This window comes from Phragmites australis, chromosome 13 (assembly GCF_958298935.1).
Source record: "Phragmites australis chromosome 13, lpPhrAust1.1, whole genome shotgun sequence".
Lineage (NCBI taxonomy): Eukaryota > Viridiplantae > Streptophyta > Magnoliopsida > Poales > Poaceae > Phragmites > Phragmites australis.
In genome coordinates, this window is record NC_084933.1 from 31,685,509 (window position 1) to 31,811,355 (window position 125,847).

A 125,847-nucleotide genomic window follows, 5' to 3' on the forward strand; every position below is an offset into this window, starting at 1 on the left:
GAAACGATCTACTTCTATATTTTTAATATAAACAACATAGTTCATGATATCACTATTATTTCTACCCATAGACACGCCTAGGCTTGTTATATTGGATCTAATACAATGTAAAGGCATTGAAACAAATGAATTGTTAAACATATCATCATCTAGGTTCCTCTTTGCCGCCAATATCTTTGCCTTTTCCAGCATATGCTGATCTCCCGTTGTTGTTGTCCACTTGCTAGTCCTTTTGTCCGATTTATCACCCCCAGGAATGGTTGCAAGATTTTGCACCTTTGACTTGTTCTTCATTTCAAATATCATATTAATGCCCACCATAGAGTCAAGAGCCTACAGCGCCTCGCCATTGCCATATTCTACATATTGGCATGAATATCATTCTGTTTGGAGAGGTTTTGTAACACGTGACTGGGAAGCCCATGGAAAACACTTGAAATAATAGCTTTATTTGGCTGCTCATGAACCTCAAATAACCCATGTTGCCTTGGACATGTGAGAGGCTCTGAACTTTGCGAGATTCCAATAGCTGCTACCTTGCAAATCATATCAACAGTGCTAAACAAGCTTCATCCGCCACCATCAAAGAGGATGCTTGAACCAGTAGCTTCATAGTCATGTCCACTACTGCATCATCAGGGCTCTTGATCAACGACTGCAACTGTGGAGCCTTATCTTCTTTGTCACAAACCGACAAGCACATGTTAGTACAAGTGACATTCACCGTTCCAATTGCCAAGGCCGACTGCAATGTTTCCTCCTGGCTCAAGCTCTCACCATTGCCTCAAAAGAGTCCTCCAGCCTGAACGTCGAGCATTGTGCCACCAAACGGCCACAAATATTGGACCGCGGGTTAGGTGTCCAGCAAACATGACTTAGCGCCATCTTCGGTGAGTGTGAAACAAAAGACATTAGCCTGGCACCTAGGCATTCACCTGCCTTAGCAGCTACATTGTGATCGAGGATCTCCCGCAACACCATAGGCGGTCATCAAGCGATCACGCAGGGCGACATAGCGTCCAGCAGACCCATGTCAAGACCTTCAACACCCTCACTAGGAATCATAGCACCAGAAGGCCCCTCCGGCATCACCATGGGTGAAAGGGCCACCAGGACAGCTTCCTTCGCCGACACATCAATGATATCTTCGACAAGAGCTGAGTTGCTGTCACGTCCCAAATTCCATAATCGTGTGTATAAGCTTAATCATGTGACATTAGCGTCATAATTAAATTTGAGGTAAAATATTTTAGTACTTCGTTTTGAGTCAATTAGATAAGAGAAAGAAATTTAGGACAGAAAAGAATGGAATTCATAGTTAAAATGGACCCCTTTTCTCTAACACGTGGGTCCCACAAGTGGCCTCACCATCCCAACCACCAAAAGGGGCAGCACCACCTGCTCTCTCTCTCTCTCTCTCCCTCACTCCACTCCCGTGCTCCCCACCGGCCACAAGAGCTCTCCCTCTCACTCCCTTCTCAAGCTCTCTCACTCTTCCTCGGATTCACGCTTTTACAAGCGAAGCCAAGGTACGTGTGTGGTACTCACGCGATCACTAGCTCCTAAGCTACGCATCCCTCCAATTTGTTTAATCTTTCCCGAAGGATTCAAGCCAAATTTGATGTCTTTTGGTGTTTAGGGTTGAAACGTGAGGAACACCGGGTTTCTTCGTCTCCCGAGCAATTTCCCTCAGTTTCCTCCTTCAACCGACAATCCTCAAGCCCGAAAAAGCGTCTTGGGTGAGTCTCCTAGGCTCCAATGGAATGGATGAACGAATTTGGAGCTAGGGTTGAAGTTCATGAGTTCATGATGTTTTGGTAGCAATAGCCAGGTTTTGGTCGATTTTGGCTTATAAGTGTGGTCCTATATGGTAGAGAAGGTTAATATGATGCTCTAGGTCAATATCCCCACCCCAAAGGTTGCCGAAATGGTCGTCGACGAGCTCACTAAGTTCCCCCGGCCGCATACAACGATCTGACCGTGTTTCTTGGCGGTCTGATCACCGTTCCAGGGGTCCGACCGCCCCTCAGGCCACTCTGATTGTCATAACCCAAACCTCTCTGCACGCTGGCGGTCTGTCCGCGATTTCCGTCGGTCTAACCCCGGTCAACTCAGACAGAACCATTTTCAGCATAGTTTACTGTTGGTTGAAACTTGTAAAATTCATAATAAATTATCTGTAGCTCCAAAAATAATGAAACTATTTTTTGGTTTCATAATAACCTAATATACCTATTAAAAATGTCCCTAGCTATTAAATAATTAATTAAATTTTTTAGATTAATTAATTAGGATAAGGCTTCATTAATTCACCGTTAATTCTTCACAATTAGCGAAACCAATTTTTCTAGTCTCCTTATGACTTGTTCTAACTAGAAAAAATATTTTCATGCTTTATATGGCATACTTTATGAAAATTCATCATATGCATATTGTAGCATGCATTATTGCATTTCACCCATGCTCATCATTTCATGCGCTTTTCTTTAGTGAACAAGGAGCCGGAGCGTGATACGACCATGGTTGAAGACGACTCTAATCTTTCGGATTTCTGTAAGTGTTGCTTGGGCAATTATAGGCAGCCAACTGAGCAGCAAAGAAAGCAACTAAGCATTTTGCACCTTTGTTCAATTGAATGAGGTTTAAAATTGATAAATTATGCTTATGTATATTGCATGTTTAGCAAGTCGGCGTCGGGTATAAATGGGTAGATCCTATGTTGATTGTATTAGCTCTACCTTGAGATATTGGTTACCCACATCCTTGTAGTCTTGAGAGCATGTTGTCATCTAAGTACAATTTTGACTTAAGTGCTTAGCAATGCATAGATCACCGGTAGAAGTCAAGCGGTGGAATATTCCATCGTTCATGAGCTATATGTTTAATTGTTGTTCATAATAATTTTAACCTTGACGGGTTGTTGATGATGGTTGGATGAGTGTTGAGTATGAGGTGAGATGTGGGCTGTGTCAAGGGTGTTTTCTGCTCTGGAGCAGTTTCTCGGGGTAGTTCGGGAGAGGAACTCGGACACCGTAGACCGTTTGCATCGTTTAAGGCCGCCCATCGGTGTTGTTGGCTTTAGCACTTACCTTACTCACCACATACCGATCTAATGGTAAGACGAGCCGAATACCTCTGTAGCTGTGATCATTTGGGCCTGAATATCGACGGTGTGAGCGGGCGGGCTTGTAAGATGTGCTAGTTTGCTCCGGGAGTAGTTCTAGTACCTCCGCACCGAGCGATGCACAATCCAAATGGTGGGGCTTATTGAGAAAGGTTGACACGAGTATCCCCTTATGTGGACCTGTGTGGTCGCATGAACCATATGATCCTCAAGTCGTGTGGCTCCAAGAGTATCACCCTGCAGGGTGTAAAAATATTTCAAAATGCTGCGCTCTCGATCATGAGTATGCTATTGTTTCATCCGCATCGGTTGTAGAGTTTTCGATTATGGATTGTGGTTGAGTACGTGGGAGATAGATGAGTTAGTCCTTGTTACTTATATGTTCATAAAGGTTCCAATTATTTATGTTCAGTTGGTTATGGCTAGGTAGAATTATGTTGTCGTTGGTTAAGTTAGTTGCTCACACATATATGCCTAGGTTGCTTACCGCTTATGTTTAATTTAATCATGTGGCTTTTTTTTTGCTAATGGCTCAATGCATAATCCTTGGAGTCGAGTTATGTATATGGGCTCTATCTGGTTTAAGTCTTACGAGTACCTTCGTACTCATGCCTGCGTTTTCAGGTGCTGTTGGTGAGGAAGAGCCGGTGTTTGGCTACTTCGTGCCTGCCGATCAGGGTGACAGGCAAGAGTAGTTCATCCTACTCTTGGAGGTTTATGTTTCTAAGGACATGTGGCTCCACTCTATTTTGTTGTATAGATTTATGTTTCTGTTGCGTAGATGTTGTTACCTTTTAATGTAAATTGTTGAAAATAATTGCATGTTAAAGACTTGTAATATAAATATTAATTACTCGCTCTTTATTAAGCTATGTTGTGATGTGTTATGTTGGAAAGGCATGTGTTTCGATCTTGGGCACAAAACACATACTGGGACTACTGGAGCGGTATTCTGATTAATCGTTGAAGTCGTGATTAAGAAAATGATCGACATAATAAATTAATTATAATACTGTTTGGACAGTTCCTCACAGTTGCGAGAGTAATTAATTGTGATTTCAGTATCTTCAGTAATCACTTCATTAGCCATACTATATATAATTAATATTATATATTCTCTAAATATTATATATCTAAAAAAAGTATATGAGGATGATTTATATCTTACTTGATACAGAGCTACACATAGCTATAATCAAATAAGGTATGGAGATGATATACTTGGAAGCTACTCGTCATAGATACGGAAGTTATCCCCTATTTGAAAAGGATTTCTAGATATTTAGGAGTTTAACCATCCGAGTAGGATATGTCCAGAGAAGTTTGAGTAAGATAATGCTTTGGGCCCCCCTGAGTATATAAGGCAGGTACGTCTAAGACAAGAGCAATTGAAAGCAGAAGCAAGACTAATAGAAGTTGTGAAACCCATCGTCAAGTCTAATTGAATAGAAAATCAACACCCATTGAAGATCCACACTAGGAACAATTCTTTACCTGTCTAGATCTTCAGTAGTAGATATATAGAAATCCGCTTAATTTTTAGAATTAGATCCATCTACACACATCATTGTAGTCTTCAATCATGAGAATAATTGAAGAAAGACAAGGCGTAGACCTATTATCTAATTTGAAGGCATAAACATGGTTTTTTATATATTCTTTGATGACTACTGTCGGAGGATTAACTCCTGTCGCAGGGATCCCGAGAGACCCCTTTTTAGAGATTCGACCGGGGGGATGATCCTGAATCCGCCTTGGATGTGAAAATAGAGGGGAACCGGTCGGGCCGGTGGTCATGGCGGAGAAGCGATTTATACAGGTTCGGGCTGCGCGGAGGCGTAACACCCTACTCCTGTGCGAACGCTATTGTATTATGAGGGCTCTCGGAATGCCCTTTTTTGATCTCCAACGCCCTATAGAGCTGGATTGCGTTACAATGGTATTTCTGTCTATCTATTTGGAGCCCGGGTCTTCAATTGTCGGACTCTTTGAGCTTGACGAACTACTCCTCCGAGAGAGCAAGCCTGAGTCTTCCTCTTCGGAGTCCCGGAGACCGAGAGTGCCCGAAGTCCCCAGAGACTCCTCTTCTCCTCTCCTTCGGTCCCTCCCCCCCCCCCCCTTGATGATGGAGTGCTCCCCCTCTTATACAACTGGGGGAGGCTTGCGTGCCCAGCCGGGGGCACAAGTTCCCGTAAACATAAATGAAGAGCAGCTATCATGGTGCTACAGTTTGATATTACAAGGGTTGACAACACACCCCCTGAGTTGTCCCGTCGGCCTTCACGTCCCGGCTTTAGCAGGCGCAGGGGAGGGGGCCCGCCGGGCAGCCTCTGAGCCGCCCCGCACGCCGCTGGGTCAGAGGGAGTCTGACACAGCAGGGGGGCAGGCGATAAGCCTTGTTGCATTGAATGCCCCCACGCCTCCCTGCCAGGCGGTGGTAGGGTCTGACGATAAGTGTGGGGGGAGTGGTCGGAAGTGACAGGCCATGCTCCTGTTGAGGCAGCATCGGGCCTCCCACCGATTGACACCTCACCGCTGAGCCCTTGCGGGGCCCAGCGAAAAGGGGCGTCTGACGTCCTCGGGGAGCTCAGGTACCCGGGGGCCACGTGCCCGTGGCCTCGAGCACGCCGTCGCCCAGAACTGTCTTCCTCAGGTCCTCGGGGAACCGAGTGCTCGGGGGTCACTGCTCCCAGCCCCGAGCACTCTCTCCCAGATATGCCTTCTCTTGGTCCTTAGGGAACCGAGTGCTCGGGGGCCACTGTTCCCGGCCCCGAGCACTCTCTCCCGGTACTGTGTGATTGGGTCCTCGGGGAAACGAGTGCTCGGGGGCCACTGCTCCTGGCCCCGAGCACTCTCTCCCGGTACTGTTCATGTCGGGTCTTCAGGGGACTCCGAGCACTCGGGGGCCACTGATCCTGGCCCCAAGCACTCCTTCCCGGAACTGATTCTTGGCTCTTCGGGAGCTCGGGTGCTCGGGGCCACTGTTCACGGCCCTGAGCACCCTCTTCCGAAACTTGTCTTCCTTGGGCCCTCGGGGACCCCTCGGGGAGGCGACCCCTAGGGCATGACGCCACGTGGCACTGCTGCTGGTCTAGCCCCGGAAGTCGGGGACCCCCCGGTCCTATTTCACCGACAACTACACACATGTATTCTTATTTTTACTTCTATATTACCGAAAACCGAGTATCAAATTGTCGACCCTATGTCCTTATTGTTGTTCAATCTTTTTTTTTCGCAGGCTCACTGTTATAAGTTAATAATGGCTACTAATATAATAATATTGTGAAAAGACATATGTGAAAAGCTAGAGTGAGTAACTAACCGGCGACATTTAGTGTACGTGATTTTCTTTTTCTTTTTTTACTTAGGTCAGGATAGTCATAATTTCGTTAGATATAAAGGGATGGTTAGGAGGTAGGCCAGCCCAACTATGGATGGGTGGGATGGCGAGACGAAGGAGACGTAGTAGGACTGGGGTGGACAAGGAGCTTCGGTAGGATTCAAATCCTCTGATTTTATTCGGTGAAATCAGAGATAAATAGGAAATCTTATTCATCTATTTGAGATATGTGGTTTATGATAATGTAAAATTCGTGAAGTAAGATAATCCTTTTCGCAGTGGGGAGGATCATCGGAATAGGTTCTATTGAACGACAGCGCCTGTCAAAGATAGCTTTATCTACTTATCCCTTTTATATGTACTAGGCGGATTGACACGCCTACGCTGCATCTATTTTTTTTTTTTTTTTTTTTTGCACAGAACATGACAAAAGAGAACTAAAAAAATTAGATTCGCTAATTTTGGCATCTCAATATTTATTTATGAACTTATTAATAATTAACAAATCCATTTAATTATGAGGAAAAAATATTATTATTATGTATGAACATATTTTTAATACGTAGACGACAATAATACGAACCTAACAAAATTTGTTTCATATTTTTTTTGAGTTTTATATTTTTCTGTGCATTTTAGATTATTTCAGTCGATTATCAATATAACTATTATACCTTTCGCTTTTTTTGAAATTTTCAAAAAAATATATTATACATATAAATACACATATACATATATATACACATATATATACGAATATGTTAACAGTAGCTACAGTGCTTGAACCTAGAATTGCTCCAATTTTTGAAGCTTTAATATATAGTATTGATTTATATGTAGTACAGTGACTTTGCTTTTCCTGGACCAGCCTAGTATCTTTAATTTGCGCGGCTGATGGATGAAACGTAACCTAACTTTTTCCTTAAACACCATGCATCTGATTGAATCTGATGATTCATACAAAACGAACAAGCCCATATGGTGCTGGTTATCTTAACACCACCGAACTGAAAAAAGATGATCAGATCTTTTTTTTCGCATTCAAGAAAAGTGAGCCCCATGAAATGGCGGAAATGCTTGTTAGGTCCTTGCATGAATGACAATAAGCTGATTGACCATTTTAATTGCTCGATAAGCATGAACTCGCATCCATCACAGCAAACGACGGCAGTGCGCACCTACTAGCTGGGATAAAAATCTCCCCCGAGATATTTTTGTCACGCACGCCTTTTCCTTGCTGCATGATCGATCGATGTGGAAAAGGTAGGTCTTTGGCGTTATAATGTCTATTGCTTTCTTATCCAATACTCTCTTTTTGCCTTGATGGATACACACACTCAGCTAGGTCCTCCTTGTATTTCAGAAAATGGAAATGTTTTAGCCCTTGCCTGCTACATCTCACTTCCATGTGCCTGTCTCCGTCGTCTGTGGATTATGCGGCCAAGTTCGAGTAATTATCTTCTTGGGAGATCGAATACGAGCACTGGAGCAACTCTCAGTCAATTTTTTTGTCATACTACATATTATTTTAAAATACGTGCAGTTAAACTCTGAAAACTTTGATTATTAATATACAAAATTAGTAGGATTTAACACATGCAAATAATATAAGCATGTTCACCATAAAAGTATTTTCATATGATTATATGTTCAACAATTGTAACTAAAAAATAATATTGAAACATATATATTAGAGATATGTTGATGTTCTAAACAACAAGTAAAAAAGAACTGATATAATCCCTGCTTCATAATCCATTCATAGCGTGTGTAATGTTGACTCTTAATTATCAGAAACAAGAACATGTATCCATCCATTGAAATGAATGCAGTGGTGTTGAGATGAGTGGAGTAGCACGCTCTGGATTCTGGTACCAGTTGAGTTCAGCTTGTCAATAGCAGATAGTTACACAAAACTGCATTCTCTGCTCGCAGTTAACTTGCAGCGCTGGGCAACTTGTTCGATCTGGACCTCGTCATGAAAATTACCCGCAATCATATCAGTGCTAAAAAGAACTCACACAAACACAAGTTGTGGATGCTCTAAGACTAGGTTATCTCTGGTCTCCATTCACAAACAATTTAACTTCTCTTCTCCATATGGATGGATTAGTGGAAAAACTGATGCCAAACTTGTCATGACCACATCATGGGCAAAGAGATTCAAAGATCTCCCTCAAGTGCGGTAGGACTGGAGCCAGAGTTTCATCCCTTCATGCTACGCTGCCTTTATAATTCCATCAAAGAGTATTTGCATATGCAAAAGAGAGATTTGCTGCAGGAATAATCGCAAAGGATGCAGCAGCTAGCTTTCATTTTTTTTTTCTTCAGTTATCTGGATTCAGTAGGGCAGGATTCATGTGCTCGAGCAGCCATGCCCTTCCTAGATTTTTATCTTCCGGTGCTCTCCACGTCGGATTATGCTTCGAAAAGTGTACAGCTTTAGGGAAAAGTGGATTCTCTTTCATTTCTGTCCTGTATTGCTGCACTAACTAAAAGCTGCTGTAACGGAAATATAACAGGTCGTGAAAATAATGCACGGGGTGTTTTCTATAACAAATACATGGGATGTCGGAATATCCATATTATTGTGCTACTCGCTTCAGCAAATCGAATTTCTTTGTAGAATATTAGTAGGTCCAAGTCATGCTAATCACATGCTCTGGTTCTTGTACGCTCATAGCTACTCATAGACGCGTTCGAAGTTATTCATTGCAATACTGGTTTGTAATAGGTGAATTCTTCCATTGGATTAACCTTTCTTTCCGAGGGATTACTTTCCTCCATAACGGTGTTAGTCTTGATAGCGAGTTGTACTAAGCTAATAAATTTGAAAAGACGAACAGAGGTCCCATGAGAAACCTAATGGTCTTATCTCTCATTTTTAAACAAAAAAATCATAATTGATCTTGGAAAAGTAGTAGTAATTTAATTATAATAAAAAAGTGCAAATGTGAAACCTGAAAGGCTGAAACCAAAGGAGCAGAGGAAAAAAGTGGGCCGGCAGAAGGCGGTTTCCAGCGTGGCCCCTCTTCCCTGTCCTCGTCTTCACCCAATTTTGTCCCCGCTTCCCGTCTCTCCTTCCTCCTCGCCGCGCCGCTCTCCTTAAATCCGATCGACAGCTGCGTCCCTTCTCGCTCCCCACTCATCTCTCTTTGTTGCGCGCCCACCCACCTCCACACGCACTTGCAACTACTATAAGTAAAGCCCATCACCACAGTCCACACACGCAGGGAGATAAGTTCTTGTGAGTGAGCAAATTGCTAGTGTTCTCCCCTTTTCCTCTTCAAAAATTGGATCTTTGGAGGGTTATTTTCGGAGAGCCGCCGGATCCTTTCGAGGTCTCGATTTGAGGTTCTCAGCTCCGGCCATTGGCCGTTCGATTTGGGGGCCTATCATTGTGTCGGTGGTATGAAAACTGTGCCTCCTGCTCTCTCTCACCCTTTGCATCAAACCTTTGATTTTTGCATCTAAATCAACCAGTACCAGAAGGAGGCTTTCTCCAAGGCCTCAGCTTCAACTGCTCTTCTGCACTTGTTTCTTCTTCTTCTTTCAGATGCTAATTGCTGGACTGATGCGTTGTTTCCGTTGCTAAAAAATTGTTTTGTTTCCTGACGTCGCGTTTCTTTGCGCGATTTGGCCAAAGCTGTCTCCTTTAGATTTAGATTTAGATTTATAGAGAGATACGAACACATTTCTTTTAATCCACCGTGGTAATTCAGAAAATCAGGTGGGCTAGCCTTCCTCCTGAATTACTCCGTGATGTGATGAAAAGGTTTAACCATATACTATACTAAAACGAGACCTACACGTACTGGTTAATCCTCAACGCATAAATTAAGCTTTGGAGCTGAAACAAAAAAGGTTATTTTGCTGACCATGGGTGTATTGTAACTAGGTCTAATAAAGTGTTCTGTTGGCCTTTCTCCATCGGAGAGGTTGTGACCCATTTGGTGATCTTTGTTTGAAGTACACGACAAGAACAACTAATTAAGTTATAGTCCAACCGCCCTCGGCAAAGCTCTAGATTATTCAAGTGGGTATGGAATACTCTAGATTTGAGTTTTACTTACATTGCACGATTGGATATGCTCTCCTATTTCCTTCACTAAATTCTTAGTGAATCTCAATATCGTTGGATATGTCATACATAAGAACAATCACTTTTGAGAATAGTATAGTTAATAGTTATAATTCTGGCAGCTTTGAACTTTAGTTTGCCTCTGCTTGTTCCCGCTACATATCCTTTTTATTAGTATCATGTTCTTTGTTCATGATACATCAAGAAGTTTTACTACCAGATAGGGACGCAATATAAGGGAATATAAGTTGTGTTCTTTTATGTTGTGTTTGTGTTGTGGTGTTCATAGCAGCGCTTGTGTGTTTATTTCAGAAATTTTTGATAGCCATGCTACTTTTGAATTGCAGCTTGTGCATCGCTTTTGTGGGTGTCTGAGTGCTGCAGCTTGTTATTTGGGACTTGCACCACATCTGGAGATGTCTTTCCAGAGCATATTTCGTGATTTAAGGGAGAGCTTTGGGAATATATCGAAGCAGAGTTTTGAGGTGAGAATTCACCACAGAGGGAAGTCTCTTGGATCTTCAGGTGACCTGCAGGATAGGCCTGTGGTAATTCAGAAAATCAGGTGGGCTAGCCTTCCTCCTGAATTACTCCGTGATGTGATGAAAAGGTTGGAGGAAGATGAGAGCAGCTGGCCATCCCGCAAGGATGTTGTTGCTTGTGCTTCTGTTTGTAAAACCTGGAGGGAGATGTGTAAGGATATAGTGAGAACTCCAGAACTTTGTGCAAAGCTCACATTTCCAGTATCTCTTAAACAGGTAATGAGCTGGCTCACTAACTATTGAATTATTGCAGTTCTTAGACTCTGAATGCGGCTTGCCTTTCATGAAATTGTTTCATATTGCCTAGTGTTAGCAAGGGCTTATTTCTACTGCATTTTATTATTATTATTATTATTATTATTATTATTATTATTATTATTATTATTATTGTATGACATATTCAGATTTATTTCTTTATAAGAGAACTCTGCATTGTAGTATTTTGTTTAGGTTTGCCTCGATAATTTTGTAATATTATCCATCTTTTCTTATTGAGGTATGATGTTTCCTGTATCTCTTAGCCCTTACCACTTGTTTGGATTTCCCTTGCACAGCCTGGACCCCGTGATGGAGTAATACAATGTTTCATAAAAAGGGACAAATCAAAACTAACGTACCGTCTCTACTTATGCCTTAGCTCTGGTAAGTGCCAAACATTTGTCTTCGCATTCAAAAAAAAAACAGCAGTTTGTTGTCTGTTCTTGTGTTAAAACTCCTTTCTGTGCTATTGATTTTGGATCTATTGCTTGGTGGAGAACCATGGGGGGTCATTTTCACCATGTTTGAAAATATTGTTCCACTCTGCAGTTTTTGCCTGTTCTAAACTGGGTGGGGTGTATAGAATAGTTTGTGAATTGGTACACCGTTACTTTTTCCGCCACAACTTGATGCAAAGGGGCAAAGCTGTGAGGTGCAAAAAAGTTCATATTCAAGTACTGTGTGGAACCTGTTTCAGTTCCAAGAGAAAAAAAGTACTGTGTGAAACATCTAAATTAATGATTCAATAGTTGTCCAAAATACATAAATAAATTGTTTAATAGAATTAGATTCTGTCACATGCTACATAAGTCATGTTCGTAATATTCCCCTCAGACCAGTCTTCCAAACTTCCATAGTACCATTATCTGTTCGATAATGATGAGTTTCATGTGAATATAGTTTTGGAGATTTGGATTAACAGCTTGGAATGTATCACCTCTTAAATGGTGATGTTCACTTATCCATATTCATGCATATCTATTCAGTGTTGCCATAAAATGGATTGTGCTTGCTGCTCCAGTCAATTATGTTCAAACTGATTTATAAATTTTATTTGAGGTAGCCGGTAACCCTTTGAATGAAATCCTTCGCCCTCAATAACATAGTGGAGATAATTCATTGCATTTGTCAATACTGTAAACATATCCGATGCAGAGATTTCAAGTAATCTTATAAAATTATATCAAGAGCAAAATAGAATTGCACTACCAGATGCTACATACACGGCACAGTAATTATTTTTACTGGATCTTGTAGCTGTGCATGATGAGAATGGAAAGTTCCTACTGGCAGCCAGAAGGAGCCGGAGGACGACGCACACTGACTATGTCATTTCTATGGATTCTAAAAATTTCTCTCGAACAAGTACTGGCTACATTGGGAAGTTGAGGTAAAAGTTTATTTGGCAGCAATCTTCCTTTATCCTCTTTTGTCTCTTGGATGGATTTAGTTGGAGAACTGTGCAATAAACCTAACATAAATTATCTCATTGCAGGTCAAATTTCCTTGGAACTAAATTTATCATTTACGACTCGCAGCCTCCATACAACGCTGGGAGACTTTGCTTACAGGAACAGGCCAGCCGTCGGTTCTCTTCCAGGAAAGTTTCACCAAAAGTTCCAACCGGTTGCTACCCCATTGCACAGGTGAACTATGAGCTGAATGTGCTTGGCACCCGGGGGCCAAGGCGGATGCAATGCACTATGCATTCCATCCCAGCATCAGCAGTAGAGCCTGATGGCTATGTGCCTGGCCAACCAAAAGAGCTCCTCCCGAGGTTATTCGAGGATTCCTTCCGCAGCACAGGAACTTCTTTCTCCAAGTATTCCATTGCAGATAGTTCCATGGACTTGAGCAGTTCTCGTTTCTCGGAGTTTGGCAGAGGGACTCTGCAAGATGACAATGATTCAGACAAGGAGAGTCGTTTGGTTCTCCGCAACAAGGCACCAAGGTGGCACGAGCAGCTACAATGCTGGTGCCTCAACTTCCGGGGCCGTGTCACTGTGGCTTCAGTTAAGAACTTTCAGCTGATAGCTTCTGCACCACAGCCAGCTTCCGCAGGGGCTTCTGTGGCTTCACAGCCAGGGCCACGTGCACAGATGCAGCCCCAGTCCTCTCAGCCCTCCAGTTCGTCGTCGTCGTCCAATCATGACACGGTGGTCTTGCAATTCGGCAAAGTTGGAAAGGATATGTTCACTATGGATTACCGGTACCCGCTGTCAGCTTTCCAGGCTTTCGCCATATGTTTGACCAGCTTTGACACCAAGCTGGCTTGTGAATAGATCAGATCATTAGAGTAACAACCTGGAGCTGTGGTGAGAGGCTGAGTGTATGTGAATATGTGATGAGTAGAGTAGTCTCTTCCTGTACCTGTGCAGTTTTTTTTTATTCAACTCTAGCTTCTTTCCTCCTGTGTGCTTGTGAGGCCTAAAAATGGATGGAATTGGACATGTTTCCTCCTCCTGTATGGGAATGATTCAGTTCTGTTAGTATGCTTGAACTAGTTTGCTGGATGCTATACTATGCAGTGTCGATCAGATGTTGAGATGGCATCGGAATTTGCATTAAAAACGCTTGTCATGTGAAATGACAATGGTAGTCCGTAGTAGCAGTTGAAGAGATGACTCTGTTCAGTTGTGCTTAGAAGTCTGAAAATTATGTTCCGCAAAAAAAAAAGTCTGGAAATTAGGGCGGAGTGGGAAAAGGAAAATGATTTGAGTTGTCTAGATGAAGATTGAGAGGGGGGGCTGTCAGTTAGATGTGGATGTGATTCAGCTGATCCGAGTTGAGTTTGATTGAGCAAGCAACCTAATACGTTACTAGCTAATACTCCTAATCCTAATCCACCCTGAGGAGCATTTTCAGATGAGCGCCAGCAGCGGCTTCTGCTTGTCTGGACTGGGGCCATTGCCAAGGCTTCCCAAGGCGTTGAACTAGTCTTGGACTGGCACGTGCTTTTCACCCCGTCTCTCGTGGGGTGCACCTGTCAGTCGCAAGACGACGACGACTCTAGCAGCCAATCCAGTCTGCTTCCTGACACGTGCGCCCCGCCCCGCCCACTGCTTGTCCTCGTCGTCGTCATTCACAATATAAAATTAATAAAAAATTATATCTAAAATTTATGAGACTTAACATAATATGATAATTATATACATACATTAGTTTACATAATATGACAATAGTTATATACATATATTAGTTTACTAAAAAGTTTTTTTTACAAAAGGATAATAAGCTTCTTAATAAACCCGCTAAAAATACATATAGTATATACTTTGGAACGGGACAGGGTAGAACTTGACCCGCCCCATCCTGTCTTGATCGATGCCTTGCTCTATCTTGTCTCAACTGAGGCGAGACGGATAGAGATCCGACGCGTCAAATAGCGACTCAGACCTCCAAACAGAACATAAGGCGAGACAAGGAGCCACGATTTTTTTAAATAATATTATTTTATTAAAAAATTAAAAATAATATCTAAAATCTAATATTTGTATAAAATAGTTACATGTTGGCACACAATCTCTAATTGGCACGCTGACATGCAAAGTGACAATGGGTTTTAAGATCGATCGTCATGTATCCCATAGATAATATTTTAAAAAAAAATTATATTTTTTCATATGATCTTACATGGAGATGATATTTATATACAAATTGTATATATCAATAATATATACAACTTTATAGTTTAACACTTTTCCATTTGAATACTTAAATAATTGCTATAAATTTTAGATCTGAAAAACTACATTTAGAATTTCTAGACACTTTTTTATATCTAAATAGATTTAAATAAAAAAATATTTAATTATAAAGTTGTAGATATCATTAATATGTATAATTTTTAGATAAAACTTATCCCATCGAGATCATATGAAAAAAATTATGATTTTTTCTTTTAATATCATCTGGTGACACAGAAATGCTGACAGACCCTTGAGCCTACTGTTATGTAGCATGCCCGCACTCCGCGTGCCGACATGTATTTATTTCTACAAATATTAGATTTATTTTTGAAATTTTTCAATAAAATAATCTTATTTAAAAAAAAGTTCGGTAAGCCGCCACCACACTCAACAGCTCCATGTGCGGGTGGAGACAGCAATTTGCGGCCTCGCTTCATCCGCTTGTTGAGAGCAGGCAGACAGACAGACAAACAAACCCCCTCCTCTTCATTCCATTTCCTTCCGATTCCTCCCTCTCCCACCAACCCTAGCGCGCAGGCAGCAACGAGGCATGCGAGCACCAATGCCGGCCACCGATTCCTCATCGCCTGCCGCACCGCTCACCTCCATCGGCCGCTCCATCCGCTCCCTCCGCCGCGACCAGATTCCCACCATCCCGCCCCCTTCCGCCGCCGACCCTAACCACCACGCCTCCTCCGACCTCGACCCCACCGACGCCTTCCAGCGCCGCGCCGCCGACCTCTTCACGGACCTTCTCGCCGAAAACCCCAACGACCTGCTCTCCCTCTCCTGGATGCGCCGCCTCCTCGACTCCTTCCTTCTCTGCCTCGAGGAGTTCCGCGCCCTCCTCTTCGGCTCCGGGGCCGCCGCCGCTGCCGCGCGCCCGCCTCTCGACCGCCTTGTCACCGACTTCTTCGACCGCGCCGTCAAGGCGCTCGACCTCTGCAACGCCGTCCGCGACGGACTCGACCTCGTCCGCCAGTGGCGCAAGCACCTCGCCATCGCCGCCGCCGTACTCGCCACTTCGCCCGACCCCGACGCGCCGCTCGGGGAGGCCCAGATCCGCCGCGCCCGCAAGGCGCTCACCGACCTCACCATCCTCATGCTCGACGACAGGGACGGCGGCGGAGGGGTCGTAGGCCAGCGTAACCGCTCCTTCGGCCTCGGGAACAGGGACGCCCGTGCCCGTGGCCAGGGCCACCATCGCCGGAGCAGCAGCGGCGGCAGCTCAGGCTCCGGTTCCGGCTCCCACCTCAGGTCCTTGTCGTGGAGCGTGTCCCGGGCGTGGTCCGCCGCGCGGCAGCTTCAGGCAATCGGGGGAGGCCTACCTGTGCCCCGCCCGCACGATATAACCGCCACGGGAGGCCTCGCTTCCGCAGTGTACACCATGGGTGCGGTGCTGTTTATCGTGGCCTGGGCGCTTGTGGCTGCCATCCCGTGCCAGGACCGCGGCCTCCAGGCGCACTTCTCAGTGCCCAGGAACTTCCCCTGGTCTGGCCCCATCTCGACGCTCTACGACCGCATCCTCGAGGAGTTCAAGAAGGAGCGCAAGAACTCATGTGGGCTGCTCAAGGAGATCGACCAGATTGAGCGGTGCTCCAGGCACCTCATGGAGATCACTGACGCTGCAGAATTCCCCTTGGCTGAGGAGAAGGATGCTGAGGTGCGGGAGGCCGCGCAGGAGCTAGTGCAGGTGTGTGGATCCCTCAAGGACGGGCTCGACCCACTTGAGCGGCAGATCAGGGAGATGTTCCACCGGATTGTGCGTACCCGGACAGAAATCCTTGACTGCTTGAGTGGCACCCAGTGACGAGACAGGCAAAGAGGGTAGGAGCGATTGCGTGTTGTGATGCTACTGCTTGATTGAACATTGTCTGAAGTGCAGCGGCTTCACCGATTGAAATGAGGTAGCTTTTCTCTGCATAAGTTAGCAACTACATATACATGTGTCTGCGTAGAGGCGTGGCCTTCTGATAAATTGGTTCCTTTATTTTTTTTAAAAAAATTGATTTCTTTTCTTTGTAGCTTGTGAATCCTTACTTGGGCAGTGCTTCGTTCTAATGGTCTAATACTATTTGTTTCATTCTTCTCATCTGGGTTGGTTTGGTAATGCCAGTGGCTTCAGTGATTGATTTATATATGTTTAGTCTGTGGAACATTGGAATGGTCGTACGGTGTAATGCTGTATATTGCTGTGCGTGAGTAATTTCGGGTCTGTTTAGTTAGTTGAACCAACCCATATATGCATGGGGTCGTGCGAGATTTGAGCAAGTCTAGCTGAATCCTACCATACCATGATTCAGATTCTTAGAATATGCCAAGAAGTTGTATTGAACCCTGCGGCAAAATCAGTCGAACGAGCTCGTACATGTTTTGTCAAACCATTTAGGATGAGATGATTCAGATATTTAGAATATGCCAAGAAGTTGTATTGAACCCTGTGGCAAAATCAGTCGAACGAGCTCGTACATGTTTTGTCAACTCTGAGTAACCACTTATGGTTAGTGATAATTAGTGACTAGAAGTGGTTATTTGAGGATTTTAGTTAAATATTAGTTACAATTAGATGTTATTAACCATAACTAATTATTATTATAGGTATTTAGTGATGATTATTGGTAACTTAAGTTATAATTAACTGGAATTAGTAATGATTAGTATTAAATAGCATAGTTTATTGATAATAACAAATATAAAAATTATTATTTCTGTAAAATAATTAAGTTATGCAGGGATATAATACATGATTTTTAAACAACTGAACACGTCCTCATACTATCCTATACATTCAACCAAACATATTTTCGTAATATTTTATACAACTATTCAAACAATCTACTTATATCATTTCATCCAGGACCATCCCGTTCATCTAGGACAATCACATCACATTCAACTTGGTTCTGACAACAACCAAACACATATTTATATCACCCAAAAGGGCCTGCTGAGAAATTGTGATGTGATGCTGCTGATATTACAACTTTTTTTTTGTGCCCAATACATTTATATAATCTGATAACAAAGAAGACAATGTTTCATTGATCACTACACGTTTACTTTGTTGGTTGGCCCGTAGCAATGCCTTCATTTTTTTTCCTTTCCATCCTTGTTAAATGCATGCTCCGACAATGTTATAATAAACACCGCCAAGAGAATAGCCAGACGACTGTTAAAGAAGGAATTAGACTACAAATTAGAGAGAATTAAAATATTAGGGTATATATAGTCGGCTAGTAATCCAATCGGCCTATAAAGTCATAATTCAAATCTAACTATAATTTATCTGTAATCTTATATTATTTAAACTAACAAATCTTTAATAGATCTTATCTCTAACCAATCTGATCTGATCTAATCCCTAACAACGAATCTAACTGACTTACTAAGTAAACTGTCTATTAAGGGATGGTACAGCACCCGCGGAGCTACAGTAACGATGTGCTACAGTACCTCGCCGGCCCAAAGGCCTAACCTGGACCTGCGCATGACAACTGATGTCATCAGATGGCAGAGCACACGATGATATGGTTATATAGTTAATAGCATCCTTAGCGCAGAGTAAAAGCACCTATGCTGCTTCTGTTTCTTCCATCCTTGTTTCTGTGTGTTTAGACATTATATTTGAAATGGACACATCAAATGCGTGCTCTGTCGATGATATTGTCGTCAATGATCTAAAAAAATGGGAAATGGATAGAAGATAACTGACATTCTTAGTTTAGAGTAAAGACCTTATGCTGCTGCTATTTCTTTTATCATTGTTCGTGATGTTGGCAATGAGCTGTTTAGGTCAACCTAGCCTTGGTCATGTATTCAGATTTGATTGTATCTTGGATATGTATGCCACTCCCACACACAAATCATAGTTAGAAGAAATATTTTGTCATACTTCGTGGTTTTCACTACGAAGTTCATTTTTTAGTTACATGCCTATACAGTACAGCTCTGTGCATGCTATAAAAGTATTCTGATAATCTTGTTTGTCAATGAATGGTTTTGAGAGAACTTCAGCTGTGACATGGGTTGTTTAGATGGAGTATTCTGAGTTTCGGACTTGTGAAACTATATTGTTGCCAGGATATTTTATGGTATTACATGATATTTGGTTACCCTTTGCCTGAGTATAGATTCATGTGGAGTTGCAATGATTTTACTGAGTTGGATGCGAGTTTGAAGTATTCAAGGGTTCTAGAATTCCTGTGAGAAGTTGAGCCATGTGAGCTGGTCAATGTGCATGTTTTTTTTGTATGGGTTCTTTCTTTTTTAGCAAAATTAGTTGGATATTATCATAAAAGTATCTATATTAAAAAATACTATGACATTTGAGTTTAGGGCCCATATGGTGTAGTACGACGCACATGGTCCATGTTTATTGGTTAATAGCTAAAATCCCCTTGTTCTCCTCTTTTTGGCCCCTTGTGGTTCCCTGGCTCTTGCAGACGCCATGCTCTGCCGATTTGAATTTCAGCACTAGCTAATCTCACTAGTGCTGAAATTCTGCTGCTCCTTTTCCTTGTCCATCAATTCGATGTCCCTGCATTTGTGTAACTAGCAAGCAAGGTTCGAAAATTTGTTTGGGACCCGAAAACTGTCCCCAACGATTTTCCAATATTTGTGAAACCAGAAAATTCGGCTGAAATTCGGTAAGAATTTAGACAAATGCACTCGGTTAAATATATAAATCGGAAGCAAAATTCAGGCGAACCAATCATTTGATAACTGTTCGAATTCCATCGAAAATTGTCCGCATTTCGTTTGTGATAAAAAAAAAACTCCTCGAGTTCCATCGAAAACCATTTGGTTTTATCAAAAACTGCTTGATAACTAATTCATCTAAACTTTAAATCAAGTGAAATAAATTTTGTTGGTTTCTTCGTAACATGATCTATATAATCAAATATTTATACTTATGAACAAGTTGTACATTTTCTGTGAGAAAATATATTTGCTAAACCTAGTTAAATGTATATTAATTCTTTGCTAATCTAAAAATCATGAAATCAATTTTGTTAGTCTTTTTACATGATCGTGTCTTTTTAAAAATACATGAATTCATGAAATAATTATGGCAACATGCAGGATTATTTAAATGTGTTGCAAGTAGATTAATTCACAACTAACTCATCACACTAAAAAATAGTAAAACCATTTTTATTAGTTTACTTATATTATACTTTATGTAGGAAAAATAATAGTAGACATGAAAAAGTTAATTACAATGCTATTTTTAACATGTTCATTTTATGCTTGTGAACTTGTAAAAATCATGAAGAAATTAATAAAACTCTAAATGAAGTGGAACAAATTTTAAAGATCCTCTTAAGATATACCTTACACAAGAAAAATATGTGTTTACATGTTAAGCTTTTCATTAATGTGATGGGTCAAATCATCATGTTCATATGGTCTATTTCATTTTTTTTCTTTTTTTAAAACTTCCTCCATATAAAATATGATGCAAATGATATTATTTTTGAAAAAAAATCACATAAGGTCTTAGAATTATCTCTATTTTTTCAAAAAAATTATAATTTTCTTAAAATTATTTATTTGAATTCAAATTTTAAGACCGGTCGAATTCAGAATTCGGTGTGGATCGAATTGACCGGTTTTTGCGAATATCAATCGGTTTTCAATGATTTTTTGAACCGTGCTAGTAAGGTGGTTCACGTTAATAGTGTGGCTAGACTCGTTGTAATATTTTATTATGATAATCTTTGATTAAAAATTAGTTTGTTTTTATTATTTGTTTTATTTTATTGGACTGCAAATTTTCTATAATTTTTTATTCTGAATTTAACTATTTATTAACCGTATTTGATATGAACTCTTTGATTTAATCTAAACCGTTAGATGTTTATAATAATAAATAGTTTTTTATTAATATAATAATTTTGTGATTTTGAGAACGAACATAAGTGTATCTTTTTAACACTGAGGTAATAATATAATAGATCTGGGTTCAGAGAGGCAGGTAAAGTGTGGAGTAAAATAATCTGAACGCCGCGCCGGCTTGGATTCAAGTGTTTTGGGAGGCCCAAGCCCTTCAGAGAGCAGAGCCCAGAGGATGAATTGGCAAATTGTCATCAGAGAGCAGAGCTCAATCACTTGGAACTTACTGTAATAGATGCATGCAACTTGCGCCCGTTTGGGCCACCGGGCTAGTCGCTCCGGGCTTTTTTCACTAGTCCTCCGAATCCTTTCTCTACGCATATCACTCACTATATGAGAGAAGGGAAAACATTAATTTTGACTAAGAGATCAAATTGACCTTATTCTTAAAACAAACTGAAGCCATTACACCATGCATGACAAGAACAAATGCACACGCTTAAGTAAGCAAGCAAGCTACGTTGACGTTCATGCTGAGCAGTGAGCAGTGCACACACAGAGACAGAGACTCTGTGTGAGCAGTGCACACACAGAGACACACACATGCTGAGCAGTAATCACGCATCCGCTGCGAGCCCCTCGTCGCCGGCAGCCTCGAGGCCTGAGACCCGGGTGTTGCGCACGGCGCAGTTGAGGCGGATCTCGCCGGCGCTGTGGGTGAGGACGTCCATCTGGCTCATCTTCACCATAGACTTGGCGAACTGGTCGAAGAAGGCGCCCTGGTTGAGCGCGAAGCGCGTGGCCGTGCGGTTGGTGTCCGGGTGGTTGATGAGGCCCTGGTCCGACTTGAACAGCCCCTGCTTGGCGATCAGGTCGAAGTAGTACTTGTTGTCGAAGGCGTTGGGCGTGCGCACGTCCAGCACCTGCGTCACGGTGCCGGCGGGGTCGTTGGAGCACTTGGCTGTCAGCTTCTGCCTGAAGGGCGGGTCGATGGTGTCGTCGGCGTTGGGCGGGAGGCGGCCGCGGAAGGACTCGCAGTGGCCGAGGCCGACGGTGTGCGCACCGGAGAGCGCCACGAGGTCCCTCACGTTGAGGTTGCGGTCCTTGAACGCCTGGATGAGCATGGGCACCTCAAAGGAGGGGCCCGGTAGGGTGCCGACCTGGTCCTTCGACGCCGGCGCGAACCCGTCGCGGCGCCCCAGCGGCACGTCGAAGTAGGGCCCTCCGGACTGCATCCATGCGTTGTCAGACTTTCGGCTGAACACAGTCCAGCTACTGCAATTGAACGGCGATCGAGTTGAACACTTACTGCGACGACGGCGTCACGGGTGGCGAGCGTGGTGATGTCGGCACAGGACACCTTGGGGCCACAGTCACGGTGGACGGCGGCGCGGATGTCGTCGATGAGCTTCAGTGCCTCGGGACGCAGCGTCTTGTTGGGAACCTCCTGCTGCTCGCTGCTGGAGCCCGACAGGAGGAGCGACGCGTCGCAACCCTGATGAGTTTGATTATATTATATTGATTTGGTTCAGATGGGATATGATCGATTGTTAATTACGCACGCAACCGGCGTGCAGTGCAGTGGTGTGGGCATGCATGCATGATTTGGTGACGATGCACGTCCCGATCATCCGTATGGAGTATTATATGGTACCTTACCTGCGGGAAGCAGTCATGGAAGAAGATGCGGATGAGGCCGGCGGCGATGCCGATGTCGCGGCGGAGTGCCTCGGTGACGTGCCACCGCACGATGCCCTCCACGGACGGGCAGGACGCGTCGTAGAAGCTCCAGGAGAGGCCGTTGACGATGGGCTCGTTGACGGTGACGGTGGCCGACGAAAGGACGGCGCAGAGGGAGGAGACGGCGCAGAGGAAGACGGCCACTCTGCTGGGCTTCGCCATACCAGCTGATTAGTTTAATTTGCAAGCAATAAAGCAGAGGTCGCAAGTGGTGTGTGGCTTGCACGGGCCAAGAAGCAATCACGACGTCGTTATTTATAGGCGGCCGGTTATCGACCTCCATGGCTCCATGCATGCATGATCCACACAAGCAAGTTGCACGGGCCGGGTAGCTAGCTAGAAGCGCTCGGTTGTTTATCACACATCACATGTGGTCTTCCTGGCTCCATCAGCTCGCTGAATGAAATTGAAATTTCTTTGCATGCAGCTTTCCACATGCAGTGCATCCCCGCGCGCGTCTAAATAAGTTCAACACAGTGCAGCAAAAGCGGACCATTATTTTTCTACTTCATCGTTCAAGACGTATTTTATTTTATTGTTTTTTCACAAAATATATAATTTATGACTATAAAAACAATATAGTGTGAAATAGTTTTAAATATAAGTCTAGTTGTATAATTTTTATATACTAAATATACTTATAATTTAACTAATTATTAGTCAAAATATATAAAATTTGATTTTTTTTTTTAATACACCTTGTATTTTTGACCGGGGAGTACTATCTGTACTTGTTTGAACGCTGTTCCTCATACGTCCATGAAATTTCCATGGAAGATTAACAAGGAGCAAGTGGTGTCATAAACAAAAACACGAGGGGCGGCTTTCAAAAGGAGAGGGCAGAGCAATTGGGTTGGGAACTACTGTATTTTTGTTTCCCAAAATGCAAAGCAATGGCCAATGGCACATAGGTGAATGGCACATAGGTGACGTGATGGATTAAATTAAAGTACAGTTCAAATCTTAAAAGGATTGAGTGGTTTTGGGACGATGCCTGCCACTTGCTAGACAGACACGCGCTATTCTAATCTGATCCACTACATTAGTTGTTGATCTTGACTTTGGAAGCATTCAGTTAGGGCAGCATGGGTTCCTACGGAAGAGTCAAGGTAGCTAGCTGTTCTTTTCAGACAGTTCTGCATGCATTCATGTGAAACCTGTATGATTTTCCTTTTCACAGTACTAAATTAGTACGTGTAGTACTACTAACTGCAGCTATTTGCTTCGTACGTACAAGTAGGGCAGAGGATCTTAATCCCCTTTGAATTGAATCCGGGGAACTAACCAGCAGCTAAAGGCATTTCCGGTGCAAAAGTGCTTATAGAAGTGTTCAAGTAGAGCCACATAATGAAGCACTTATATAAAGCACATATCCCAGATGTTATCATATTTCCGTAGATGCTTAATCGGATGCTTGGTGCACTTGATATTGATAAAAACACCGGTGCTACGAAATAAACACCCTACTCATCCATGGTGGCATAAAAACCGGTATTGTTTTGGTAAGCACCTCCACTGGAGATGGCCTAATATAGTGGTAGCGGTGAAACAGAAAACTGAAACAAAAAGAGTGAAGGCAAAGAATGCAATGAAAAGTCTGCAAAAAAGTTTCATATCAACTTAAGTGCATAGGGTCCTCCAATAAAAAATAACAACAATAAACCATGAATGGTAACAAAATAGGTCTAACGGTCTGTATGATTTGGATTTGGATTTTGTATTGTGCTTTACAATCGGATTATACAAATAAATAGACGGATTCTAAAAATAGATTGTAGCAATCCAGACCTAGATTGTGACACAATCCACAATCCACCTCAAAGTAGCTTCTACAGTCCATAATCAGAATACAGATTCTCACAGTCCGCAGAGAGAAAAAAAAGCCTCTAACACGAAAAGGCTTGTACCAGTATTGGTTGGGCCAAAAACGTCAAAAGTTTGAATAATTAGCTAAATTAATCAGGCCACGAGATGTCAATAATTAGCTAAATTAATCTGTAAATAAAGGACGATGTTATTTATTAGACGCCTGATTTTTACTTCTTTTCCAGCGATCCATATCAACCATCGGATGAATATCAGACCGTCATACTTCTTTCTTCCTCCGACGACGGCCGATTCATCCTCCTCATGCCCGCCTACCCCGCCACACCTGCCTTCGACCATCTCCGACGGCTCTCCCGTCGTCAGATCCACGCTCATCGCGTCATGCTCTCCCGCCGTTAACCCCGCCTATCACTCGCCAGCGACACCGCTGTTGTTACCTCGCCACACCACCAAGCCGCCGCCAACCGCCGCCCCCAGCCAACCTCTAAATCCGGCACCGAATCACCTCACCCCAAAACCCTCTAATCCGGCTGCGGCGTGTTGACATATGCCGGCGCCTGAAATCTAATGCAGGAAGCGTGGTAAATAAATTAAGCGCGGAGGGACAACGTACGGGATCCAAGGAGGAAATTCCTCTTTTCTTTATTTCCAAAGTTATGTTATTTGAAGCTTGCTAGCTAGACCATGCCATGCTAATTAATGTTTGGTGATCTCGAGCAAGGTCAAGCAGAGGCTGCAAGGCCCTCGCCGCCGGCGCCGGCATCGATAGCGGTGCCGGGGCTGTTGGGCCTGAAGCAGTTGCCACGGATCTCGCCGACGTTTCCTTGCGGTCCCTTAAGCTTGCTCATCTTGATCATGGAGGTTGAGAACTGGTCGAAGAACCACCAGTGGTTGTCGGCGAATCCCTTGACGAGCCAGCTGGTGCGACCGTCGCTGGCCAGCCCCTGGTCGGAGGTGAGCATCACCCCCTTGTTCAGCATCAGGTCAATGTAGTACATGTTGTCGAACACCTCCGGCGTGAGGAAGTCCAGGTCGCGCAGCCGGTTCCCGTCGCCGGATGAGCAGAACTCGGAGAGGCACCTGGAGATGTCGTCCTTGGGGGGGTTGGTGCGGTCGGTGAAGGAGTTGCACCGTGCCTTCCCGACGGTGTGCGCGCCGGAGAGCGCGACGAGGTCGGCGGGGTCAGAGAGGTTCCTACTGTTGAACGCGCCAAGGAGCTCGTCGACGCTGCTGGTCGGTGGCGGGAGTGCGAAGACGTCGCTGTCGGAAGCGGGCGCGCGGCTGTCGAGGCGACCCAGGGGCACGGTGAAGGCTGGGCCTCCGGCCTGCAGGTGTTACATCGTAATCTAGTACTGTAACTAGCTAGCTAGCTAGGAAGAAGGAGGTACATACCAGGTTGACGGCGTCGCGGGTGGCGAGGACGAGGATGTCGGCGCAGGAGACGGTGGGTCCGCAGGCGGCGTGCACCTTGGCGCGGATGTCCTCGATGAGCTGGAGCGCCCCTTGCTGCAGCCCCACGTTGGGTGCGAGCAGCCGCTCGCCATTGTCGAGAAGGATGGACGCGTCGCACCCCTGCACATCCGTCGACCATGCATATACATAGGCTCATCGATCAGCATACAGAAATGACGATCAGCTGATGGATTCGAAGCTGGTGATTAATTAGTTTAACAGGGAAGAAGAGAGAAACCTGAGGGAAGCAGTCGTGGAAGAAGATGCGGAGGAGGCCGGCGGTGAGTCGGACATCCAGGCGGATGGCGTTGTCCACGGCGGAGCGCACGATGGTCTCCAGCTGCGGGCACGACTCCACGTAGAAGTAGTGGGACAAACTAGTGTCGTTCGTAGCCGAAGGCGGAGGCAGCCGAGCCGCAGCAGCGCAGATGGCGGCGGCGGCGACGACGAGCAGGGCGGTGGCCAGGGCAGTGCTCCTGGGGCTTATTGCCATCTGAATTGATTGTCCTTGCCTGCTTGCTAGCTAGCTAGCCACGCCCTCCACTAGTACCAGTTGGCTCGCCTTCTGAATCTGATTGAGCCAGCCACGTACGTAGTCGGTAATTTATACTCTCTTCTTCACCGGTTATAAATACTTATCGTTTTTAATTTTTTACAGTTTTAATGAGCAGAGGGAGTAGTAGCCTGGCAGAGAAGAGTTACTGGGTTACTGTAGTAGTCGGTAATTTGAGTCTGCTTGCTGGGTCACTGTAATTTGGTTCGATCCATCTAGCAGAGAAGATGGGGTGGTGTATGGAGAGATAATGGCAGGCACAGCGATTGATAACGCATCGCGTTCACGTGATCTGATTCAGAAACGTTCTTTCCATTTGCTTTCCTCTGCATCTCGTCGTGGGCGTGTAGTGCAGAGCAAATAGATTCGATACCCTCTCTGCCTTCCAAACAAATTTTATAATACCTTATTAGAAAGATTTTCACGAAAAGCTAGATTTTCGTGATCTAATAACTAAGCAGAAAAAAATAAAATAGATATATATCATAAAAAAGATTTTTTATAGAGCTAGATTTTATAAAATTTACTTCACCTGCGTCTCCATCTGGCCTGCCCGCCACAATGTGCGCAGGTCGTGGCGAGATGCGAATCCGTCGGAAAGTGGCTAGCGATGATTAGTCCAAGTCCCCACCCCACTGCTCAGTGACGCTAGCAGCTTGCATCTGTCGAATTGTTTCTCCCTTCACCTGGCAGAGAGATCCATCTCATTACGGACCAGCGATGATAGGATGGGTATCTTCTTCTGTTATTAGTATGTCTTTTCTTTCTTTTTCGCAAGGAAATTCTATCATACAGTAACTTCGAATCAAGTGAGTAATTAGCCAGGCGGCTAGTGACTATACGAGCACTGTGTGGGTGTGAGTGTGCGTTCCACTCTAAAAAAACCTTGGCCGCCCGTCTTGTCGCTTCGGTTTTTTTGGGCCACCCGAGTTCTTTTTTTTAAAAGAAAAAAGAAGAGACAAGTGACCGGTTTATGGAGTGCCACGTCAGACCGTTTGAATTCTAAGTAACTCAGCTCAAAGTACAGATTTTTCCGCTCTTGTTGTCTGACGCGAGAAATTGAAGAAAACGGACAAACTGAAGGGGCCCCGGCCGGGTGGATGCATGCCGTGTCGCAGGGCGCAGGCCATAAGTCCATGACCATGACTGGTGAATGCCGACACACGAATTCGGGCCACGTCGCTCGGATAAAACCTAACCCAGCCGCAACGTGACAATTTGTGCTCCTTCCTACCCATTTCCTCGACCCATGCATTGCAGCTTTCTTTTTTTTTTAATCCTATCTTGATTGCGATTGAAAACTCATGTTGAAATATCTTGTGTTTATGTACGATAAGGATTGATAAGATATGAACTTGATTTGATGATTATTAAATTGTATGAACATGTATATATAATATAATTATAATTATAATTAACCAAAGTTCTAAAGGGAATAGAATTGGAGTGTTTTTCTCCGAGTTAAGTAAAATTGTACACGTCAGATAGTCCGTCGATTAGTATTTTGAATTCACCGGATGGTCCAGTGTTCAGATGGTGTACACGCTAGAGCATTTTAACTCGGAAGAAAAAGTTGAAGTATACGCCGGATAGTCCGACAATAGCTACAGTGAACACTAGAGCATTTTTAGCACAGAGGTTGCAAGTTAGTTTTGGTGGATTTACATGCGTCAGATGGTCCGACGATGCGCATATGTACACGTCGGAGTATTTCATTCTAGAGATAAAGATTAAAGTATACATGAGATGGTCCGACGATAGAGTCAACTGAACATTGAAGCTTTTTTTAAGAGGTTGCAAACTGACTCTCGTGAACTTGTATTCGCTAGATGTCCAGTGTTTAAAGAGATGAACATCAGATACTTCATCGAAGTATTTCTTGCAAAGAGGTTGCAAGATAGGTGGTCCGAAGAAGAAGTACCCGCTGGATGTTCTGTAGCTCAGGAGGAGTGAACACTAGATCATTCGGCGTAAATGATTTTTCAGAGATGTGTCATTTCTGCAAAGATTTTGATTTCGACTAACTTATGATGAAGTTAATGACGTTGTAAGTACATACGTGCTTGTCTCATGATGTGTGGATAGTGTATAAACCTTGGTGACCTATAGCGGGAAGATCGGGGCTAAGCAAGGAGCTTAGTACTGGATGATTGAGGGATTCGGACGGAGTCAAAGGTGATCCTAGCTGTATGCATGAAGGTCAAACAAAGTATGAGATGTAGGATGAAGACCCGTGTTGACAAAGTCAAGCGAAAGGGATGTCGGAACAAGTGATAAGACGACCCGAGGTATCGGGAGCGAGAGAAACTTGCTGACGGTGAAGATCGCAAGATAGAAGACACATATCGACATCGCAAGACTTACATAAGATGTAAGTAAGTGGTTGTGAGTCATACTTTGAGAGGCGTGCAAGGTGATTTCTCGATTTGATTGTAAAAATCGCAGGAGTATGAAGTGCGCGTGGCATCATCGTGAAGCTTGTGTTGAGACGAGACTAAATCATGAAAGCACCACGATCATTCGATGGATGGAGAAAATTTTGGACGAAACTACCCTGGTGGTACACTGGGAGTGCATTGTAAGTGAAAGACAATTTAAGATATGATTGCTTAAGAGTTAATCAAGCCCCCTATGCCTATAAATAGAGGAGTATGACTGGTAACAACACTTGAATATTTGAGTGTTTTTGAGAGTATTTCACTTGTGTTGTGTTGAGAGGATGAGAGGAATGCTTAATCTATGTTTAGGTGAGAGCTTTTGTAAGAAAAACACTTTATAATATATCAAAAGAGGGTGTTCCTGTGAGCTTAATGAAGAGAGTATTTTTTTTATATGGTTGAGTTCATCTCTTTCTAGTCTCTTGCTTTTGGTTCTCTTCTTTTAGTGCAAGTTTTTGGTACTTCTTGTTGATTTTTGTTTTCCTTAAGAGTTACTCCTTTTGGTCTTGTAAGAGGTGTTCTTTTTGTTGCTAGAGGGTTAATTTTGTTATATGAGTTGGTCTTGAATAATTTCAACCATCTGAATTCATCAACTTAAATAATCTCTTTTTTTGCTAGTTCTCTTATGTTCAGGAGTTGTTACTTTAAGTGATTGCTTTCTTGCACTATGACTTTTTATATGGCATTAAATGAAATCTAGGGTTCTCATCCATCGAAGATGAGCGTTCGTTGTAGAAGTCTTGCAATCTGCTTTTGTCTTATTCTTTTTTCATTTGATTTTAAGGTATGTTAGGTTTAAAAATAAAAAAGACCATCAATTTTTTTAAAAAATATTTAGCCATCTACGGCTATCTCGATCCTACATTACCGGTGACTGAGGCTAGATCGATGGATGAGTATTACTATAGAACTGAGCTTATATATCAGCCCATCACTATTAGTTTCTCATAGACCGATCGTGATGAGCCATCACTACTGATTCATAAGTCGTGCGGAAGGAATAAGATATTGTTGACTTATTAACCGGCAATGAATGCCAACAGGTGAATTGATGTTATCCTATAAAAACCTAAGATAAACCATCCCTGCTGGTACCTTATAAGCCGGGTGCGTGCATGCCGTGTCGCAGGCCATAAGTCCATGACCATGACTGGTGAATGCCGACAGACGAATTCAGGCCACGTCGCTCGGATAAAACTAACCCAGCCGCAACGTGACAATTTGTGCTCCTTCCTACCCATGCGTTGCAGCTTTCATTTTTTTCTTATTGTTTTAGACAGATCCTTGTGCTCTCTACTGTTTGACCTTTCTTTTTTCAACTTTCAAAGCTTGCACTCCATACGACGATGCAATATTGTTTCATCAGTTTTTTCTTAAACATGTTTTCGTTTCCTACAGCTTTTTTTAGTTGCGACAATGGTTGCATATATTGCAGTGTTCCATTGATTTTCATCTGTGTAGTACTTAAGGTAGAACGGCCGAATGCTATTGCCATTGCCTAGGATCATATTTATGATTATTTAACTATTTATTATTTTTATCGTGTACTAGTTTAATCTCTCACTAACATGTGGAGTCACTGAGTTACTGACAGTGAGTTAGAATGGTAAATCTGTCGCTACTCATTTAATAAAAATGATAAATAGTTAAATGTATTTTTTAATCAACGGTGATATTGATATTTTTTACAGTGAAGTGACCTCAAGAGACAAGAGTACCATGCAAACACCACAAAATCAAAGCTCTCTCAAGACAGTAGATCTGTTAAAGCAATCGATGGGAGCCCAAAAAAGATGAAACATTGCTTCGAGGTTGCAGCCTGAGCCACAACTGCACTGGATTATCACGGTCGCTTCTTCTACCTTCTTTGCCTCTAAACTCTTCTCTGGTTTTTTAAGCTTCAGTATTAGATACAAGTTATAGCATACTCTATATATTCGTATATATTAAATCTATAATCTATAGGTACACAAGTGTATTAGAAATATTGATGAAACCTCAAACTCCTAGCACAAAGCACACAACTCTTCCATTGTGATCCATCAAGCGGACTCGAGCGCGGGCGGGTAGAGTCCATGACGGGGCTGACTCACCAACGGAGGAGCTACGCTGGGTTCGCAACCCAGTAAGGAAATACCATGGTGCTAGTGAAGAAGTTCATCAGCACCAGCGACCGGGCCGTCGAGTCCATGGGCCGCCCCTCGCTCCCATCTCATCGCATGTACAGGTAACTAAAAACTACTCTTACGTACATATAGCAGCAGTTATGGAATTTCATAAACAGGCAGCTTACATTGGGCTGCTTCCTTCCCCTGCTTGGACGACCAGGAGCTGCCTCTGGCTGATCGTGTCCTTGAGCAGATTGATGGGTTTGATTCCAGGAACGCCTGGATCTCCTTCCCTTGAGCACGTTCAAGGCAGGTTGCTGTTGCATGAGTGGAACTAATGGTACTGTTAGAACAACAAACATTAAAATTGTGCAAGCAGGATTCGTAAAGCAGCAATGGCTAGCTTACGTACGTAGGTAAGGCAGTGAAGGTTAAGCATTTGCCGTTGAATGAGTGGCACAGCCAGACGACGTCGTTACTCAAGTCGTATGTGTCCAGAACAGCATCGATCAGGGCCCGAACGCCATTCTGCGCGGAATGGAATCCCAATTCCCTTGCCACACACGACAGCAGTCGACGACGAGCAGACGAGACAAGACCAGTGGCCTTGTCCTTGAGCTGCGCGGTGACGGAGCCCTCGTGGTTGGGCGGCGCGATGATGGGCGCCGTGTGTGCTGGCTGGCCGGGGTCCATCCAGGGGCGTGGTCCGCGTCCCCGGGGGAGGGGGAGGGACGCAGCTGGTGCAGCGCGGCGGCAAAAGGAGGCGGCGGCAATGGCCATCGCGTGGCAGCGGAAACAAGCAACACCAAGTCAGTGGTGGCCATGTGCGGCGCAGGCTCAGCCGATGAAGCAACGCATGCGCCTCTCTACTCTTGTCAGGGCAGACCCTGGCCCGTCCGTCCTTTTTCATCCTTGCGACCTTGCCCTGCCAGTTTGGCATCGATGGATCCACCCTTGAGCTCCAAGCCGTCGTCTCATCTCATCATTCTACTACTGTACGTACTACGTGTATGTATCATCATTATATTATTCTGCTCTATTTCTTTTCACGGCACACTCTCAGCAAGGAATCAACTGCTTTTTACAACTGCGTCAACCAAACCAATCTGAAAAGGCGTCAACCAAACCGAACATGTCTGCTCACCTAGTTGCCCAGTTTTACCCAATCTCCATCTGATCACATGTGTTGCAAGCAAGGAATCAACTGCTTTTTACATCTCCGTCAACCAAACCAACCTGAAAAGCCGGTGCACTACAAATCAATCAATCAATCAATTGTACTGTATATCCACACTACTCCCATGCATACCGAGTGTACCTAGGTATACAAGTCCTGTATTACATCAATTGGCCCAGTGGATCTTAAAAGAACAAGAACAAAACCCAAAATACTTACTAGGACTAGCTACTGACCCCACAGACTTCATTGTCCCTCACCTGCAAGACTGCAATGCCCAACTCATGTTTGGTTGATAGCATACAGTCGCCAATATTTGCCAAATATTTTTCTGGTCTATGGTGTGGCAAATAAATTTGGTGTCACATTTTGCTAGCCTAAGAACACCTTGACATGCTTCTTTTCAAGTCCACAACGTATAGGACTCAAAGTGCAGAAGAGGAATCCTACTACAATTACGGCTAATGGTGTCTTACATGATCAAACTTGTCTAACTTATGGTGTGACATAGTATGGACTGTGGCCATGAACCCAAACATAATTTAAGCACATGTGCTAATTAACTGGTTAAATATAAAAGGGCATTTTCCCAAGTGTAAATAACCATATAATTCTTTTGAAGCAATAAACAACCACATAATAAACCGTCTTTGCTCATTTTCTGTGGTAGTTCATACAATTTCACAAGGAAAATTACCAACAACTTAATTTAAGCACATTGTATGCTTAAATTAAGGGTGCCGCGTACCATTCAATTGGCTGAGTGATGAGTGGGCACAAGAAATCCCTCTTCGCTACCTACTGCCGCCTTTCTGCGCGACATGGTCAGCACTCCGTCAGGGCAACACTCCCCATTCTGACTTTCTGCACATTTTGGAATAAGCACCCTGCCTACCCACTAATTTCTATACCCCTCTTTTCATGAATGAACTGGAACTTCCTCCGGTCACATACAACCGGAGTCTAATGTTACAAATTTGATCAATAATTACAAATTTATATTGGATTTTTAAATTTGGAAATGATACGAGTACATACGGCGGTGCATGCAAATATAGTTCTGTAACGAGGACTTGTACTTTACTCTAAATTGAACATGCTGACACTGTTATTAAGTTATGCCAGTAAACATGCTATCATCTTTATATAAAAACTATCAGCTAGAGTATATCACCTAACCCCCTGTATATCGTCTAAACCGCTGAAAAATCAAATTGTTCAGACTCATTTCTATAGTTGACTCTCAAAACATACTACTTTCGTACAGTGGTGTATGTGCATGTTATACTTCAATCCCTTACAAGTATTCATCATTCATACTTTCCTCTAAATCAAACATGATAACCTTGCTACCACGTTCTATCATCTTAGTAAATCTATTTACCTATCTACCTCTATTTTCGTTTAGAAGCAGAGATAGGTAGGTAAAAGATGGTTTAGTGTGGCAAAGTTTGATGCCCAAATGGTGTTAGGCTGACTTTTCTAAAAACTTGGACATGCAGGATAGATAGATCAATTACAGCTGAACAACTTTTTGCAGGGGTGTATGTGAGATTCCTGAACTGTACGTGGAGCAGTGAGCAAGAAATGCAGCAAAACCCTGTCCTCTTCCTAGTTCCTAGGGAGAGCCAGCGCTGGAACCAACGCGGAAAAGAAACCATTGTCGCTCGCGAGTCGCGACCAGCCGCCCCAACGATCCAAAACCTCTCTTCTCCTTCCTCCACACTCCTGCGCCCCCCTCGACGCCTCCAAATGCCGGCGCTGCCCCTCCGCTGCTCCTCCTCCTCCTCTCCCATTCCACTGCTACTCTTGTTACTGTCCTTCTCATTCCCTCTCTTCTTCTCCCCAAGCCCCGCAGCAACCGCCGTCGGAGGTTAGTTCTTCCGCTTCTTTGTTTTTACAACACTATTCATTACCAACCAGTGCTGGTGGTGGTTTCTTGATGTTTGGGGATCAAAAAGCGATGATTATTGTAGGATGTATGAGCTACAAAGCGATCCGCCCGCACTTTCTGTTTTCCATGCGACTGATGTATGCCCGATTTGATCTTTAGGATACGCTTAGCATGACCTTGAATGCTCGATGATAAGATAGAAATAGCATCTTTGTATGCATTTTATCTCCTCGGCGAGCTGCTACTTGATTCAATGCAGATTGCCCAGTGGAACCAATAGAGCAATGGATATGATTTTACCGAATTTGTACATGCCTTGTTGCTCACAGATTATTAGGCTTTTACTAAAAGTAGTGTCTTTTCTTCTACAGAATGCCCTTTGGATTTTAGTTGGGCAAACTTCACATTAGCTTCGCCTGCGTGCTCCGATCCAACCCAGCGGGCAGCTTGCTGCCGCTACATCAATGCATTTGTTGCCATTTCCATTGCTCGGTACGCCAACGCCACTGGTAGGCTGGGGGTCCCTCCTGCCTTCGCGGAGTTCTGTTTCAGCTCAGTGTCCGAAACCTTCAAATTACACGGAATCCCAACCGATGCCGATGTGTTTTGCGGGTTAGGCCCGAAAATCAGGGTCTCGTATCAGTGTGCTGGGCGGGACACTGTTCTGGAAATGATGCAATCCCCGAATTTCAATGATGTCATTGGAAGCTGCAGGGGCCCTCTTTCGCTGGATATTACCTGCAAGACATGCTTGAATTATGGCATCGTTTACCTCCATCGCCTCGTTGAGTCAGATGATAATGTTGCCCTGAGTGTGTGCCGCAACGCAATTTTTGTAACGCTTGCGACTCAGGAGGGTATTCTTTCCTATGATGATATTGTCACATGCTTCTTTGGTGTTCGAGGAATCACCACCCTTCCAGGTATTACTATTACTGCATTTTGATTATGCTCAATAGATGGTCAGCCATTAACTTGTATCTAACTTTGGGCGCACACCAGGACCATCATCTGTCACATCTACTCCGGCAGCCTCTCCAAATGTTACTGTTGGTCCTCCAGCTCCAAAGATCAAAACTGTTCCACAGAAACATCACCAGCATTACCGGATTACAGTTATTCCGGGGATAGGGATAGGGGTAATATTGCTCGCCGTGCTTCTGCAATTCATCTTAGTGGCACTGATCCGTAGAAAGAGCAAGGAATTGAAGAACGCTGGCTTCCCTACTCAGAATCCGGAAAACGCATTTCACCAGAGTCAATCCTGGAGATGCCCAGAAGGTTTGTGCACATGCTTCTATTCTACATCAAACGGTAGTTCACACTAGCAAAGTTGCTCTGAGCTACACACGAATTTGGCTTTCACCTGTTCATGGTCTCACTAATCATGTATATTTTCTTCCTTCAAACTGCTAAAGTTCTTATTTTCTGGTTCATATGTTGATGTTGCCATGGGCATATGAAACTTTGTATAACGCTAACTAATTATGCTCTCTTGTGTCAAGCTTGTTGTGGGAAGAACTAACACATCATAAGAATGTGATAGTCTGCTATTTTTTACCATTGAGCACTGACAGCTTTGGTATGATAAAAGTAATACTAATCAGATCATCATATTTTTTCCATTATTTTTTATGCAAACCGCTCTGTTTACCTTGCTGTTCAGGTCAATCACCAATGTTTCAAAGGTATAGCTACAAAGAAACAATGAAAGCAACAAACAATTTCAGCACAGTTATTGGAAAGGGAGGTTTTGGAACAGTCTATAAAGCTCAGTTTAATGATGGCTCTATCGCTGCGGTGAAAAGGATGGACAAGGTTTCAAGACAAGCCGAAGAAGAATTCTGTCGGGAAATGGAACTCTTGGCTAGGTTGCATCATCGCCATCTTGTGACCCTCAAGGGCTTCTGTATTGAAAAGAAAGAAAGGTAATGATGTTTCCTTTGCATTCTCATGTACTACAATTCATACATCGTGGTCTTCTTATATTTGAACTTTTCAGATTTCTCGTGTACGAATACATGGCTAATGGAAGCTTAAAGGATCACCTACACTGTATGATTTCATCTATTCAAATCTTGTGTGTATATAAAACATATATTGGGCTGCTTTTAGGTGTTCTGATTTGAATTTCTACAGCGTCTGGAAGGAAGCCATTAAGCTGGCAGACTAGACTACATATTGCAATAGAAGTGGCCAATGCTCTGGTAAGTTTTCTGCTGCAAATGTAACTGCTCCATTTGCCTTGTCTTTTGTTCGTATTTTAGACAAAACACTGGGAAAATACTATTCAGTAATCATGCATCAAGTTTCCTATCAACACTGCTATAGTAACTTTAGTATTTGACTACTGTTTTATCTCATCGATTGATCTATCTCAAAACGTTTTCATTTAGTTTGCTCAGCCTAGGGTAGTGGTGTTGTTTACTTGCTGTTAACTGTACTCAGCCTAGGGTAGTGGTGTTGTTTACTTGCTGTTAACTGTACTCATTAAAATTGCTACAGCATCTGTAAGAAAAGCATCAAGCCAAGATACAACACACGGTGAAATTTCTCATGTGAACAACAACAATAACAGCTTTTATCCCAAGCAAGTTGGGGTAGGCTAGAGATAGAATCCACAAGATCCAAGTAAAAAGATGACGTGGAAACAATAATGATAATAAAGGTACTAGTAATAGTAACAAAATAAAAGTAATAACGGTATAACAAGTGTGATGCATAAGTTATGGTTCTGGCACGTGGATTGCTAACTTCCACACTTTTCTATCCGTGGATAGTTCTTTGGGGATATCCCATTCCTTCAAGACTTCTCCCATGTTAGGTTTGGTCGACTCTTGTCTCTCTTCATATTATCAGCACGACTTAGTATCCCGCTATGCACAGGTGACTCTGGAGGCCTCTATTGAATATGTCTAAACCATCTCAACTGATGTTGGACAAACTTTTCTTTTATTAGCGCTACTCCTGCCCTATCACATATATCATTATTTTGGATTTGATCCTTTCTTGTGGCCACAAATCCATCGCAACATACGCATTTTTGCCACACTTAATTGTTGGACATGTCGCCTTTTAGTTGGCTAACATTCGGCGCCATATAATGTCACAAGTCGAATCGCGTCCTATAGAACTTACCTTTCAGCGTTTGTGGCACCTTCTTGTCACAGAGGATGCCAGAAGCTTGACGCTATTTCATCCATCCGGTTTTGATTCTATGACTAACATCTTCATCGATATCACCATCCTTCTGTAGCATCAATCCCAAATATCAGAAGGTATCCTTCTTGGGAACCATCTCTCCACCACAACTAACATATTCTCCATCATGCCTAGTAGCACCGAAATTGCACTTCACAACTCTAATTTCTCACATGAAAAACATAACTAATTATTCAAGCATGGCGAGTTACACCACTATAGCTGGGCACCTCTCCTCCACCCCCTTCTCTTTCCCACAGAGCAATCGCCTCAGGTCCAGGCCATCCATAGAAATACCTTTAGTTCTTGAGATGCCCTTATCAAATTCTGAAGGAAGAGTAGTTTGAGATATTTCTGGGAGATGGCCCATCTCTGAAAGTCCTAGTTGAAAATCAATTAAAGAACTCATCTATTGTTGTGTGTAGAATATGAATCATCCCCCCCCCCCCCCTCTCTGAAAGGGATGGTTCTGTCTGGAAGTTCTGTTTGAAAGTTGATTCAACAATTATTGCATATAACATGATAGCGTTTTTACCCCTTCTTGGTTTGATTTCTAGTTTTGCCTCTCACAGTAGCATTCAGGAATTAGGATTGTCCATCCATGTTGTCTTGGGAAAAAATTGCTGGCACATTACTGATAGGGGACATTAACTTGTTGTGTATGGTTATACCAACATGAGATTGCTTAACAGATAAATATTTTCTGGCTTATGTCTGTAGTCCTGCTTCATATAATTTGTTTTCTCGCACTGTTGACTAGTTTTGTACCATTTGCCACTGCAGTGATCTTTAGCAGGCTAGAATTATGGTGCATTGTTCTTCACATTTCCATAAGTAGCTTTCGCGCTTGCCCTGATGTTCTGAATAGGAGTAACAGGTTTGTCGTGTTGAAGGAGGACAGCATTGACTAGTGGTACATATACAACTCAATTTATGTGTGCTGAGGCTTCCATGGACCGTAGTTCATGTTTCCGGCACATGCTTGGCAGTTGGCACTGCTGGCACCCATCATGTTTCCGGCACATGTATACTATCCTGGGATTTTTATGAGCTACCTGTCATCAGTTCCTTTGATATTTAATTATCATTGTTTTTTTATGAACAGATTGCTTTGAATGCATTTTACTGCATGGTGGTGGATTTTCATGCTGTCTTCTTGTTTCAGGAGTATCTTCATTTCTTTTGTAATCCTCCACTCTGCCATAGAGACATCAAGTCGAGCAACATTCTTTTAGATGAGCATTTTGTTGCCAAGGTATGGTTTTGTGATTCACGGATTAACCTCTATAAGTCATGGTTAGTACTTTCTGATTTTTTTTTTTTTGTCAATCTTGTACTTAGGTTGCTGATTTTGGCCTTGCACATGCATCAAGAACTGGCACTGTCAGCTTTGAAGCTGTGAACACAGATATACGAGGAACCCCAGGTGAATTCTCGTATTATGAATCAGCTAGAGGCTAGAGCAACCATGCAACTGAGCATTTAACCTTCATGTTCAATTACTTATCCTCAAAATCTACAGTAAAGTTGCAACAACCTTGGTAGATGATGCTAGATTGCAGCTTAGATAAAAAGTTGGGACTCTGCACTGCTGCAATGACTTTAAAGAACACATCCATTAAAGGTCGTAGAGCAGGTATCAATAGACTTGCTCATGTATGTCATGAATCAACTGCAGGGTACATGGATCCTGAATATGTGGTAACTCAAGAGTTGGCAGAGAAGAGTGATATATACAGCTATGGCGTGCTTCTGCTGGAGCTTGTCACTGGGCGCAGAGCAATCCAAGACAACAAGAACTTGGTTGAGTGGGCACAGATGCACCTATCTTCTGGTGTGATCCCTCCTGAAATAGTAGACCCTGCGATCAGGGAGATGGTTGACATGGATCAGCTGCATTTGGTGGTTGGCATTGTCCAGTGGTGCACCCAGAGAGAAGGGCGGCAAAGACCATCCATCAGGCAGGTGCTGAGGATGCTCTTGGAGAGGCTAGATCCTGGGAATGGCAGCTTTGGTGAGGGCATGGAAGATGCAGAAGGGGGGTTTTATCCTCGGAGCAGCAAATGTGGCGTCCACCGAAACGAATTGACCCCCCACAGTAGCGACATGAGGTCTCTTCATTCGTCATCGAGCACAACAAGATCTTACTGCAGCCGCAGCATGTTGCTTGAAAGTGGGCAGACTCAGTCTCCTCCAGAAACTCTCTGACGACGCCTTCTTTCAGTTTCGATATAGCTGTGAAATGTTGTCCCTCTCATAATCTCAAGGTTTGTGTCGGTTGAGTGCTGAAGCGACTCGTGGTGTGCAAGGTATACCAAGAGGTGCTTATTGATGAAAATCCAGTTTTATCAGCCAGTAATTTTTGTCACAGAAACAAACTGCTGTAATATAGAAGTTGTTGTGTGTAGCAGGAAAGAAAATACTCCAATTTGCGTTCTAGGTGAGTTAAAGTCAGAACATGGAAGCAAAAACTATTGGTTGATCATGGAACCTGAAGCATGCACGGCTGGTGTTGCATATTGTTTTATTCGGTTTGAGAAGGCACGGTACATTGTTTATTGAAGTGCTGCTGGTCTTGGCATGTTGGTGTGTTTCCTATCTTTTCCCTCGTAATTGCAGCAGATAGATAGATAGGTGTAGTTAGGGTCCGTTTGGTTGGGAGACAAAGTGGGATGGGATAGGACCGTCCCTGTTTTTAGGGATGGGATGATCCTCTTTTTTGTTTGGTTGGTTGGATGAGATGAGTCTCTTTTTTGTTTGGTTGGAAGGACGAGGACGGATGGGGATGAGAATCATCAACTAATTATATTTTTTAATTTTAAATAATAATTATTAATAATACACTAATCAACATGCACCAATATATATTAATGTTACTCTTGCCATAGTCATTACTAATTAACAATAAAATATACTAATTAACCATAATCATACTCTAATTAGCTCATTAATTAGTAATAATTAGTACATTAACCCTTACAAATTCTAATCTCATAGTAATATGTACTAATAAGTAATAAAAGCATACTAATATCATTAATCATTTTACTAATGTGCATGATTAGTAAAGATGGATGGCTTCATCCCACCAATTTTGAGGGATATCTTCATCCAGTATATTGAGAGAATATTCCTTACGAGGGATCATCCCATCCCTGCTGCCCCTGAACCAAACACCACAAAAACAGGGATCGCCCCATCCCATCCCACCTCATCCCTTGAACCAAACGGATCCTTAGTTGCAGTGTGTCGGTGAATGGCTCTAGTGGTTCAATTTAGCCACGTGGGAAGAAGAAAAGCAACGTGGACAGCCTTGAGATTCCATCCATCCAGCCCAGCCTCACATGAACTGTCTGGCAACCGACGAATCGCCGCTTGTGCATCAAACACTTGGCTGAATGAATAGGCTGGTATGGTAGGAAATGAGAGGGGAAGATGATCCAGTCCACTCCAGAGTCGAGAGTAGCAGACTCCTTTTATCTCCGATCCGTGCAGTTTCCTTGCTTGCTTGCTACACTAGAGTCGGTCACCAGAAGCAGCAGACTATATCTCCCTCTTCCTGCTTTGCTTAATTAGCCCTCTTATAGTACTCATTGCCTTGCTAGCCACCAGCTTCAGCTTCCTCCTCCTCTTGCTGTGGTTGCCAATTGTATCTAGCTCGCCAATCAGCAGAGCCAAGAAGCCAAGATGCCGCACGCCAAGACGGACTCCGAGGTCACCAGCCTGGCGCCCTCCTCGCCGCCGCGCTCCCCGCCGCGCGGCCGCCCCGTCTACTACGTCCAGAGCCCCTCCCGGGACTCCCACGACGGCGAGAAGACCGCCACCTCCGTCCACTCCACGCCCGCGCTCAGCCCCATGGCGTCCCCGCTCCACTCCTCCTCTTCCAGCCGCTTCTCGGGCCACCCCAAGCGCAAGGCCGACAAGGCGCCAGGACGCAAGGGCGCGCCGCCCGGCAAGGGCTGGCAGGAGATCGGGATCATCGAGGAGGAGGGCCTCCTCGACGACGAGGAGCACACCAGGATAGTGCCCAAGCGATGCTACTACCTTCTCGTCTTCGTCCTCGCCTTCGTCGCGCTCTTCTCCTTCTTCGCGCTTGTGCTCTGGGGGGCAAGCAGATCCCAGAAGCCGCAGATCGTCATCAAGGTTGGTACATTTTCTTCTCTCTCTCTCTCTCTCCCGCTCTCTCTCTCTCTCTTCAGGATTCATACCATACGTATATAGTATGGATCCGGACAGTTCCATCTCATCGCTGAATTGGTTCAACCTTTTGTCGCAGAGCATCACGTTCGAGAACTTTATCATCCAGGCGGGCACCGACGCGTCGCTGGTGCCCACGGACATGGCCACCACCAACTCCACCGTCAAGTTCACCTACAAAAACAAGGGCACCTTCTTCGGCATCCATGTCACCGCCGATCCCTTCGAGCTCTCCTACAGCCAGCTCACGCTCGCCACCGGAGACGTAAGATGTTCTAGTCATTCGCTGTTGGGTGTTGGATCTCACCCGATTCTTTCAAGGAAGAGAGAAAGAAATAAAGAAAAAACAAATTTTTACTTACTAAACATTCATGAAGCTTAACTCGATGATGCAGCTGAAGAAGTTCTACCAGGCGCGGAGCAGCCATCGGACGGTGAGCGTGGCCGTCACAGGGAACAAGGTCCCGCTGTACGGCGGGGGCCCGACGCTGACGGCGGCGCCGGGAGCAGGAGGAAAGGCAGCGAGCGGCACCGTGGCGCCGGTGCCGATGGTGCTGAGGACGACGCTGCACTCGCGGGCCTACGTGCTGGGCGCGCTGGTGAAGCCGCGGTTCACGCGCGGCATCGAGTGCAAGGTGCTTATGAACCCCGCCAAGCTCAACAAGCCGATCTCCCTCGAAAAGGCCTGCCATTACTCCTAAATTATTCATTCCGCTCAGCTCAAATTCGATGGATCAAGATCATCGCTTCCAAATGTATTGTTTTTGTTAATTCTTTTCTTTTTCCTTCTCTCTCTCTCTCTTCTTATTTCTTTTTGTCGGTCATACTCATATATGCATGCATGGCTATGAGTATCCATTCCTAATGGCTGTAAGACAGAGATTCGTTCTAGTATACCGATCAATCCAATTCTTTGCGGTGTCATCGATCGATCAGGGGAATAAATTGGTCGCTCGAATTGCTTCTTGTTAGTACGTACAATGTTCTTGTTACATACAGTATGTATTAATCAGTGCCGAGATAGTGAGATCCTTCAATTCCTACCTACAAGTGGTAATCATCATTATACATCATAATCATTATTGTTGCAACCGCAGCCCCTCTCAAAAGTTTGTTAATCAATCACCAGTGGTGCGGTGTGGATGCATGATGAGCTGTGCACATGTGATGTGGTCCAGATGAGACGATGGATCCACCTGCAGTCAAGAGGATAGTTCATCGGACGAGATCAAAGTCTCGCCCTATGAACGAGTGACGTCTTGTGAGCCCCGCCTATTAGGTAATATAAAACTAGTGACTACCACGTGCCACCTGTTCAGTGGACGAGATTTTGCATAACAAAGCTTCACATGTTATGCTGTTCAGAGCCAGCCCAGTTTCAATTTCCGATGATAATTTCTAATTTGCTCGCCGGAGACAGGCTTGTCGAATTATATATATATATATATCATCGATCATTCATCAAGCGAGATTAAGGTCTCACTCTATAAATAAGCGACACCTTATGAGCCCCACCTGTTAGGTAATATAAAACCAGTGACTACCACGTGCTACCCGTTCAGCGGATGAGATCTTACTCTCATCCGCTTAACAGGTGAGATCTTGCATTGGTGGGTCTGGGCGATACGGTATTTCGCTCGTTCGTGATCGCTCGTTTCTAGGCTCAGCTCCTCCCTAAAACCTAGTTCCCTGTATCTCAGCTCCTCACTAAGTTTTGTCGACCCCTCCCTGTATCATAGCTTGGCAAATGCATTGTAGTACTTGACGAGGACGAGACCTAATATCGCGTATGCCGTGCAACACGCATGTCTTCATATGCACGATCCACACGATTGTAATTGGATAAATTTATGCATATTTGAATTCAAATTGAATTAAAAAGAGAATATCACATGACATTTTAAAAATAAAAATACATATAAGTTGAGCATTACAGAGAAACTTACTTTTTCACAAATAACCTAGGGTTGAAATATTTTTATAAATTAGTACATGACATGAGAAGAATATTAGTAATTTTTCTCTGATTTTTGAGAATTTATTTGAGGCATTAAAATTTTCTATAAGTTATAAAGTAGTTTTATTTGGAGAATTTTAATTAAATATTGACTTAGGATTTTTAGATCAAACTAATTAAAATGGATTTCTAGTGAGATCTAGTTTAGGCATAAAAATATTTAAAAAAATTAGACCACTCTTATACTCTCATATAAAATCAGGAGTTAAATGGAAAATATGAACGCACACGTACAAACACGGGTGACACTTTTTGGTATTTCGCTTGTGTCTGTACGTATGCATTTATGTTTTTCATTTAACTTTCGATTTTATCTGGGTGACATCTTTTGAGTGAATTTATTGGCGTAGGATCTCGCCCATTCATGGCAGCCAATTTTTTTTTTTTACCTGATAGATAGGGATCACAAGGTATCGTCCGTTTATGGAGTTGATCTCGTCCGGTAGCATATTGTTGCAAATTTTTAAAATGATAGTGTAAATTTGAAAATATTGAGAAAAAAATATATAAACAAAAAAATCGATCTTGCCACGGCAACGCGATTCCGGTTGGCTTGCCGGAGAGGTGAAGAAGAGAAGCGAGAGGAAAACCGGGCTGGCTCAAATTAGATTAGATGGGCCTCCACAAAAGAGAGCGTGGCAGTGGAGAGAGAGAGTTTGGGCCGAACGCTGTTCAAGCACCACCACCCTGTCCTTCTGCCGTCGTCGAGTCGCCGCCGCCGAATTCGTTCGTTGGCGGGGCCGCATCTTTCCACCCAAGTCTTGTCTCGTCGCCCTCTTCCTCCTCCTCTTCTCCCGCCCTCTACTGGTGCTGGACGGGCGTGGACTGGAGAGCTCATCCATCCGGTCCGGCCTTGGGTCTGCTTTCTTCTTTTCTTGGTGAGGAACCCTAACCTACTTTTTTATTGGACGGATTCGCTTAATTGTTCTCACCCAAATTCTAATCTTTCTTTCCATCTATTCAGTCAGCGCAGATTTCTTCTTTTTCAGTGCAAGATTTCCCAATTAGAAGTGGGTTCAGATTATTTTACAAAATTTTGGGGCCCTGTTTTAGTTTGTTATTTCTGATGCGGCCTTAAAGAAATCCGGATGCTTGTTCCTACCTAATGACCAAAACATAAACAGACCTCTGATGCAAATAATTGAACAAACATGTGTTTATTTTTGTCACCTTTGTTCCAACCGTAAACCTTGTGATTCTTTTGAACAATGCGCTCCAAAACTGCTTATGAATAATGTTGGTCTTCGTCAGGAAGCTTAGAAATTAAAGCATTTCTTGCACCTGATTCTTATTCCCACAGAAGTTGCCCTTCCATGGCCACATCCAAGGAGCAGGCTTCGAAGCAATATGTTGAATTCGAGGAGAAGGTTAAGAGGACGATATATATCGACCAGCTTTCTCATCGAGTTACAAGCTCGGTCATTAAAGCAGCTCTTTCCCAGTGTGCAAATGTCGTCAAAGTGGAGTTCATTGTGAACTACACAATCCCATATGATATCCCTTCGGCTGTGTTGGTGGAATTGGATGATGAAGCACAAGCTAAGGCCGCTGTAGAATTGATGGATGATTTCCCATTCATAATTGGTGGAATGCCGAGGCCTGTAAAAGCTACCTATGCAAAGGCTGAGATGTTCCGGGATCGCCCTCCTTGCCCTGGCATTAAGAAAGAGTTCCTCTGGCTAAAACAAGGAGATGAGGGGTATGAAGCAATGAAGAAAATGAAACTCCTTACAAAGAGGCAAGAAGCACAGAATATGTCACTCATCAAGGTAAAATAGTTGGGTGTAGGGAAATTATGTATGTGACCGCTTTATTTTTTTTGTATGTTTTATATTTGGCATTCGTCCATGCTTATGTTATGCCATTGCATCAAGGCCTACAAAATCATGCCTATTCTGTCAATTCCTTTGTTATCATCAACAATTAAATGGTTTTACTGCTTACCCTGCTTTTAGCATGGGTAAGCTAAACGGGAAAGAGTAAGAGCCCAGTGTTCTCCATTTATTATCCTAGGGTGGAACCACCTAGTGTTCTCCATTTGTTATCCTAGCACGGAACTATCGGGAAGTGATGTGCATTCAAAAGTAATATTCAGAGTGATGCATGATTTGTTAAGCTGGAGTATTAATATCTGCAAAACATTATGCTTAATATGTTCATCCCTTTATCTCGAACTAGATATTTTAGAGAGAGGGGGGGGGGGGGGTGTGGCAAAGGCAGACCTGCAGAGAAGAGATTAGATGATACTTAGTGTGATTCACTTGTATCAGTATACAAAAACAAACTATATGGACTTATCAGATTAGTGCTTGTCCAAGCACTGTCCTTGCACCACTTGGGTGGAGCTTAATTACAGTATTGATATGAGTTGGGTTCTTGATGCTGTTGCTCTGACCTTTCATTGAATATTATACATGAAAATGTTTACATTGAACTGTTCTCTCTATGTCTCAGATTCAGTTGGAAGAGGAGAAGGAACTGGCAAAGCAGCAGCAGGAGTTACTTGATGGAAACTGCAAGAAGTATGACATGCTCGAGAGTGTCATGCAAAATGGAGCCATCAAGAACCTTGCACACCGTTATGGAATAAACCTCAATGACTGATCTGTCTTGACGATCCATGAAAATGCTCCTAAGAGTACAACACGTGGTATTTTGCTGTAGTGGGCATATCACTTTGTTTTGTCCTGGAGCATTGATAAGTGGTGTGATAATGTAATAATCCAATCGCTAATTGGATGAACAGGTATTAGTTGTGATCCAGTAGGTGCATCCTCCATGCAACATTGCCCCAGTATTAGGAGCCAATGACGGCATCCTTGGTGTTACAGCTGTTCCTGCGTTATGAACCAATGATGGCAGCCTTAGTATATCCAGTGCAGCCTTTTGTTTCTATATGTGGTAACATCGCATCGAAAGTATTAACTGTTACTTTGGTTTGATATGCCATATGTCTTGAACTATGCTTGTTCTCTTATAGTATTCTGCTCTGTTTCAGAGCCGAAGTTGTCGTCCTGCATGAACAGGTGCAGTGCCCAGCAGAAAGAAAAGGGCGACTTCATTTCAAGGGGCTACAAACTTGGGAGTAATGGACTGGCCTGTCAGTTTTTGCAGATTCCGACAACGGCTACCACTGGGGTTCTTTTTCTTCTCTTGAGAGTGAGAGATTTGCAGGCAGTGGCAATTCCACATGGTACTGATGAATGTTGGACAGTTGACACACACAAACCGCGTGAACCATGTATGCCAATGAACCATAATCCCTACTATGGGTAGTAGAGTACCTGTAAGTTTGCTTTTGTTTACGTAAGCTTTGATTAGTGTCCTTGTTGCTTCTTCTGTGATAGTATAGTTTGCTTTATTAGGATGGGTTCACACACAAGTGGCCATGCAATATTAAGAAGAGCTAGTCAGCTGCATTTGTCAGATAACCATCTGGCCAGTTGACTGATAAATTGGATTATACGAAGCTAGAGCCAAACGGTCATTTTCTTTTCCAGATAGAGGAGCAGTGAAATTTTAGGAAGGAAAGGCTATGAAGGAAGGTAGCTAGGAATCTGAGGAAGGTTGATTGCTAGCAGGGAACGCTCTCTCTGCAATGCAAGCAAGGTAGGTTTACCTTGCTGCTCTGGCCATGCCCGACCTCTGCCTCACGTATTCGATCTTGGCTTGCCTCCTCTCTGGGCATCCTCCTCCTCAACTCCATGCTAGTATTAATTTACACCCAACCCAGGCATCGGTTTCCATGCACACCAAGTTAAACGAACGGCCACAAGGACTTGAAGAGCTCTGTGGTTTCTGTTTTCCCTGCTTATTTCTGGATTGGAAGCGAAACATGGGGAGCTCCCCAACCCCAAGAGGAAGAGGTGCTCTTCTGCTGCCTCTGCCTCTCCTCTGCTTCTTCTTCTTGTCAGGTACACTATTACTATACAGTGTAGGAGCTGATAATGCTCTTTCACTTTTACTTTGTTCTGCTAAAAGATTGAGGAAGGTCCCTTTACTTTTTTCTCTTGGCCCTTCAATTTTCTGTTTTGTCTTCTTTCCCCACTTCAAGTGTATTGTGTTACTGCATTGTTTCAGGTTTGGTCCCTATGCCTATCTGACTTGGAGATTGTCACCGTTTTGTCCCTCATGTCTCATTTGCTTCTTGTCGGATCAGATTTTCCAGCGTTGTGTCCCCCTTCATCATTTAAGTAATACGTCTGGAGATGCCATTTTTAGTTGTCGCATTCAAGAAATCAAGATACTCCCTCTCTCTCTCTCCGGTCAACAAAAAACTGAAACGACCACTTTGATCCTCCGCTAGCAGTCAAACTCTTTACATAATTTTCGTTATTGATATCTCTGTAAAACCAAACTATATATTTGTACCTTTATCCCTAATACTACTTTCGTAATATAATATATTGACCTATATTTTATAAGTATAGTAAAGTAGAAAGTAGCCATCGAAATTGCATTTCGGTGACCACGCCAATGTTGGACATGAGGACCCTCTTCACTTGTGACGAGAGGAAATAACTACTCGTATTCATGCATGCACGTTCAAAATGACATCCTTTTTCATTCAGTGACAACCAGTGCCAATGTGCCAGGTGCACCGCAGTGTGCGGAGTCTGCTCGAGTTTTCACCATCATCAACAAGTGCAAGACGACCATCTGGCCGGCGGCGTCACCCGGCGGCAGCTTCGGCGGCGGCGGATTCGCGCTCCGGCCTGGGCAGTCGATGGTGTTCACGGCGCCGGTGGGGTGGTCGGGCCGCATCTGGGGGCGCACGGACTGCAACTTCGATGCCAGCGGCAATGGGTCGTGCGCGACGGGCTCGTGCGGTACCACGCTCAAGTGCGGGGCGTCCGGCGCGACGCCGGCGAGCCTGGCCGAGTTCACGCTGGCGTCGTTGGACTACTACGACGTGAGCCTGGTGGACGGGTTCAACCTGCCGGTGTTGGTGAAGCCGGTCAACGGGGAGGGCAACTGCACCGAGGCGGGGTGCGACGGCGACCTGCGGCAGAGCTGCCCGTCGGAGCTGGCGGTGAAGGTGAACGGGCAGACGGTGGCGTGCCGGAGTGCGTGTGACGTCTTCGACACGGACCAGTACTGCTGCCGAGGTCTGTACGGGAACCCGGTGACGTGCCAGCCCACCTTCTACTCAAAGAAGTTCAAGGCCGTCTGCCCCACCGCATACAGCTATGCCTACGACGACCCAACCAGCATCTTCACTTGCAAAAACGCAGACTACATCATCACATTCTGCTCCACCAGGTAGCTTCCTGCAAATTACTAATCTCTTTAGTAAGTCCCAACGCAAATCTAATCTATAAGTTCAGGCAAATTCCCGTTTTCATCTGACAAACTGTATGCGGTAGTGCTCGCTTTAACTTAATGCACTGTTGAAGTAGAACAGCACCAAATTTATGGACTTGATCTAAAAGACGCAACTTTCTTCATGATGTTTGTTTTATGATCTCGTTCCACGGTTAAATTGAGTAAATCATGGTACATTTAAATATGTCTTCTAGATAAGAAAAGAAGAAAGACAAACGAAGGTTTCAGAAGCAGCAGAGGTATCCTGTCAACTGCAGAATTCATCTCATCTAGAGGACAAATCAAGGAACTAGAAATTAGCTACCTGTTACTAGAAACAACTTGCCAGATTTCTAATAATCAGTCATTGTTTTCTTCCCATGGCAATCTTGTCTTCCTGATACATTTTACAAAGCCCATGTCCCTTTCATGCTATTCTTTTGGGACCGTGGTGTAAGCAAGCAGTGTGTCCACAAACTGGCAGTTTCTGAACCTTATCCTATCACCTGCCTCTGAAATTTCTTCACCTCCCGAAATCTCAGTGCCAAGGAATCTGATTCTGGACACAATTATATGCGTCGGTGGCCCATGCATTTTGCAAGCTGTTGTCGAGGAAAATGACAAGATGAAACAGAAATATAGTGGCACGACGGAATCGTAGAAGTCATACTAGCAATTCCTCAGCAAACTCCATTCTGCACTGTTTTTCTTTTCTTTTCTGAAACTGTCTGCTCTGCTGTTGTCCCTGTATCGTTGCTGTGTTTATGCTATGGTTTTAGGGTCTTTAGGGATTTAGGTGGTGATGAATAATATAGTTCAGAACTACTCCTTTTTTTTGTTGACTTGTACTTTGTTTTCTGCGCAGACATGTCTATAGGCCACAATAGGCCCGGACATTTTCACTTTCTTACAAGTGTCATTCTAATTTGACAAACTGCATCGGGTTCTCTGAATTGTTTGACAAGTTCCGTTCTTGTTGTGTTTCAGGAAGCAACCAGTGTGCTCGTACCACAACAACCGGCTAATTTGCAGTGACTCCAGCAGATCTTGGCCAATCATGTCCACGGCCACGCTCATGTTTGTGCTGCTCTTCAGCCTTCTGGCGTTGCAGTTTTGAGTGTAAGGACTGAGAAGCAAGCAACATAATATTATATACTATTGTTTTCCTATCTTTTCTTCATCTGAGAAACAAAAGTAGAGGTGATTTATCAAATTCATGCACTTACCATGTGAATATTATGCTTTACATACATAGAAAACATGAGTGATTGTTCTCTGCCTTTTTCATCATCTGGTTCAGTGAGAGTGGAGACAACACCACTACATCACATTCGTGTGTTTATGATGTACATAAACGCATACATACATACCCTAGCTAGCAGTTGTATCTTGCAGACTCAATAATGCTGCTGTATATTGATTTCAGCCTTTCAGGTCACTGATACCGTATCTGTCTGTCTGTCTGTCTTTCTTTGTCTCATGTGAACCAATCAGTGGCACAAAATAAGTGGATACATAATACAGAGCTTAACTCATTGTGCCCTCAAAGCTGAAACTGAACTCAACTTGCTTATATCAAAGAAAGAAGAAAAAAGAAACTCTACTTTTAGACTACATAGACGGAAGATTACAGGAGCATAGCTATTATTCATATATCCTCCGAAGTACGCCTTCTCTATTATTCTTGCGAGCAGGATAAGAATGATAGTCAAAGAGGTGAATGTATTTCCCTGCTCAGCAAAAGCTTGGTGACCTCAGTGGGAGATCTTGAGGACAGATCATGGGCTTGACCAGCAAGACGAAAGAAATATTTTGAGGCGGCCAGGGAAGGAGGCACTGCAAGTGAGCGAGGTCATGGCCATGAGCATCATAACAAGATGGCACATGCACATGATGCACTCGAGTGCACTGCATCCTGTCTCGTGTATCCATGAGACCATGAGCTAGAGTGACCATGGCCATGATCATGATCCGAACCGGAGCAGCCCACATGCATCCAGATGGAATGGACTGTATTGCTTCCCGCCACGTGCCACTCGCTCTCGCTCACAGTGAACATGACTCCATGCCGTTCCTTGTTCATCCTTCTTTACTGCCTGCATCAGTGGTAGCACTGCAATTAGGATTAAGATAAGTAAGATTAGGACGCAGGCGTACAATTAGCTGTGGTAATGTTAGGGCGCATGCAGCATCCGTCGCAGCGTCTCGGCTGCAGCAAGAATCCTCGGAATCAGCGTCGTCTCTATCGATTAGCAAATTATAGTGGCGACATGCATGATTTGAACATACCATTAGCAGTAGTATAATGTAGATTGCGTAATCGAGTTATGCTTTGTTTCTTTTGAGAGCGGCAGCGGCCTCGTGCATGCTTCCTCCTGTTCGATGCCGATGCACTGAAATTCACAACGGATTGGAGTGCCGCTTTGTTCCGGATTACTCTCTCCGTCTAAAAATAGATGATGTTTTGGCTTTTTCTATATATTCAAAATAGATGACGTTTTACGATTTCGAGTTAACTTTAATTTAAAATTTTCAATCTTACTCCTTCATTAAGTAATTTTCTTCCCAATACAAATCTCATTTTTCACACAATAAATTGTATTAAAAGATGATAAGATGATCATTTTATCATTCATTGTAATACTTGTGCTCAACTCTAAAATACCATCGATTTTGAGACGGATGGAGTATTTCTTTTGGACTCGGTTTTTGAAGTTGAATTTTGATTAAGATTTTCTCACAAATATAATTTGTAGCTACAAAACCTATATGGTGTGAAATTATTTTAAATTATGAATCTAGTTATATAATTTTTATACACTAGAAATGCTTATAATTTGATTAAATACTAATCAAAATATATAAAGTTTGATTTTTTCAAAATAAAGTACGTCTAATATTTTTGGAGGAAGTACAGTAGTAGTACAAACAAGATAGGTTCAGTTTTCATTTAAAAAAAAAGATGGGTGAAGTTTTTTAACTGGAGAGTCCTATGGGGTAACGAAAGAAAAGGGGAATTTACGCAGCTTTTGCAGGAAACTTCGCAACCAAAAGAAGCATATACAGTAACCTATGAACAAAGGATTCTACTGCTCCATCTAGCCTCTGGGACACACAAATTAAAGAAGAAGCATCTTGAAATAACCGGTAGCAAACAGCAGGTTGTAAAAATTAGTCGTGGCTCGCACAAAATGCAAAGGCGTGCCTCCTCATCTCCTTTATTCTTTATTCCGTTGGTTGCGGATGGCTTTGATGCCTCCTCTCCTCTGCTGTCCCGGCAGGCATGAGCGACCGAGTGATGAGCTTGCAAGTCAGCAAGTGTAACTGACCGTGAGTGCCTTGAGGCGCATGAGCTAGCCTTTTTCGTTCACAGGACCATGGGATGGGTTCCCTCTTTTCCAGCCTTTCTTTCGTTCTACAGAGAGTGAGAGACCCCAACCCAAGAAACCTCCCTCCCTGTCCTTTCCTTGCCGTGGAAATCATCAAGGACGCAGCGCACCAACACAATGGCGCGCGCACACTGCCCGTGCCCATACCTGCAATTCAGACCATCTCTCTCTCTCTCTCTCTCTCTCTCTCTCTCTCTCTCTCTGCAGATCCATAGACATCACTCACGCTGCAACTGTCGCTGCCCTGCCATGGCCACTACCGCAGTGCAGAATCAGGTGGCCGAGTGGACATGAGATAATCATGCATGCTTCTCCCAGCTGCAACAGCCAAGAAATCTGCCGGCGTGCCCTGCCCTCCAATGCGAATCGTGTTGCCGGCGTCGCTGTACGTCTTGTTGCATCGATAGTGCTAAATTTAACCGCTCTGGCCGCCTTAGTTTTGTCCGCAGTGCACCGAATTTACACACAGTGAGAGGCACTAATCGTGGTAAAAACGTTTAAGATGAACTGGAAGTGATCAGAGGGAATATATAGCGCAGTTACTTTGTATATATATAGTAGCCTTGAGTAATCCCATACGTGGTTGATGGAAGAGAAGACAAATGAGAGATTGAGACAAATGAAGGATCTGACCTCTGGGTTTTACGCTGGATTGAAACGCTCGCTGAATCTGTCGACGATGATACAATCAAACAAAAAAAATTGTGCTGCCTCTCAGATATTGCCTTGCTGGTACGGACGCTATATGGAGCCATTAGCGCTACTATTCGTCATGAGGATACATGTTCTTCTTGGAGATCTTGGAACATTAGTTCAGGCATATCCGTTCACTCAGGTCCGTAAACAACGTCCGTGTGCAAGCCTGCCTTTCTGAGCATTTGCTCCTCGTAGGCAGTTGTACTGGAGCTAATTTGACGGCTCAACTAAACGGGAAAGGCATCCCAGAGATATATGTTCCGAATGTCCTGTACCTAAGTTCAAATTTTCAACAGCCTCGCCCTGCTAATTTTGAACATCGAGTTTCATTCTCATGCTGTTTGAATATCTAGAGTTACTTGTGAGATGAGGCGAATCTAGAGTAAACAATGTAGGTAGCATCAGCACCAATGCAAGTGCCAGCACACACAATAGTACCTGGGACTCCAGGTCTATATATATATTTACCTAAACTGGACACCTCAAGGCAGGGTATGATCTAGAACATCATTATTATGCCATGCTGGATTATTAAGCCCCCGTGTTAGTTGTCGTTAATCCGCTGAATTAATTAGCTGTGGAGGAGCTAGTATAATTAAGCTCACCTTGCAGTTTCCTTCCCCAAAAGCATAAAGCAGCAAGCAGCCTTCTTTAGATAGACTCGGGAGAGAAAGAGAAGCGTCATTCATTCAAACATGCATACCCCATGATATGTTATCATCATATTCATACCTGCTCTTAAGCACCCTCAACCCAAACAAGAAGCCAAAGAAAAACTAGAGGCCAAGATCGAGCTAGCTAGCTTCAGAATATGGTGGAACCAGGCAGATCAGCAGCTGCAAGGGACGCCAAGAAGACCACCCCCACCTCCGCTGCCATGAAGACGAAGCTAACTACGAGGCCGGAGAAGGAGAAGGGCAGCAGCAGCTGCAGGAAGCAGAGCAGCCACTGCACGGAGCCGGAGAGCCCTTCCTACAGGTTAGCGCTCAAGAGCCTCTTCTCCTGCAGAAACAGCCATGGCCACCAGCATGCGTCGGCCACGGACAGCAGCAGCAGGAGCCGGGGCAAAAAGCTCGGCTGTTCCGCGTCCATCTGCAAGGTCAAGGACAACCCCAGCAGCCACAGGGTGATGCAGCAGAGGCCGCCGGATCAGGAGGCTGCTGCCGCAGCGGCGGTGGCCGAGCCCTGCAAGCGGCGCGCGTCGGTGAGCGGCAGCAGCAGCGAGCGGTGCGTGAAGAAGCCCCTGAGCGAGGTCAATGCCAAGCTGCGGCAGGGCGGGACTGGGTCGTCGCTGTCGTCGTCCTCCTCCTCCACGGGAGGCGGGTCGTTCAGGGCTGGAATGCAACTGCGGAGGCTGTCGGGGTGCTACGAGTGCCACATGGTGGTGGACCCCATCAGCGGCGTGTTCAGGGACAGCTCCTCCATGAGGGCCACCATCTGCCCCTGCCCCGACTGCGGCGAGATCTTCGTCAGGCAGGAGAGCCTCCAGCTCCATCAGTCTATCAGGCATGCAGGTTATTGCCTAGCTAGCTACTCTCCAATTAATTAGCAGTCAATCAGGCAACAAGATTTGTTTAGTTTGCCATAATTCTTTAGCTACCAATGCAACTAAGGGATGCTAAATTTGAAATTAAAATAAACAGACAGTTTTTATTATAGTTTTTTATAATTCGTTTGTTGGATTGTGGGAATATAAGAAATTGGTTTTCTTCAGTTTTTTATAAATTGTGAAAGTTTATTAAAAAAATTTAAATTCACAATCTAAATTTTTTTCTCAATTAAAAGCTTTTTATCATCCAATATCTATAAACTATTTTTCAGAATTCAGCTGAAACAAACATATACTAAGGTTCAGATTACTTGCTAGAGTCAGTGTTCAGTTTAGCTATAGATTGGACGAGGTTATGGCTAGGTAGTACAGTCAGTACTTGGGTTGGTGCATGCTAAAGGTGATCTGGTTCTACTGCTGTGTGAAAGTGGGAGTTGCGCTTTATTCTTTCTGCTTTTGATGCTTTCTAGTGCTACTAGCTAGTATTATACTGTAAGTATATTACTATCACTGCTGCTGTAGAAAGCATGCATGAAAGGGATTGCAACAGTATTGTGGCATTTCTATATTTCTGAGAAGATCGTTCCTTTTATCATTCTGTTTTTTGTTTATTTTGCTTGACCATGGCTGTATGCACGAAACAGTGTCGGAGCTGGGGGCGGAGGACACGAGCCGGAACATCATCGAGATCATCTTCCAGTCGAGCTGGCTGAAGAAGCAGAGCCCCGTGTGCAAGATCGACCGCATCCTCAAGGTGCACAACACGCCCAGGACCCTCGCCCGCTTCGAGGAGTACCGCGACGCCGTCAAGGCGAAAGCTGGCGGCGCCAAGAAGCACCCGCGCTGCACCGCCGACGGCAACGAGCTATTGCGATTCCACTGTGCCACCCTCGCCTGCTCCCTCGGCCTCCACGGTGCCACGCACCTCTGCGACGCCGCCTCCACCGGGTGCGTCGCCTGCGGCATCATCCGCGACGGATTCAAGAATCTTGCAGGCGATAATGGCATTAAAACGATGGCGACGAGCGGGCGTGCGCACGACGCCGTCGCGGAGGGCGCCCCCGACGAGCGCAGGGCGATGCTGGTGTGCCGGGTCATCGCGGGGCGGGTGAAGCGGCCGCAGGAGGAGGCGGCGGCGTCCTCAGATGAGTATGAGTACGAGTCGGTGGCGGGGTCGGCGGGGGTGTACTCGAACCTGGAGGTGCTGCAGGTGTTCAACCCCAGGGCCATCCTGCCCTGTTTTGTCGTCGTGTACAAGGCTTAATCAATCAATTGCTCTTCCCATCCCTTTGTCTTGTAGCTTTCTTCTTCTCTTAGGTAACTACTCCCACAATGGATGGTGTTCATTCATTTGAGTAGTTCTAGTCTTGATTACTACAACTGCTCGATTACGAGTGGTACGCAGGCACTTCTTAAGATTGATGTGTTGTACTATATCTATATGCAGTAACAACTTGTCCTCTGGTTAACTAGAGCACTCCCAGTCTGCCACTGCCTCTTGTCTTGTCAAAGAGGAAGTGGTGGGTCGATCTGCACAAAATATGCCTTGACACATTGTGGAGTAAGGACAGAGATGTCGATAGATCGAAGCAATGCAAAAGAATCTGCATGCGCAGGGACAGAGAGCAATGTGCACCAGAGCTGAACCAGGACAGGAGACATTCAGATGTTCGTTTTCAGATTTCACTTGCAGATAGTGCTTACTAGTATGATTCAGACACAGTTCATCGCCAGATTTGATTTAATTTAACAACAAATGACTGCACACGCCTACAGTTGGAGCCATTTGTTCCTCTGCTTTTGCGATAAACAGAAGCAGATAGTATTCGGAGGCGGCACGTGTTACATTCATTTGGGCGACGTAGCATTAGAGCCGTTGATCATCATTAGTGCCTCTGCACGCAGGGCTTGATGCGCGCGCGTGTTCATTCGACTCTACCGCTCCATCCATACACTTATTTATTTATATATTTTTAAATCAAAAAATTATAAATATATATATCTGTTTTGAAATTTTACAAATCTATACTTCTGTCACCAATTAGAAGGACGACATGTATAAAATACGAACAATTATGAAATAAAAATTTCATTTTTTTTTAAACCGTTGTGAATTCATTCCAAAGATATTTTAAAAAATGGATTAACCGGATGAGGAGAGTAGAAGCCAGCAATTTGATTCGCAAGGTAAACGTCTATGATTAATATAAAGTTTGTGATACATGGGTATAAATATTGCAATGCCGATGACATAATATGGGTTCTACCGCGTGGATTAGAGATATTTCCTCTTCTCTCGCATGCCATTTCACGCTTATCTTATTTCTGATGGAACATGAGAGCTTGACGTTTCTAAAATAGTTTCACACATCTCTAAATTTTGGCTCCCTGTCTTCTTAAAAATTCCACTGAAAACGATGTTCCTCCTCCTACTTACAACAACTATATGTGCTAGATGTACAATAAAAAAACCTAATAAAACAAATAGCCAGTGTTTCTTAAAATCATAGATATGATGCATAACCTATGTCTAAACCTATATTTAATGGTTAACTAGCTGGTTTGTAAAAAATATTAGAATTAGAACATTTATCTTCACCATAGATAGATTTTAACATGACTTCCCCGTTTTCACTTCCCTCCCATCTCCTCTACTCTCACTTATGTTGCTAAAGGCGCAAATGATCACTATGATAAGGAGAGTGCATGCACACCCTTAAATAGGAAAAATTGTTACCCTTCAGTTAGGCAACACCTTTTACATGAGACACACGTGACACCGTAACCCTTGTTGCTAATTGGAAGGGTGACAGGTGGGTGGCATATATATATACACATGTAATCTATGCACACTGTATTCACACCATACATATACACGTATTTTAGAAGAGATTGAAAAGTTTAAAACCTCTAATACACGAAAGTGCACATGCGTGTATATATTATCCTAGCTAGACGCAGATGGGTGGACGCTATTACCACCCTCGTTCGCACCCACGGACAGCAAGTCGAGTCGGATCACAATTCACAAAGCCGTGTCCGCGACTGCCCCGCCCGCCGTACCTTCGTCCTCTATAAAGTAATAGTGGGACCATCAAATCCAGCCCCCGGTCGTCAGATCCCCTTTTCCTCCATCTGCAGAGCACCGACATGGCCGCCGCCGCCATGTCCAATCAACCGGCCGAGGGGATGCAGAGGGTGCGCCGGAAGAAAGACTTCACGCACATGGAGCGCGTCGACGGACGCATGACCAACATCCTCCAGGGCCTCGAGCTGCACACCGGCGTCTTCTCCCCTGCCGACCAGCAGCGAATCGTCGACTGCGTCCACGACCTGCAGGACAAAGGCCGCCGCGGCCTGCTCAGAGGTACCCTGTGCCTGTTGCCTTCTTCTTACTCAAGCTAGATCGACCTTCCTTTCAATCTTTCCTCGTTACACAATTCCAAGGATGGAATTCATTTTATCACTTCAAAGCTGTTATAAGCATCGATGTTGCTTCTTTCTTTCCTTGATGCTCTTTTCCCTTGTTCAAAATCTTATGCCGTCTTGCTTATATAAAATAAAAAAACTTCCTTTTCCTTTTATTAATTAAAAATCGCACCTTTCTTCTTTCTAAAGGACATTCCTTCGTGAACTGAATCCACGGATTACCAGAAAGAAAAGTAATCTTGAGAAATTTTGAATCAAACCTGAAGTAGTACCTTATTTTCGTAGTTTAGTGAAAAATAAAAAAGTCAAACTGCAAAAACCCCCCCAAAAGTCACTTGGATTTTGACTTTCCCCCCCAAAAGTTGTTTTGTTGCAAAAAGCCCCCCAAAAGTTTGACTTTGTTGAAAAAACCCACTAAAAATTCAAAAAAATAAAAAAATCATTAAAAAAATTCTAAAAAAAACTAGAGACAATTCTAAGACCTTCTGTGAAATTTGTTTTCAAAAATAATATCCTTTGCATCATATTTTATGGAGAGGAAGTTTGGAAAAAAAAGAAAAATGTGCAGCTCATTTATTAACTCATGTTATTTTAACTTTGTCATGTCTACCATTATTTTTCCTACACAAATAATTGTTTAAGTAAACTAATAAAAGTGGTTTCACTAATTTTGGGGGTGTTATGGATTAGTTATGAATTAATCTATCTGCAACCCATTTACTGAATCCTGCACGTTACAATAACTATTTCAAGATTTCATGTATTTTTACAAGATAGAGGATCATGTAAGAAGACTAAAAAATTTTGTTTCATGATTTTTGGATTAGTAAATAATTAACTATGCATTTAACTCGAATTAATAAATGAGTTGCACGTTTTTCTTTTTTTTCAAACTTACTCTCTATGAAATATGATGCAAAGGATATTATTTTTGAAAACAAATTTCACAAAAGGTCTTATAATTGTCTCTAGTTTTTTTTAGAATTTTTTGTGATTTGTTTTAAAAAAAATTGAATTTTTAGGGGTGTTTTTGCAACAAAATCAAACCTTTGGGGGGTTTTTTGCAACAAAACAACTTTTGGGGGGGAAAGTCAAAATCCAAGTGACTTTTGGGGGGGTTTTTGCATTTATCCCTATTCTTGAGTCTGTGTTGCTTGACCACAGCTGGCAACTTTCTTGATTTTGTGGTTGATTCCTGACCCCATTCGGACATCAAAACCTGGTCAATTGGCTGCTGTTCTCACTGTTGTGTTGCATGCACGCGGATGCTGAATTTGTTTCACAACTGCAGAGCGCACGTACTCTGAGCCCCGGAAGTGGATGCGCGGCAAGGGCCGGGCGACGATCCAGTTCGGCTGCTGCTACAACTACGCGACGGACCGCAACGGCAACCCCCCGGGGATCATCCGCGACGAGGAGGTGGACCCTCTGCCGCCGCTGCTCACGGCGATGATCCGGCGGCTGGTGGAGTGGCGCGTGCTGCCACCGTCGTTGGTTCCCGACAGCTGCATCGTCAACATCTACGACGTGGACGACTGCATCCCGCCCCACATAGACCACCACGACTTCCTCCGGCCCTTCTGCACCGTCTCCTTCCTCGCCGAGTGCAGCATCCTCTTCGGCAGGGACCTCAGGGTCCTGGGGCCCGGCGAGTTCGCCGGCTCGGCGTCCATCTCTCTCCCCGTGGGGTCTGTCCTCGTGCTCAAGGGCAACGGCGCGGACGTCGCCAAGCACTGCGTGCCGGCCGTTCCAGCCAAAAGGATCTCGATCACCTTCCGGAAGATGGACGCTAGCAAGCTGCCGTTCAAGTTCAGGCCCGACCCGGAGCTGAAGAACCTCGCGCCCCTGCCGTATCCTGCTCCTGTCCGGCCGCCGGCGAGCAACGACAGCCCGGTGAGCAGTACACCTCGACCCCAGCAGCAGCAAGCGGTTTCCGTGGTGAGACAGGGGCCGACGACAGCGCAAGGCCCTGGTGCTTTTCAGTACCAGGCTGCGGTCAGAGCTGGACAGGTGAGCGCAAGCGGCGGCGCGTTCAGCCTCTCATCCGATGACTTCCCGGCGCTTGGTGCTTCGCCGGCAACGGCTACGGCTAGTAGGGGAAACAGAGGAAGGCGATAGACATTAGACATTGTTATTCTTTGTGTTTTTCAGAAGAAGGCGACGACGAGGAGACATTGCTGCTCTTTGTTGACCTGAGCTGTGCTCTTGCCGAAACAATTATAGTACTTGCCATTCCATATTTGAGGTACCGTTTGGTTTCAGGAATTGGGCATGGGTATTCGGTATTGGAATTGGAACTGAGCAATGCAGCTGTTTGTCTGGGCTAGAGAATTAGAATTGGAAATGAGGTCCAATTCCTTCTGGATTTGGAGACAACTAAACTGCAGGTCCGTGAATACGGAGCCCGCACCCTCTGAATCGGCCGGAAACCAACTCGTTGTTGGCTCGTTGGCTTGCTAGTCCACACCGAGACGAACATGAACTCCATCCTTAAAGTTGCTGGCGACCATGACTGCTCCCGCAGCAGGCAACCTTGACCGTGCCCGCTGCCATCGAAATCGATCCCGCCCGGCGCTGGCGACCTCGACACCGACCGCCACTAAATCTGCTGCCAATCATCGCTAGCCTCTGTCGTCGGCCACCGCCATCCTCAGCTACCTCCTTCCCCTGAATCGACTTTACCTTCCCTTCCCATCCCCGTCTCCCAAGCCCAAGCCCATGGCCGTGGATGCCGGGGAGCTCATGGCAGCCACCGTGGGTCCAAGCTTCGTGCCCGCCGCCCATGGCGTAGTCGGACAGAACAAGCTCGGATCTGGAGCTGGTCACGTCCGATTTTTTAAAGAATAATCAGTAATATTTCACATATATATCAGTATTAATTTTATCATGCATACGATGACAACATCAATGTTAAATAGCTCTATATCGAATTAGAACAGTTTTATTAAAATAAATACCAGAGTTTTAAACAGCAACGGAAAAACAAAGAAAAACTCTTAAAAAAATTTAGAACACAGCACAGACAATCGACTAAGAGCAATGTGAACTAGGATGCTTTGTCTTCCTTAGTAGTCTTCAGCTTATTTGATATCCACGTAATCTTCTCCACTAAATAGTATTTATTATTGGAAATAATAAATGTAAATACGTATCATACTTCGTAAATGTGAGATAGCATGACATGAGAGTATAAGATAAGAAATATTTAATTCAGATTTCCTATATCTATATTACCGGATCTTAGGACTCAAAAAGATATATAAGTCCTATTTACTATATGTGACACTAAGACTTTATAATATATAAAGCATCGAATTCCATCCACTACATTATCGTATTTATTTCATATCGACAAAATTATGTTGAAATAATTTTACACACACTTACTCATTCAGTCCATTTCTTTATTTATTCGTACCAGTAATTACTACACTATATACAGAAAAATGACACGAAATAACATGTATTCACTCATCAAGTTTCTCTCACTGCCTTGTAGGTCTGGACAACCATGCAATTTTGCGCACTCCTGAATCAAAAGCAATTTCAGCGGCGGGAGGCGAGGTAGACGGACGGCGAGGAGGGCGGCCGGCCGGCGAGCGGAGCAGAGAAATCAAGAATAGATTGGTGAATAGGCCGGTGCGCTTTTGCACAAAGGACCCTTACACAAATGACTACTTATTCCCTCTCTGGACCAAGTGGAGTCAACTGTTCAATTTCTCTCATCGCCGTCGTCGTCTAGTCTACTCCACCGCCCGCACCACCACCGTTCCATCCATACTGACCTCCGCCGCCACCTCCGGGCGGACGAATGGGGAACATGACCCGGTCCGACTCCCCCGTCTCCCGCCGCATCGTCCTCTCCTTCCTCGATTTCCTCAACTCCGGTCGGTATTCTCTCTTACTCGACACCCACACTTCCCTTCTCCTCGACCCGATTCCCCATCCGCGTTTCACCGTATGCTAGTCTGCAGTAGCGCTCGTTCCCTTCCTTTCTCTGGGTGATCGAATCGACTACTGACGTGGTTGTGGGAGCCTGAGAGGGGTCAAATCGCTTGCCTTCTCTACTCGTGCGTGCTACAAATCACGTGAATTTCTTGGGGATCGGTTCTACTTGTACAACTGGTTTCATTTCCTAGAAACTCAAGGTAGGTTCCCTGTAGGATCATCAAACCCTACCTTGCTCACCCTCAGACCAAAGCCCCCATTCGAAACTGATTTTAATCTAGGGTTCCCTTACGATTTGACACCTGCCCCTGCTAAATTTCATTGCTTCAAGTGGTAATTTCGATTTCAATTTGGAAATTGGGGCTTTCCAAGGAGAGACAATGGTGTGCAATTAGATAGATGGTTCATATGTGTGTGATGTTTCTCAGTGTCAAGCAACATGAAAATGAACGAGCTATCTCCACAGTCAGCATATGTTATTGTCACTTTTGTTTCCATCTCTCCAGACGAAACCACCTAATGAATTAATAACTTCATGAAATTTTTGTAAGAGATAGGTTTAATAGTAACATAAATTTACGATGTTGTAGACTCATAATTGCAAGAGACAAATAAGTAATTCAATGAACTTAAATATGTAGAAAGAAAAATGGTCGATTTCTGTCCTTTTTTCGAGCAACGATTTCTGTTCTTTTTAGCACAACAGAAGCACATGGCTGCTTAAGGTTCACTCTGCATGATTTCATGTTTGCGATGCAGTTGAACTAGCTCATGGGGCTGATCCTGAAGCTCTTGAAGTTGCTAAGGATTGCTTGGAATCCATTTTTAGTATCAATTCATCAGCCACTGGCGAGGGGGTACAACCAGGACTGTTACTTGAACTATTTAGTTCTCTCGAAGCTAATGAAAGAGACAAACGAAGCGCTGGTCTGGTGTCACAATCTGTATCAAATAAACCGTCTCGAAGTGCGAGTACATCTAATATCGAAGAATACTCAAATAAATGTACAACATCAAATGTATGCTCTCTTCTCTCACCATTTGATACATGATCTGTGTTTCTATTGAACAACCATCCTTTTCGTATTGTCCCATACAAAAAAAAACATGCTTATTAACATTTTCCTTTATTGACAATAACGTTCCTATATATATCATATGCTTATCCGTGCAGTTTTATTACTTTTCCCTAATAACATTTTTTAGATATATTAGCCTCTCATACGACATTTCTGCTTCTCCTGATCAGAGTGACAGCCAGGTGGAAGATACCTTTGACTTAGGTATGACTATGGCATAACTGATATAGTTGCAAATATCGTTTGTTCTTGTATTTGTAAAAGTTTTCTGCTGCTTGTGTATCTTGATTTCATTTGCAAGGCCATGGTGTTATCACCAGAAGAAGATTACCCATTGAAATTACTCGTCTCATGAAACTTTCTTGATTTTTGTTTTTTTGTCAGATCATTCAGGAGATGAACTATTTGCAAAATTTTATGCTGCACTGGATGAAATCAATTTCTTTAAGACATCACCTGCTGGAGCTGAAGATCCTGGCCAACTTTCAAAAGCAACACAATACTTTACTGAAGCATTACTGGTAAATGAGCTATTTTTTGCTTGGCTAGAAAACTATTAGTTGGGCTGTAACTATTTCCCCCTTTTCTCGCCTCGATTGTTCTGGACATATTTTTATGATTAAGTATGGACTTGTGATTTGTTTCTGTTTAGGCGATGCAAAAGTCAGGAAGGAAAAATGCAAGCTTAGTAGACCTTGCAGATTCCTTTAAATCAAGAGGTATGTGGCCACGATCCTTGGTCATTTCACATGTCTAATTTTGAGTAATTATTTGCATTCTATTTGTGATTCATTATTTTGTGTAGAAATTAGCAACTTCCAACTTTGCAATCTTCATTTCTTCAATTTGTAAATTTAAAAGCCAATGACATTACAGTTCAAGCCTTCTATATGCATTAAGAAATGAATGTGGATGTGCTTCATTCTATTAGCTGACTGCTTATTATTTATTCATCAGGAAACGAATTCATGAGATCAAACCAACACCTTAAAGCGGTAGAACTGTACACCTGTGCCATTGCATTGAGCAGAAAAAATGCCATTTACTATTGTAACAGGTACAAACCAATCCGAGAAACTTCTGATGGCTGTTTTGGTGAACATGCGGCATGCAAGTAAAGTATGCCTTGGTAGTTTTGTTATTTTTTATTATGGCATCTCATACTGAGTTGAATTAATAGAACAGAAAAGTTGAGATCATTTTTTTCCAGTTTCGTGTGAAATAGTGTAATATGGGGTAGGATCTGGACATGCCTTAGCCTTTCATAATAGTCTACTTTACTTAACTGCCTGAACTAGTATAGATGCATATTGCTTCGAGATTCTTGCATTCCTATTCTTACTTTTTTGGCGTTGTTATAACCTGTGATGTGGTGGGGTGTCTCAGTATCTATTATCAGTTCTTCCTTGAAACTCAGCACCGAAGGTGATAGAAGGCTTAGGAAACACAATATTTGAGAAATAAATAGAAAGAACGAGGTGGCCAGAAGCCCTTTGGAAGCTTGTCATTTCTGGCAACTGAAGGGATCCTTACTTTTTCGTCTTCGTGCAGTGATTTTATCAACCCTGATAGCTAATTCATAACACCATTTATCTGCTTCCACTTTGATGTAACATGAAAAGCTACATTCCACTTCCAGGGCTGCTGCTTATACCCTTATTAATATGAACAATGAAGCTATTGAGGACTGCCTGAAGTCAATTGAAATTGACCCTAACTACAGCAAAGCATATAGCCGACTTGGATCTGCTTATTTCGCTCTGGGGAATTATCAAGATGCTTTATACAAGGGATACATGAAAGGTAACTGTTGACGTGCGGCCCTTTTTAACCTTTTCCACAACTAGTAGGTGCAGTTTACATGTGTTGCCTAATTTTGCTGGGATAGGTCTTTTATTTGAACTGTGGACTGAGACATTGAACTTCTTTTTATTTACTTTTAGCTTACAGCGGCATCCAACCTAAAAGCAACCTTCTTCCTTCTTTTCTCCTATGTGCAGAACATCCTATTGTAAATCATCTCACCACACTATACTAATGCTACTGTGTTTGTCTTCCTTAACATTTGGACATCTGTACTTTTTCAGACATCAAATCCAATTAAACAAACATTAATTCAGTTGACTCTTGAGTCCTGACCATGTTCCACAACCAAATCCATACCATGCTTTCTTATGGTGGCACACTTTAAGCGCTGTGTAAACCAGTAAACTCCGATTTATGATCAAATTTCTTTCGATGATTCCTATATTCAGTTATAATGATTTTTTCTTCTGCTTGATCATATTAACTGTTCCATTTGTAATTCCTGCATGAGTCTGCTCTGTAGGATTATGATATCCAATAGCGAATGGGGTGTATAGTTAATCTACTCTGCTCTTTTTGCAGCCTCTGAGCTTGATCCTAGTAATGAAAATGTCCGACAGAATATCGAGGTAGAGATTTTATGTTCTTATATTTATTTTCATTAGGAAGCTGTGTATGGAAAACTAAGATTTTTTTATTCATCACTTTGCTCTCTGTCCAATAAACTTAGGTCACCAAAAAGAAACTGGCCGAACGACGAGTCCCGCCGGAAGAACAGGTACTGTCACTAGAAACTGCCTATGCTTTTTAAATGGGGTTTGAGATGTGTCCTACAAATCAGCACTGTCATTTTTGTACAAAAGGACTTGCGTGTTAAAGGCTCCTAGTTGGGACGTCTACTATATTCGTAGATTCGTAGATTATTTTTTAATTACATGCTGTGTTTTTATTTTGTTCTTTGGTCTAAATCGCTAACTGATCCATATTGTTGTTTAGAACACACATGCACATCAAGCTCAAGGATCGCACCCAAGGTTTTCTGGTCAGACAAGCAGTGTTCCTTTCAATCTATTTCCACCGGGTAGTTCTTCAACTCCTGAGTTCTTTGCCAACTTGATCAATCGTGGATCTGATCTTGGTCAACAGCCACCTGAACATTCGATAAATATAAATTTGAATGACATTTTTGGTCATACAAATGTCAATGTGAGTGGTCAAGGATTGGGTCAAACAGGGAATTCAAATAACCATACTCCATCTGTTTCTATCCCGACCGATGCTGCAGTTCCTCCCGCTTTTGCCTTCTCAGGCCCAGGCAATGAAGGAAATCAGGAACACCGAGTTTCCAGTGGACATGAAGGGGAATATGGTGAATCAGGTGTACGTAGGGATGATGGCGTCCATATAAACTTGACAGGACCCGAGCAGGCTGCAGAGGCTCTGAGAGCTGTGATGCAGATGTTTGGGCCACAGATGGGTCCACATGAAGGCGCACCTAGAGGTTTGTTGATAATTCACTTCATTTATAGGAGTTGTTTATTTCGAGTCAAGTTTTCAGGGCTCATGCTTTGAACAGAACAAGGCATTTATTCTCCAGTTCTCTTTGAAGGAAAAACTCCTAAATGACTGCGATGTTCATTTATTGAAAAGAAGACTATCATACTGTCCTATTTCTCCTGAATGAACAATCAATTCAGTGCATTAAACAAAATGACATAGATAAGTAGCTCTGACCAAAGGAATACTGGGTACATTACCAAAAGAATTATCGCTATGCTACCTTTTTATCTTTTTGGCCCATCGTGCAGTTGGAAAATTTTGATAGAACTTGCCATCAGATTGGCAATCTACTGTTTTTCTTTTATCATTTCATTTTTAATTTGTCGACCACCATCTTAGAATTGGTTTTGAAAGACTTAAATACCAATTATTGTACTCTGCAGGACCAGGTTAGACGGGAGAAGCAGGAAAATGCTTTATGTGGCTCATAGTTCAATTCTTGTCTACAGAAGTCTTATACTCTTGTGCGGCTTGTTCTCTTGCCCTTCATCCTGATCAAGCATGGAAATTCTTGGGCACCTTATGTCAGTATGTCTGTTCTACTCCACCTTAGTGTTTCCTGTACTTGCATCGTGGCACATGCTCAGTTTACCTGCTTTCTTCGTCCCAGCACCAATGTATCATTAGTTATGATGAATCTTGTTTGTTGAAATTTTGCCGCGATGTCTGTTTGACCATTTTATTTGTGGGTCCATTGGCAATCAGTTGATGATACATATGAACTGAGTTAGTACTAGTCAATTATAATGTGCACATCTACTTTGGAGATGGTTAGCAAGAAAGACTATGAGTGAGGCCGGCAGAAGAGAAAGTATGTATTCGTCTCTTGCTTGTAAAAGCAGATGCTATATCGAAAGTGAATCATTGGCTGCACCTCATCTTTTTCTTTTTTGCCTACGAGAAAGAATAAAATGGGTTGGCTTGGAAGCTTGAGTTGCTATCTGGGCGTGTACCATCTTTAGAATCGGACGACTTTTTGGAACTCAAAATTGTATCGTTCAACTCATCATCATAATCAAAGCCCAGCCCCAACAAGCATAAAGATGATGAAAGACTCGGCGAATTCAGTTCACTTTTCAGTGGGCCTTGTATAGCTGAAAAGCTCAGGAACACGTGGCTCCAGATAGCAGTGGGGAGATGCTCAGTTGGTTAGTTTTTTTCTTTTTTTCTGGGTAGAACGTTCGGGTTCGAGTCTAGACTCGATATAGATGTGTTTGGTGGTAAAAGTGTGTTAAGTGTGAGGTTATATCTTGTTTGGATACGTTTCGTGAGGTTATATTTTGTTTAGAGGTGTGATGTGACGTCCCAACCGATGCTGAGCTGAGAGTAAAAAGAAGCACAACGGAATTAAAGCAAATCAAATCAAATCACGGGGGGAGGGAGGGATGGATGGAGATCTCTTACTTCGGACTGTAAAGTTACCAAGAACAGTGATTTGTAAGGAGATAAATAGTACGGAACAGTGATTTATTGTAGCAAATCTACTGGAGGAGCGATGGTACGGCACTCCACTCCACTCCACTCCTCTTTTCTGTGTGTGTGTGTCGGCTCCCCAAGCAAACATCTCTCCTCGCCGCCGGGGACCACCAACGAACGCGCCGACCTCGGATCTGACTGACCCTTGCCGGACTCCCAACGAACGCCACTGAACGAACCCAAGCTCGATCGCGCCACCACTCAACGGTCTCCAAGCTTCTCCGCCCGAGGGTCCCATGCAACCGAGGTCCCGCATTCACGGTCGCGACCCACCGCCCCCGCCCTCGGGGGGAGGACGCTACCGCCGTCGGTCGCCGCCTCCGCACTCGCCGCGCCACCACCGCCGCCCGCGCGACCCGCAGAGGCGCACCCCCGAGCGGCCCCCACCGACGCCGCGCCGCTACGAGGACAATCCCCTCCCCGACCCCCGTTCGCGAGCTCACATCCTACTCGAGGCCGGCCGCCTCGCCGCGCACTACTTGGTCGCCCAAGGCGTCCTCCCCGAGCACCTTCTCCAGGCCAGGGAGAGCCCAAATCACAACACCGGCTCCTGCCCCGAGCCACCCTCTCCCGCCGGCTACGAAAGGAAGCGAGACGACGACGACGACCCGAGGTGGCGGCGGACTGGAGGCGGCGCTGGGGACTGGGGCCACGGCAAGGGGGATGATGACAGGCAAGCCCGGAGGTCGGGGTGGGACAGGAGGAACCACAGCTTTGACGGCAGGCGTAAGTACAACGACGCCGGCGGCGGCGGTGATGTGCACCGGGGTGCCCGCCGGACTCGCGACTACGATGAGCCCAAGAGACCGCCAATGTCGAGGTCCTATTCACATAACGATCGCCGGGCTTCCAGTGATAGCAGATTGGATCGAAGGAGGCCAAGTCGGAGCAGGAGCAGAAGTAGAAGCAGGACCAGGACCGGGAGCTACTACGGTGGCAGCAGGAGGGATTCAGATCGTGATTTGGATCACACCAAGGTGCCACTCTCTGCCATTATTCCTGCCGCTGGTGATGATGGTGACGTGCACTACGGTGATGTTGATGAAATGCCAAGGCAGCCGAGGGTACCTAGTTCGGTGGTGGTTTCAGAGGTGAATGGCAGTGCCGGTCAATCTATGGCTATCGAAGATGGGGAGATGGAGAACGAGATCGTTGGAGTGGATCACGCTCAAGACATTTCTGAAGAAGAGGATGCTGAGTTTGCACATGAAGATGGTGGTGAAATGGATGTCACCCAGCGCCAACTGTCTGATGTGGGTGTTCATCCATCGGAATCTGTTGAGCAAACAGTGCATATGCAGCCCCAGATCAGCAATGGCGAGGAGGAAATGGAAGCTGGCATTGCACCCATGGATGCATGTATGATACAACCATTGGCAGAGAAAAATGGTTGCTCTGAAGTTAGGGATGAAATGGAGGCTCCACAGAGTGAAGTTGAGACTGGCGTTGGTGATCTTAACAGAGATCAACCAGAGCTGCCAGCTTGGTACAGAATTTTTGACCTCAACGTCGTTGAAACTCAACAGGGATGTGAAATGTCCAAGATTTCTGGCGATTCTCCTGCAGATCATGTTTATGATTCTGTGCCTGATTTAGTTGGTCAGATGAACCAACAAACAAACTGTGGTAGTTCAGGAATTCAAGGTCAAGATGAGCATGATCGCCTGTTGGAGGACAGGCATAATTTCAGCAATCATGATCTGAACAATGTGGCTGATAAACATGCACAGTATGATGCTTCAGATATTCAAGGTCAATATGAGCAGGCAGGGGATAATCACCTGTTAGAGGATGGGCATGATTTGAACAAATATGATCTGGATAATGAGGTTGATGAACATGCACATGATAATCACCTGTTGAACAATGAGAATATACTTCTAAATCATGGCATCGCTGTGCGTGATTTGGATGATTGCCATCTGAGCAACGAGCAAATGCTTCTACAGCAAAATGCAGATGAACAAGAACATGATAGTCACCAGACGGAGAACAAGCAAATGCTTATAAATCAGGGCACTCCTGTGAAAGTTTTGGACAGCCACCATGTGAACGATGAACAGTTGCTGCTAAGTCATGGTGCGGATGAACGTCAAGATGATAATCACCGGATGGAGCCAGAGCCCACGCTTTTACTTATGGGTGTGCATGATGTGGATAGCCACGATCTGAACAGTGAGCAAATGCTTCTAAACAATGGTGTAAACAAACAGGCAGCAGATAGTTGCTATTTGAAGAATGAGCAAATGCTTTTGGATCAAGCTGCGGATCAACAAGCCAGAGTTCACAGTATGGGCAATAGGCGAATGATTCCTGTAATTAATCTGGAAGATGATTATGAAGAGCAGTCTGATACCAGGGAGTTTATAGAATCCAAGTAAGCTTTTTTTAGATTCTTTTTTCTCGTAGTCTCAAGGGGGCACCCGGGGCAGAGGAAAATCCTTCACACTTGAACATGTTCACTATACAGAAGTGACATCTTAAATAAATATATGGATAGTGTTCTCCAAGAACATACGAGTTCTCAAGACCAGCAGACCTCAAGTTTTCCTGACAAAACTGACATACAAGCAGCTTCTTCTTCAGCTGTTACACCAATTTTGGAAATATGTGTACTGGAAAGGGTGCTGTGAATGCAGAGGTAGGATGGCTATTTTGATATATGTCCTTCTTGCATCAATTAAAGCATCATGATTGACAAGTAAATTGTCCAGGTTCACTTACCGACTAATTCTAGGAGTTGACTTCTCATCAGTGAGATCTTCATATGCTCATTGGGGAATTAATTCATGTCCAAGCTCTGAAGCCATTTGTTACAACTTGCATTTTCTGAGTCTATTCTCCATTAGTTACAGTCAGTAACATTGCATTAATCTGTTGTCATCATAATCTCTCTTTATCTTGTGATCCTGAAACCAGATTTTCCATTTCTCCAAGGTATTCCCAATGATGATGATGCCCTGAATTATGCAGTAGTGGGACAGGGATTTCTCTTCTCCCCTGAATTATTTACTGAACCTGTTCTTTCCTTGACTTGAGAGTGAGTTTTACAGTTTTGCTTTGCGACAACTGTTGGGTTGTTAGAACTATATTTTCTCCTGTTTTTTTTTTCTGTGATCATCACCACTCAACTTATTCCCTCTTTATTTTTATGTGCGTGTTTCCTCAGAAGTTATCAATGTCTGGGACCTGGCATCCTCTGAGCTCGGGAGATCCTTATGAGCCATGTTGTTTGTGCACTCAGCTCCTACATTCTGCGTCAGCTTACTGTTATCCTGGACCATGGGAAGCCTGCATCAGACCGATTGCTGTAGTTGATTGGTCATTTTTTGTGTATGTTGTGCTGTAGTACTATTTATTTTTAGATTCCTAGCCTAGAGGTCGCATTCGCATGCTGGTATAGTGACACTTGGGACCCTGAAACGAGGTGGTATCAATACAGATGCCACGCGGGCGTTGTGCCTAGTAGCTGAATAGCTGGCAGTTTTTTCAAACTGGAAATGGTATGCGGGTTTTAGTCGTTTAGTAGCTAGTCTGTGATGAAGCGCAGAAGGTTCACATTGTCTGCTGAATTATTGTCGAGAGACGTCGGCTGATTTCAGTTGTTGTTGTGACAAATGAGGTGTACCTCCAGGGAATGGAAGGCAGTGCAGTTGGATACGGAATCAGTAGTGCTGCTGTCTGGATTGGACTGGAAGCGCTGCGCTGCTGTGAGTGGACCTGATGGACTGGACGGTATTTCTGACTGTCGGTCCACTGCATGCCGAGATGTGCTTGGTTTGTTTGACCCTGCATTGCGCTTCTCCAGTGAGGATCGAATCGAAGATCCCTCGGTAAGTGTTATGCAATGGCCCCAGTCCAAGGCAAGTGCGTAGGTGCATGCATGCATTCGTGCGTACTGCTGAGGCCGGCCTGTGGGAACATTCATGCAATGCATGCAGGCGCCCAAGGAACGTACTGGACACCCCACAGCCCATGTGGGTGCATGTTGCACTGTTGTTGCATCCATCATCGGCTCGTCCATCCACCTTTTACTAGTAAATTTCGCAAACCACAGTACCATCGTCAAAACTATCACAAAATTCTTTTTTTCTTTCTATTTTACAAAAACACATTTACTTTACATCACTTTATCATAAAATTACACTTTTTTTAGTTTAACTCTCACAAAACTACATTTTTCTTCTTCTATTTTATAAAACTACACTTATTTTACATCACTTTATCACAAAATAATTATGATATGACGTTACATCGGTATATAGCTTCTAAGAGAAGAAGGTCAAAGGCCACGTAAATCTGCTAACTTTGCAAGCAATTGTGATATAACGTAGTCGGTCACGTCAGCAAACGGTGAGAACTGAAGCCTGTAAGTATAATGTGTTGGTCTATCTTGTCAGATTTATTCACAGTAATAGAAGTGTAGTTTTGTAATAAAGTGATGTAAAATAAATGTGGTTGTATGAAATAGGAAGAAAAATTTGTAGTTTTGTGAGTTAACCCAAAAGTGTAATTTTATGATAAATTGATGTAAAGTAAGTGTGGTTTTATGAAATAGAAAAGAGAAATATAGTTTTATGATCGTTTTGATGATTGTACTGTAGTTTTGCAAAATTTACATGCCTTTTCCTCATGCATGCCTTGAACAAGCACTTTGTGGTTGGCATATGATCTCGAGTGTGTGTTGGTCCATGTCCTTCCATCCCTACCTTAATTCAGTTGCGATATATAGCTAGGTTATCTTTCGAGACAAGAAAAGAAGACAATGAAAAAAAATACAGAAATAATCACATGAACCTTGGTAGCCATCCTTTGTAGTGTGTAACGTATCAAAGTTTCCAAAGCTTGCTTTTTGTTGTGCTACGTTGGGGAATTAAGAGAATTGCTAAATCTCATTTGAGTGCTTTAGAATTCAGAGGGTTTATACACCGGAATATTGGTGTCTCAGATTTGTCCTTTAGGGATGGGAGCCTATAAGAGCATCTCCAGCAGCATCGATAACCGGCTCGCCATCAGTAAATCTAGCTAAAAGGCTAAAAAAAAGCGGATCCAACATGCTCGCCAAACGGTTGGCCATCCATGTAGGCTCGCCATCGCTCTCTGTTTGCTCGGAAAATTTGGCAGTCGCCTCCCCATTTGCCATCCGACGATAGCATTCTGAGGAACATCGGAAGCTAGCTAGCTATGTGTGCACGTGTGTTTATTTTCCCATTTTATTTTGTAATTCTATTTGATGATCTAAAAGATGTCTACAGCTCAAACCAATTTTTGTGTAACAACATAACTCACAGGAACCCATTTTGAAAAGTTGCACGCAAAAAAGCAGGAGCCAGATTTGAAAAAAAAAAATATTCAAAATGGACAGTTTTTCAACTTTCATTGAATTTTTAAAGGTTCAAATTGACTTCCTAAAATTGTAGCAAATTCACCACAAATATTCATTTGATTATAGTAATTTCAACCCTATGTTGCATAATTAATTTGTAAGTTTCGTTACAATGCACCATTCAACAATTTAAAAAAAAAAGCTATTTAAAAAAACTAATTCAATTTCTCACTGATATGTAAAGCCACCTGAGTCACTGAATGTTTGTTGTTACTCCCTGTAAAAATAAGAAAAAATTAAATACCCCGGATATATAGGTGGCGATGGCATGCATGCAGGTGGTTACTCCATCCTACTTGCGGAACGGATTAGGAATTTAATCAGTCAATCAATCAATATGTATGTTGGTAGCTGCGTGTTCGCTAGCTAGTCCTTTTCTACATCAAAGTTGGACCACCCGACCGGACGAGTCCACCCGACCAATCCCATCGCGCATCTCGATCCCATTATTCAACTATTACTATCATTCTAAATTTACATGCCCAATGGTATAAAAATCTTTGGGCGATCTAGCGGCACTCATGTAACTTTGAAGGCGTAGCAAGGGGGGTGTGCTTTCTTGCAGTGAAGATATATGCATGCCTACCTGAGTCCAATTAGTGGGCACCTCGTAGTAAAGAAAAGCTTCAGCGAAAATTTGGCACCGCTGATCTGATCCCACACGCTCTCGCTCTCGCTCTTCTTCTCTGATTGAAAGGAATGGAAAAGTGAAGCTTCCTTCCTTTATCGATCCCTCCTCCCCAATCCAATCAAGTCCAGCTAGACCAGCTAGCTACTGGTGGATCGAGGAACACATCGATCGAGAGCCATGAACAAGGCGTACGGCCCCTACTGCTGCTTCCACCCCAGGGAGCTCGTCGTCGGCATCTGCGCCCACTGCCTCAAGGACCGCCTCCTCCTCCTCCTCGCCAACGACAACAACACTGACGCCAACGCTTCCTCGGGCTCGGCGCACCCCTACACCTACAGGGGGAGAAGCCGCCTCCGCCCAAGGACCACCAGCATGTCCCTCCCCAAGGTCTTCGCGCTCGGATCATCCTTCCTGCAGCGCCTCGACTCCCGCCATCACCGCCCCCAAGTCTTCTCCGACCACACCTCCGTCGCAAGCCTCGATGGTACGTACACACGCACGGCATGCATTCAATTCATGGCACCACCCCTGCCTTGTCCATTGATCTCGTTCGTTGTAGTACTCCATATACATTTGGGTGCTTAATTGTTGTTCTTTGCTTGGCAAAACCAACCGACCAAAAAAAAAAAAAAAGATTCCTTCATCTCGATCAAGTTCGAGGACAACGGCGAGGCGACGTGGGATAGCAACAAGGCCGCCACAAAGCCTGTGGAGCCCCTGTCGACAGGCAAGGCGGTGAGGTCGTCGTCGTCCTCGACGACGGTGGTGGTGGCGGAGCACGTGAAGCGGGGCGGCGTGACGCGGTGGCGGAAGCAGGTGGTGGGTCGGCTACTGCAGCTGGCAAGGTGGAAGAGGTCCGCGGACGGCAAGAAAGCGGCTGCGGAGCGGTCCAAGGGGAGGGGAAGGAGCTGGATCCGGAACCTGACCCGGAGGCGGCACGCCGAGCGGGCATGGTAGCGTAGTGGACTCATGTCTTTTCATCGATCCATGTGCTTGAGCTGAGTCTCGAGTACTGTACACAACAGCAACACACGTGAGTGCTTTTAATTTGTTTTGCTTTGTTTTGTTTCGTTTGTGCACAGCATAGCTAGCGGTGACAGATATATATAAATCACCATGTCTCGATCGATATACATAGTGTATACTAGCAAAGCGTAAGAAGGTCATCACAGAGCCCATCCATATGATTCTCGAGGTCCATCTATCTTAGCTTGTTCATGCGGGCCGGGTCTGACCAGGAAAAGAAAAATACAAGAAGCACTTGTTGTATGGTAGACTAGTAGCGATTCATGAATATAACAACCGTTACTCTGAATCTCCTGTAAAAAGGAACAAGCTAGCCATGGTGCGTTATATATATTGCGTGTGCTCAAACTGAATACTCAAGTTGTTCTTTGCCATTGAGGTTATAGTTAAGGTCAGATTCAGTCCATCAAAAAATTGATTAAAATTGGGATGTAATTCTGGTGAACTCGAGTTGCCTGGCCGGTAAAGCTAGGAGAGGGATCTGCATTTGCGTGATGGACAGTGCTGGGATGTTTAATTGTTTGGTGCGCCTCAAGCAGGGAGTTAGGGACATGTCTGCAACTAACGATCTCTATTTCAGTCAGCCGTGATTGAAAGGAAGTGACAAGTAATCTTTGGACAAGGGTGGATAGAGTACTAACTGGAGAGACAGTCGCAGATGGATAGTACGAGTACACATGTCGGCTGCTTTTGGCCTTTCCTTCTACTTGTAATGAGATGAGAGAAATTGGACCACAACGTACCACAACAGCAGCAATACTTGCTTTGTTAAAGTCAGAAAGATGTCTAACTAGCTATACCTCCTTTCAAGGAAAAAGGGAAACTAAAAAAAGACCATTTCCGATGAAATCTGCCACCATGCAATTCAAGATGGACTGCACCTTTCTTCCTTTCTTTTCACAAGGGAAGAAAGCATGTTGAATAATTGAGTTGAATTGAGGCAATGCCATGTTTCGCTGAAATCAAAAGGAACCTTAATTTTGCAATATATATTCCTTCTTGAAATACTCCTACATACACAAGCAAAATAAATTAACCTGCTGGACAACTCATGGCGTGCCCTTAATTGATAGTCGTGCGATACATTTCTTGATTTCTTGTGCACAAATTACACGCTCCTCTTTCTACTTTGGTGAGATGGGTGGTGCGTTGCGCGCGCACCTAACTTAACTATCTGTATTATCGTAACTGATTATTTTTTTAGTTGTAACTGACAGATATGGTAATATAGTTGAGATCGTAAGTATCCACACGATGTGTTAGTATAGTTGTGATCGTAACTATTTATAAGTCAGTATTGATATGATCGTAATTGATAATTTTCTTAATCTTAATTAACAATTTTTTAGTTATAACTAGAGAATGACGTAACAGTAAATTACATTACGGCTAAGACACATAATAGACTCGTCGTGTGTGTATGTGTGTGTGTCTATATATATATATATATATATATATATCACGGTTAAAGGATAAATGACTGGTACTAAAACAATAGAGTTCCACGAGGAAGAGAGAACTAAAAAACTACGCATGCGCAGGTGGAAAAAGAAAAACTAAATGGAACAGACGAGTGCTCCTCTCAGTAACAAGTAGCAAGGGTTCAACTAAACCCATGTTTCTCTTCTCCAGCCAGAGGTTGAACTAGCAGGGCATGCGTTAACCATCCAGCCTACTAAAGTTACAGATAAACTGCATGCATCAGAAAAGACACGAAATCCATAAGATGTCCGAGAGGTTGAACTAAATTGCATTGAAACGCTGTGACATAAAACGAGACACTTGATAGTAGGATCCTGCAGTAGAAAGGCAGACGCACGCGGTAGTAACAGTCCCAGTCTGATCCAACCATCTGCAAACCATTGCAAACAAAAATCAGTAACCAAGAGCCCATGACACAATTTTTGGTTGATACTTAAAGGTCGATAATAGCATCCGAGTGAGAAGCCAATAAAGCAACATTTGGGAGAGCTACGGGCCTGTAGTATGATATCATACAGACTTAACCGTTAATTAATCACAAACTGCACGAATTGCAGCAAAGGCAAGCTAATTACAACTTAAAAACAAAGCACACTGCTCTATTGGCTGATTCAGATCACCACCGATGCTCGAGTTGTCCTAGGTGGCTGGTTTTAAGTAAAGGCGACCTGCACTTGGTCCAATAAGCGTCATCTTGTTGACTCACAACAGGATCCCCAAGTTTATCTAAGACTCTTTCAGCATTTTTCATTGCAAATATAACCAAGTGGTGTTAACTAGATCGTACCTTCAAGTACAGCTGCAAGGTTTAAATATCTTCCTCAACATTTTCATCAACCACACCATTAGGAACTTCATTCACTTCTTCAGAAGCACCACCGGTAGCACTTTGCGCAACATGGGGTGTGATTGTGGTGCCAAAAAGTTGTATGCTCTTCGTTTCAACAGGAAGGTTAGATGGAGGCATGTTTACTGAGTTGTTGGGAGGAGAACCAATTTCAGGATCCAAAATCTCAGAGGAGCCACCACTTAGACTCTGTGGCATCTGAGGATCCATGGGGAATAGTTGCTGAGTTGTGATCATTCCAGAGGATGAAGAGGGTACATCAGTAGGGCCGTTATGCCTGGCTCCCTGCATGCCAGCAGGAATTGGTGCGCCCAGTAGTATCGCCATCTCCCGGCTTTCCGGTCCGATCCGTGGAGCACCCATGGGGTCATCTCCAATTGTGTTAGAAATCCTTAGTCTCTTCAGAAGAGGAGGGTGTCCAACAAATTGGACTTGCCAAACATTTACATATCTGCTCTTGGCAGATGAAGACGGCGTGGAGTCATCCCAGCCAATCTGCAAATACATCCAGTAGTAATAATTTCGTAAAGTCGAGTAAGAATAGGCAATCAGCTATCATGGAAACAAAGAAGAGCAACTGCTTCGCTCGAATGGAGAACCAAATAACCTTACCCTACTAATATAAAGAAAGAACTATTGCAACAAAAGATATACCAAATCAGTTGGAATATTTACCGCTGAGAATTCAATGAACAGATGGAAGCAACAACATAAAAACACATGACAAAAACTGAATGATTTCTTCTGTCAAAAAAAAAGGGGGGTCAGGATTCACTCAGAAATCAGAATTCCAAGACAAATTGGAAGTGGCACAGGCAACATGACGAGATTCATCTGAATAATCATCAGAAGCAGCCAGAGGCAGTCCTATTGTACAGCCGAAATAGACATGTGAAGCCATCCGAACAGAACAACAGCCAGCAGCCCCACATTATAATAAGACGACGACATTGAATAATCAACCGATCCATGGATGGATGGATGGATCGATGGACCGATCGAAAACAACAGAACTACGTACGCATCATACAACAAGTTTTTAGGCATAAAGTAGGAGTGACTTGAAAGTTATTAGTCAAGATTGTTGTAATAATAACCTCCTAATTAAACAAGGGCACACTAATTAAGCGAGGTGGACGCATGGGCATGGCGATAGCAGTACGTACGTGGTGAAGCAATCTATCGGCGCTTCCAGTCAGCACAGAGAGAGAGAGAGAGAGAGAGAGATTAGCAAGAGGCATGGAAGCAGAGGAACGGAAGGGATGGAGATCGACCTCAAGCGCGCGCCAGATGGATGGGCGAAGGGCCTTGACGGTGCCGTTGGCCCAGTCGGTGCGTCGCGCGTCCTCGGCCTCCATGACCTGCATGCGCACCTGCATCCCGGGCTCCCAGCTGGTGGCCAGCGCGTCCTCCACCTCCTTGCGCGGCACGACGAACTCCCCGGCGCCCTGGCGCGGGAAGTAGGTGACCGTGAACGGGCTACCCTCCGCGGCGAGCCGCGCCGCCTCCATGACGTCCTCGGGCGGCACCCGCGCGCGCGCGTTGCGCGGCGCCTGGGCCTGGGCCGCTGAGGCGCCTCCGAGTGAGGCTGAGACGGGGAACCTGGGAACGCGGCGCAGTCCGATGATGAGGTCGCCGTTGGGGCGGCGCATGAAGACGACGCTGTCTCCCGCGACGAGCAGCTTGGCGTTGACGAACTTGCTCCATCCGGTGGTGAGCAGGTGGCGGCGCGGCGTGCCGCGGTAGATGTGGCGGAACTGCCAGGCCTTGCCTTTGGGGTCCCGCATGATGAGGTTCTGCACGGGCGGGTCGGCGTCGAAGTCGAGGCTGGGGAAGATGGCGTCGGCGCAGTAGCGGGGCACGGAGAAGCCGCCGCCGTTGTTGGCGTCGCTCTGCGTGAGCTGCTTGGCGAAGTAGGTGAGTTGGTGGTCGAGCTGGGGTCCGTTGGGGTCGGCGGGGGGCCCGCGGTGGGGGCCCGGGTGGAGGGAGATGGCGGCGAAGACCTCGTTGGTCTTGGCGTCGGCGCCGAAGCGGATGGCGGTGACGGTGCAGGGGAAGAGGTGGGGCCCGGGAAGCAGGGCCGGGAGATGCGCGGGGCACTGCTCGGCGTGGCCGTGGGGGAAGTAGTAGATCTGGGAGGCGAGGGCGGGGAGGCGGGAGAGCGGGACGGCGCAGGCGAGCCAGACGTCGCGGTCGACGATGGAGGCGTCATCGGCGGCTGGCGGCTGCGCCATTTGGGGTTTGCTGGAGTCGTGGTAGTAGCAGCAGTAGATGGAATGGAAGACGACGCGACGATGGCAAGGGAAGGTCGGAAGGAGATGATGATGATGAATTGATGATGGCCTGCCGCCTGCCCGCCTGCATGCATGCATGCATGCATGCAACAGAAACCAAACCAAACCAAACCGATGCACCCCTCCTTTTCCATCGCCTCCTTTATTTCCTCCATTTGTTTATTCCTATATCAATCTATCCTTATCTTGCAAGATATATTTTTTGAGGTTTCTCTTGTCCTTCAAATTAATTAAACTCTGTCTGACTTTTGTTTCTTGCCTTTTTATTTGCTACTCGTATAAGAATTTGCACTGTCTTAAATAAATCACAACAAGAAATTTATTTTCCAGACGGGACGCCTGCACTTCCGGGAGGTTTGCATTTGTTCCAAAGAGCATCTGATACAGCCACGCAATGTGAAGCCGCTCCAGAACGTTGCCTGAACTGATATCCCCCAAGAGGCTCTCCTCACAGCAGTCTCTGATGTTGGATTTGTTTGCCTTATGGTCCCGTTGATGAAGCCAACAAGGGCTGAGCAGGCTTCAAGAGACATGCCTGCCCTCTATGTCCATCATCGAGGATTTCTTCTCCTTGAGGTCATGCAGGAACATTCGCTCAAACACAGAGGAAAGCATGCAGAGAGAGAGGACACCACCAGCGGTGTTTATCGTGACACCAGTATGGATCGACTCGCGAGCATGCGAGAAAGGCAGCGGAGAGTGCTGTTGCTTGCGACGTTCTGCACCGTACCCTCAGTAGTCTGTGACATATTGAAAAACATGTTAGAATAGGAATATTATTTACATACAGTCTAGCAACCTGCAAAATTTTGGACTACAAGTAAGTGTATGGGTAAATACAATAAGTCCTAAGGCGCACCTGTAGCCTATAAGGGGAAAATTCTTTACAGAAAGCATGAGGTTCATAGGAAAAGAAAGCAATACTTGCATTGTTACCGGCAATCCTCAGGTCCAGAAACTCGACATCGATAGCAAATCGGCCGTAAAACACCGCATCGAGTCCCCATGCAAAGTCTTCACTACTTCGAAGCAGCTTCTCATGAACTGTAATGAAACAGAATCAACATTATGACAACAAAACGAAATAGTAATGCTCAGGGGTGTCTAACAAAGAACATGCAGCCAACTTCTACTAAAGCAATATTATTGCACAATTTTTACTTCATTCATGTTTGATGACAGCGCATTTCCACATCCAGTAAAAACTAGTACTAAAATCTTCTATCGGTTATGGCAACAGGGATATCTAACTATTTAAAGTCTTCATGAAGAAAAACACGATAAAAATGAACTGTCATGCCGACAATCTGGAATTATATTCTGCTCAGCAAGTTCCTTCGGCTCGAGGAGATAGTTGATACTTCCCCCACAGTACTACACCATCCAAATTCCAAGGTCCTATATAATCAAAAGAAAATTAACCAGTCATTTCAACGGTAGCATATTCTGATTAGACACTGGGCATACCGATATGGGCAGTGCAGTTGCCTGTTCAGGATCATACTCCCTGGACTGAGAAGGATAAAATATTGGCTGAAAAGCCAAGGGTCCAAGAGGACCTTTGTCCCATTTCAGAAGGAACCGATACAAGAACGCCATACTACCTACCAGGGGAGACGCAGGTGCGGCGATTGGGGCCTGCAGAGGAGACGCGGAAGACGAAGCGTGCGAGAGGCGTCTGCTCTCTGGACAGGCGGCCCGGCTCCGGGAACAGCCGTATGTAGTACATGGACCGCCTCTTGTCCACCGACATGTACCTATTGGTTTAATTAGTCAGTCCGGCATGAACTCGTTCGCAGTCAACAAGATCGAAATCGCGCTGAAATTTCGGGAATCGAAATCGAATCGGATTCCTGTTTGGGCAAAGTTTCATACTCGCGACCTAATTTGATGTGAAATCGAGGCGATCAGTGAGTGAATTTGGGGGAAACTAGAAGAATACGCACCGACGCAATTGGATAACGAAAGTTGTATTGCTCTCAGATCGAGTTCAAGTTTGCAAACAGCAAAAAGGTACGATGATTCCCTACACAACGGTGGTTATATACTCCCGTCCGGATTACAATTAAGTAAAACAACTAATTTAACTACTAATGATAGTTCATAATCATTGTTTATCATCCAGCATGATAGGTGTGAGGAACGGTGACGTTTTAAAACTGAGGTGAATTAGGATACTTAGAAACTTTTTAGCTTAAAAAAAACTTCACATGGTAAATCTTTTTTAATTTCTTCTAAATGTGCTCTAAGTTCATATAGTGTGTCTACTCTACCGTTTAAGAGGATTGCAACATCCTCTAACAATAGAAGCTGCAAGTATGTAAATACGAAAACGTAAATAAGATAGGGAGACAAACTCGACACAAGAGATTTTTATCCTTTGATATCAATGACAAGAATGCCATCACTAGTCCACGTTAAAGCTCCACGAAAGATATGCTCTCGGTCGGCACACGGTCATAGCTATTGAGTCATCAAATCATAAAGCCAAGGTCTCAACTTGGATAAGCTATTAAGCCACCAAGACAAGGCCTCACCACAAGCCTCTCTTTTGATCTTTTATCGCCGTGATCACTTCAGAGCTTGAGCCACTAAAGCAAGAGTCTTTGTGTCTTCATACACGTGTCTTGTCGTCGCTACACACCAAGTCAGAGAGTCAACAAGCTTGAGCCACTAAAACCCAAGATGTCGGTGAGTCAGCTTGATCCTTTCCTTAAGCTACAGCACCTAGCTACAACTCATTCTAGGCCTATAAGCACTAAACACTTTTTAATCTTGTGTTTAATCACCGTAGATGATCACTTTAAGCATTTTGGTGGCTTAGATGTTTTCTCAAGTGCGTATGAGCTTACTCTAGACTCCAGCATCATGTCACGCATCAAATGACTGAGTGAATGGATATTTATAGCCTCAAACCTACAAGTAGACGTTTTCACAATGACTCAGAACAGATGTTAACATCGGATGATCCGGTGAGAACAGTAGTACTAACACCGGATTATCCGGTGAGTATAAACTCAGAAAATAGCTATTAGAATTCCACTCAAAGCCTTTGTGAACACTGGACATTCCGATGTGCATTCAAATCCAATACCGAACATTTCGGTGAGTTATCTTGAGTCAGACTGCACCACTTTTTCTCTGAGTAAAATGTTCTGGTGCATTAATCTTCAGAGCACCGGATCTTTCGGTGGGTTGTTCTTTATTTTTCAACATTTACAGTCGCATCTACAAGGAATGCTCTGGTGCTATAATTCGGTGAGTATAAATCAAGCACTGGATCTTCTGTTGGGTTGATATTCAGTCTTTTCACTTGCATTCTTCTCTGCAAGAAATGCTCTGGTGTTACCCTGTGCAGATCATCAGACTATCCGATGAGGTCTCTAGCCTTCTCCCCTTTATCAGGAATACTCCGATGAGTTTAACATATAGAACACCGAACTATCCGATGAGGCTATCAGCCTTTGTGCATAATGCTCAGGTGAGTGTAAACTCTTATGTACCGAACATTCCGGTGAGGTCAATTCTCCTAATCCCGAACTTTCCTTTCCTAAAATGACAACAAATCTATACTCGAGCCTTCGACTTGGAGTTGGTATGAGTGATGATGCTACCAGGTTTGTTTTCTTCAGCAACCGGATCTCTCATACTTGGTTTCGAAAGCACTATAAAGAACCCATGTATGAACAAGGATTGATTTTACTTCCGCACTTAGCTACTCTAGGTTGGGGAGTAGGGCCGGGCCCTTATGGGCTGGGCCACACACGTGCTACAATGGCAATGACAATGGGAAGCAAGCCGAGCCAATTGCAGTTCCGTTCTATGTCGTGTAGAAGCATCCCAAAAGCGTCCGGGTCGAAATATGGCTTTCAAATTATCCTTTCATGTCTTCCACGTCACCCAGCTACTAGTTCCCTCTTTACGCCGTTCCGCGCACTCGACGAAAAAGCTTTACAAGCGGCCTTTTCAGGAGCGCGCGTGACTCGATGAAATTCCAAGATCAACCATTCCCGCACATACGGTAAGGAGGGGGGGTTCGCGTCTATACGTGTAGTGTGGTGGTTGGGGGCGGAAAGGTGAAAAGCACTTCCAGTTTATTCTCGGACTTTGCTCAAGAAGAGCACAAAGCTAAAGCAGCTCTAGACTACTCGAAAAAGTAAGAAGGAAGCAAAGCTCGAGACTATCATCTCCTACCAGAGAAATTCCTAATTCACCTTTTGTCACTTCCATTTCTGGAACCACAGATATAGACTTTGAAATGGTGATTTGGAAAATAAGATTGTAATTCATTGAAATCCTCACTAGAAAACAATGAATTCCCCTCGAATCTAGAGCTGTTTGGCGTTCCAATCCAGTTCCAACAATGCACTTCTCACACTCCGTTATACCCTCCCTTGGGGGATGGCTTGGTGCTAATGTAGGACTTTCGGAGACCTTCCGCTTGCTGTTTTGGTCCAGCCTGAGTGGCCATAACTTCTACTGTGTTCCAGTATCGATAAGAATTCGAGTTCTTATTTGTCGGAGGGTGAACTCTTGTCGCAGGGATCCCGAGAGACCCCTTTTTAGAGATTCGGCCGGGGGATGATCCTGGATAAGCTTGTTTGGGAAATAAGCGGGAACGGAAACAAATGCGATGGCTGGTGGGAGATGATCACCCTAATGCGAGAAAAATAGGTGCACCGGGGTTTAGACAGGTTCGGGCCGCACGGAGGCGTAACACCCTACTCCTGTGTGAGCGCTATATTTATCCTTGAAGGGAATTCTTCAAGGATGTATCTAGTTCCAAGGGGAGAGCCGTTTACAAAGAGCTTGAGACTCTCGTGTTCTAGCTTGGCTTCAGCTGGTTCGAGCGTCTGCATCCTCTTTTTCACACACTTCCGGTCCCTTTACGTGTTCTTCATTCTTTCCTTTTATAGGCGCGCCGACCTCGACATATCCTGAATGGGAAAGAGGGGATGCGAATGCCAAGGTGCCACGGAGAAAGGCGTCATCATTTCGTCTTGGCGAAGTGACAGGGGCGGTGGAGAAATGCGGCGCGCATCCGACCACCCGCCACTGTGAAAGCCCTCGGGCGCCATAAAGGGGGCCCACCGGGCAGCCTCAGAGGTGCCCGGTGCGCCCACCCTGTCTTGTTCTTCTGCCAGGGTAGGGTGGCAGGCGAAGCGCTTCGATTCTGGCAACGTTATCCCGAGGCACCCGGATGAAACGGGACGGGACCCGTGCATTTAATGGACCCACGCCCCCCTGCCAGTGCATGGCAGGGTCTGACACTGGGGCGTGGGCAGCTGAGAATGTCAGGATGTCAGGATGTCAGGCCGCGCGTGCCTATTAAATGTGGCATTGGGCCTTTGACTGGCTGACACCCCGACGATGGGACCCTTCGGGTCGTCGAATGATCTTGCGCGAACCTTCGGGGAACCGGGTCCTCGGGGGCCGCCACGCACAGCCCCGAGCACTCTCTCCCGATGACTTCGGTGAGACCTTCGGGGAACCGAGTCCTCGGGGACTGCCACGTGCAGCCCCGAGCACTCTCTCCCGAGCACTTCGGTGGGACCTTCGGGGAACCGAGTCCTCGGGGGCTGCCACGTGCAGCCCCGAGCACTCTCTCCCGAGCACTTCGGTGGGACCTTCGGGGAACCGAGTCCTCGGGGGCTGCCACGTGCAGCCCCGAGCACTCTCTCCCGAGCACTTCGGTGGGACCTTCGGGGAACCGAGTCCTCGGGGGCTGCCACGTGCAGCCCCGAGCACTCTCTCCCGAGCACTTCGGTGGGACCTTCGGGGAACCGAGTCCTCGGGGGCTGCCACGTGCAGCCCCAAGCACTATCTCCCGAGCACTTCGGTGGGACCTTCGGGGAACCGAGTCCTCGGGGGCTGCCACGTGCAGCCCCGAGCACTCTCTCCCGAGCACTTCGGTGGGACCTTCGGGGAACCGAGTCCTCGGGGGCTGCCACGTGCAGCCCCAAGCACTATCTCCCGAGCACTTCGGTGAGACCTTCGGGGAACCGAGTCCTCGGGGGCTGCCACGTGCAGCCCCGAGCACTCTCTCCCGAGCACTTCGGTGGGACCTTCGGGGAACCGAGTCCTCGGGGGCTGCACGTTCTCTCTCCCGAGCACTTCGGTGGGACCTTCGGGGAACCGAGTCCTCGGGGGCTGCCACGTGCAGCCCCGAGCACTCTCTCCCGAGCACTTGGGTGAGACCTTCGGGGAACCGAGTCCTCGGGGGCTGCCACGTGCAGCCCCGAGCACTCTCTCCCGAGCACTTGAGTGAGACCTTCGGGGAACCGAGTCTTCGGGGGCTGCCACGTGCAGCCCCGAGCACTCTCTCCCGATATTTGGGCTCTGCGGATCATCGGGGAACTGGGGTGCTCGGGGACCAGAGGCGGCGGCCCCGAGCACCTTCTCCCGGGACTTAGCTTCTTCTTACCTTGCAGGGTGGTGACATGTGGTGGATGGACGGCCTGGTCTCGGGACTTAGGGACCCCTGGTTCCGAATACACCGACATTATTGTTCTTATGTTATGGTATGAATATACCATACCAATTCGTTATGTATGGATGATGGATGAGATTCTATGGATAGAGAGCCAGTTCCAATAGACTTATGGAACGTTCCCGTTCGCGTGCATCCAGCAGGAATTGAACCCGCAAATTTACCAATTATGAGTTGGGCACGGTAACCGTTGTAGTTCCAGCTCTACATTAGGCTTATCTCTTTCTGAAGAAATTAAAAAAACAAAATAAGAATAAGAAAAAATACTGGAATTCTGAATTTTTCAAAATTTGTCTCATTGAAATATTCAAAAATTCAGAATGGGTTTAGTTGCTTAAATTCAAAAAATTAATAAAAGAATTTTGTTATCTAGTTATTAGCTAAAAAAAGATATTTATTAAAAAAAAAGATTGAACTAGTTGGGAAGAAGTTGTTAATAAGAGATTGCCCAGAGAAATGGGTAAAAGAAATTTTCATCTAAGATTTAATAACTGATCCATTCTCATCCTAGGTAAAGTCCATCTTATTGTGATAGAAATGAAGAGAAATAAATAAGCTTTAGTTAATGTAATAAGGATACCCATTATCATTTCTACAGAAAACGCGTATAGTAATCTCATTGGCCTTCGTCGATGGGACAAACGCTCCAGTGTATGCGTTACAAGGCAACTAGCATTTTGTCATGGAAGGAAAAAGTTTTAAAGAGAAGAATCAATATGCGCTTTAGATAGGCTTTTGGATTAGGGGAAAGGGCTTAGTCGAGGGAAACTCCCCTTTTGTCTCGTACCTCCGCCCCTAAGCTAACTAAGAGCGCTATCCGTTCCTACGTCTTTTTTCTCTTGTTCCGAGAACAAATAAAAGAAAGAAGAAAATACCTGAAGGCATGAACTGAAGGCAGGCAAGAAGGCATTAAATGGAAAATAACGTTTTCATCAAAGGTTACCCACTGTAAAGAAACCAAAGTCAAAAACGAAAACCAAATGTTTATGCAATGAATTTACAAGCAGATGAGTTTGCAACGGTTGGTACTAGCTGTTGGCTTTCGATTTGCAAGGAAATAGCCCGATAAGCCCAGAGAGCCTCAAGAAGGCGATCTGGCCAGTCTCCTTCGACTCAAATACCCTATCCTATCCATTTGGAAATCTTGGTTCAACTCCTTGTGTCCTGGCTATAATGGTTTTATGATGTATTATATTTATGAGACCTACTAACATATATTTTTGATAAACATGTTAGTCTCAATGACTATATTATCATTAATCACCAAAATCACAATCATAACATAATAAGATCATTTTCGCTACAATAGTTTAACCAACAAGTTAAACTAACAAAGATCGAGGAAAACGTTAGATTAGGCTAAAGCGGTAACTTTCTTCAAGAACCGTCCATTATAACACCAACGCCGGGACATGACACAAAGGTGTGATCTTGAGTGGGGAATTGAATGGAATGGATTGGCAGGAACGAACCAATTCCAGATGCCGAGCTTGAAGGGTTTCGAGCGGCGGTAGGAGCAGGGTCCTAAGGATTCTATGCGCCATTGGGCGAGGCTGAAGATGGTCTCCACGCGAGAGTCTGGAGAGGTCATCATTGGCAGTGAGCTCAAGATGGTTGTGGCTGCTGCTGAGCTGCGTCCTCCTAACTCGTGATGAGAAGTTGTACTGTTACTTTGTCTCATATGTGGCTGGACTGGACTAGGTTTTTTTTTCTCCCCTTTTTCTCAAAAAAAGGAAAGTGATATTTTATGGTTATGTTTTAAGGGAAGGTCATGGACTTATCATGGTAATTTTTTGAATAATTTTATTCCATTAGGATAGTAACAGGGGGAGACTAGAGAGTTGATGGCACTTGGAATAGTGTGACCAAACCTTATGCCAGTCACGATAATTGAAGAACAAAAAAAGGAATGAGAAAAATAAGAGGGAAGGACAAAAGGTCCCACCGGGATTCGAACCCAGGTCGCCAGATTCAAAGTCTGGAGTGCTAACCACTACACCATGGAACCAGCTTTGTTGAATTTTAGAGATATATTGTATAAATGAAAAGTAAACAATCCTTCACGAGCATACTACGAACCGGCAGGGAGGAATGCTTCTCAGCCCTTGGCTACCGGCCCATGCTACATATCCACACATTCCCGGACCGGGCACCGCACCGTGTTAATACCCCTTGCACATCGATCAGCCAGCAGCTGCCTCTCTCCATCGACTCAGGACTCACTCACGACAGAAGCACCAAGCAGCGTCCAGCAACCGGTGACTGACAGTGTGGCACACACAGCCACGGTTGCAGCCGAGCGAAGCTCCATCTCTCTTCTCATAGGGAAAACAGCTGCCAATTGGAGTAGCTCTAGAGGTTGCAAGCAATGGCTCCGCACCAACCCCTGGTGGCGTCGTCCTTGGCGTGCGTCACCTCGCTCGAGCTCTCGCTCTCGGTCGTCGTAGCTGCAGCGCCCGGCAGCAGAGGTCGACCATCGTGGCGGTGTTCAAGAGCAGAACCAAAGCGGCTCCTGTTCCTGTCTCCAACAAGTCCGGCCGCAGGAGCCTGAAGGCCGAGAAGCCGCGGTCGCGCGTGGAGGACGGCAACTTCGGCACGTCGGGCGGCATCGGCTTCACCAAGGACAACGAGCTCTTCGTGGGGCGCGTGGCCATGCTGGGCTTCGTGGCGTCACTCCTGGGCCAGCCTGGAGACGGGCAACGGATCACGTCGCAGCTCAACCTAGAGACGGGTGTTGGGTCGCCATTAAGAACCTCCGACATCTCCTTAGCTCCGTTAGTCCTAAAGACTATCAGGTTCAGAACTCCTCCATGACCTCATGACTCCGGAGGGATTTTAGAGGTCATACCTTTAGAATAAGGGGGCCATTTTGCACCCGGCCCCAGCCTCGACGGGGACTCGAGATGTAGTAGGGACCTGAGCGTCGGAGCAGCGTGCGCGACTGGCTCGAGGCCTTCTGGTCGCTGGCCCTAAGGTGGACGACAACAGGAAATTTTCGAGCTCGAGCACGAGCGCCAGTGGGAGCGGGAATGGAAGCGTTACCTGGCCGTCATCGTCGAGGAGAGGTCGAGGAGAGGCGAGCACTGCATTCACTATACGCTTCGCTGCATACACACCAAGTACTTCATCTCTCTTCATATCCCCTTTCAAATCGTTCACTTCAAACTTTCGAAATAAAAAAATGTCGCATCAAAAAACCCTACAACTATAACACTTTCAACTACAATAAATACTTGTCAAACTTTTACATAATGAAATGACCACACCAAGCAACAACTACAACAGAGGATCTCTGCTAAGCATCAATACCACAACTTTTTCAGTTTTCACAACGCATCCAATGCTCCAGCCCCCAGCCAAGCCTGTGCACTCAGTCCATACACTAGCCCCCATCTATTATAAATAACCCCACAATCATCCATGAATAGACCACTCCTTCCTCAGCTTACTCAACTAAAATGTCTTTCTCAGCTCCTGCAAGCCCACCTAAGAGACATTAGGGGATTTTCATCCCTCAGGGGTCGAACCACCGATGTGCTTCTATGGCGACCCTTGTAGGCTTCGCGAGTCTCAGGACATATCCTATACCTATAGCCTACGCTTCTTCATGTGTGCAAACTACCAGTATAACAAGTCTCAACATTAACCATATGAGTACCCACCAATATAGCAATATAGATCACTCATGTAGACCTTTCCATATAATTTCATGCACTCTTTTACTAATATATCCTCTTGTTTCTTACCAACGCCGCGAGTATGAGCGACATCAGGAGGAACTACGGATGAAGTGGCAGGAGGAGGAGCGCATCTGGAATGATGTGAAGGAGCACGCCGCAGCTCAAGCACGTGAAGCAGAGAGTGAAAAGAAGCGGGAGAGGGTCCGTCGCGCTAAGGCGGGGAGCTTGATGCACTAAGAAAGGGCAAATATCCTAGGTATACTCAGTAAAGAGCATCTATTTTACCCTGGTCTATTTCCATTCCTTAAGGCATGTTTGCTTTAGCAGCAACACACTATTAGGTTACTGTTTAGGCGTATCGTATATGACAATGTTTATTGTCGGTAGCTCTTTATAGTTAGGGTCTATCCGCGCTACGACGAAAAACCCCATGTCACATGCAATGTTCATCAACGTATGTAACCTCTGTACCGGATTCTATACTACTTATGCTTTATAACTACTATTGTAGCCTCCTATGCCAATTCTATGCTACGTCTCATTGTCAGACAAACGAGTTTACGATTTATTTTATATCTTTCCATTCCGTATCAGAAATATGTTCAATTGCAAAATAAAAATACGATATAATTTTTTTTCGACGGAAGAAATAATTTCGGCCATTCAAACGCGGGAGATATGGTTCACAATGAGCTCCCAGGCCAAGAGATATGGCCCATTGACCTCACGTGGTTTTTTCATTTAGCGGTTTGGCGAAATTTAATTTTCACCCTACGGTTTGAAGATAATTAATTTTCGTCGAACGGTTCGGTAATAATTAATTTTCGCCGAACGGTTTGGCGAAAATTGACTTGACGCTGCAGCCGGGCACCCCTAACCTGCCGCTGGTGCCACGTCATCTATTTTCGCCATACGGTTTGGCAAAATTAGTATTTTCGCCGTACGGTAGGTATTATTTTTACAATTTACTTATTTTTGGTATTATTTATGTAATATCCATAAAAAATATAATATTAAAAAAATCACCTGAGGGGGTGAATTGTGCCATAATTAAAACTATTTTAACCGAATTTCAGAACAAGTAAATTTTATCCTAGATGAATAGTAACTACAATGACTAAATTTAATAGAATGCTAAGCAAGAAAACATGTAAGCTCCTACAAGAAGAAAATTACGGAATGTTAGCTTGCAAGAAAATAATACGGGAAAGTAAAGAGATGAGTAAGAAGACACATAATTTTTTTTTCTGATGTATCGAGGAGTTGACACTCCACTCTAATCCTTGTTGGAGCATCCACTTAAGATATTATTCCCCCTTAAGTCACCAACACTCAAGTGCTCCATATTGATAACCACTTCTCCATGTCCAGATTGACGGACTTCAAACTAAGTACAAAACTTCCTATTGGGCTCCCATAAGAATTTAAAGAGCTCACAAAGATATCTCTAATCATCAAAACTGGTTAGGTGTTGCCAACCACCAAGAGTAACAAACCAATAGCTTCACTTAACCAAATCAAGCCTAGACTACAGCTAAATGCACACTTGCTACTCTCCTTTCACTAATGATGTCATTAATCTTCAATTAAGAACTTTACAAATTACTCTAGTGCACTTCCTTGCTTCTTAATCACACACTAAGTATTTCATCTTTTTCTGAATTGCAATGTTACCTAGTGAAATAAAATGAGGGGTATATATAGGCTATAAGTCTAAAACTAGTCGTTGCCCAACCACCCATATTTGATCTGACATGCACAGGCTCCAAACACCAGACCATCTAGTGTGAATCATCCATCCAAAACTAGTCGTTACTTCACTAAATGCTCCAGTGAAACTTTCGATGTATATGTCGGACCATCCAACGTGTATAAATCTATTTTCTAATGAACAGAACATCTATACTTTATTTTGGCGAAGCATCTGATGTATTCGTCGGACCATCTGGCGTGTACAAACTTGAACTCCATCTTCTAAAAACTACTCCTACGTAGCTAACTTCATTTCGTCAGATCATCTGGTGTGAACAAGAGTGTTGCGATAAAAAGCTCCGACGTGTATAACGCTTCAGCGCCGGACTATCCGGCGTATAGAGATTTTTTAGAACTTGCCCAATTCAAACTTCTTTAAATCATATCTTCTTTTCAACTCATTCATGAGTTTCTCTGAGCTACCTAGTGCTAAAATTTTATGAATATGTATCCAACTAAATATAGATTTAACTAGATCAAACTACTACTCGTAGCCTCTTTTTATAGTACGTAAAAAAAGAGCCTATGCTACTCTAAGTATACTCCATCTTCTTATGACACTTAAAATTAAAAGGTTTTTCATCTTGATATTCACATTCTTTAATCGTACAACCATTTAATTAAGGGATCAAGATCATCCAATAATATTATGAACTAATATTTTAATTATCTTTTAAAATAAATTTATTAATCATAATGATATAGTTATTATTAATTATCAAAATACTTATGACATACGTAGAGGCCTATATGCTACCTGAGGGAGATGGGCGACAGTTGAGTACTGAAAGCTGCATATATCATCTATCCTGATTGATGAGAGGATTAGGTCCGATCTTCCGTTAGATAATGGTAAGTCGATTGGTGGAGACTCGACGTTGACGATCCAAGACTTCCGATCAGGACAGAACGCAACCCTTGCAATCGCTACACCACTGCTCCGTTGGTTATCAACGCGCGCGGCACGATTGACCTCGTCAAGAAGGCTAATCCTGCAAGCGAATCGAGAACACAAGCAAGAATATGTAAGAACACAATCTGAAATTGCAAATATGATTAAGCTCACGAGTTGGGGTTTCACAAACCGAACGACGGCGAAACTGTTCAATGATAGATTAATCTAAGCAAAACCTAAAAAGTCTATGACGACAAATGCTAGATATATGAAGAGGGGCGTGCTAGGGTTTTGGGCGACCAGGGGAATATCCACAACTTAGGCTTAGACTCGAACACATTTACAAGGCCCGATATGGCCCAAAATTGTGACACAACATATTGTTTTGACGACACAAAATAATCCACTGTGAATCTAGAGCTGGGACCAGTACCAGAACAAAGCTATCGTCCTTAGCTTTCCAACGCATCAAATAACACCTTATTTGGACTCCATATGAAGAAGTTATAGCCGTTTTAGTGTGGCACTGTCTGCTGAATCCGAACCGACTTTAGATTCCGACTTGAAGTTGGCTTGAGCCCCGTCTGACTTGGCTGTTCCATAGGTGCTTCTCCCGTATTCCTAGAAGACTTTTACGGTACACCTAAATGAATGCATGCCATCCATTTTCTTCATCTGGTGGTTTAGATTGGCCCAATGATACTCTATCGCCCACTAGTATCATAGGTATCATTAAAGAGTATCATGGGTATCATAAGGGTAGGATTGGAAAAAAAAATATATGATAAACTTGTAAATTATATGTTTAATTAGGGAAGGTCAAAATGTTAGTTTATTTTTCGGATAAGCTTTCACTTATTCTGTTCATTTCATTTATTAGTTTTTTCACCCTCCGTCGGCCGGTCAATGGGTGGCGAAGGTCCGAAGTCCGGTCAGTCAATGACGTAATTACCCCTAAGGGTACCAAGATAATTACAATAATACCTACTAAAATGGACGGTTGGATCACAACAATGATACTCTCCACCATCTAGTATCATGGTGTACTGTAAAGGTTCTCTATTCCTAAGTATCAAAAATTCATAAAAATTGAGTAGTATCCCATCCTTATAATTAGTAGTATAGACAGCGAGTAACGAATTCACTTCATGAGTTAAACAACGTGCACGAACCTATATAATCGGTTCTTGTAATAGATCAATCACCGAAAGATCACTTATAACATATGTATGTAAATAAGTGATGTCCTCGTCACTAACCTGCCACTTGACCTGTCAATATTTTCCTTTTCTGCACAGGCGGCGAAAGAGAGAATATTTCAGACCAATAGAGGGTGTCAATATTAGAGCTGGCTAGATGCACCAATACACCATGTGGGGCGTGCTCTTTGTACTGCAATTTGATTAGGTTATTGTATAAGATTACCATCAGTGTTTGTCAGGTTATGCGTGGTACTGGCTGGAAGGTGGAGCCCTCCCCGGGGCCAGAACGTTGTCGACCTGGACTATCTTGTTTGGCCTGCAAGATTTATTCGGGGGAGAAGACACGATTCAGAGAATCCGACCAACTTTTATTCGGCGTACGAGCTGCAACTTGTGATGTGATTGATTGCGGTCGCACAATAGACTGTCCAATTTGGATTCGCTTAATTATTTGTCGTCAAGTCCATTTTAGTTTTTCCAACAGAAATTGGTGATTTTAGCTCCAGACAAGCTGACGGCTTGAACGGGCTGCTTAAGGCTCAATCGCCATTCATGGCTTCATGCTTTGCAAATAATATATGCTAAAAGTTTGTACTAATCCGAGGAGAGAGCATGAATGTCACTAACAATTGAGAACTACATGCTGATAGAGCATGACTGTCACTAACAATTGAGAGCTACATGCTGATTTTCTAGTATGTAATACAGCAGCTTCGAGAGTCTGAAGACTTCGCAAAGCATCTGCAACTCGCGCATGCTCTAGATAGTCTCTTGACTTGAAGAGTTCAACAAGGCTCTTCGAGTATCCCTTGCTGGTTTGTTTGCGATGATGTAATGCCATGCTAATCTGAACAAGTTACCTTCGTTAACCAAGCCATCTACATCACCACTGAAAGCAAAAACTTAATAATTAACAACTAGTGCATAAATAAATAAATAAATAGCTAAAAATAAAATAAATAGCTTTTGTTTGAGCCATAGTTACCAGAATCTTGAGTTGATTGGGTCGAGGAACGGGGAAGAGGGCCGACGAGGAAAACAAACAAATTTATGGCAGACTTTCACCCAAAGAACCGCCCAGGGCCCAAGCCGGACTGCCGGAGTCCATGGATTGGGAGAAAGTGAGATGTTCCCTACGGCAGCGGGGCGACGACCCTATCTGATTTTGGGACCGTTTGATTTCGACCCTCGATTTGGAACGACATTCCAAGTTGCGGAATGCAGCTTTCGGGGAAAAAGGCTTCTTTCTATCTGAGCTTGCTTACACAGATGCATTTCGTGGTGTCTAGCTTTCAGTGATGAGCCAACTAGACAGACTGATGGAGTGATTTCCGAAAGGTGAGATGACCTAATTAACTCGGCCCTAACTGAGGCGATGGGATGATCGGATCAGATAGAAACTAGCATGGGGAGGTGATTGCATTGGCATGCATGGTGATAGATAGATAGATACATGGCACCTAGTGGTGATCAGTGGGAAACAAGGCACGAGCGCACTCGTCTGCAGTGCAGGGTAAAGCAAAGGAAAGAAAAGGAAAGGAAACTGGAAAAGGCCGCAGGGGCGCTATACCATTCAGCATATGGTATGGTGCCATGCACCTGCTGCTGAGATCAGATCAGAATCAGACACATGACACGTCCAGTCACGTCCACCTTTAATTTGGCCCTTAGCTATGGTGTTTAATATCTGAGATAGTTGTAGTAGCAGTCCCCAACTTCTCCACAAGGCCAATTTGCCGGCTAACCTTTCACATCATTGGGCAATTTGTCTAACCTAAATAAACCAAATCTGCAGCCTCCTCCGGTTCATGTCAGGTGAAGGGGAAGGAAGCATCTGTTGTGGTTCAGTTCAGGTACTGATGATGAACAGGTAAAATAGTAGGACACATGAAGCACTGAAACGATTGATTCCTGCAGGTCCAGACCAATCAGCTAGGAAGAACTGTAGAGCGGCGAGTGTGTGCTGTCTGAATCGGACGGTGTGACTGGACCCACCGCACAGCCAGATGATGCGTCCTTCACTGTCGGCCTCATGCGTGCATCTAGCAGCTAGCACTGGATCGATGAATCTTTCTTTATCAAGTGATTGATAAAAATTTGATCCCCTCTCCCGCTGTTGTTATTGCTCAGTCGGCTACCTTGTTGATGAGCTGCGGTGATAAAGTATTAAAGTGAGTGGCCGCTGGATGGACCAGCTCAGCTGTAACCTGTAAGAAACACGAAAAGGCGGGCGATCGATCCGGAGCTAGCCGACGTTGAAAAAGCCAATGGGCGTAGAGTAGTTTAGCGTAACTGTGCAAGGTTAGGGATGCCGTCCTTGTCAGCACAGCACAGCACAGGCCTGGCCCGGGGTCTAATCTAAGGAGCAGCCTCCAGCTCTTACTATTTGGCCACCCAGCTTTGAATCGGCAACCACGGATTTTACATGGCATTTGAGTACTAGTATTGTGCCGACTTTTCTCCTATTCAATTCCAACGCGCGCGTCGCTACTCACTACTTGTAGAGATACCTTCTTCTGTCCCAAAGGACTAACAGTACCGGTAAAATGTCGAGAGAGAGAGAAATCTTTGATTAGTCTCCTAAACTGGAAATTTTCTACAGGTACCAAGTGCAACTTGCTCCATGCATGCAGTATATATATATATATATATATATATATATATATATATATATATATAATCAGTACATATGCAGCAGCTGCAACACCTGTTTTGGGTATAATTTTAATAGCATAATAACCTAGCTAATCCATCTCGCTCTTGGGAGCAGGTAATCAATCAGTCTGTCTAATTAACTGAATGTGACCTCGATCATGTCATGTGCCTATGGAATAGAAATTCATGGTGTGTTGCTTTTATCAGGCCTTGTGCTCCCGACCTGCTGAGGCAGGAGCAGGGGTGCCATCATGTCATAATTCTAACCATTAGGTGAGGTAACCATCGATCGATCCATCGGTCGGTGCCCTTTGGCATAGGCAACAGTTTTGATTGGGGCATGAATCAGAAGCAACATCACCAGCTTAGCTACTTGGAGAACATATGGTGTACATCGAAAGAGGCATCAGGATTTTTGGCTGCACAATACAAGGGCAGAGCACAGACGGGTCCCCTTCAGTTGGTATGCATGGTGGTACGCTGGTACAGTGACAAAGTGGCAGGATAAAGGAACAGTGGGTGGATGGATGCATCGTCATCGTCGTCAACATAAATTACTAGTACAAGAAGAACCTAACCCAAGCCACCTGCTCCGACTCAGCTCCAGCTCCACCCACAGGCCACAATCCCTCTTTGTTTCTCTCTCTGTGTGTTTATCTTCGCCTCATCGTCCTCCTCCTCTTGTTGCCAGCTCCCACAATCCAGATAAGCTAGGTAGATTAGCTAGAGGAAGAGGAGAGGTATTAAGTGAAGAGAAGAAACAGAGCAGATTGACTACCTAGCGAGAGCACAAGTATGGACAAGTACGAGCCCGTTCGGGAGATCGGGGCGGGCAACTTCGGGGTGGCCAAGCTCATGAGGAACAAGGAGACGCGCGAGCTCGTCGCCATGAAGTTCATCGAGCGAGGCAACAGGGTGAGCGAACAATAATCGATTCTTTTCTTTTAATTCTTCCCTGTTGCAACTGCAGTAACTGATTGAGCTGAGCGTGCGATGCTATTGCAGATCGACGAGAATGTTTTCCGCGAGATCGTCAACCACCGGTCGCTGCGGCACCCGAACATCATCCGTTTCAAGGAGGTGGTGCTGACGCCGACGCACCTGGCCATCGTCATGGAGTACGCGGCCGGCGGGGAGCTGTTCGAGCGCATCTGCGAGGCCGGGCGGTTCCACGAGGACGAGGCGCGCTACTTCTTCCAGCAGCTGGTGTGCGGGGTCAGCTACTGCCACGCCATGCAGATCTGCCACCGAGACCTCAAGCTCGAGAACACGCTGCTCGACGGAAGCCCCGCGCCACGCCTCAAGATCTGCGACTTCGGATACTCCAAGGTTCGACTTGTGTTCTTTCTCCTCGATCGATCGGTAGGTCTTGAATTCTCTTGCATCCCAAATTGACTGGATGGCATGAACTGCGCGTGGCGGGCAGTCGTCTGTGCTGCACTCGCGTCCCAAGTCAACGGTGGGCACGCCCGCCTACATCGCCCCGGAGGTCCTCTCCCGGCGCGAGTACGACGGCAAGCACGCCGACGTGTGGTCCTGCGGCGTCACGCTCTACGTCATGCTGGTGGGCGCCTACCCTTTCGAAGATCCCAAGGACCCCAAGAACTTCCGCAAGACAATCTCGGTCAGTACAAGGTGCTATAACTATAAGTAGGCAGTAAGTAGCATGAATTGAGCTGGATGCGTGCCTATAAAAATCCAATATTTGGTTGCTCTGCTGTGTAATGCAATGCAGAGGATCATGTCGGTGCAGTACAAGATACCAGAGTACGTGCACGTCTCCCAGAACTGCCGCCACCTCCTCTCCCGCATCTTCGTCGCAAACCCTTACAAGGTAAGCTTCTTCCCCATCTTCTTCTTCTTCTTTCAGATACGCTTCTCTTGTCATTGACTAATGCAGCAATAAAATTCTGCATGCGGTTTGTCATGGCAGAGGGTCACCATGAGCGAGATCAAGAGCCACCCGTGGTTCCTCAAGAACCTGCCGCGGGAGCTCAAGGAGGAAGCCCAGGCCGCCTACTACAGCCGCCGGGGAGGGGGAGACCACTCCAGCGCCGGCGCCAGCAGCAATGCCAATGCAGTCGCGTACTCGGCGCAGAGCGTGGAGGAGATCATGAGGATCGTGCAGGAGGCGCAGACGGTGCCCAAGCCCGCCAGGCCCGTCTCCGGCTACGGCTGGGGCGCCGCCGACTCCGCCTCGGACGACGACAACGAGCAGCTGGAGCAATACGACGACGAGGAGGAGCAAGAGGAGGACGACTACGACAGGACGGTGCGCCAGGTGCACGCCAGCGGGGAGTTCGACATGGCCAAGCTCCAAATCTGACCACCCTGCACCTGATCAGTAGCAACCTAGCAGCAGTTTGCTCCAAACATGTCGTCCACCTGTTTTCAACATTTCTTAACATTCTCTTCCTTTCTAGTGTAACTCTGTCAGCATCCTTTTTTCTTTCCTTGCCAAAAGTTAGCGCTACCGTTTCTTTGTTTCAACCTTTCTTTATCTTGCCATCTCTCTTTCCTAAACTGCAGTTAACAGTATCTAAAAAGCATTGCAATTCGAATCTTGAGAAATTTGGTCCTGACAGTGAGCTTCAACCGGTCGGCGGCACAAAATGGCAGGCATATATTTGATTCAGAAAAAATGGCAGGCATATACTCCAAATCTTTTTTTTAAACGACAGCACAATCAGTAAATTACAATCGGGAATTGGAACAATATATATGTTCCTGACTTACACTTGCCTCTCCCGCGCATGGACCAACAAGTTGATACTATATAATATAACCTCTTCGCGACCATATTAACTAAAAGCGCAAAGAAGAAATTTGCACCAAAAATAAATTTGAATTGATGGGCTTGTCTCGGACGAAAGCAAAATTCACAAGCGTTCCCAGCTTTACTTACATCATCCAACGCCTCAATTTATGTTTGACACTAACAGATACCCCCATGTATCCCAACAAGAAGGTGATAATTACAATCATAATGTGAGGTAAAAAATTTGGAGTTGTGCACGGCGGCCCGAAGTTCTTCAAAAGGTTCGTACTTCATGCTCTCGCATCCAGCATCCAAGCTGTTCCCGCAACACAACCCCTTCCTCAGAAAACTGATACCCTCACATGATCCAACCTTCTTCGTCACCGCTGCTAAATGACTCCATCATGTCACTCTCATCGCCAACTTCTTCACCATCACCTACAATCTCCAGGAAGCCCCCTCCCCCTTCAAGGTCACCTTCGTCAAGGAACTCAGGATCATCGTCATTTTCATCCAAACTGGCAATTTCATCATCACCACCGTCGTCGCTGCTGTTAATTAGATCATCAGAATCTGTCTCCCCTTCCAGCACAGGCGCAAGAATGTCATCATCGGAGTCATCATTGTCATCATCTTCGTCATCTGTATCACCTGCATCCTCTGGATCTGAATCATCATCAGTTATTCGCTTCCTGCCAACTTCAAATAAGCGAGCAGAAGAGAACAGCTCCTCGTGATCATCCATAGCAACAACCCCGATAAGAGAGTCATTCGGCTCAGTAGCGAGGTCAAGGACACAGCGGTCAATTTGGACGGTCGCAATATCTGAGTAAGTCACAGCATCAATCGTGCGGAACGCAGGGAAAAGAGGATGTCTGACCCGACGAGCATTGATGGACGATGATACATCCTCAAGATTACGCCTGAGGATGGCATAGATAACATCACCCGTGCCATTGAATTTTATTACTGTCTGGTCCAGGGAAGGGACACTCCTCAGAAGCTTAAATTTCCTCAGATCCCACACCTCCGAATTTAGGATGACCTATAAAATATCGAAGACGGAGATGAGAAGACAAACGCACTAGCAACAAATTCCTCTCAAAATATCGGCATCTACAGCAAATAATTTTGGTACCACAATCGTAAACATATAATTTGTTCACACCATTGTCCAGCACAGTCAAACCCCAGCGTAATTTAATCACTTGTCCATGCTTCGTAAGGTTCTTATATTTGTTACCTCATGCACTTATCATATTCCACTCAAACAAGCTCTTGCAGAATATTTATCGAGTATTTTGTGTGGCCAGAAAGATATGATTAAGTAGAATCTTAGAAAATCAGTTACTGAAAAAAATTGGAGACTTGAAATGCAATGACGTTAACTCAACACGCTGTTGAATGTAACAGTAGCCAGTAGGTATTGCTGTTTAAAGATATTGAATAAGGGGCCGTGCATCAAACAAGCCTACTGTAACATGGCCCTGACTGAGCAGTAACATGCAAAGTCAAGAATCCCAAAAGCACACAGTGCATCCATAAAAAATATACATAAATGTACTAGTTTTTTTCTGTATTATAAGCATTCTCAATACTCACAAGAATAAAGGAGGTGACAGGAGCAATGAAACAAGAAAAGGGAATGGCTATCTGCCTTAAATGCATCAAAGAGAGGAGAAGGGGATGATTGTGGTTAATGTGAAGAGGAGGGTAGGGTGAGAAGGAAAATATCCCTGGTTCAGTACAAGCTTGAAGACATTACTTTGAAATGGAGGGATTAAGTTTCTTGGTCATGCTACGAAATGGATAAAACTAAACTACAATTCAGAACATAAAGAGTAAACGGAAATAATTAGTATGGTTCAAGAAAAAGAGTTGCACCTCATTTCCAGCTGGATGGAAGCCACCTCCACAATAGTCTGTGAACTGGTCAAACTGATGAACAGGATTCGGGCTTCGTCTATCCCACAGGACTCCATTCCACAGCAACATTGTGTCTGAAGGACTGAAATGTATGATGGGTTGTATGTAACTCCGGCCAGAACCTGAATGGCTAGAATTATCAGGAAGCCGCAGATCAACACTATATGTCTGTACATCATACAATTGAACCTCTCGCTGTGTTGAATCAGTAGAAAGGGCAGCAAATAAAGTTCCGGAGTGGCTAAACCTAGCAGCTTTGCAACCCTCAAATGTGTTCAAAGGTCCCCCAGATATTGAGGAGGCATCCCAGATCTTAACCTCATTTAGGCTGGATGTGAGAATCAGCTCATTTACACCAGAATATGTTGACTCCATGGTAACAAGATGTTGGTGGCATGTTTGAGTCTCTAAGAGGTTTGCAGTGTTACAGTCAAATATTCTTAATTCACCGGTGTGGTTCCCAGCCGCAACTCGAGATGCATCTCTAAGAAGTGTCATGCAAGTCAACAGTGAGGCCTCATCACGACAAACACGGTATTGCTTGAACCTGCTGTATATAAAATGGCGATCCCTACGAGGTATTTGGATCCCACTAAATTGCCTGCTTATCTCACGGCTTCCCATACGAGCAGCTATGTTTGCTGGTGCACTAAGGCTGCGGCTAGGCTCAGGGCAAACATGTGGGTGCAACAGGGAGAGTGGTGGCAAAGTTGTAATTGGAGCAGGACACTGGCGGTGTTGATGTTTCAAGTATTGCACAACCAGTGAATCAAGTGTCATACGCTCCAAATTTCCTGATTGTTGATCATTCACACCAGGATGTGCTGTGGTTGTAACCACTCCTGGTGTCCCTTGAGAGCTGTCCAAGCTTTCAGAATAAATGTTGTTGAAGATTGTCCGACCAGAGTGAAAGGCAGTAGGGGAATCCACTACTACAGATAGACCCCTGCGAGCAGGAGCAGGAGCAGGAGTTTGGAATATGGAAGATTGGGATGCTTGGTCAGCTGTTGCAGGGCGCTTTGCTGCTGATGCAGAATTAATATCCTTCATATCCACTAGCTTCCTCTTAAGTGGCAGCGACAGTGGTGTTTTATGCAATATTTCTGAATCTCCAGTATCGACTCCAATAGGTACCGGACTTTTAAGAGTGTCACTTGCTCTATTACCAGAAAAGGGATGTGGAGATTGAATTCTTTGTGAGAAACTGGATGAGAAGGTCAGTGCCTTCTTCTTAGATGAAGGCGGGACAGATTGACATCTCTGGCCAGCATGATCTGAGCTTATATTTGTTTTATCTGGGAGAAAGCCCTGAACATGACCAGAAGGCCACTGTTGCTGAACAGATGACGCTTCCAGGGCAGGAACCTGGTGGACAGGAGGCACTGCAGCTGTGGATGGCAAAGGTGCAAGGTCAGCCTCCTTCTGTAGCATGGCAGCAGTGGCAGCGAAACCAGACCCAAGAAGATGTTCATGTATCAGCTGCATCAGTTCCCTACACATGCACAAAAAGAAAAGTAAGGGGACAAACTCAAAGCTGGTAAGGTAACACACTAGGGCAAACATACAGCAATCAAACCTGGAGTGATAGGATATTGGAGTAGCAGCAGCTATTCCAGCTCGCTCAATGCGCCTCAATGCTGGTGCAGCAGCATCAGTCGCTGCTAATGTTGTTTCTTTTCCAGAATTTGTCAGGACCTGCCAAAAGAAACGAGCAACCATATTACTCATTTAGAGCGCTTTCCTTCTTCAGAGGTTCAAACCTGCAAAGTTCTTGTCTACAGTTGCACAACATTAAATTGTTACCGCAATCAGTTCAATTGCAACTTGGGTCAGCTCAGTTTGCCATCTTCCACTATCAGCCCCAGATGTCTGGGTGGTACTGGTATCTCGGATCAATTCTGATAATTTCTTCCCCACCTGAAACAATGCGTGCATAGTTATCTACAAGGTACACATTGCAGATTAATGTGATTAAACTAATCTCTTCAGTTATATGTAAATAAAGGGTCCAAGAAGGGCATAAGAGGGAGGCAGTATGCCATCTGTATTATTTAGCATGCAGTGAGGAATCATAGTTAGGAACTAAACAAAAATGTTACAATATGGGTCAAAAAAAACAGGGAGACAACTATTGTTCTGCAGCCCACGATACCTGGAGCTTTGTCAGTATATGTGCAATTGCATCGTCTCTGGCCAGCCCAAGCAAGACGCGGCAGGCAAGGGCACGAATAGGATCAATAGCCACAGGATGTGTAACCATCCGAGAACTCAGAAGCTGTAAAAGAATTTTTATGCCATTGTTGGCTCTTACTACTTCTCGAGCTTGACGATATCCTTGTTCCAATTGAGCAGCAAGACCAGGACCTCCAGCTCCAACTCCTAAGGATATTCTCCGATCACCGACCACTCCAGATGGCACAACAGGTGTGCTAATCTGCATTGATGTATTGTTCCTTTCAGCAGGGTTGCCATCACCAGATCGTTCCCAAGATTCACCCTGATTTGCTATTATATTCCTATCTGAAGTACTTTTTTCGAAGTTCCTGTCTCTGCTTTCTGATGAAGACCCAACAAGTGCTTGTGAAGCTGCAGGTTGCTGATTGGCAGTTGAGGATGGCTTGTTGCTGATAGAAGGTGGGGGGCATACAAGATTGACAAGAACATTCAATGCTGGACAGATCACCTGATTCACAAAAATGATTATAATAAGAGTTGCTATTTGAAAGAACTTCAGCGACCATCTTTGGAATTGTGAATCTTAATTCATATTTTAAGAAGTAAAATCGCACCTCATGATCAATATAGTCGAAACTTTTCACCGCGTCTAATAGGACAGCCATACCAACACGATTGTTGCTTAATGTTGCATGCACTATCGTCTTGCGGCTGTACGGCATCAGTGTTATAATGTGAAGAACTCCAATTGCATATTGAGTTAAGTCACGCAAATATCGATCACCATGTGCCTGAAACTATGGGTCACATCAGGTTAGCAACAAACTTTGTATAGCACACAAGCACGCAACGTCACAAACACACATAAAAATAAGTTTTTACCTTACACAGCTCTAGCATGGTTATATGACCACTAGAGGCCACAAATTTGTCCAACACAGGCCAACGAGCTCTCACGAGAGCAGGGCCTAACTTTCGATCCCGCTGGATCTGACGAAAAACAGCATCCATAGCCTCATTGCTAATGTCAAAAGGTTTGTAACCAGCTCTTGCACTAGAAGTGTTCCGAGCAATACTGCGGATGCTCTTGCTTGGCCGAATGGAATCAACAAGCTGAAGGAGATGAGCTCTAAAATACTGCCGTAGTGCAACACATGTATGGTATGCAACCTGCTTTTCTGATGCAGTCAGAACTTCAGCGGGCGATCGATCATTCCCTTGATTTACATTGGAGGAACCTAATCCTCCAGAGTTACCACCAGATCTTACAGACGCACAGCCATATAGGATATGGAGAAGTTTTTGCATCCCCTCCCGTGCATCAAATAAATCCAGAACAGCTTTGAACACAAAAGCAGCAGCGAAGAAAATGGCTGCACTTTTTCTGGCTAAATCTTGTGGGCACTCAAGAAGTTGAAGTGCTAGTTCAACAACATTACCGAGTGTGTCAGATGAGAGCGCGCAAACACGTTCCATGGTAGACTGCAAGCATAGTGAGAGGGATTAACGTGGTGGAAAAAAGCGACAGCAGATCAAAATTAAGATTGAATAAACAAGCAGTTTATTGTTCTGTGTCTACCTGAAGAGACCCGAAAGTAAATAAGCAGGCAGAAAGACCAGTATATGTCTGAGTAATTCTAGGAACAGAGAGGATCTTCTGAATACCGCCACGATCAACAAAGAGTGCAGCAAATTTCCGGTGGGCAGCCAGTGCACAAATTAATTTAAGGACATCAGGAAGTAGCGCAAAGTGGCCACCTCCCTCCTGGTCTTTTATGCTCCTTTGCAATAATGTGAGGCAAACATCAACACCCTTTTCATGGAGAACAGGACCCAAAGCTTCAACATACTCTCCCAAAATCTGTAGGCACTGAATGCTATATTTTTCTCTAAGTTGCAAGAGCTGCTCATGGTCACTGATAACAAAATCTTCCAACTCCTGGTCTTCGCTGGTTTGCACAGCTTCTTCCACAGCACGCTCTTCACTAACTTGGTTTGAGCTTCTGTAACTCCAAAGTAAACTCTCGGATCAGTAACACAAAAGTGAAAGAAACACACTGGAGAAACAGAGTGTGTGTATGTGTTTCTGCCCTTACCGTGAGACGCTAGTAGACATTGCAGCCTCTACTACAGTGGCTGCAGCTTTCTCGGCAGCTAATACAACCGCATCACCGTTACTTTCACTTTTCCAAACCTGCAAAAGTGTAGCGTGTCAATAACAAGACATAGTCACTAATATAGTATGAAGCAGATGGTGAGAGAAGATATCTCTGTTATACAACTTCAAAGATGTATTTTTCCCATACCTCCGAAGCAGCAGATTTCACAAGCTCAGCAGCAGCATCGCCTGCTGCTTTCACAGCTTCATCAGGTGCATTTGCAGATCTGGCCTCAGCTTCTGCAGCTCTCACTGCCTTCAAAACAATGGCAGATATATCCTTTAAGCCAATGATGCAATCCCTGAACCGGTCTTCGTATTCTTCGCTAGAAATAGCGCAAAACAACTCAAGGCCTGTGGATCTATTGTTCACATCAGTTGCCTTCTTTGGGTCTTCAACCCTCGCCGCATTCCTGTCTCTGGTAGCCCGGCCTCCTATTCTCAATCCTGAGGTTGGTGATAAAGGTGCTATTTCAGATTCAGGCAAGCTTTCACCTGCTTTTCCCTTCACTCTAAGTCGAGTAGGGGCTCGACTTGGCTTTCTCTTCAACAGTTCACCATTTTCGCTGATATCTTCATCTTTAACAAGCCTCATCATGGAATGTTTTTCCCCATATTTTGACTTTGTGTCGTAAATACTTGAGCTATAAGATCGATCATTGGTCCTATCAGCCTCAGGGATATCGAAATTATCCGAGGAGGCATCAGCATGCTCAGGACGCAGAGAAATAGTGTCATCCATCCACCTTTCGCCATGTGCTTGCCTTGTTCCAACACCAGGTTCATTGTCCTTCTCCGCAGTAGGATCAGTTAGTATTCCATATCCAAACCTTGTTCCATCCAATCGAGAACTATCTTGAGCCAGCCGTGATTTGCCCCTATTATCATCTCTTCCCCGAGGGTGCTTGGTGTCTAGTGGATGATTAGCATCTTTCTGTGAAGATGAAGCATCCCCAAGGACTCTTATACGCAAAAAGCGCATGAGCTTAGCTGATACCCCCATAGTCAAGACATCTTCTACCAATTGCCCACCGCTGAGGTGAAAATGAAAAATGCAAAAATTAGATGAATATCAGAAATGTGGTTGCTGGTAGCAATAGGATGATATGCAATGTCATCTGATAAATCAACGACAGTACCTACACAACGCCATAGCAAGCAACCCAATAGCATATGTTCTCAGCATCTCAGCATCTGTGGGTTTATTCGTTCCTAAATACTTCCATTCACACTCATTACAAGCTTCAGCATCTTCAGTTACCCAGCTTTTAATATTCTCTATGATGGAATCTTCAAAAGCGTGAGGATATTGAGGCTGTGGAAAGAAACAAAAAGTTGAAAATGTTAGTACCATTCGAAGCAGGAAAACAGATCAGATGCAGACAATAGATATTGTGCAAGTCCACAACACAAAAGAAGATGGGAGGAGCTAACCGTCCAGGCAGAATGGCAGCTTAGGAGCAGCCTAGCTGCAGCAGCACGTACAGCAACAGAGTAGGAGGTATCCGACAAGAACTTACAAAACACTAGCTCGTAAAAATCGTCATTATCCTGCCGATTTGGTTGAAGTAACAACGCTTAGTTTTAGCAATAAATGGGAAAGGAAAGAAAGAAATAATGCTGATGCATGCAAAAATTCAAAAGTAAGATACGCACCCGGAGCAAATTTGCCAGCTTGCCTATTGTATAGGTGCTCCTTGTGTTTGTGTTATTAAACATTGGGTTAGATGCACATAGCTGAAGATATCTGCAGAGGAAAGGACGTGGTTAAGAAGCAATCAAACAAGAAATGTGAGTTCGAGAAGCATGGTGAATTCTGTCTCGATGCAGCAGGAATCTCGGTGTAGAAATTGGATTGTTCCTCAAAGATTTGGCAGTGGCTTATGAATTCCAAATGGGAAGTTGGAGTTCCAGTAAATTTTAACAAAAGTGTGCATATACCATGCACTTTCATGTAATGAAAAGAAATATTAAATAAAGGATGAATGACAGTTTTGACAGTCTACATGGTTAATTTGAGCTACTATTATGCATGAAGGTCGCAAGCAAGATTGCAGCAAGGCTTTCGGTTGATCTTTTGGTCAAAGTTATTTTTAATCGACTCACTGCACTTAACATGTGTTTGGATGGCCAGACGGAGCCGTCCTGGAGATGGCCATCCAGGAAACGTGGTGTTTGGTTGGCGGACGACCAGGACGGGACTGGACAGAGCGATCCCACACCAGGGAATATTCCCTTGTTATGCTGGATGGCTGGGTCTGGCGAAAACGGCCGGATTGGCTCATCCAGTTTTCTCGTTCGATCGTTTGATTTTGTTAGAGTACAAAGAGTGGTCTATAAATTCTAAATGTTTTTATGAGTAAACTAGAGCTCACTAGCAACCCGTTTTATAATTGATTTATCCAAAAAGCCCGAGCCAATATTTAATTAAAATTCTCAAAAAATCTACTTTTATAATCTGCCTCATCCTATCCACTCTAATCCCACCAACCAAATAAAAAACTGGCTCATCCCATCCATCTCAACCAAACAGAAAATTTGATCAATCTCATCCCTAAAAACAGGGATTGGTTCCATCCCATCCAACCTTACTCTCCAACCAAACGCACCTTTAGCTTGGCTAGTAGTTGAAATCTGTGACCCCGCCTAGAAATAGCCGGGTAAGCGTAGCAAGCTGTGGCAAGCGACAGACAGGGCTTAAACCTTGCAGCTCGGGAGCGGGAAGGTCGAGCGTAAGAGTCACCGTGGTGGCAGCCGGAGGATAGAAAAGGCAACAACCTGTCGGGCTACTCGTCCAATTTAATGGAAAGGGGCGGTGGCCTCACAGAAGCAGAAAGGAGGTGCGATCGGAGTGGTGGGTGAGGTACTGACCTGGCTTCGTGGAGGTCGCAGATGGTGGCGAGTGTGTGGAGGAGGCGGGGATTGGGGTCGTGGTCGCGTTCGAGGACCCTGGAGATGACGCTGTGGGCGCGGGCGAGCAGCGCCTCCTCGTCCTCGGAGGCGGGGGCGGCGGAGTCTTGCTCCGCCATTGGGGTCGGTGGGGATAGGTTAGGGTTAGGGTTAGGGTAGAGAGGTGGAGGCGCGTTGTGTGGGTGAGTGGTTGGTTAATGGCGAATCGAGGAGGGAAAGAGACGAGACGGCCTAGGCTGTGCGCCGGTGCCCTGCCCTGCCCTGGCCGCCGCAACTCCTCCCTCTGTCTCGTTCTCTCTCTCTCTCTTCCCGCCGCAACACCACGGAAGGGAAGGGAAGCGAAGAGAAGGGAAGGGAAGGGAGAGGGAGAGGGAAATGAAATGGGATTCGGCCCGGCCCATATCAGATGAAGGCGCTGAGCCCATTATGGCTACTGAAACTAGACAAGAATTAGTAGAAGCCCATTATGCGATGCGGTGCGATGGAGATCACCATCGCCTTACCGCACCACCGGCCCGGCGGCGCCGCGCGTGCATTATATTAGCGGTGCTGCCGGCCGGCCGCCGCCCCAGCCGCCAAAGCCTTAATATTCTTCATTTAATCACTTAATTCCAAGGCCTTTAAGAAATCCCATCACAAAGAGTAACATGAGATAGATCACACAGTTGATCGACATACGCATATATAGCAAGCATGTCAAACTGAAAAATGCCATATACCGATCGAGATTAATATAAGTCAGTAAAAGTAATATATATATATAGCTGTGGTGCATATGGGAAGAAAGAAAATCAATGCTGCCTAGCTACTGACTATGCATATATGGGGTGGGGTGTGTACATGATGACCCTCCATATATCTAACGATCGAATGCGCTAGCTAGACGAGAGGCAAATTAAAAGTCCACCACAAGATCAGTTCCCAAATTCAGTAACTGAAACAGCCTGTAAACTACGTACAAACAAAGATCAATGGCACGGCACATATGTGAATTATTAGCAAAGGATGACACGATGATGAATATTCTTCAGCTAACTCTGACAGATCCGACCGATCGATGAAAGAGGTGGTCACTGAAGGGAGGCGGAGGAGGGCTCATGGAGCTGCGACGTCGTGGACGACAGCAAGGTGTCCAGGAAGTTCCAGTCGATGGCGCCGGCAGCCTGTTGTCCTCCAAGCTGGTGGATCAGATCATGATCAGGATTACTGCTTCTCTGCGCGACGTAGGCGTCGGCGGTCGGGCTCTCGAGCTGCAGGATGCTCAAGAGATGCTTCTTGGATTCCAAGTCGTCGTCTGGGTATAACTGCGGGAAGCTGTTGGCCCCGGCTGCAGGTCCAGGGTGTAGTGCTGAACCCAAGAAATGGTGGTCGCCGTCGAGTGCACCAACGTGCAGCCGCGCGTTTGGGAGGTGACCGTAGTAACCTCCGGGAGTAGCGTAGCTGGGGAAGATGGGCCTTTGGTTCGGGATAGGCTTCTGAAATGCGCGGCACACCACCCAGCCTTCCTCCTGATCATCAATGTACAAGTACGTAGCCGTCAGATCAGATTGCATCGATTGTATATATTATTGTTTATGGGGAAAAGTTTAACTGAAGTTTGATGCATGCACCGCCTGAACTTTGAGAAGAAAATTAAATTACTGTGAAATGTAACTGGATGGATCGGACTTGCCTGCGCGGGTGCATGCTCGTTGGATTGGAGGCGGTACTCGTGCATGATCCAGTCGCTCTTCCTGCCGTTGGGTGCGCGGCCTTTGTAGAAGACGAGCGTCTTCCTCATCCCTATGACCCGCGACCTCGATAGCACTGGCTTGTCCCTCCCGGTGGCCTTCCAGAACCCCGCCGCCGTCGCGCGGTTCGTCCTCGTCCCGCTGGGATACTTGCGATCCTTGTAGCTGAAGAAGTACCACTCCGTCTGCTCATCGTGGCCACCACCGTACTTGCACCGCTCTGACGATCCGACCCAATCCAACACGTACGTACGGTTAACACTAGCAGTTCATGATGATCAAGACTAGCTAGTAGAAAATGAATTAATTAATAAACTAGCTAGGTATTACCTTGCAGATCCCATGGCTCGATCCTGTAGAGATCGACCTCCTGGATGATCTCCAGGTCAATCTTCTGGGATGCGACCTTTTTTGCAAGGTAGTAGCCTACGAGCTCTTCCTCAGTGGGGTGGAACCTGAAGCCTGGGGGCACACAAGACTCCTCCTCCATTGCTGCTACCTAGCAAGCTAGCTGCTTCGGCGTGCCTCCTAATCGACCTCCCTCCTCTGAAAACTAGCACAGAAGCTAGCCTTGTTAGATATGATATATATATATATAAATATATATAGTGTGTGTGTGTGTGTATGGGATCAGTGAGGATCGAGCAGTGCATATATGATGTATGAAGTGGATGAGTGTGGGCCAGAGAGACTAGATGGTCAGTTGCATTCGTGCAATGAGACCTAACAGCAGCAGCTAGCTAGCTAGCACACGTATGGCCTGCTATTTTAAATTGCAAGCTAGCACCAAATCTATCTATCTATGTCGTCAATCAGGAGAAGAAGTACACTTCTAATTCGATTATTACAAGCTAGCTAGAGCTTTACTACTTATTAGCAGATCGAATGAGCCCTAGCTTGTAAAGTAGGAAGAAAGGGGAATAGAAAAGGGAGATGAAAAAGACCACGCCAGTACTGCTGCTGCTGCTTTGTGAGCCTGAAGCTTTTTGGGGTATGTTTCTTTGAGTACACTTCAGGATTAGGCCGGCCGGGGTGCTCGCTCTCCTCTCACATCCATCCACCACCGCACCCTGCACCACTAGTACTACTCCCTCCTCTCCTCTCTCTCTCTCTCTCTCTCTCTCCCACCTAGAGAGAGAGAGAGAGAGAGAGAGACCTCATGGCCGTAAACCATGGCAAACGGCCTGTATTTTTCCATCATTCTGTTGAGATTACCTACGTACGTACGTACCGGCTAACTAGGTAGAGACAGAGATTCAAACTAATCAATTACTAATACGGAATTAGCTAGCAAGCTGTACCTCCGAGACCTTCCACCTGTGACCGTAACTACTGTACTTATGCTGGTAAGCACATTAGAAGAAAAAACTCAGACACTAGCTATTTAATAGTAAGGTGGGTATAGCTAGCTAGAGTATTCAATCTGAAGCTCCAAAATAATCAATATATATGCATGTGTGAGTAACAAATCGATGCTATATGGTCAGAGATCCACTTCAGGCCAGTCTGCAAGAGGCAGCAGCAGCATGTCCTGCTGGTAACGACATATATATGATGTACTACTAAGTTAGCAGCTACACTAGAGTGTAGTCCATGCATACAGACAGCTCTTGTCAAACGCGCGCAGGAGTAACTATACATATAGCTGCTAGGCAATATAATATAATCAACCATGGATGACAATCGACAAAGCAAACATATCATAACATGCAGCAAGTACGTGGGGTGGGGCTGGGGCACTCACGACTCACCAAACGGCCGGACGGATCTACAAGTAGAAGAAGAAGAAGATCAAGCTCGGCTCGCCTGGTTGTTGGAGGGGATCGTTCCCGTTCGTCGGATTTATATTATGGGCCTGCCGGCCGGTCTGTTTTTGGCTAGCTGCAGATGAGAAGATGAGGGGCAAATGATGGATCGATCGACAATATGTTGGTAGGGAAGCAGCAGCAGCAACAGCTTAACTATTTATATAAGGCCGGATTCCAAAAGGCAGTGGATTAATTGGAAGCACGTCACTTAAAATTTATTCCACTAATATGTGCGCGTGATTCCATTGTGGAGTGATAGTGAGAGGTCGTCAGAGATGAGGAAGGAAGATCCAATGCAAAGGGGCCGGGCTAATTTACCTAGTAATTAATTAAAAGCCATCGATTGCGCATGGGGTAAGGTGGAGTGGCTGTGTACGTCATGGCCTTCCTAGAGAGAGAGAGAGAGAGAGATCTAGAGAGAGGGGGGGTGGCGGTCGATTTGGTCGGTGGCTAAGAACTGGTCGGCTTAGTTAGTCTCTGAAGCGACCACCACCACTCACCAACACCATAGATATCGATTCCAGTCCTTCCTGGTATGATCACCTGCCTTTAATCTACGACCGCCGGCCGTTGCATTGGAATTGGATCGCAGCATGGAATGCTTCTACTCAATGATCGTTTTAATTGTCTAGATTAGATTGTGCACATAATATCGATCGATCATGCCATCCTGATCCTGCCACAGTAGTGCTCACCTTCAACTCCATCGATCGATCTGACTCGCGGTATCGATACATCTTACGCACAAATGATTGGACGGGCCGGATCCCATCCATACTGTCATCATCTAATCCTATAGATATTTGTATTCAAGTGCTTGTACGCATGCATGTATACCATTAAAAGGGGAAGCAAGCTAAGCTCCGGGCGGCGAAAAAGTGCAGTGATCAGACAGTGACTGCATGCATGCTTTTAAAGTTGTTACTGCTACTAGAAGAGTGCATGCCATCAGACGACTAATTAACCCAATAATTTATTATTAAATCTTGTACTATCATTTTTATATGACAAATCTTAATACTTGTGTATATTGATAGTCAAAGTTTGTAAAGTTTAATTGTACGCATCTCTGAACGATGTTTATTTGAGACTAATCAAGTAGCTAGTCATTTGCTACATAGGATTAATTCATAGAATGGTTCCACTCCTACCATGGAGTAGATGGAATGTGATTGCTAAGGTTTTTAATATGAGTTGAAAACCTAAACAACACGACAAGGTATAGGGACTGCTATATGAATTTTTGGATTATTTGAAATAACTTTGGGTGTCTATTTTTTTCTTATTGAAAACTCATCACGTAAGGTACCATGTAAGTTGGTCTCTGTCACATCCGGTTTTTAAGAGAATAAACCAGATGCATTCCACATGTATGATAGAATTAAGTTTTCATACATACGATGATTTTATAAGTGATAACATAACAGTGTCATAACATAACAATAATATTCATTACAAAAGGACATGTAGGTCTTAAAGAAAATACTAAGATAACTTCCAACAGCAACAGTCTTCCATCCATCCACAAGCGTTGTCCGGGGGGAGCGCCAGCTTATGACATGGTCTTCAGGTCGACATCTTCCTTCGCCTAGAACTCAGCTCCATCGGTCGGAATGTCCTCAAATTTCTCACCTTTTGAGCAGCATCAAGAAGTTAAGAAAAGGCAAGCGTAGAAAAACATGACATGAAAACTTAAGGCAAGAAAGGCTCGATTCAGGTTGATTGTATCTATGCCATCCTAACCTAGGACTAAAAAAGGATTTAGCAATTCTATTTACTAGGTGTGATGGCACCAACATTAAAAGAACAGCTCATCGGATTTTCATCCGACTAACAGACTCACCAGATATTCCATATCCGGCTACCAACTCATCGGGGTTCCACCACCCGACTATCCAAAACCAACCATCCAAAATTCCCACTAATTATGAAGAAGTCAAAGCTCGCTCTTAACCGTGAGCACGACTGATCGATCAGTTTTACACTCTGCAGAGTTTGTACACTTTACCCATGAGTCATGATTCCCGTGTTGCTTTACACTTCCGGGGTGTAGAGTCGGGTCTCACTATAGGCCTTTACAAAGCGCCTCCAAATCCATATACACCCAATAAGTTTTCACCGCTAACAGGGATTTCATGCACTGCAGAGGCCCCCTCTTGTGCCACTCAAACGTCCACTGATGCGTACAGAATAAGGAGGACATCTAATTATTTGACCAGGCTTTACCCATACAAGTCTCGTGGTTGCACTGTTATGTCAGGTAACAGGCTTCACAAACCGGTCCTTAGGATCCCACACAAGAACAACTACAAACCTATTGTGCAGCACCACCTCAAACTAACCATCCAGTTGGAATCCATATACCATGTTACTACAAGATTACCATACCCAAATTCTTGTTGCATAAACATTAGTATAGATTAACATTAACCCCAACCATAACAGCACTAGCATATCTACCCTTCATTTTTCATGACTCATCAACGGCGACAAGGATAGTGAAACAAAATCTAGTAAAATCCTAACAATGGGATTCCAAATTAGATAAGCATGCAAGAAGGATAAACAATTATCATAAATGTCCTAAAAGAGGTGCAAGATGTTCAAGGACATTTTCCTTCAAATGCAGATTGATCAAATTCTTCGAACGTCTAGTCCTGTAAGTTTACACACTGCTCGTCTCCTAAAGCAATCGTGCATACCAGAAGCAAATAAACACAACATATAAGAACAGCACACAAAATAATAGCAATGCACTATAAAAATATTACTGATAGATAGTACACGTTGTTATGATCGTGGGAGCACAAGAATCGCCTAAATCGGAGCTCGTATGAAAAGGTTGTGAAGGTTTTAAGCTACAGTGACTTTTCTGAAAAGGTACAATGGCTAAATTGTAAAAACAGAAAGTTTTAGGGCTTATTTGCAAAATTCAGGGACCTATTTGTAATTATATAAAAGTTTAGGTTGCTAAAAGTAAATACAGTACTATCAGGGACATATTTGTGAAAACAGAAAAGTTTGGGCTTAAATGTAAAATTATCTAATTTCAGATAATAAGGGAATTATTTTTGTGCTGAAAAATCTATTTATTGCGTCACGCTAACCTCATCCTGCTGATCGGGCTCGGGTGGTTGACGTGGCGGCTTATGCGGTTGCTGACTTGGCTCAGTTGGCTGACGTTGCCGTGCCACGTAGGACAAAAAGCGTATGCGTGGCATGCTGACATGGCCTGGGTGGCTGACTGGGATTAAGTGCACACCTAGCGCGATCTAACTGGTCACTGAAGGGGTATTCAAGCTTCTAATCTTAATCGCACGCGAGAGATTCGATGGCTCAGCGCGATTGGGGAGGCTTGTTTCCACGCTTCACCGGCGATGCTCCGTCCATGTCCGCGGCAGCGCCGCTGTCTCTCTGTCACCACCGGCCGTCAAGCCTCCCCAATCGCGCTGAGCCATCGAATCTCTCGCGTGCGATTAAGATTACAAGCGTGGAAAAAAGCGTGGAAATGGCGCAATTGAACGAGATGATAATGGGATTTTCACCGAGGGTTTTTCGATGGCCGGAGAGGTGTTAGCGGTGGTCGGCGACGGGGAGATGCGGCAGCGGAGGTCGGAGCTCGACGGGATCTCGGCTACGATAGCGGAGGAGCGAAATCAACGGTCGGTGAAGCTCCCTTGGGTTTTTGCGGGGCCGAATAGGTGATCAATTGACCACGGGATGCAGCGGGTAAGGCTATCGACAACGAGGTGGCGGTGGAACTTACCGGCTGTCGGAGAGTGAACTCCTGTCGCAGGGATCCCGAGAGACCCCCTTTTTAGAGATTCGGCCGGGGGGATGATCCTGGAAAAGCTTGTGTGGGAAATAATCGGGAACGGAAATAAATGCGATGGCTGGTGGGAGACGATCACCCTAATGCAAGGAAAAGTGGGTACGCCGGGTTTTAGACAGGTTCGGGCCGCACGGAGGCGTAACACCCTACTCCTGTATGAGCGCTATATTTATCCTTGAAGGGGATTCTTCAAGGAGATATCTGGTTCTAAGGGGAGAACTGTTTACAAAGAGCTTGAGGCTCTTCTGTTCTAGCTTAACTTGAGCTGGTTCGAGTGTCTGTCGATCTATCTTTGGCCTGGTTCGCCGGAGATTGTTGGTTGTCTGGTCTCTTGGCCGTCTTGTGGTCGGGGGCTCTTTTTTGCTCTCTCCTTTTAGTGTTCTCCATCCTTTCCTTTTATAGGCGCGCCGACCTCAACATATCCTGAATGGGAAAGAGGGGACGCGAATGCCAAGGTGCCACGGAGAAGGGCGTAATCATTTCATCTTGGCGAAGTGACAGGGGCGGTGGAGAAAGGCGGCGCGCATTCGACCACCAGCCGCTGCGGAAGCCTCGGGGCGCCCTAAAAGGGGCCCACCGGGCAGCCTCAGAGGTGCCCAGTGCGCCCACCCTGTCTTGTTCTTCTGCCAGGGCAGGGTGGCAAGCGGAGCGCTTCGATTCTGGCAACGTTATCCCGAGGCACCTGGATGAAACGGGACGGGACCCGTGCATTTAATGGACCCACGGCCCCCTGCCCGTGCATGGCAGGGTCTGACACTGGGGCGTGGGTAGCTGAGAATGTCAGGATGTCAGGATGTCAGACCGCGCGTGCCTATTAAATGCGGCATTGGGCCTTTGACTGGATGACACCCTGACGACGGGACCCTTCGGGTCGTTGAATGATCTTGCGCGAACCTTCGGGGAACCGAGTCCTCGGGGGCTGCCACGTGCAGCCCCGAGCACTCTCTCCCGAGCACTTCGGTGGGACCTTCGGGGCACCGAGTCCTCGGGGGCTGCCACGTGCAGCCCCGAGCACTCTCTCCCGAGCACTTCGGTGGGACCTTCGGGGCACCGAGTCCTCGGGGGCTGCCACGTGCAGCCCCGAGCACTCTCTCCCGAGCACTTCCTTCTCGGTATTTGGGCTCTGCGGATCATCGGGGAACTAGGGTGCTCGGGAACCAGAAGCGGCGGCCCCGAGCACCTTCTCCCGGGACTTCGCTTCTACCTACCTTGCAGGGTGGTGATATGTGGTGGATGGCCGGCCTGGCCTCGGGACTTAGGGACCCCTGGTTCTAAATACACCGACACCGGCGCTCGGTGGGAAGGGTCGTGCGGCAGTGGAACGACGTCGATAAGTGGCGAAGAGGGATCCTCGTGCTTCGACGAAGTTGATGGCGGTCTCAGGTGTGCTGGGGAGGGCTCGGACACAGTGGAACGGCGCTCGGCGGTGGCAATGACGGCTCGACGACGGGTGAGGGAGTGCGGGATGGGGGCGCGGAGGCTGCAGACGCCTCTATATAGGCGAGCGGGGGCACGAGGGGTGGAACGTGCGCCAACGAAATCGGGCAAGCGGCGCGCGCGGCCGTTGCGGGAGGAAGTAGACGACTGATAGGTGGGGCCGGGGTGTCACTGAGAGCGTGAGGAGATGGGCTGGGCTTTCCGAGCGAGAGAAATAGGCTGGGCTAGCGCCAAAAAGGATGTCACAGTCTCATTTTTTGATGTTAAGAGATAAGCTTTTCAGTGTATACATATGTCTTGTTAGTTTTTTAAGATCTTCCAAAACTAAACTAGTATTGAGAGTGGTCAATGTGGGTAGAACCAGTGTCGTGTTCTACTTACTGTCCTCCTAAGAGCTGTGGTGAGCTTGACAGGTGGAGCAGGTTTGGCATTCAGGAGTCGTAGTCGGAGGGTTAAATCTCCGGTGATCTTGTGCATCGGGGTGACAGTTGCAGGTGTTGACCAGACCCGATCGACGAGGCAACAAGGAAGCTAGGAAGATGCATATGAAAGGAGGAGAGGTCACATCGCAGTCTGATTCGAGAGACGGATCGGAGGAGAAGTGTCCATCTGTCTCCCGATATGCTTGCACAGCACAGCTACTACAGAGCACCTTGCAAGTCTCTCTATACAGTATATGCATACAGTGACTGACAAGCACAAGCTGGGCGCCCAGTTTCAACACGGTACGCGTCGTAGCACGGTCTCCCGATCGCAACACTGCGTGCGCGTAACTGTCTACTCGATTGACGAGTTTTCTGAGCTGAACCGCGTGCGAGATGGACAAGGCAACAGGCTTCGCTGATATTTTGCTTTGGTGATTGATTCTACAACAGTAGCGAGCGCGTTCAACGGAAACGAATCATGCAATGTTTCTTCTCTACTACACGCAGCTCGTAACCTGTGAGGACTGAAGACAAACCCAAACACGCCAAGTTGATATGACACCAAATTAAAGGCCAGATGATGGGCCGATGGAGGGATATTGAAACTTTGAAAGGAGGCATCAGGCATGCAATGCAATGCAAATGATGGGAATTTCCGCGTCCGCCATTTCGGGCAGGCTGATACTGACTGAGTAAGTGAAGTAGGCTGCAGGAGGAGTGACGCGTCCAAATTAATGGAGTACCCGAGTATGATTCTTCTTCCTCCTCCTCCTCCTCCTCCTCCGCCAGTAGCTAGTGGATCCTGTTCGTCTTTCCAATTTGGCCAAGCTTTCTTCTTGGTCGTCTTGTGCTGGGTCGGTTTTGTTTGTGGGGGGCGGCCTTCAATCCCACTCCACTCCACTCCTTTTGCTTGGCCGTCACTATCATGCAACCCAACGCATGAAGCCTCTAATTAACTAGGAGTACTCGTCAAGGATCCTAATTAGCCCCCAAACAGCTAGCACAGTTTACCATAAGAAGAATCAGAACGCTATCGCGATTGAGAGAACACACATCATCATTGTGTTGTTATGAACATTTCCCAGACACTATGTTCATCGTTCCTTTTGCAATTAGAATGCCCTTTGTTAGAGTACTCCTAGTGACTGGATTGGTAGAACTGTAAGATTATCGGGGAGAAGAAGAAATGCCGTGAGGAAGAAGAAGATAGAGGAGGGAGGACAGCTGTATTGAGAGGGAAATGTTCAGAGTCACATGTTCGCTACCCGCCTCCCCCTCGTATCTGCTATTTAACGATTCATTACATGGCCTCAGGCCCAAACACTCACTGAGCCCACTCGTCTCCACGCACGCGCGGGTTAGGCTTGGTGCGGCGCCCCGTCCTCCTCGGCCCAGCTGTGTCTTTGTCGTGTGGTGGCGTCTGATCCTTAACAATCCCTCCCCCTTGGACACCGGCTTGTCCCCAAGCCGGCGCATACGGGAACCGCTGCTGCAAGGCTTCGGCATCCTCCCATGTAGCGAGGTCCTCCGGTGTCGACGACCACTTGACGAGTACTTGAGTGATAGTAGTCGTGCCGCGCGTCACGAGCCGACGTTGAAGAATGCGCTCTAGAATCTGTAAGGCAGAGTTAGCGGAGGGTAACTGAGGTAATACCTGTGTGCTCGCGCCGACCGCTCGCTTCAATTGAGACACATGAAAAATGGGGTGAATCGAACTGTCAGGAGGGAGCTCCAACTTGTAAGCCACGGATCCAATCTTGGCCAGAATGCGATAAGGTCCGAAGAACCTGAATGCCAACTTGTGATTGGCGCGGACAGCGACTGAAGATTGTGTATATGGCTGGAGTTTGAGGAACACCCAATCACCCACAGCAAATTGGCGTTCGGACCTATTCTTGTCAGCCTGATTCTTCATACGCTGCTGCGCCCTCAACAAATGCTGATGCAGCAGACGATCCACTAAAACACGTTCGTGGAGCCATGAGGACAGATCAGTGACTGGAGAATGGTGACCATCTTCAATTCCCAAGTGACGAGGAGTTGTGCCATAAAGAATTTCAAATGGAGATTTGTTGAGAGTAGAATGGAAACTTGTATTATACCAATACTCAGCTTGTGAAATCCACTGACTCCATTTCTTGGGACAAGAATTAACAAAGCAACGCAAATATGTTTCAACGCACTGATTCAGGCGTTCTGTTTGCCCATCTGTCTGCGGATGGTAGGAGGAGCTCATGCGCAACTGAATACCGGCTAATTTGAATAGTTCTTGCCAAAAGTGAGATGTGAAGATGCGATCACGGTCAGATATGATGGACAAGGGTAGCCCATGAAGCTTATACACCGAATCCATGAACACACGAGCAATGACTGGTGCAGAAAATGGATGAGTGAGGGCTATAAAGTGTCCATACCGAGAGAATTTGTCGATCACTACCAGCAAAGCATTATAATGGCCGAAGCGAGGTAAGCCTTCCACAAAATCGAGTGAAATAATCTGCCACGATTGTGTAGGAACTGGTAAAGGTTGGAGCAAACCGGGATACTTCGCACGATCTGGTTTGGCCTGCTGGCAGATATGGCAATGCTGAACATATCGATGCACTTGTGCTTTCATGCCCTTCCATGCAAACAATTGTTTGATGCGGCGGTAAGTGACAGGGAAGCCCGAGTGACCACCAAGAGCACTGTCATGTAAGGCAGCAATGATCCGCTGTTGAAGTGTTTCATCTTTGCCAACCCAAATTCGTTGATGGTAGCGCAGAACACCCTGATTGAATGTGTAAGAGCCAGGAGCCTCAGCTTGAGATGTGACAGCCGCTAACAATTTCTGAGTATCAGGATCAGTAGCATAACTGTTCACAATATCACTCAACCACTGAGGTTGGCAAGAAGAAATAGCATGCAATTCAGCCTCAGAATGTGGACATCGGGACAGAGCATCGGCAACTTTGTTGTCAGTCCCTTTTTTGTATATGATCTTATAGTGCAGACCGAGCAATTTTGTAAATACTTTTTGTTGCCACGGTGTATGCAATCGCTGCTCATTCAAGTGGGCTAAACTGCAATGATCAGTATAAATAACAAATTCACCATGCTGTAGATAGGAACGCCATTGCTCAATGGCCAACAGAATGGCCAAATATTCTTTTTCATATGTTGACAGGCCTCTTGTGCGGGTGCCCAATGCTTTGCTAACAAAGGCGATGGGATGGCCATTCTGCATTAAGACAGCACCCACACCAACATCGCTAGCATCTGTTTCCACTTGAAATGGTTTGTGAAAATCTGGAAGTGCTAAAACAGGTGATGTGATCAATGCATGTTGAAGAGCTCTGAAAGCCTTGTCAGTCACATCTGTCCACATAAAAATGGAGTTCTTACGCAACAATTCAGTTAGGGGTCTGCTGATTGAACCAAATTGGCGCACAAACTTGCGGTAGTACCCTGCAAGACCCAAGAAGCTCCTTAACTCCTTGACATTAGTTGGGGTTGGCCAATCCTTGATAGCAGCAATTTTTTCTCCATCAGTTTGTACCCCAGCTGAGCTAACAATATGTCCCAAATAAGCAATGGTGGGTTGGGCAAAAGAGCACTTAGACATTTTGACAAACCATTGATCTTGTCTAAGCAGAGATAATACTTGACTGAGATGATGCACATGGGCTTCTAGTGATTTACTATACACCAATATGTCGTCAAAGAATACCAACACACTCTTGCGAAGGAAAGGAGCTAAAGTAGTGTTCATGGCCTTTTGAAATGTAGCTAGAGCACCAGATAACCCAAATGGCATCACACAAAATTCATAATGACCGGAGTGTGTTTGGAATGCTGTTTTGAATTCCTCACCACTGCCCAATCGGATTTGATGATATCCAGCCCTTAAATCCAATTTAGAAAACCAACATGCTCCGGCTAATTCATCCAACAATTCCTCTATGATAGGCACTAGATATTTACTCTTCACAGATAAAGCATTCAATTGTCGGTAATCCACACAAAAACGCCAATTACCATCCTTCTTTTTGACTAACAGGACAGGTGAAGAAAAGGCACTGCTACTATGCTGAATCAGACCTTGTGCAAGCATGTTCTGCACTTGTGTTTCAATTTCACTCTTGAGGGCTGGAGAATACCTATAGGGTCTGACCTGCACTGGTTGGGCACCCGAAATCAGAGGAATTTTGTGATCACAAGATCTGGGAGGAGGAAGACCCTTGGGTTCAGCAAACACATCGGCATACTGTTGAAGCAATTCCTGTATGGGTTCAGTCACAGCCATTGTAGTGGTATGAGTGGGAGCAGACAGAATAGTCATCAGATGCACTTCTGTCTGTCCAGAGGAATCAGGAGTAATCCCTTGTAAGGTGACCCAAGTACCATCATAAGGAATTGTCATACACTTGGACCCCCAATGCACTTTCATAGGACTATATGTTTCTAACCAATCCATACCAATAATAGCACCATAAGTGTGTAGTGGCAGTATTTTGAAAGGTGTCTGAAATGTAAGTCCCTGAATGGACCAGGAAATAGATTGCAATTCCTTAGTACATTACAAAATACCCCCATTAGCTACTTGTACTTTAAGAGAAACAGGTACTGAATTGGTTCCTTGAAGTTGTGTAGCAATAGCAGTGCTAAGGAAGGTGTGGGAGCTGCCAGAATCTATAAGCATGAGGATGTTAATACCTTGAATCTGACCATATATCTTCATAGTTTTGGGCAACTCGTGTCCAGTAATAGCTGCAGAAGACAAGGCGAACAGGACCTCTTCAGACTGATGGTCATGCTGGGTAGCCTCCACATCATCACAAGAAAATAACTCCCACAGCTCTTGAACTGCATGTAATTGCACAGTGGTGCTGCATCTGTGATCTCTGGTCCACTTTGCAGCACAAGTATAACATAACCCTAGTGCCTTTCTATATGCACGTAAGGCAGCCAGCTTGTCATCAGTGGATTGGTGATGGGTACTGTCCACTCCTCGTCGGTCAAGCGGTGGTTCAGCCAGTGGAAGTTTCGGAGGAGCCATCAGAGACGTAGTCTTCACAGATGAACGATAAGGAGCAGAGTACTCCGTTTTGCGATAATCACGGCGCTTGTGGCCTTCTCCAACTTCTTCTTGCAATGCAGCAAGAGTACAAGCAGTATCCAAATCGATCGGTCGTTGAACCATAACAATAGATTTAATCTCATCTTTTAAGCCATCAACAAATCTAGTGGTATAGTAAAGTGGATCAGGAATGGAGTCATAAGCTGCAAGTTGATCGACTAATGCTACGAACTTATCAATGTACTCTTGAACTGTATGGGTTTGTCGAATTTGAAAAAGTTGGCGAAGCAGCAGCTCATGCTGATCACGCCCAAAACGCATGTGAACCATTTCACAGAACTGCGACCATGTTGCTGTGCGCACACGGCGTTCGACCGATTGCAGCCAACGAGCCGCAACACCCTTAAGATGCATAGACGCCACCTTAATCCACATGGATGGATCAACGCCAAACATGTCAAAGTAATTTTCGCAGCGACTTTGCCACAACTTCGGATTTTCGCCGTCAAATTTCGGAAAATTCATTTTAGGCAGTTTGTGTCCGAAGTGCGAAGAACTGAATGAGGAACGCATGAACGAATCCATGGGGCGAAAACCCGAAGTAGAGTGAGGGTTTGGTGATTGTGTGGTACCTCTGACCGGGAGATGTGTGAGGGTAGCGACTGACCCAAACACATGCTCCCGGTGATCGGAGTCCTCGCGATGCCCATGAAGGCCGATGGCGGAATCTCTAGCAGGTGGGCGCTGGCCGGCCATCACCGGGGGCGCCAGTATGCCCGCGGAATCCACCGAAGTATCGACGACGACGCGATCAATGTGCTTACGAAGCACACCCATCTCGAGTTGGAGAGCCTCCACCGCGGATGCGATTTGCGGCTTCCAGGCGTCGAGGGTGGTGAGCGCTTCTTCGATTGGCTTGAATTTCTCCGCCAAGTTGGACTCGACCCGATCGATGCGCGTTTCGACTCCGTCAAACCGATCGCCGAGGAGCTTGAACTCGTCGAGGAGGAGCTTCAGTTGAGGATCCATGACGCCGGCGCGCTTCTGAAAACGCGTGAAGTGGTGATGCGGATCCAGAATGGTCGTAGGAAGGTAGGTCTCTGATACCAGATTGTTAGAGTACTCCTAGTGACTGGATTGGTAGAACTGTAAGATTATCGGGGAGAAGAAGAAATGTCGTGAGGAAGAAGAAGATAGAGGAGGGAGGACAGCTGTATTGAGAGGGAAATGTCCAGAGTCACATGTTCACTACCCGCCTCCCCCTCGTATCTGCTATTTAACAATTCATTACATGGCCTCAGGCCCAAACACTCACTAAGCCCACTCGTCTCCACGCACGCGAGGGTTAGGCTTGGTGCGGCGCCCCGTCCTCCTCGGCCCAGCTGTGTCTTTGTCGTGTGGTGGCGTCTGATCCTTGACACCCTTCCATACGTGAATCATTCGTTTCTTTCTGGCAAACGAGATTCCGACAGCGTATTTGTTTCAGTCAAAACCGAGATTACCTTGCAGACTAGCTAGTATATGGTTGGTTCACGCTGATGTTGCTCTTGGACTAGAAAGACAGAGACAGAGAGGTAAAAGGTCCTCCAATCTGTACTCCACTGAGCAAGATCATCTCCAGGCCGTTACTAGTTTATTGTAAAGCCGTGGGTCTTTCGGCCATGAGATTTCCAAGTTGAAACTTGATCGCGGGCGGGCGAGAAAGAACAACTTATATTACTGCCATTAATCTTAGCCAACTGGATCCATTTCGTGTCTGCTGCATCGGCCGGAGGATGAAAACATGGATCACCACAAGGGGCCCAGAGATTCAGTTTGCTTTGTGTCACCCGATTATAATTTATATTGGATGGACATGTCACCAGTTAATGGGAAATGCTGCAAATCAAGAGAGGAGGAGAAACATCCCTGCCCAGATGTACATACATATATTCGTCAAAAAAGAAAGAATGCAGGACAGATTGAAGAGCCCGGCCTAGTCCAGAAATGGTAGGGTAGGAAAAGAAAACGAAAGAGAGGCCTCGACGGCCCATAAAGCAGAGCAGGTTGCATTGCATCTCAAAAAAAGGGGACTGTCTAGTTGATATCTACTATTTTTCTTATGAAATGCAGTCAATTTTTTGAGCCAATAGGAGGAAGCCACATAATCCTAGACATTCTTTTGCTACATGACAGAATCGACTGAATGTTTCAGTAGTCTCGTTGTGAACAAAGACAAACAATGCGAGTCCTGACAGAAATATTATGAGCTGAGTGAGAATAAGCAAAACCCATCTGGTGGTGGGTTCCATCACAAGAACCGAATACAAATGATGCAGATAATACGTATGGATGCAGGGGTGGAGTTAGGGATCAATTCTTCATTTTACTTTGAGCCAACTCTCGACAGTCTATTTGCAAAATCCAAGACCTACATGCCACATACACCAGGAAGCGAGCCCTAGAAAACCTATCATAGTAAAGCAGTGTGCCCGGGTGGCTGGCGGCAGCAAGCAACCACCCACGACTACGAGCTGACGAGCACAACGTGATCACCGCATTGGCGTGGGCACGTGGCCAACAGCAGGCACACACACGTGTAGAATTTGGGCCACCTCATCGCTCTAGGCTGTTGGCAGTGCAGTTGCAGCGCAGGAGCGGCCGGCGGCCCTGCTGTTGACGCGGCAGATGGGCCTCGTTCACTCGTGTCGCTAGCTATTTTCAGTTCTCTTCGCAAAGCTTTTGCCGTAAACTAAAAAGACAAGAACAAGAACCACCGGGACAAGAAGGGATTGACTGATATCCTAGTAAATGATCTAATATTTTTTGGGTACGCTCTATGTTCTTTTTTAATTATTATCTGAAATTTCATAAGTTCAAGACTTTTGCTGATCTCCGTATATCATTCTAAGTTTCTTTAGAATAATCGATGACTCATTTTTTTCTTCTCATTATGCAGTGTTCTATGCTAGTATCTACTACTACCTACACTAATGTTGCATTGTACTGTAAAAATAAGGTTTTACAGAAATATTTTAGAGTTATCATTATCTCATTAAATATGGACTTCAAGGAGCTGATATCTTAAGATGTTCAATTTGTTATATCTTTAGTTGGCAGTGTTTCAGATAATGGCAGCTAATTAGTTGTAATTTCTTATGTGAAATTTTTAGCACTGCTAGATCCAAATCATGACTTAGTTTTACTTATGAATTTTTAATATATTTATATGATACTTTTAGCAAATTTACTTACATTGATGCAGAAGGTATGACAGCAATACTATGGATATATCAACACCAGATACTTTAGATCATATAACAACAATACTATGAAAACAAATGCTATAGCATAATTAAAACTTTGCTGATTCTCTCCATGTTAACTGAATCCATATTATCCAGTAGGCTGAGAGAAACACTTCCTATTGTTTTCTTGATTAACCAGCTCAGCTAGACAGCTACAAATATTTTTACAAGGAATCTACCACAAAACAGGTTGACTGCTCATTCTTCCTTGTTCAACACTTTAAAATATGGTTCTTTAGTTATCTGTATTCCTACTTATATCTCGTAACAGAATGTTTACCAGACAAAATGAT

The 125,847-nt window shown here is 44.9% G+C and overlaps 18 protein-coding genes, 1 non-coding gene and 1 pseudogene across 30 annotated transcripts; 13 read left to right on the forward strand and 7 right to left on the reverse strand.

The window, feature by feature from the left end:
* Window positions 1–9,473: 9,473 nt before the first annotated feature.
* Window positions 9,474–13,866, forward strand: LOC133888179 (tubby-like F-box protein 7). Its single transcript, XM_062328332.1, has 5 exons — window positions 9,474–9,873; window positions 10,893–11,303; window positions 11,642–11,729; window positions 12,603–12,735; window positions 12,841–13,866. The coding sequence occupies exons 2-5, from the start codon at window positions 10,962–10,964 to the stop codon at window positions 13,625–13,627; spliced, it is 1,350 nt and encodes a 449-aa protein (XP_062184316.1). The 5' UTR covers window positions 9,474–9,873; window positions 10,893–10,961; the 3' UTR covers window positions 13,628–13,866.
* A 1,574-nt stretch (window positions 13,867–15,440) lies between these two features.
* On the forward strand, window positions 15,441–17,126 carry LOC133889093 (protein BYPASS1-LIKE-like). Its single transcript, XM_062329553.1, has one exon. The coding sequence runs from the start codon at window positions 15,585–15,587 to the stop codon at window positions 16,842–16,844; it is 1,260 nt and encodes a 419-aa protein (XP_062185537.1). The 5' UTR covers window positions 15,441–15,584; the 3' UTR covers window positions 16,845–17,126.
* A 4,015-nt stretch (window positions 17,127–21,141) lies between these two features.
* Window positions 21,142–22,989, reverse strand: LOC133887647 (peroxidase 12-like). The gene is made up of 3 exons (XM_062327597.1): window positions 22,529–22,989; window positions 22,179–22,364; window positions 21,142–22,098 (listed from the first exon to the last, which is right to left on the reverse strand). Exons 1-3 carry the CDS (start codon window positions 22,769–22,771, stop codon window positions 21,487–21,489), a joined length of 1,041 nt encoding a protein of 346 aa, XP_062183581.1. The 5' UTR covers window positions 22,772–22,989; the 3' UTR covers window positions 21,142–21,486.
* Window positions 22,990–25,050: 2,061 nt separating this feature from the next.
* On the reverse strand, window positions 25,051–26,468 carry LOC133888849 (cationic peroxidase SPC4-like). Its single transcript, XM_062329221.1, has 3 exons — window positions 26,127–26,468; window positions 25,829–26,008; window positions 25,051–25,761 (listed from the first exon to the last, which is right to left on the reverse strand). Exons 1-3 carry the CDS (start codon window positions 26,379–26,381, stop codon window positions 25,159–25,161), a joined length of 1,038 nt encoding a protein of 345 aa, XP_062185205.1. The 5' UTR covers window positions 26,382–26,468; the 3' UTR covers window positions 25,051–25,158.
* Window positions 26,469–33,821: 7,353 nt separating this feature from the next.
* On the forward strand, window positions 33,822–39,863 carry LOC133887978 (probable receptor-like protein kinase At1g49730). Its single transcript, XM_062328036.1, has 9 exons — window positions 33,822–34,037; window positions 34,430–34,981; window positions 35,061–35,339; window positions 35,725–35,986; window positions 36,061–36,113; window positions 36,198–36,265; window positions 38,425–38,514; window positions 38,601–38,685; window positions 38,938–39,863. The coding sequence occupies exons 1-9, from the start codon at window positions 33,917–33,919 to the stop codon at window positions 39,465–39,467; spliced, it is 2,040 nt and encodes a 679-aa protein (XP_062184020.1). The 5' UTR covers window positions 33,822–33,916; the 3' UTR covers window positions 39,468–39,863.
* Window positions 39,864–40,606: 743 nt separating this feature from the next.
* Window positions 40,607–42,430, forward strand: LOC133887981 (uncharacterized). Its single transcript, XM_062328042.1, has 3 exons — window positions 40,607–41,402; window positions 41,536–41,721; window positions 41,852–42,430. The coding sequence occupies exons 1-3, from the start codon at window positions 40,947–40,949 to the stop codon at window positions 42,155–42,157; spliced, it is 948 nt and encodes a 315-aa protein (XP_062184026.1). The 5' UTR covers window positions 40,607–40,946; the 3' UTR covers window positions 42,158–42,430.
* A 1,669-nt stretch (window positions 42,431–44,099) lies between these two features.
* Window positions 44,100–46,417, forward strand: LOC133887983 (ASI1-immunoprecipitated protein 1-like). Of its 3 annotated transcripts, XM_062328044.1 has the most exons (4): window positions 44,101–44,351; window positions 44,774–45,242; window positions 45,928–46,123; window positions 46,220–46,417. In XM_062328044.1, the coding sequence occupies exons 2-3, from the start codon at window positions 44,787–44,789 to the stop codon at window positions 46,075–46,077; spliced, it is 606 nt and encodes a 201-aa protein (XP_062184028.1). In that variant the 5' UTR covers window positions 44,101–44,351; window positions 44,774–44,786; the 3' UTR covers window positions 46,078–46,123; window positions 46,220–46,417. The 3 variants fall into 3 exon arrangements, with proteins under 3 accessions (XP_062184029.1, XP_062184028.1, XP_062184027.1); XM_062328045.1 differs by having other exon boundaries at window positions 44,100–44,351; window positions 44,777–45,242; window positions 45,928–46,417; XM_062328043.1 differs by having other exon boundaries at window positions 44,102–44,351; window positions 45,928–46,417.
* Window positions 46,236–50,215, forward strand: LOC133887980 (pathogenesis-related thaumatin-like protein 3.5). Of its 4 annotated transcripts, none has more exons than XM_062328038.1 (4): window positions 46,236–46,374; window positions 46,472–46,714; window positions 48,069–48,735; window positions 49,765–50,215. In XM_062328038.1, the coding sequence occupies exons 1-4, from the start codon at window positions 46,281–46,283 to the stop codon at window positions 49,892–49,894; spliced, it is 1,134 nt and encodes a 377-aa protein (XP_062184022.1). In that variant the 5' UTR covers window positions 46,236–46,280; the 3' UTR covers window positions 49,895–50,215. The 4 variants fall into 4 exon arrangements, with proteins under 4 accessions (XP_062184022.1, XP_062184024.1, XP_062184025.1 ...); XM_062328040.1 differs by having other exon boundaries at window positions 46,252–46,391; XM_062328041.1 differs by lacking the exon at window positions 46,236–46,374 and adding an exon at window positions 47,207–47,387 and having other exon boundaries at window positions 46,566–47,082.
* Window positions 50,216–53,358: 3,143 nt separating this feature from the next.
* Window positions 53,359–55,850, forward strand: LOC133887979 (uncharacterized). Its single transcript, XM_062328037.1, has 2 exons — window positions 53,359–54,376; window positions 55,056–55,850. The coding sequence occupies exons 1-2, from the start codon at window positions 53,674–53,676 to the stop codon at window positions 55,673–55,675; spliced, it is 1,323 nt and encodes a 440-aa protein (XP_062184021.1). The 5' UTR covers window positions 53,359–53,673; the 3' UTR covers window positions 55,676–55,850.
* A 1,544-nt stretch (window positions 55,851–57,394) lies between these two features.
* LOC133889326 (RNA demethylase ALKBH9B-like) lies at window positions 57,395–60,101 on the forward strand. Its single transcript, XM_062329845.1, has 2 exons — window positions 57,395–57,778; window positions 59,132–60,101. Exons 1-2 carry the CDS (start codon window positions 57,562–57,564, stop codon window positions 59,956–59,958), a joined length of 1,044 nt encoding a protein of 347 aa, XP_062185829.1. The 5' UTR covers window positions 57,395–57,561; the 3' UTR covers window positions 59,959–60,101.
* A 1,279-nt stretch (window positions 60,102–61,380) lies between these two features.
* On the forward strand, window positions 61,381–66,969 carry LOC133887887 (uncharacterized). 3 transcript variants are annotated; one of them, XM_062327900.1, is made up of 11 exons: window positions 61,381–61,727; window positions 62,548–62,807; window positions 62,995–63,071; window positions 63,252–63,388; window positions 63,520–63,586; window positions 63,825–63,924; window positions 64,507–64,670; window positions 65,256–65,302; window positions 65,404–65,451; window positions 65,670–66,174; window positions 66,617–66,969. In XM_062327900.1, the coding sequence occupies exons 2-11, from the start codon at window positions 62,560–62,562 to the stop codon at window positions 66,625–66,627; spliced, it is 1,404 nt and encodes a 467-aa protein (XP_062183884.1). In that variant the 5' UTR covers window positions 61,381–61,727; window positions 62,548–62,559; the 3' UTR covers window positions 66,628–66,969. The 3 variants fall into 3 exon arrangements, with proteins under 3 accessions (XP_062183884.1, XP_062183883.1, XP_062183886.1); XM_062327899.1 differs by having other exon boundaries at window positions 61,386–61,727; window positions 63,038–63,071; XM_062327902.1 differs by lacking the exon at window positions 61,381–61,727 and adding an exon at window positions 61,773–61,988.
* A 185-nt stretch (window positions 66,970–67,154) lies between these two features.
* Window positions 67,155–72,112, forward strand: LOC133887886 (uncharacterized). The gene is made up of 5 exons (XM_062327898.1): window positions 67,155–70,086; window positions 70,180–70,350; window positions 70,424–70,563; window positions 70,647–70,749; window positions 70,879–72,112. Exons 1-2 carry the CDS (start codon window positions 67,946–67,948, stop codon window positions 70,340–70,342), a joined length of 2,304 nt encoding a protein of 767 aa, XP_062183882.1. The 5' UTR covers window positions 67,155–67,945; the 3' UTR covers window positions 70,343–70,350; window positions 70,424–70,563; window positions 70,647–70,749; window positions 70,879–72,112.
* Window positions 72,113–73,586: 1,474 nt separating this feature from the next.
* On the forward strand, window positions 73,587–75,017 carry LOC133887888 (uncharacterized). The gene is made up of 2 exons (XM_062327903.1): window positions 73,587–74,210; window positions 74,361–75,017. The coding sequence occupies exons 1-2, from the start codon at window positions 73,904–73,906 to the stop codon at window positions 74,681–74,683; spliced, it is 630 nt and encodes a 209-aa protein (XP_062183887.1). The 5' UTR covers window positions 73,587–73,903; the 3' UTR covers window positions 74,684–75,017.
* A 1,362-nt stretch (window positions 75,018–76,379) lies between these two features.
* LOC133889010 (auxin response factor 13-like) lies at window positions 76,380–79,452 on the reverse strand. Its single transcript, XM_062329437.1, has 3 exons — window positions 78,356–79,452; window positions 77,022–77,576; window positions 76,380–76,604 (listed from the first exon to the last, which is right to left on the reverse strand). The coding sequence occupies exons 1-2, from the start codon at window positions 79,313–79,315 to the stop codon at window positions 77,043–77,045; spliced, it is 1,494 nt and encodes a 497-aa protein (XP_062185421.1). The 5' UTR covers window positions 79,316–79,452; the 3' UTR covers window positions 76,380–76,604; window positions 77,022–77,042.
* A 193-nt stretch (window positions 79,453–79,645) lies between these two features.
* Window positions 79,646–87,456, reverse strand: LOC133889634 (BTB/POZ domain-containing protein At1g21780-like; annotated as a pseudogene).
* Window positions 87,457–87,801: 345 nt separating this feature from the next.
* TRNAQ-UUG (transfer RNA glutamine (anticodon UUG)) lies at window positions 87,802–87,873 on the reverse strand. The gene has a single exon. It is a non-coding gene; the product is annotated as a tRNA-Gln (tRNA).
* Window positions 87,874–88,233: 360 nt separating this feature from the next.
* Window positions 88,234–88,679, forward strand: LOC133889635 (photosystem II 22 kDa protein, chloroplastic-like). Its single transcript, XM_062330082.1, has 2 exons — window positions 88,234–88,302; window positions 88,398–88,679. Exons 1-2 carry the CDS (start codon window positions 88,234–88,236, stop codon window positions 88,677–88,679), a joined length of 351 nt encoding a protein of 116 aa, XP_062186066.1.
* Window positions 88,680–96,576: 7,897 nt separating this feature from the next.
* LOC133889138 (serine/threonine-protein kinase SAPK5) lies at window positions 96,577–98,539 on the forward strand. Its single transcript, XM_062329604.1, has 5 exons — window positions 96,577–96,964; window positions 97,055–97,378; window positions 97,476–97,673; window positions 97,785–97,883; window positions 97,983–98,539. The coding sequence occupies exons 1-5, from the start codon at window positions 96,845–96,847 to the stop codon at window positions 98,373–98,375; spliced, it is 1,134 nt and encodes a 377-aa protein (XP_062185588.1). The 5' UTR covers window positions 96,577–96,844; the 3' UTR covers window positions 98,376–98,539.
* Window positions 98,540–98,874: 335 nt separating this feature from the next.
* On the reverse strand, window positions 98,875–108,324 carry LOC133889136 (DDB1- and CUL4-associated factor homolog 1-like). 2 transcript variants are annotated; one of them, XM_062329603.1, is made up of 14 exons: window positions 107,938–108,324; window positions 106,723–106,813; window positions 106,501–106,617; window positions 106,206–106,381; window positions 105,215–106,100; window positions 105,005–105,102; window positions 104,488–104,911; window positions 103,791–104,390; window positions 103,523–103,699; window positions 102,886–103,416; window positions 102,537–102,650; window positions 102,310–102,428; window positions 100,692–102,225; window positions 98,875–99,852 (listed from the first exon to the last, which is right to left on the reverse strand). In XM_062329603.1, exons 1-14 carry the CDS (start codon window positions 108,093–108,095, stop codon window positions 99,166–99,168), a joined length of 5,712 nt encoding a protein of 1,903 aa, XP_062185587.1. In that variant the 5' UTR covers window positions 108,096–108,324; the 3' UTR covers window positions 98,875–99,165. The 2 variants fall into 2 exon arrangements, with proteins under 2 accessions (XP_062185587.1, XP_062185586.1); XM_062329602.1 differs by having other exon boundaries at window positions 103,523–103,705.
* Window positions 108,325–108,704: 380 nt separating this feature from the next.
* Window positions 108,705–111,712, reverse strand: LOC133889139 (NAC domain-containing protein 30-like). 4 transcript variants are annotated; one of them, XM_062329609.1, is made up of 4 exons: window positions 111,458–111,712; window positions 110,037–110,250; window positions 109,649–109,926; window positions 108,705–109,484 (listed from the first exon to the last, which is right to left on the reverse strand). In XM_062329609.1, exons 2-4 carry the CDS (start codon window positions 110,194–110,196, stop codon window positions 109,047–109,049), a joined length of 876 nt encoding a protein of 291 aa, XP_062185593.1. In that variant the 5' UTR covers window positions 110,197–110,250; window positions 111,458–111,712; the 3' UTR covers window positions 108,705–109,046. The 4 variants fall into 4 exon arrangements, with proteins under 4 accessions (XP_062185593.1, XP_062185589.1, XP_062185592.1 ...); XM_062329605.1 differs by having other exon boundaries at window positions 110,037–110,259; window positions 111,458–111,711; XM_062329608.1 differs by having other exon boundaries at window positions 110,037–110,252; window positions 111,451–111,711.
* Window positions 111,713–125,847: the final 14,135 nt, after the last annotated feature.

Bases quoted from the DNA above. Each gene is read 5' to 3' on its own strand.
- LOC133889139 (XM_062329609.1), bottom strand. From the start codon at position 110,196: ATGGAGGAGGAGTCTTGTGTGCCCCCAGGCTTCAGGTTCCACCCCACT. The intron at 109,927-110,036 runs GTAATACCTAGC...TCGGATCGTCAG, and splicing joins CGAGCCATGGGATCTGCAAG to AGCGGTGCAAGTACGGTGGT. The intron at 109,485-109,648 runs GCAAGTCCGATC...ATTGATGATCAG, and splicing joins ACGAGCATGCACCCGCGCAG to GAGGAAGGCTGGGTGGTGTG.
- LOC133887983 (XM_062328045.1), top strand. From the start codon at position 44,787: ATGGCCACATCCAAGGAGCAGGCTTCGAAGCAATATGTTGAATTCGAG. The intron at 45,243-45,927 runs GTAAAATAGTTG...TCTATGTCTCAG, and splicing joins AGAATATGTCACTCATCAAG to ATTCAGTTGGAAGAGGAGAA.
- LOC133887886 (XM_062327898.1), top strand. From the start codon at position 67,946: ATGCAACCGAGGTCCCGCATTCACGGTCGCGACCCACCGCCCCCGCCC. The intron at 70,087-70,179 runs GTAAGCTTTTTT...TTCACTATACAG, and splicing joins AGGGAGTTTATAGAATCCAA to AAGTGACATCTTAAATAAAT.
- LOC133887980 (XM_062328038.1), top strand. From the start codon at position 46,281: ATGACGGCATCCTTGGTGTTACAGCTGTTCCTGCGTTATGAACCAATG. The intron at 46,715-48,068 runs GTATGCCAATGA...CCAATGTGCCAG, and splicing joins ACACAAACCGCGTGAACCAT to GTGCACCGCAGTGTGCGGAG. The intron at 48,736-49,764 runs GTAGCTTCCTGC...GTTGTGTTTCAG, and splicing joins ATCACATTCTGCTCCACCAG to GAAGCAACCAGTGTGCTCGT.
- LOC133889010 (XM_062329437.1), bottom strand. From the start codon at position 79,315: ATGGCGCAGCCGCCAGCCGCCGATGACGCCTCCATCGTCGACCGCGAC. The intron at 77,577-78,355 runs GTCGATCTCCAT...ATGTATTTGCAG, and splicing joins CCATCTGGCGCGCGCTTGAG to ATTGGCTGGGATGACTCCAC.
- LOC133889093 (XM_062329553.1), top strand. From the start codon at position 15,585: ATGCGAGCACCAATGCCGGCCACCGATTCCTCATCGCCTGCCGCACCG.
- LOC133887981 (XM_062328042.1), top strand. From the start codon at position 40,947: ATGCCGCACGCCAAGACGGACTCCGAGGTCACCAGCCTGGCGCCCTCC. The intron at 41,403-41,535 runs GTTGGTACATTT...CTTTTGTCGCAG, and splicing joins AGCCGCAGATCGTCATCAAG to AGCATCACGTTCGAGAACTT. The intron at 41,722-41,851 runs GTAAGATGTTCT...TCGATGATGCAG, and splicing joins TCACGCTCGCCACCGGAGAC to CTGAAGAAGTTCTACCAGGC.
- LOC133888849 (XM_062329221.1), bottom strand. From the start codon at position 26,381: ATGGCAATAAGCCCCAGGAGCACTGCCCTGGCCACCGCCCTGCTCGTC. The intron at 26,009-26,126 runs GTTTCTCTCTTC...ACGGATGTGCAG, and splicing joins TCCACGACTGCTTCCCTCAG to GGGTGCGACGCGTCCATCCT. The intron at 25,762-25,828 runs GTATGTACCTCC...TAACACCTGCAG, and splicing joins CCCGCGACGCCGTCAACCTG to GCCGGAGGCCCAGCCTTCAC.
- LOC133889136 (XM_062329602.1), bottom strand. From the start codon at position 108,095: ATGGCGGAGCAAGACTCCGCCGCCCCCGCCTCCGAGGACGAGGAGGCG. The intron at 106,814-107,937 runs GTCAGTACCTCA...TTTCCTCTGCAG, and splicing joins TGCGACCTCCACGAAGCCAG to ATATCTTCAGCTATGTGCAT. The intron at 104,912-105,004 runs GTAAGGGCAGAA...TTGGAGTTACAG, and splicing joins ATGTCTACTAGCGTCTCACG to AAGCTCAAACCAAGTTAGTG.
- LOC133888179 (XM_062328332.1), top strand. From the start codon at position 10,962: ATGTCTTTCCAGAGCATATTTCGTGATTTAAGGGAGAGCTTTGGGAAT. The intron at 11,730-12,602 runs GTAAGTGCCAAA...TGGATCTTGTAG, and splicing joins CTACTTATGCCTTAGCTCTG to CTGTGCATGATGAGAATGGA. The intron at 12,736-12,840 runs GTAAAAGTTTAT...ATCTCATTGCAG, and splicing joins GGCTACATTGGGAAGTTGAG to GTCAAATTTCCTTGGAACTA.
- LOC133887978 (XM_062328036.1), top strand. From the start codon at position 33,917: ATGCCGGCGCTGCCCCTCCGCTGCTCCTCCTCCTCCTCTCCCATTCCA. The intron at 35,987-36,060 runs GTAATGATGTTT...TGAACTTTTCAG, and splicing joins TGTATTGAAAAGAAAGAAAG to ATTTCTCGTGTACGAATACA. The intron at 36,266-38,424 runs GTAAGTTTTCTG...TTCTTGTTTCAG, and splicing joins TAGAAGTGGCCAATGCTCTG to GAGTATCTTCATTTCTTTTG.
- LOC133887888 (XM_062327903.1), top strand. From the start codon at position 73,904: ATGAACAAGGCGTACGGCCCCTACTGCTGCTTCCACCCCAGGGAGCTC. The intron at 74,211-74,360 runs GTACGTACACAC...AAAAAAAAAAAG, and splicing joins CTCCGTCGCAAGCCTCGATG to ATTCCTTCATCTCGATCAAG.
- LOC133889326 (XM_062329845.1), top strand. From the start codon at position 57,562: ATGGCCGCCGCCGCCATGTCCAATCAACCGGCCGAGGGGATGCAGAGG. The intron at 57,779-59,131 runs GTACCCTGTGCC...TCACAACTGCAG, and splicing joins CCGCCGCGGCCTGCTCAGAG to AGCGCACGTACTCTGAGCCC.
- LOC133887887 (XM_062327899.1), top strand. From the start codon at position 61,652: ATGGGGAACATGACCCGGTCCGACTCCCCCGTCTCCCGCCGCATCGTC. The intron at 63,587-63,824 runs GTATGTGGCCAC...TTTATTCATCAG, and splicing joins AGATTCCTTTAAATCAAGAG to GAAACGAATTCATGAGATCA. The intron at 65,452-65,669 runs GTACTGTCACTA...ATTGTTGTTTAG, and splicing joins GAGTCCCGCCGGAAGAACAG to AACACACATGCACATCAAGC.
- LOC133887647 (XM_062327597.1), bottom strand. From the start codon at position 22,771: ATGGCGAAGCCCAGCAGAGTGGCCGTCTTCCTCTGCGCCGTCTCCTCC. The intron at 22,365-22,528 runs GTAAGGTACCAT...CAAACTCATCAG, and splicing joins TCCATGACTGCTTCCCGCAG to GGTTGCGACGCGTCGCTCCT. The intron at 22,099-22,178 runs GTAAGTGTTCAA...GCATGGATGCAG, and splicing joins CCCGTGACGCCGTCGTCGCA to TCCGGAGGGCCCTACTTCGA.
- LOC133889635 (XM_062330082.1), top strand. From the start codon at position 88,234: ATGGCTCCGCACCAACCCCTGGTGGCGTCGTCCTTGGCGTGCGTCACC. The intron at 88,303-88,397 runs GTCGTCGTAGCT...GTCTCCAACAAG, and splicing joins CGCTCGAGCTCTCGCTCTCG to TCCGGCCGCAGGAGCCTGAA.
- LOC133887979 (XM_062328037.1), top strand. From the start codon at position 53,674: ATGGTGGAACCAGGCAGATCAGCAGCTGCAAGGGACGCCAAGAAGACC. The intron at 54,377-55,055 runs GTTATTGCCTAG...TGCACGAAACAG, and splicing joins TCAGTCTATCAGGCATGCAG to TGTCGGAGCTGGGGGCGGAG.
- LOC133889138 (XM_062329604.1), top strand. From the start codon at position 96,845: ATGGACAAGTACGAGCCCGTTCGGGAGATCGGGGCGGGCAACTTCGGG. The intron at 97,379-97,475 runs GTTCGACTTGTG...CGTGGCGGGCAG, and splicing joins GCGACTTCGGATACTCCAAG to TCGTCTGTGCTGCACTCGCG. The intron at 97,884-97,982 runs GTAAGCTTCTTC...TTGTCATGGCAG, and splicing joins TCGTCGCAAACCCTTACAAG to AGGGTCACCATGAGCGAGAT.